The sequence below is a fragment of the Hemibagrus wyckioides genome, linkage group LG01 (genome assembly GCF_019097595.1).
Source record: "Hemibagrus wyckioides isolate EC202008001 linkage group LG01, SWU_Hwy_1.0, whole genome shotgun sequence".
NCBI lineage: Eukaryota > Metazoa > Chordata > Actinopteri > Siluriformes > Bagridae > Hemibagrus > Hemibagrus wyckioides.
The window spans coordinates 22,683,973-22,828,151 of NC_080710.1; the positions used below are offsets into that span (position 1 = coordinate 22,683,973).

The 144,179-nt window shown below is 38.2% G+C and overlaps 1 protein-coding gene across 12 annotated transcripts; it reads left to right on the top strand.

The window, feature by feature from the left end:
- Positions 1–811: 811 nt before the first annotated feature.
- adgrb1a (adhesion G protein-coupled receptor B1a) lies at positions 812–80,670 on the top strand. 12 transcript variants are annotated; one of them, XM_058390966.1, is made up of 32 exons: positions 812–1,297; positions 24,356–25,283; positions 36,279–36,434; positions 37,566–37,640; positions 38,156–38,260; positions 39,814–39,978; positions 40,620–40,799; positions 41,061–41,390; positions 41,484–41,585; positions 43,048–43,154; positions 43,242–43,436; positions 43,549–43,617; positions 44,718–44,826; positions 45,520–45,663; positions 48,816–48,891; positions 49,534–49,636; positions 50,886–50,929; positions 54,249–54,375; positions 61,263–61,372; positions 62,790–62,892; positions 62,994–63,144; positions 64,047–64,116; positions 64,370–64,436; positions 64,840–64,925; positions 70,148–70,246; positions 71,724–71,895; positions 72,021–72,116; positions 72,216–72,255; positions 74,351–74,976; positions 76,866–76,901; positions 77,026–77,181; positions 78,807–80,670. In XM_058390966.1, exons 2-32 carry the CDS (start codon positions 24,560–24,562, stop codon positions 78,999–79,001), a joined length of 4,818 nt encoding a protein of 1,605 aa, XP_058246949.1. In that variant the 5' UTR covers positions 812–1,297; positions 24,356–24,559; the 3' UTR covers positions 79,002–80,670. The 12 variants fall into 12 exon arrangements, with proteins under 12 accessions (XP_058246949.1, XP_058246939.1, XP_058247006.1 ...); XM_058390956.1 differs by having other exon boundaries at positions 36,282–36,434; positions 77,023–77,181; XM_058390947.1 differs by having other exon boundaries at positions 813–1,297; positions 77,023–77,181.
- Positions 80,671–144,179: the final 63,509 nt, after the last annotated feature.

A 144,179-nucleotide genomic window follows, 5' to 3' on the forward strand; every position in this document is an offset into this window, starting at 1 on the left:
ACAGCATGCAGAAGCTGCCCATTTCCAAAAGAATAAGGAATGCAGGAGCTGCAAAAAGGCTGAACTAGAGGGTGACATCCAGCTGAGAATCAAGCCCAAAGCTAAGTCTCAGCTTGGGTGAAAGTAACCCTAGGGCTTTTTGAGAAGCCCCAGACTGGGTGAAGCTTCTCACTGCAGCAGGACACTAGGATGCAGGGCATCAATGCCAGTGGGGTGTATGGGAAGGTACAGCTACAGCAATGTTTTTCATAAGAGACTCAGTGATGTGGCTTTTGGGTTCCAGCATTTATTTGATGTAAGTGCAGGTTAAACCATTTTTGCTTTGGGAGATATGAGACCAAACATGGTCCTGTTACTAGTACTTTCTTAACAAAAACCAGTATAATTGGCTGTCCAACCTTTTGCAACCTACTTCACACTCTGCATCACAGGAACCACAGAATAACAGGAACACTGGCCTTGATGCACCCTGGATGAGAAGCTAGTTCATTACAGGTCACCTTATACATTTAAATTTACGCCTACAGGCAATTTAGCATAGACAATCCACCTCCTCACAAGTTGCAAGGAAATCAGAAGACCTAGAAGCATTTTGATTATAAATAAATTAATTAATTAATTAATATTAGACAAAACTGCTCCTAGGAGTTAATTGTCTCACTCAGTGTCTCTTGTCTCGCTTCCTTTAAAGAAGTGAGTCTCTCTCTCTCTCTCTCTCTCTCGCTCTCTACCAGTGTGACCTGCTGATTGCTGCATCTCCACTAGGGGGCGCCGTTGTAGGATAAACACTTCAGTGACGAACCCCCAGGTTTCAAAGCCCGAATGTGTTTAGTGCGGACAGACGGACGGGCAGAGGGACATCAGGGCAGAGCCGCGAGCAGGAATTCCACAGTCCCTCAGCACAGAGGACACGAGACAGACCCGAGCACATCTCCCCGGAGCCTGCACTCACCCCGAGGGGCACTTTAGTCTCAAACAAACACGACAACAATATCAAGACTTTCGGATTTATTGTACACATTTCTTGGTGACACAAAGAGTATTCCTCAAGGAGAGTGGCAGACATTTGGACTGGCTCGGAGTTGCGCACTGCCCCGAATTTACGGATTCTTAATTTGATTGCGGGTATTTTATTTTCGGGTTTTCCCTGAAATCCGCGGAAGACAAACTGAACAGATCCAGCCTGTTGAAAGAGAAAAAAGGACATTTTTTGACAAGTTGGAGGAATGCTAGAGGACTTTTGGGAAAGGTTTTTGAACAAATGCGTCCGGCAAGTGGAGATGCCAACTTTTCAGAGGTAAATCCCTGTTTTTCCCTTCCCGATATTTCTGTAGACATTCTATATGGTGACTGTTAGACTGTGAGTGTGTGCGTTTAATGAACTTCACACGCACAGTCTGATTCGTTTATCCCAAACATGCTTATATTCCAAAAGTGTGTGAACCAAGTGAAAACCTCATTAGAAACTGAGAATATATATTTGTGTTTTTAGTATGGTGAACCCCTGAGCTTTAGGGTAGCAAATTTTACTAATACCCACCTGGCAAATTGTCCTATCTTTTCCATTTTAATGTATATTTTTTATTTTAAACATAAATAAGGATGCATATCCACTTATTCATTGTTATTATATTCTATACTCCGTATTTTGTTTCAAACTGATAAAAACTGTTTTTTAAAGGCTCGCTGTGTATTGATTAAGGGGGTTGATTAGTTAGTGGGATACCGGACTATAAATCCCATGCGCAAATTGAAATTTTTCCCATGCGTCAAATGAACATCTAAGATCAAGAGAAACTGATTGGAAATACATCTGAGAACGGTGCCATCTGTTTTCTTTTCATTTCCCGTTGTGAGGCGCCGCACTTGCTTCCTGTCGGATCTCCCTGTGGATTATCACCCTGTAGTCTCCTTTTAAAAGTGTGAAGTCTGTCCCTTCCGGCTCGCTGTAGCCTCTTTCATTCTCCGTTTCCCTCCAGTGACAGGACTGGGACTACGCACATAACTTAATAGATATTTCGACAGGTCTGGGTGCTTTATCAGTTCAGTTTTTCATAAAACCCTCACTTTGCCATGGCAGTTTTTGCGCATGTTGGTTGTTGCGCGTAACTGCAGAGCTGTGTGTATACAATTAAGCTATTACTGTACACTGTGTGTGTGTGTGTGTGTGTTCCCCTTGTCGATTTGTCGTTGTCGATGCCATTTATTTTTCTTTACTGGGAACGCCATACTAAATTCACCTAGGTGACTCTAAAATATCACTATATATATATATATATATATATATATATATATATATATATATATATATATATATATGTGTGTGTGTGTGTGTCTTGTAAATCCGTTAAATCCCCTGTGTGCCGCCGAAATGAAGCGTTCAGTGAACGAACGCGCACGCATTTCATGCGGTTCTGTGGACAGTAGACTATTCCTGAAGAAAGACTCTTATTAAGAGTACATCTCTTTTTCTAGCTTCATCCTTAAACGCTGCCAGTACTTTTTATAGATTAGCACATGTTGCATTCATGCTTTCGGCTACAGAGCTCCCGCAAGTGTATGGCACTGGAGAGTGTGAGCGCAGGCAGAAGCGCACGGGCTCTTAACTGTAGTGTTGGGTTTGAGCGATAGGGGGCGATTGTATAAGCGCGCTACTCCCATATTAACCAAAACGGGAGACACCTCATTGCGCACGACCAAGAGGTTCTGTCTTTGTACACATGACTAATCTCAACCACACACACACACACACACACATACACACACGTTCTGAAACAGGAGTCTTCAGTCCACACCTAAAAGTAGTCTGAATACTCTCAGAACACAAGTGTGTTATCCACAAGGGTATATCGTTTGTACCTTTAATGTACATCTTTCACCTGAAACCAAAAATATAACAAAAACTCTTACATACTGTTACATAAATAGACTTTAAGTAGTTACAAAAAGAGTAAAGATTTAAAGTTATACTTTGCACCTTTGAAGGTAAAGGATACATACTGAAGGTCAGGTTCCATACCCTTGACTGTACCACGTCAGCGATAAGAAAAGGCACAGTTTCTGAGAGTGAAGAGACAGCTTAATTGATTAAACATTTGTAATGAGATATGATCCTGCTGAGCTGGAATGAAAACCTACTGATAAGACTCCTGACCAAAAGGGTATCATGCCTGCTTGAAGTGGGAACAATATCATATCATATAATAAAATGTTGAAGTCATTGTCAATTTTTAGTTTTGCTAAGGCACCAACCAAACCCTTGCACTAGAGGCAACAAACATTTAACACCATATATCATGTAGAAAAAAGAGGGAAAAAAATGAAAAGGAAACTGCCACAAAAATTGATTGTATCATATATATGAAATACTGAGGATGCATGTAATATCTCAAAAGGGACACTGATATATTTATTTATCGCAAAATCCATATTGTTTCATCACACCGAAGTACTGTAATTCATGGCATTCGTGGAATTCAAAATCAAGTAGAAAAATTATCAAATATTTTTGTATTGTGATTGTGTCTTTACTACTACTAATAATAAAAATAATGGTAACAACAAAAACAATAATAGTGTTTTTCTTATTAATATGCTATTTTTAAACATATGTTACCTTTAATAACATTATTAGATCTCTACACTTATTAATGCTACTTTCCATTTCTAAAACACAAATATATAAATATATATATATATATATATATATATATATATATATATATATATATATATATATATATTTCAGCTTCATAGCCTCAGTTAAAACATGCTTTTTGCTGGTCACTGGGTTATTTCCAGCTGCAGACATGAACGGGACAAAGCTCTTACCTTATGGTTACAGATGTTTGGCAAGCATGCTTTTCTTTTTTAATCTAAAGCAGAAGGAAAGAGGGATACATTAAGAGTAAAAATAGCCTTTGTGAGAGCAGCCTGACAGCACAGTTTTAATCACAGAAGGGGATGAGATGGGGCACGCCGGCACAGTTGGCTTTTGGAGGGCAGCCATGCGTACCTTTCAGCCTAGATGTCTCCCTTTGTTTTTGTGCCTGCTGCCTCCTCAGACCATGTTCTCTTTCTCTCCTCAGTCCATATTCTCTCTCTCTCTCTCTCTCTCTTTCTCTCTCTCTCTCTCTCTCTCGCGCCGTCTTGCCTTCCTGCTGTTATCTCCCCCCTTTTGCCATTTGGGCTACTTCACCTTTGCAGTAGACTCCCTATCTGCAGGCAGTACCATAAAAAAGCTAACTTTGTGCAAATATATATTCCCAGAAAGCATGCCCAGGAAATACATTCCTCATTCTTCATTTCATTCATCAGCATGTGTGCCACAGGCACTCAGGATTGAGACTTAGCTCTTGACACAAAGGTGTTTTCACTTTTTTGTAACCCATCTCTGGAAATAATATCAGCTCATTTCACACTGGCTTAGAAAATCATAGCTGACAGTTTAAGATCAGTAGAACTGGAAATAGAATGTCTGCTGATAATTTTAGTATGCACAGATATACAATGTGGTAAGTGTTGTATTACATTTTATGTGAACTTAAATGAAGTATATTTTCAATTAAAATAAATAGTTAAATACTGCTCATAGTTGCACTTAATATTGTGGAACATCCATGAAACAAGTCAGTTCCTGTTATCACTTCCATTATAGCAGCTGTAAACAGTCAGTGCTTCATCAGCCAGTGTTTTCTTGTATTTAATAAGACAAAAAAATGAAGCTGTCATGTTACGAAGAAAGTTCTCTGTCCTGAGCACTCTCCCACGTCAGAAAACAAACTGAATGTTATACCCAAGATCTCTTTATAGAAAGCTTCACCAGATCAACAGTTATATGTTTTTCACTGTTAATAACAGCACACTTTATTAATCTGTCTATTATTAGTTTTATTTTCCGTGGAGCATCTGCCATACAAGATCCTTTGAATGAGGTGTTGCTATAGAAAAGATAACAGAGCAGAATCAATGTTTTGATATAAAGCCATGATGTGAAATGCAGCCCATACTGCTGTCTGAGCCATGCTGTTGTCGAACAGTTATCAACAGCCTCTGACTAATAACATCTGAAAATGCAAGATTGTTGTGATCTAAATGTGTATATTACACATTATGTACAGAGTACAGTGACCTTAGCATACTCAGAGTGTATGTAATTATACTGGACTCTGAATAATAGTTCCTATGCCTATGAGGTAATGTGGCCACAATTAAGTGCATTAAATCTGCTAATTCTAAGGCTGACAACATTTGCTGCCTTGTACAATCAAAGGACATCAAGAATTTGTTCTCATTATACCAATTGAGCTCAGACACTCTGATGAAGCACTGTGACCTTTTTGCTGAACATTTTCAGGGCTGGAATAGAGAAAGTGTGGGTGCAAGAGGCAGACTCAGTGATTTGTGGGTTAAAAACCCAACAGAAAGAGTTTCACAGCCTCTGGCTGTCCTCAGCCCAGCAATCAGGACTCAACTAGATTGCATTTGGTGGCTCGCTCCCCAAATTGGGATCCTAATCAGGGTCTGTGTTTCTCTCTAATGAAGCTTTGCCGGGGAGCTGGCAGACACAGAAGTGACCATGGGCATAGAATAAAGAAGGGAGGGAAGATATAAAACATTAGCTGTCCCTGTCCATGTCCCACGCCTTGTTAAAGAAGATGGCGACTTTCCACTGTCACACAGAAACGCTGAGATGGATGCCACACTTCTGTGCAATCTGCTCAAGCTGTTATTTTGAACAGAACCAAAGTGAGGTAATCCTTGATAAGAAACAGCACTGGGATTACTCTCAATAGAGTGCAATCTTAATCATTCCATTGCTCTACTATTGGATAGAGAGCAGGAATTCCTACTACAGCACAGTTACTTTCTCTAATATGATTTGTCAGAAAGTGTTGGTAAATTTTGCCTAACAGCAGTTCTGACAATAGTGTTGGATGAAATACAATGATTTCAAAATGGATTTTAAAAAACTTGTTGTTATTTAACAAAGAAAAATGGTGTTTCATACATTAAGGGTTTCTGTAAGTAGACTTTTTCATAACATTTATGAAAGGAGTCTCCAGTGTCAGCACTTTGGAAATGTCAGTAAGATTTCTGCCATGGGAGAGTTCTCAGGACGTGCTTTTTAGCTTTTTAGTAATATTATAAGTGATTTTTGTTAAGGATGGTGAGTGAAGGACTGCTATACTGTAGAAGGACTTTCACACTAGCAGTTTAGTCTGAAACAGAACACGTTTTGTGTGAAAAATTGGTAATGTGAAAGCTGCCATGCGGACTGAGAAGCACACCACAGTACAGAATCCAAGACTACCTATGAGTTCGATAAGTCTGACATCTTTGGTTTCCACACTACATGTGTACCAAGATTGGCAGCAAACAACACTCCATATGCGTCTCTGATGACGTAAGAGCAACGCAAATTCACAGAGGTTCAATAGAATCAAGTGAGATTGAAACCAACACTGCCAGGGGCTCTGGGAACAATCACAGCAAAACTTCCCAGTGTGAACACCACCTCATCTTTACCTTAAATTGCTACCATAAAAAAAGCACATGGCATTTATTAATGAATTAAAATATATAATTGTTAGCAAATTGCTGTAAAGCACTTTGTGCTCTTATAGGTAAATAATCACAACACTCTTCCGCAGGATATTAACAGCATACCCAGTTGTGCATTATTCCTTACTTAATGAAGCTTTTTTTTGGGGGGGCATGACTGAGTGTCTTTAAGCCTGTAAGAGCAGAGAGCACTAAAAATAAAGCTGTGAGGATCTCATGAAGGAGAACACACCTCTGTCACCCTGTTCTAATTAAGGAATGTAACCCCACGAGAGGTAACAAGGTGGAATTCACATGTGCAGGCGTAAATTTTGTTGAAGAGACTTGCCACCTTTCTTAGCTAATTACAGATGCTAAAATCAGAATGATGCACGTCAGTGGTGATGCTACATTCTTGCCTGCTTGCGTTTATATATGTCCTCACTCTTTCTCAGCCATGGGGTGAGGGGAAGTACTGCTGATAGCAAATGAGATAAAACACAGCAAAGCATCGAATGCAGCTCTTTTCGGGTCTTTGTTCCTCCACGAAGCTGCCTGTTCAGCACATGCAGTCGATAAGCACTGTTAACTCCCTGCTATTAATGAAATGAAAATGAGCTCTGGAGACATTTGTTCAAGGCCTGGGACCGTTATTGGTGCGCAGATTCATATAGGAGTTAAGATGGTTGCAGTTGCATGCGATTGCAAAATATCTAACAGCTGTGATGTGAACAATTTGTGTTTTATATGTCCTTAACTCTAATTTGACATAGGTCCTATAATGGGTTTTATTTCTACAGTTTTTTTAGTATACAGTGCACACACACCCATACACACACACACACCTTGTGTGACATACTGGCAACTGATGATAGTTATTGTTCTTTTTCCACATCTATTTACTGTTCAATGTCCTCTGACCTTTTATTTACATTGAGTCCCTCTGAAAACAGCAGAATGCCTCACAGTTATCTTTTGTACTGTGTATTTAATTATTTTCCATTATCTAGTGATTCATTCTGTATATATTTGGAAAATGCAACTGTCTGCAATTCATCCTAGGCTGCACATCATTTTAGTGGCTTTAAGACATTACATCTTGGAGTGCCTGTGTAATTTTACACAATGAATCAAAGCCCTATGATTTCATTGCTCCTTGGTGTCAGTTTAAGATCAGCATGTGTACAAAATTCAATCAAAGCATCTGTAATAGGACATGAATGAAACATAAATGTTCTTTTCACACTCTCTGTGTTCTGCTCTGAGAACAAGGGTAGCTTTGATCTGAAGTGCATGCATAATCCTCACTATCTGACATCACCATCTCCATTCACTGTATAAATCCTACAGGATCTCAAGAGGCCCAAACCTCTGCAGCACTTTTATTAACTCTACCATTGTGTTTGTGAAACAGTTGTGGAGGCAAGATACTGCATCGTTTTACACTGGGTCTATACTGAGCAAAGATCAATGTCTGTGATGTACAGAACCATCTCTGTTGTAAAATACATTACGAAGATTGACAGAAGTGAAGAGAATCAATCATATCGAGTCAATAATGTCCGTACATCATGTGCAAAATACTTGATATCCCATGCAAAAGCTGTGAAAGATACAAAAAGCTGAGAAAGAAACAAAATATCCACCTTTTTGCCAAGGACCAATTTTTTGAGGGCTAGTTTCAGGCCTTTTGTGTATTTTTGGGCTGGACATTTTGCCGAAACCTGTCAAATCGTACATATAAACCTGCTAGACTATATGATAGATGCCTGTGTTAGCAGGGTTACCGTAACAATTCACTAGATAGTAGCCTGTGCCTATAATCAAATTTGCTAGCGTCTCACTGACACTTTGTCATTAATGTCATCCTGCCCTACCAAAATCTGTGGTATCTGTGGAAACTTCAGTACATTGTTGCGTTATGCGTTTTTGTTGAGTTATGTAAACCAATTCAGTACTAACTGGTATAGTTATCTTTTTTGGTATTACAATGATCAAATTGTTTCTAGGTTTAACAAGAAAGTTTTCTGAGCTCATATGGTGCTTTTGTGATATTGTGCCAACTATTATAATTGTCTCATGCTGCTTTTGTGCATGTTGTGGAGGAACAGATGCACGCAAATGCATCTCATCCACTAATTCCTCGTTCTCTAACGTGGCAGCAAAGAAACAGCCTTTGAAATTGCAACAACAAAAAAAAAAATCTGTCAGTAATCAGGCTCGATTTCATCTCCCTGTTTACTATAAATATATTTTGCATGTTTCCCTTCAACAAAAGAGAAGAAAGTGAAGACAGTAGAAACAGCTGTTTGCAGTAATGTAGCCTGTCCAATCTGGTCCTGTCAGCATTTTGTCTGAGGCAGCTCAACCTCTGTCTTTCCATCCCATTAAGTCCCAAATTCTGCACAAATGTTTTGGGTTTTTTTTTCTTGAAGTCAACTGCAGCTGCATGTAATGTTAACTTTGCCTATTTATGGTGTGTGTGTGTGTGTGTGTGTGTGTGAGGACATGGGACATGCATCCAAAGGATAAAGGGTGTTTCTCTGGCACACTGTGTCTTTCTCTGTCTCCCAAGAGTCCATGAAAAGTCAAAGATCCATTGTTACTATCAGGTTAGAGATGTTCTCTCTCTCTCTCTCTCTCTCTCTATGTATAGCTTGTTGTGTCTCTCAGGGATGGCCAGTTTGACAGATAGTACGGGTTGACCCTCAGTAACTGACAGTGAACGTCTGACTGTCAGCGTTCAGATAGCAGCAGAGCTCTTATCCCTCTTCAGCCATATAGCAGTTCTGAGGTGATGCTGCTGTCACTGGCATTAAGCGTCTACAGACAGGACCGTGTAACAACTTCACTTATTTTTCCCCGAGGCCATGATATTTAGGGCATGGAACTGGCATATATAGATAAGCAGACCATTGGTAGTATGTTCTGGGCCCGATGAGACCCTGATCTGAAGCCAGTGTGTGAAAGAACTAACTGTTGAAATTGGGTAATTATGCCCTGAAGGCCTGTTGTGCTTTATTCAGCTCTGTGATGAGCAATCACATCAAAGCCCTCCAGCTGCCTGAGCCACAATGCAGTCAAATACAACAATTATAGGGGTTAGTACACTTAGAGAATAACTGCTTGTCAAGGGTTCTTTAAGAGTTGACTGGACAAAAAAAATTGTTCTAATTGGAAGCATTTCTAAGACAGGAACACATACTGTATTTTCATATTCTACATACCAGGTTCCCCTGATGGGCCAATTGAAGAACCCTGAAGAGTTCCAGTTCATTTTTGAAAATAAATTAGTTCATAAATAAATATGTTAGTACAACATACAACAGCATATACTGCTATATGGATGATGTGCTTGTGATCTGGGATAAAGTAAATAAAAAGTAAAATCTAATCTTTGTCAGTTACCTAACTTTAACTAAGCTAACCAATATTGCAGGTTATTATGTAAAAAGCAGTAACTAGTACAGCACAGAGGTTTGCATTTCGCAGTGGATGTGGTATTGACTGTGTGGCTAATCATTGTCACAGTGTGACATTTCAACTCCCTCTTTTCTACACACTACTGAGAATGTGTAACGTGACTTAAGAAGCTTGTTTCCTAACAAAAGATTGCAGTGTTCCTTCCTTATCTGCTGCTGCAGCTCTGTAGTGAACACACGTCCCTTCTTAATTTATGTGTATGTTTATTCAGGCCTGTGTACAGAGACATTAGAGGCCGTTAGCCCCTGAAGCCTCATGTAAATTCCCCCATTGATTTCTATTAGATATGGATTTTCCCACTCTCTTCAAAGCGATGGGCTAAAATAAGCTGTGTTTGGTAGGTTGGACTTGTGTAAATCTGCCTGTGACATTTTGATAGCCGACCAATGCGCAGAGGAGAAGCAAATATCATTAGAAGAGGACAGGATTAAAAACTGTCACTCAGCGTCACCATTATTGGCCATAGCAGTGTGGCAGGCTCAGAGTTGTGGGTTGAAGAGAGAGAAAGAGAGAGCGAAAGGGAAAGAAAAGAGAAAGAAAATTTGGAAAAAGAATGTGATGAACCCATGGGCTCGTAAGTCAGGATCTCTTTTGGTAAACAGCAAGTCGTAAATATTTCAGCCGTCATGGCAGAGTGTGGACAGATGTTCCCATCTGCATGTTAATGAAGGCAGAGGCGAGCAGCCCGCGCTCAATAGCTCCCTTCAGCTCGGCTTTCCCAGAGATTCTCTACCCTCTATCTCATTCCCACATGCTCTCTGCCTCCCTCACACTCTCACATCTCTCTTCCTCTCTCTCCCACACTCTGATTCTTAGTCCCCCTTTCTGTGTCCCCCTGACTCCCACAGCACTCACACTGAGCTGGCATTGTGCACCCAGCGCCCCCACACACATAAACACACTCAAACACTTGTTTTCTGCTGAGCCGCAGTGAGGTCAGTGGGCTACAGTGTCTTTTGCCTTGTTTAGGAGAGACAGGTGCTTGAAGGAGGGCCGCAGGACTGTTGTGATTGAGAGTGAGGTCAAGTGAAGGTGAGTTTTGCCTTAGGGTTCCTGCGCTGGTGTATTATTTTCAAACGCAGATGTAAGCTTTAGTGAAATAGTACAAAAATCATAGCTGAGGTAATCAGCAATAGCAGCAGAATGCTCATTGTCTCTGCTGCATTGTCCAAGGGGAAAAGTAGAATATATCCTGTGAATGTGTTCGGTCATCCAAGACAATTTAAATGCATAATAGTAGGGGTAAAGGGATGCTCTAAAATCTGAAATGCTGCAAATAGCTTATATGTAGCTGCCATAGACTTGAATTTCAAAATGATTAACTGTACAGAGAAAAGCAAGGAAGACCTGTATATCTGAAACACCGTTGTAAAGGAAGTATAAGACCAGTTGTCGAATTTAAGGCCAGTTGTTGAATTTAAACACATATTTCTTTCACAGCATGATGTATTTCTAAGCAAAGCAGCATATTTATGGACCTGTCTTGTCAAATTAAAACATGGAGTCAGATCTTAGACTCTAGAAAGTGTTGCTAGTCAGTTTCACTTTGATTTAAACACTGAGTATTACATACTCATAATTAGAGGCTGTTTAAAAGTGAGCAAAGGCCTCTGTACTTTTATCGTTTAAGTGTTTTTTACAGATGAATCATGCTTTAAAATGTGCTTTAATTTCTATTTGTCCTTTTGTCTTTTTCTGGGGTTTTTTCTGAATTTATCCATGGGACTGCAGTTTCTGTGGAATTATCTTTGGTTAAGCTGTCCATTAGTATGTAAAGTATGAGCTTCATTGGGTGAATACAAAAATTATAATTTGAGTCCATAGCAGGGGTCAAAACACAGGCCGAGAACATCAAACAAAGATAATCCATAATCACTGTCAAAACACAAGTAAGAGATTTATTAATACAGAAAACACCATAAGATTTTTGGCTGATACATGGCTAACAGGGTATATACAGAGACATACTAATTCAAGGACTAACATAGAACAGGTAAACACAATCTGGTAACAAGCACATGACAGGGGTAGAGATAGGACTAAAAGAAAATAAATAAAAAAAACCCTTTGCATAGTAAACAAAAGCACATGATTCATCATGCCAGGAACTGTGACGTGTGCTGAGACGTGGAATTCATGACATCCGCATTGTTCATGTAGATCAAATTAAATACAGAAGAGCTTTAGTTTTTGGCAGGTTGGGAAAGCTTTAGTAAGTGATTTCACTATATTTCTCCTTTTCTGGAAAGTTGTATAATAATGTATAAACAGCTTTGTTAAAACATACCATCATGTCTGTCACTTTAGATTTTTTTAATTTCTTGATGTACCATAAAAATTGTTCTTAAGGTGCTTATACAGTGTTTAGTGTATAGGAATGAAACCCCGGTCTAATCTACTCTTTGTGGTTCAGTGGTTTATTTGTGCAGGTGGGAACACAACAATCGCACTCAGTGGTCCAAGACCATCTAAGCAAGACCATTTTGGTATAGTTCCATGTTCGAGTTAACTCTAGGTTTGACTGCAGTGAGAGAGTGATTAGATACTTAATCAACCCATATACAGGAAGAGAACCAAACATGCTATGTGTTTTGGGTTGTGGATGACATATTTCTGTAGGTTTAATCTGCTAAATTAAGTCTCAAGGACAGAGCTAAGTGAGTCAAAGGGCAGAGCTAAGTGCAATGGAGACATGGATGAACAAATAAACAGATGAAAGAAGTTTGGATGTGATACACGAAATGTTGAAACTAGTCATTTCTGTCATTTTCTAATAATATGTTAACTGGGACTTCTTGTACTTTGTGCTTTTCATGAATTCTATTCTATTCTGTAAAGTTTTTTCTTCACAACTACTGAATGAAGGAGCTTTATGCATGTGGTTTCAGCTCTACACACCCCTAAACCTTTTTTTCATTCTGGTTTAATTATGTGCAGTGAGAATTTCACTCATGCAAAATGTTTATCTCATAGGCTTCTTCATATACTGTGTGTTTACTGATGTCTTCATTTTCACATAAAACTGACCTTCCACTAGCGATTCAAAGCTCTATGAAAATGACATTGATGTATTTTTATTTTACATGTATTTCCTTATTTAACCAGGCTATTTTATTTCTGTCCAAACTAGTACAATAGACATCCACTGGTTTTCCTTATCTCCTCGTGCAGATGCTTTCTGTCAGTCACTCAGAATGGTCTCAAACAACAGATCGTGATTGTTAGAAATGTTATGTGGAGGAATGGTACAGATCCTTTTGTGTGTGTGTGTGTGTGTGTGTGTGTGTGTGTTATGTGTGGTTAAGGCAACTGAGGGAAGCGAAAACTAAAAAAAAAGGCTTCTCTGTGTAACTATACCGTCATCCGAAGTGACAGCGGTCATGGAGTTACTTGACTGAAGAGGTCATACTCTCATTAAATGGCTCATTATTTTGTTGCTAGTGACATCACTAACTAACACTGCAAGCTTTTCATCAAGCAAATGTTGCATATGGGGTGCATGTATAATTTAGAGAGAAACATTCTCCTCATAAAGGCAGATATTGTGATTGTAGTGTAATTTGTGGCAAACTGGGATAACTTAGCGTTGTTTTCTTGGCCCGACTTCCAATTTAACGTGAGCTTACAGTGATTCGCCTAAATGAGTCCATCTGATGTACTCTGGATAAAAGAGGCTACTGCAGCAGAATACAATACCCCAGAGTCCTTATCCGTTTCTCTACCTTTAAAATGAAACGAGCTGCCTGGCTCATTTGATCTGAATGTGATATGGCTTGATTTGATTTGCTATCCAATACAATGCCATCTCATATGTATATGATTGTGCTTTGGCACAAAGCCCTCATTATCTTTGCTATTATTTGTGATAGAGAGGAAGGGACGTTTTGACAGTCTCTCCGCCATCTGCAACATCTCCTTTGCACGACATGTGAATTATGAGCGATTATCTATTTCATCTTCGGAGCTCTCCCCAACAAACACACACGCATGCATTCACACACACACACACACACACACACACACACACGCACTCACACAGACACACTTTCTTGGCATCAGACAGGAAAGGCAGCTAAAGGTCTTTTTTTAAGGGCCGCTGCTTTCCAAAGGCCGGTGTCTAAACTCCCCTGCAATGAATTTGTCATTAACACCTCATAAAAATGTTGGCAATGCCACTTCTGTAATCTGCTTTGTGCTCTAGCACAATAATACAAATTACAAACAGATTTAGCTGGCATGAAACCCAAATTAGGGTTGTATTAAATGTACCAGTCACATTATGCAGGAGGTAATTGCTTTCATTCATGTGAAGAGACGATGCTGCTGTGTATCACGAGAATATCAGACAAATGGGTGGACAAGTCAGGCACAGATGCTGGACAAAACCAGGAGGATGTATTTACTTAATGAACTGTTGGTTCACATGTGTAATCCACTAGAGAAGTCAATGAATTGGATACAATGAAGTGTAGTAACACGTTTCTTAACAAAGCTGAACATCTTCATTTTGAAGTGAGTACCATGAAAAAGAATACAACACACAGTTGAATACGCAACGAAAACATTACAATAAACAATAAAACAAAAAAAATCCAATACAAAGCATTTTCTTCTTCTTCCTCCAGAATTACCTGGAATAGTCTTAAACTGCACAAATGTTGCATGTCAAGAAAATTGCTAAAGTTATATTGAAAATTGTGTTTTCTATCATTTCTATAATTTCTAGTATCAAATATTTTAGACCAGAATGTTAATTAACACTTAATTTTTTCCAGGTACCATGTCCTTTACTTTTTTTAATTCATGGCATTCCTATAAATATACATCTGTTTATTGTTGTTTTGTTTTTTTTAAATAAGTGACAATTAGTAAAAGTCCAAATTCACTTGACATGCATTTTTATGTAAAAGAAAAATAAAGAATTGTTGACAACAGAAGTGTTGACAATACTGGGAAACATGTTGTACCTGTTACTGAAAGGCAGGGCTGAATGAATGTAAAAAAAATAAAATAAAATAAAATAAAATAAATAATGAAGAAAAAAAATACAAACTTGAATGATCACTTGTGATGTGATTGAATTGTATGATTATTTTATCAGATCAGCTTATAAAATTAGGCATGGATGCTAACCCTGTCCTTATTTCTTTGTAGCATTTCTTACAAATGAAGTGACAAAAGTTTTTGCAGCTTAAATACCAGATTCAATCAAGACATATCTCTTCACCACACATATGCCGTGACTGTTGCAGAAGTTTGTTCATGTAAAAGACTTGAGAGAGACCATGTCCCACTGGTACATCCTTAGCTCCATCCATTTCAGCAGACAGTTAGACGCCTAATTGAAATTAGCGTCAGGTAAACAACCGTCTGGACTCTTGATGAGAGCAAAAACAAACAGATCTGGGCTGGATGTGCTGAGGGAAAGGGTGCGTGCAGACACCGCCTGTTAGATCATTTTAGAAACAGATGTGGAGCTCTCGCTCCTCTTCACCAGCCAGTCTGCCCAGCTCTTCTTCTCCCTCACCATGTCACTCTATACCCTCTCCCCATCTCTCTTTCTCTCTCATTCTCCTTCTTTGTGTTTTTCTCACTGCAGCTACTGAGTAGATTTTCTTTTCATTGTTCGCTCCATGCATTAATCAGGCTTCTTCATTCTACACTCTAGATTCAGATGCATGCAGTGTGTTAAAAAAAGTAAGTGAGTAAGCAGGTCCAACTGCCAGGCCACATGGTCTTTCTGAGTTCACACAAAGGCTTATGTAGGTTAGCTCTCTTTATTCTGGAGTAAATCACAGTTAAGCAATATGGCAACTTTAAATCTGGCGCTAAAGGGCATGGTGGCTTAGTGGTGCGCACATTGGCCTCGCACCTCAGGGGTTGAGGGATTGATTCCCAACTCTGCCATGTTCTCCCTGTGCTTCCTGGACTTTCCTCCTGGTACTCTGGTTTCCTTCCCATTCTAATAACATACAGGATGCAAGACATGCATTGTAGGCTGATTGGCATCTCTAAGTTGTCCAGTGAGTGTGTGTGTGTGTGATTGTGCCATGTGATGGGTTGGCACCCTTTCCAGGATGTTCCCTGCCTTGTGCCCCAAGTCCCCTGGGATATGTTCCAAGATCCCTGCAACCCTGAGTAGGATGAGCTGTACAGAAATGGCTGAATGGAAATCTGGCCCCATGAGCTTCATATCTGATTTCATTCAGGCTGAATTTCAATAGTGCACACTACAAAACATGTAAAGGCGCTACCTATTTTAAACATTACAAGACATAGACACAAAAGCAGATTGGATAGCAGATTGTATATCATTCTAAATCAAGACACCTGGGTGGACAATGTTAAAAGTTTAGTGAAATTTAGTGAAACTTAACGTACCTTCTTTAACAAGTACATCAGTGGTCCGATTATATTCCATAACTGAGTTACACCTCATTCACCTTCTTGAACAAATAAAGATATGAAAGGTGCACCAATGAGGGCTCCATCCTTCTGACAAGTTACAGTTTATATCACCTCACTACAAGCTATTACTGCAAAACTGACCTTTTACATGTACAAGCTCTTATGGTCCACGTCTTGCTGGGAAAATAAGCCTAAAGCCATCATCTCAATTTTTAAACACTGTGAGAGAAGCAGAGTGTGTAACATACATGAAACATACATCTCCCTCCATCTCTCTTGGGCATTATAACTTATTTTTGTATGCTACTATTGATTGTATGCTACTATTGATTCATGTAAAAGTGAATTGGATAAAATTGAAAGAATTACCACTGCATACCACTTATCTCTCTCTCTCTCTCTCTAAATTTGGGTTTTAAATACAGTTAAAGGAAGGAAGGAAGGAAGGAAGGGAGAAAGAAAATTTGTCAAGATTGTTTCTGTTTTGAAGATATTGCAGAAGACAGCTTCATTGTTGCAGACATTGCTTATCTCAAGAAGCGATTTTTATGGATAAAATGATATATAGTTTATATTCCTGTAAAGAACTCTCAATGCCAGTCTCAAGCCTGGATAAAATGGGAGGGTTGCATCAGGAAGGGCATCCGTAAAACCTGTGCCAAAAATCAAAATGTGCTGATCAGATGATCCACAGTGGCAACCCCAAACAGGGAGCATCTGAACAACATATTCCTGTAAATCTGCTTTGCGATGTCTATTGGTAAAAGCGCCATACAATTAAAATTGCACTGCACTGAGTAGAATAGAATATAAAAAAAATAAATAAAACATCTGCTTCACAGATGACTACTCAAACATGGAGCACTATGAATGAGATAAAAAAAAAACGTTTTAAAATGGGACAAACATAGGGCAGTCTTTATAATTACAGCAGCAGTACTTAAGACATACGCCTCCACTGTATTTTGGGGAAGAGCAAATCCACCTGGAACCATCCACAGCAAGAGAAAGTGAGTCATAAGTGCAGAAGCTCCTAGCAGAAAAAGTATCACAGTGAATCAGGCAGGTCTTTAGGGCAAGATGACCCACAGTTTTAGACGGATCAGGTCCTGGCATCACCTTCAGCAGCTAAAGAACACACACAGTACAACAGGGAGAGAGAGAGAGAGAGAGAGAGAGAGAGAGAGAATAGATTAGACATTTTCTTGCCCTGCAGTGGTTTAAAAGGGTGTGTATTGTGATCAGAGCGCAGAGTGCAGGCTCCAGCTATGACAGCATAACTAAAAGGTTGAGCCAGAAGGTAACATAGTCTTTTATTTTATTATTAGGGGTTTTATTTCTGTGCAGACACAAGTATAATAGCGAACTGCTAATTTAGATAAGTGTAACCCAACTGTTACCAGTTTGCAATCAGTTTCTATATTCATGGTCAGGAAAAAAAAAAGTGGAATGAAATGAAACAAAATAAATGGTCCTGATTTTCAATGCTTGTAGCAGGGAAATTGCTGTAGAAATACCTTTTCTGGCAAAGTGTAAATAATTGATCAAGTGTCTGAGACTTTAAAGTGGTCATTATAGGTTTGATTTGTTTCCTTTGGGATGTGGTGCATTAGAGATGCCTTTGAGCAATTTATATATATTTTTTAATCCTGGTAAAACCATGTGTGCCAGCTGATTGTCAGTACTATGAGAAACATGTTTTTCTTTCTATTCTAATTGTCTAATGATATTAACGACTGTTTGCAAAATCTATCCAGTTGCAGTGTGACAATGGTAAATCTTTCCTCTCCTTTAAATATCAGCACCTCCATAATTTTCTCTTTGGACATTCCTGTCACCTCCACAAGGGAGACTTTAACTTACTTCAGCATTAATATTAGGTGAGAGAGGCCATTTGTAATTTAACAGGGTAGATGAAAGAGCTTTGCTAAGCAGAGCATGAATTTTCTTTTCCGTTTGCTTACTTTTTTAATCTCTTAATTACTAGTCTTTTGTGATTTCCATTGCACCTATTGGCAGTGTGCTCTTATCCATCTCCACATTACACAAGAAATATTACTGAGTTTCCAAGATGTGAGCGACACAAATCCAGATAAATGATGAATCTCTGACCCTTGGAGAAACATAGCATTACTTAAACCGCAGTGGCTTCAGGACATCCTTTTTCTGTCCCATAAATCTAAACTACCTTCTATTAAATTCAGCATCATTGGCAATCACAGTATACCAGAATCCTTCAAAAGAAACACAGCTTGTCAAAGTTTTTTTTTTTTAAAACACATTGCCCTTTTTATGAAATTCTCCAAGTACCGTTTCATTTGTAACCCATAACACACCTTAGACCTATACAAGGGCTAGATGGTCATGCTGCACTAGTCAGAAAAATTCAAGGTGTCCAACCACAAACCTGTAAGTAATTCTGAGGAAAAGACATAGCAGAGCATTACTGAGGAACAAATGTCCTGATGCAGAACATGTAAGTACATTTTTTTTAAAGAAGGGGACTTGAATATACCAAAATTCCATGTAGATAAATGAAAGAAAAAGCAAATGACAAGTAACTCAAACCTCACACTGAGTTAATTGTGGATTGTGCACATTTACAATATACTTTACAAGTACATTCATCAGTCATGTCTTGAACGTGTGATCAAATATACTGTAGCTTGCAGCAAAGGAAATTGTGTGTAATTTTTTTGTAGTAACAGAACAAGATGGTGTGCACTTTCATATGAGGACTACTGTCATGTGCTTTATGTAACTCACTTGTATTAACTATTTATTCTGGAGGGATGTGGAGTGACATAAAGGCTTTTTAATTAAATAATGAACTGATTAAAATGTAAAAATATGGCTACAACAGCAGAAAAGGACATTTCAAGTACAATTAATGCTTAAAATTATAATGTTCTGTATCTAGTTATCATTTATTTATTTGTTTGTTTGTTTATTTACTTATTTATCTGTTGAATCTGATCCACTGAAGAAAAAATCTGTACAAATGCAGGTGGAATTTTTTTTTTTTTTTGTCAAGAAAAATAAAAATACTAATACACCCTCTGCAAGCTTAACCTTCATATTCTTTCGCATGTATCAAGTCATGCAGATCATTATGAATTTGTTAGCCTGAGCTGATGGTAATGTGTCACAGGGATACATTCAATATATTGAGTGACTATTGTAATTAAATTGCTAATGAAAACATTTCAAGTGCTTATGCAGTTTTGTTTATTTAATTATATGCCATAATGAGAGCACACCTCCTCATCTTTGGTTTCATAGCCGAGACCAGGCTTGTCGAAATGCTTTCATGTTAAATTATATGCAGAATCCTTTCTGGCACAAGTTATTGCAGAAAAGCTGACAAATCTTCATTAGTGTGGTGGATGTCCACATTTTGTGTGTATATGATGATTTTTTATAGCTTTCTGACTTTCAGTCTCACAAAATGCCACACTTAATTGACTTTTGATCTTAGATAAATATTACTGCTCAATACGTCATCTGCTAGGCTATAATCAGTAGATTGCGCGGTAGTATAATCTCTGACATTAGCCGGTGTTAGCTGTGTGTGCTTTGTTTTATGAGGTGAAAAGAATAAATGTTTTTGTTTGTCAGAGCAATTTTCACTCTCCACAACAGCCATTAAAGCACCGAACTCTCTGTAATGATAAATTGTGGATCATGTCTTGAAAGGTGAAAGTAGCCACTCAAAGTTCATGACCCTTAAAAACTAAGGCTCAGGAATATGAAGTGTTTGGCAGCATATCATAATGCATTTTTCAGTCGTTTGCCTTAGAGCGAGAGGAGTTTCTGAGCTGATGAAAAAGCCCGGCATTTAGCACAGTAAACACATTCATCATCAGAGACAGATAATTATCTCTTTAATTCCAGAGCCGTGTGAGGCCTCCCGTGCTGGTTGTCATAGACATTAGAGTGTAGATAGAGGAGAATATGAATAGTCTTGAATGAGGATGTGCTGCTTGTTGCTTTCTGTTTTCTCAAATAACCTTGTTCACTGGAGTTGTCATTGCCGCTTTTCATTTGGTGAGGGAAAAAAAATAAGAATGGCATCGACTAGAGGAAGGAATGTGATGAATGAGAGAGAGAGCGCATACCCAACAGAAGCAGCAGTCACATGTGTTATGTAATTTCTCTCTCCCTCTTACCTAGAGTCTTGATCTCTCTCCATCTGTCTCTCTTTCTGTCTCTCTGGCTGAGGGTTTGAATTCCTGTTGTTTGATGAAACCTTCACAGAATCCTGTGCCTCTTAAATCCATAAATACTGTTTATACCATCCTATGCCTGCTTAATGAAGGAGATCTGGCACACATGAATCTCTAATTATGATACTAATAAAGAGGTTGTAAAATCTCCTGTATTTTCACCCTCACTTCACATTTGGTTGTAATTGTTAGCACAGAGACAGGTTATGAGCGTCATCTCATTACAGTGACTGTGCTATTGCTAAGAGATCCACCAAAAGCAGTGGTGACTAACATTCAGGGAATGTGTGTGACTCAACATGCCACCTGCCTCCTGATCCCACCAATTTTCTCACAGCCTTTGTATACATAACTGCAGAGTCACTGAGAGTAACACACACCAGCAAAGACAAAACGTGAATCCAAAAAACATGGAAATGGAGTTTTAAATATAAAGGTACAACTGGGAAGCGTACTTCTTCCAGTTTCATCTATATACATAGCATGTCGAGCTGAAACAAGTGTTTTGGGCTCTAAGGTGATATTAAGTACACAAATAAATTAATTAACTGTTCATTTTGTCAATTCAATGATGAATGAAAATTTTTTTTTTCACATTGAGGACAGACTTTGCTTATCTCAGTATTTTTTTTTATATATAATAATATAAAATGAATAGGATGTGTTGGATCAAGTCCCGTTTTATTAACTGCCAAATAATAAGGCAAATAATAAGAGTTGAAGCCATATTGTTAAACTGGTGTTAACCTTGAATTCATGAATTGTATATTGGATTTTTGAAGTATTAAGAGCCTGACTCTGAATATGTCCCTCTATTAGTTATAAGAGGTGACTTAGAAAGGCAAGCAGAATTGGATGAGCTTGCTTAGAATCAGAATGCAGTTTGTCCACCAATACTTTATGTGATCAGCGATGCATGGACATGTATCAGAATTTGTCTTGGTTTAATGGTCCCAAGGACATCATACATACAACATAAGTGACATACACATGTTTAGCAGTGCCACATATGAACATGCACAGGCAACAGCACATATACATGTAATGCACCTAGAATGAACTATAATCATACTATGTACAGTCTTTGAGATAGAGTGCAAATAGCAGATAATTTGCATTCAGTGCAGGAGCTATTTTACTCCAAATATAATTTCTATATCTAGTTATATATAAAATATTGTATCTAAGAAATCTAGTGTTATTACAATTAATCTAATATTGGCATTAATCAAAAGTTTGTTTGACTGTAAAGCTTCTCCATTCAGCGGTGTTTTCAGTCAGTATAATGTAGATGATGAGTTTTGTAGGATTATCTGCTTTCAGCACCATGGAGAGCGACTGGCAAGCCTGATGAGAATTAAGACTTGCATTCCATGATCAAACGTTTCCATATAAATACCCAATGTCACTGAATAAAAGTTTAATTTTTCATTAATTCTTGACCTAATTGTCACATCATCTTATTATAAGCATTAGCCTCAAAGCCTTTCAAAGGTTTATCATTTAAATTCTATATAATTGCATTTTGTCATATATCTTTATATAAAGAGTAATATTTAGTGGTATTATAATGCACTTTCACTCAAATGTGCTGTAGAGAAAAATATTTATTACTGTTTTTTTACAGTGTAAAAGGCAAACAGAAATTGAATTATTTATTCAAAATTCTCACTCATGACTGGCTAAATACATTAATTAGAAATTTTCCATTCAGTACCACTGGGATGATATTCCTTTGTATTTGCAATGCATTTGCATTCAGAAATTAGTTAGAAAATTGTTTTAAAAAATTAGGGTGAGATGGACATTCTCAAGGACTGCACTCAAGAACCTTGGACTGGAAATCAAATAAGGCTCTTAACACATAAAGTGGCATTCTCTGTCAATATTCCTGCCACAGCAAACATATTACTTTGCATCTCATAATTTCTCCAACACCGATGTGGCCCATTAATCAGACAGTAACTGAGCTTTGAGATCATCTACCCACTTACACGGTTTGATGCAAAGCATGGAGAATTGGCTTAAGTGAGTAGATGTACTCTGTCTGCTGTTAGCGAGCCACTCCTGATTGATAAACACCCTGGTGTCATAATAATATAAGCATCATACAGTAGTGAGAGCCTACCTAGTGCATTATGAGATAGTTGCATTCATCAGGCTGGAGAGGCTAAATAAGTAGATTCAACCATGAGCCAAGTATCACGTTAATTGCAGTTAGTTTGTTTTGACAGATATGACTGATGCCTAGGGGGTTAGGTCTGCTCCTGTGGATGCTCAGTGCTAATGCCATGTTATGTTATGCCCAAGATTCAAAGGAGTTAATGCAGCTATACTGTTGGGATGTCTTTTTAATACTGTGCTGCACATGAAAAGCACAAGGTAGTTTTCTCTCACCCACTCATTTACCTCGAAGCCTCCACAGTGCATTCACAGAACACAGAGAAGCGCATGGCAGTGTGGGAGCATTCATGTGACGCTGAGTGCTAGAAGTCATGCTTCAGTGCCAGATCTCTGCCTCCTGGGAAACATGGCTTCTCAGGAAATGAGACAAGCCAAACAGCTATGTTGATGCTCAGCCCAGCCCCCCTTTCCTAATGCTGGGTGCGTGCCACTGGACATTTGCCTCTGTTACCAGGGGAATCATGGCCTGGTATCTGCAGTTCAAAAAAGTGCTCATGGATAAATGGGTTCAGCAATGCTTTGCTTACTCATTGCTGGTTTGGCTACTGTTTATTTACAATACATACCAAAATACCATTTCCTATGTGCATTTTCCATTGTGCATGTCCCAAGTTTCACCTCCTTAATGACAACCAAGTAATTTTACTGATTGCTGAGTCATTTTACTTCTGAAACAGTTGTGCTGAAAAACTGTGAGGTCTCTTTCTCATTCTCACCATGTACACCACATTTTTCTTTTCTTCTTAAATATATACACAGCTGGATAATGCAGATGGGTTCTACTCATTTCAATACATACTGGAGAAAAAAGAGGAGGAAAATAGAGCTTTTTGCAAACACTGATTAATCCAGAATAGAATCCCACATGGTGTGTGATTGCAGTGGCTCCTTGGTCTTTACAGTTGTTTTGGCAGCATGCTTCCGTGTGCTCAAATGCCTTCTGTTTGGTCCTCTTCTATATTCACTGCTAGTAATAGCTTCCATTACATGTACCATCGTTCGTTAGCCATTGTACCCAGTATATTCTGCTGGAGATATTGAATTGTCAGTAGGAGTGGTGAAACACAGGCGTGAAGAGCCGGTACATTTGCTTTTAGCTTAATGATTCTGCTAAGATTGAGGCTATTGATCATTTTGCCAAGCAGCAAATGCAGTGCGGTAATGATTGACTGCAGGTGTTCAAAATTTTTTTTAATTAATTGCTCTATAATTGGATAAAATATCAGACTCACTGATGAAATATGGGTGGGTGACATTTTGTGAAAAGTAGCCGCCTCAAATGAAATGGGTTTTTTGTCATAAGCAACAAAGATGTAAAATTCTATTGTTATTCCATGCCATAGTATGTGTCAAATTATACTTTATTACAACGTGGAGTATTTATCTATGTCTATGCCCATATTTATTTCAAGCTATTACATTTCAGGTTTTGTCTTTTTCTGAATGCAAAATTCATGACTTGCTTGTCATCTTAATTCACATGGCTTGTCTTATATGCTCTGATTCTACAGATCTGTCAAGGCCTGAGGCATCATTAACATCAATCTGGATCAGCGAATCAAAGCTGATTCTCATCCTAAGCAAGAAGCACAGCAGGCTTTGGCCCACATCAGAAAATCTTTCTTTATTCTCCATAAGAGGCAGTTGACTTCAAGACAGGGGCGCAAGAGAAACCAAGCTTGCTCTTTAGCCCTTATTTCCATTGGACAGCGTTTATGACCATGATATCCAAAGTCTTGGGGACCTGTCTATTTTCACTCCAGCTCTTCCCTCTCCTGTTGCTGTTGCGGCTGGGTGGTCTCAGTGCTGCACCCTCTGGCCCAGAGTCAGACACCTGCTCTACTCTAGTCCAGAACCGCTTTTTTGGCTTCTTCTTTTCCTCGTTTGCCTTTCCCAATGTCCCTTGCTCCTGGACACTGCAGAATCCAGACCCAAGGCGCTACACCATTTTCATCAAAGTCACCAAGCCTTCAGAAGGTTGTGTGCCCCGACAGCACCGCACCTTCCAGTACGACTCCTTCCTGGAGACCACACGAACCTACTTGGGCATGGAAAGCTTTGATGAAATAATGAAACTGTGTGATGCCTCTACCCACATGGCCTTTTTGGAAGCAGGGAAGCAATTCTTGCAGATTCGGAAAGGACCGGCAAGAGGGGGCTCGGGTCCAGAAGAGGGGAATGGTGAGTTTAAGGTGGAGTACTTGGTTGTGGGCAAGCGGAACCCTAGCATGGCAGCCTGCCAGATGCTGTGCCAGTGGTTGGAGGACTGCTTGACTTACAGCACTTCCAACCGGCCCTGCGGCATCATGCAGATTCCCTGCCAGTGTGGGCACACTCCACTGCATGACAAAGAGGGTAATGGATGCTACAGAGATGGAATCTACCTAGAGAACTGTTATCCCACTGTGAAAGGAACACCATCTGACACAGATACCGGTGGTGAGTTGGTAGCTAATAGCTGCAGTTCTTTTTCATTAACATGGCATTGTTGTCATTAAAATATAGCTGCACATTAATTTCACTTATACTACACCTCATTGTTTCTCTTGGAAGATGTTCACAAATGAAGAGAGTTGTAAGTTTGCTTAATGAACTCTCAGAACCTTTCAGTGAATCAACTTTGATGTGTCACGCACCAATATACCTATTATTTTCATTTAATTTATTTATATATTTCATAGTATTTGTTGAATTATATGCTTTACATATAATTTTTATATGAAACTTTATATGAAAAGCTGAATAATTACCTAGGACTTTGGGCCATGATGTTGGTTAGGATATGCTAGTGTTGAATGGGGCCTGACATAACAAAGCTGTCTCTTTTTCTTTTATTTTCTGAGCATAAATGGTGAACATATTATACACAGTATCAGTTATGACTCTTCATCTCCAGCACAATGATTAAACGTGCCAGTGTTGAATACCGATGACACGTCTGCTGAATAAATATTCCACTGATGCCTGACCATGTTCTATATATTCTTAACCAGAAAGTATGAAACTGCTCACTGATCAAAGAAAAAGTGAAGGATCTTTCTACACATTGCGATCAGAATTTGTAAATTAAAACATGCTGAAGTGTGATGTCTCATGGTTTAAAATGCTATCCTGTGATAACGTAGCCAAAGTTAATTAATTACTGGTTTTGGTTCATGATAAATTGACAATTTATCAAAACACCCACAGACATACCAGCTTATTTGGAACCTCAGAAATCTGTCAGGATGTTCACAGAAAAGACTGAAAACAGGCTTTCTCTTAGTGCTCATTTCAAATTGCAGGCTTCTGTGATATCATTACTACAAAGGTTAATAGTAGGATAATTAGAAAACTGTATTTTGTAGCTCTAGTGTCATCACCTAAACCAAGCAGGAATTTGTCATTCATTATTGTCAGTCATTTTGCCAGTCAGCGTAATAGATCCATATCTACTGCAAAATACAAAATTTTGCTAGTTTTTGGTCAATACACAGTGGGGTCCAGTTAAAATCCGAGAGTTTTATAATTACCCTTTAAAATGGAAATAAACAAAATGTTTTAGAATGAACATTTGAAAGGACATAGAAGAAAGGTCTATTCAATATCATGAATATTCAACTCAGGAAATGTTAAATCTGTTTTGTACAGGTTTTGTGTTAGATTTTCTTGGAGAATTATCCCTTCCATTGAAACACATACAGTATACAGATGACACTCTTATGCCAGCATGTTGCCATTAAAACAAAAAGAAACAAACAGAGAAAAGAGATTCACAGAAATATTTCTAAAATTCTACTTTTCACTCAAGGTATGACATAGAACAATAATGCAAAATACCAGCATTTTCACTTGTGATGACAATATATCATCAGTATACAATGTCAAATGAATCACCTGTCATTAGTATACAATGTCAAATGAAGCACACTGTAGGTAAAATGTAGAGTATTGTCTTCTACTCTTTGCTAAGACTGTCTATAATAATTGATGTAAGGTAGACAAAGAAGGTGAGACAAAGAGAGAGAAAGAGAGGAGGGCAGAAATAGTGGTTTTACATTTCGGCTGATGTGTCATGGCTGGGTGACCTTGACTGCTTGGCGCCACATGCTGCCTGTGGAGGGCTCAGCTGGGGATATCAGGTGGACTTGTGGGAGCATCTCTTTGGCAGGCAGCCTCCCAGACTGATATGGGATAGGGATGGTGTTGCACTAAGGGATTTGACGATGGGAAGGGAAGGCTGGTCACTAAATCTTTCGCTATGCTCTGATTTCTCCTAAGAGAGTGGATGCAGGTTGGAAACTCAATCCTTTATTGATACTGCTGTCAGGACCATAGAGGATTGCTGCCCTCTGTGACCTCATGAAGTGGCTTGTCATCTAATCTCCCTCCTCTTTCTCATACTTCTCTGTCCACATAGCTTATGTAAAAAGATGATTTTCATAGTTCAAACTTTTGAGGAAAAATTCCTCTGTTGTGTGAAAGGAAGATAAATTATGTGTGTGTGACAAGGAGAAGGTCACTTAGATGGTTAGATGGATGGACGGATGGATGCATAGATGGATGGACGGATGGATGGATGTCATCTGAGATAGATAGACAGATACAGAGAGAGGGAGATAGCACGAATAAATAATTGATTAATGTGGCATGAAGGTCCATTTTTTTGAGACGAGAGCTGAGAGAGTGCCAAGCAAGAGAGGAAATAACAAATGACTTATGGCAGGCAGGTGGTTTATCAGTACAGTGCAACCCCCTGGGCTCTGTCTCTCTGTGCTCGCCCACAAGAGAATTAATGGAAAGCTGTCTGTCTCACGCCAGCCCTATCAGTCGAGCCCGGACTAAACCCTCTAGCAAAAATGCTTGACGTGAGAAAGAGTAAAGAAAAAAGATTAGAGTAGGGCGTGAGCGAGCACTTTCCTCGTTAAAATGCTAAAGGCGTGTCTGTTGTTTGAGTGTGACCCATTGCTCAGAGGCATCATAGAGGACGAGGAGACTCATTACACACTCAATAGCTCAGAGCAGAAACAGATTATTGCCTATGCTGGAAAGACTGATTGGAGAAAAAGTGAGTTTGCGGGGTTGAGGGTGGCTACGGAGGAATAAAGCGCATTTCGAAGAGGCGGCAATGATAAACCTTTTTCTGTATTCTGGTCAAATGTTTTGTGGAGGTTTTAGTAAAGTAAGATAAATGTTCATTGTGTTAATGTCTTTGCCAGGCAGGGTGAACTTGGTTTAGCTTGATACAGCTGAGCTCTGCAAGAGGATTTTTCCTTTTAAAAACTGTCCCTAAAGAACTAAACGTCTGGAATCCTGAGCTAAGAATCCTCAAGCTATTGTACACTTTGTCATCTCTCTTGCTCTCTCTCTCTCTCTCTCTCTCTCTCTCTTTCTCTCTCACACACACACACACAGACACGCACAAAATCTGGACAGTTATAGTGTAGGTGTCTCAAAATGGTTATGAGGGCACCTCTCAGTGTGGAGGTGTGTTGTGGGACTGCTTGGCCACCTGGGGCATTCTTCTTTAGCACACAGCATAGACAGCTCAACTGCCTGTCTTCAACGAGTGATGAACACAGTGCTTATCTCGGCTAGATGAACAGCCTCTCTCTCTTCCTCTCTCTCTCTCTTTATCTCACTCTCTCTTTCTCTCTGAGGGATGATGCCTTAGTGCTTACTTTCTCTCTCCCTGGTCTTCCTCACAACCCCAGGGCTCATTAAAAATTCATGCTTTAATTAAGCAATTTTACTGCTGCTTCTTTACATCTGATAATAAAGGACTGACCCAGCCTTGTGTTCAGAGCATGTGCATGAGTAACCAGTGTGTTTTTGTCTAGGTTTTGTTTGTATTATTACGGAAGCTATTGATTTTCAGTTATAAATAGTCATCAGGTGGAACAAATGGAAACTTTTTGTGTTGTCTGTCTTGCTGTTAGAGTACATTGTTCATCGGTGAATCGAGGATAATATGCTGGAAAAGCACGCTGAGCTCAGCTCAAGAATGCTGCAAGATTTTCAGTGCTTTCTTGATGGGGGGTCATCTCTTTTCATGGTTTACTCTCCATCTCTCTGCTTCTGCTTCACTCTTTCATTCTCAGTCTCATATTTTTCCACTTCATCAGTTCATATTTTTCATAAAACTTTAAGTCTGTCATGCTCTTCCATGGGATATTTTTTTCCCAGTGTTTTTTCCATGTACTTGTTATTGCATTATCAACAGTAAGGCATTAGAAGCACAGACCTATCTAAATAAACATAACATTTGAAAAGGTCACCTTGTAATTCCAACCGCATCGTCCAGTCACAGTTTAAAGCCAATTTAGCTACTAAGCTCGTCCAATTCTGTTAATCAGTCTCAGGAAAAAAGCAATGGGTTAAAAAATGACCCTTCCGAGGTTATTGTTATGAGAATGCTTTTAAACAGGCTTAGTGGGCACAACACTATCAGACTCTGTTAGTAAATACATTCTTCACCTCACAGATCCCTAAATCCTATCCCTTTTCCCCCCATTCTTCTTCTTTTTTTTTTTTTCATAAGAAAAGTATATGAATTCATACAAGTGCAATATCACAGAACGTCATTTATTGGTCTTTGAAATGAAGTCCCAGGAAAACACAAACCTCAACCCAATTAATATCTTGTGATATTAATTGCATCATGGAAATTGTTATACATTTGTACACAGGAGCTTATATTGGTTTTGTGTTTTGTTTTGTTTTTCTCTCGTTGTTCTCGTTGACCAGGTAACATACAATAAATGCACCATGAGGTCCAAAAATTAGAGAACACTTTTGAAAATGCTTTTCTATTTTGCATTCCCTTCTAATCAAATACAACAATTTTCATTACAAATTGTACTGACGACAACAACATAAGCGAGAAGCAAAATATTTGAAACATTTACTTAGCATTTTTAGTACTTTGTTCTTCACTGACAGTGTGCACTAGTGCTGGCCTGGTCTCCAAAATGTTCTGTAAAACCTTATGATGCATTTTGGATAAAAAATGCATCGTGTACCATCTGAACACATGCTTTAACCGAGGAGATTAGGCGTGAGGGAAATCTGACCTTTTGTACAAAGCAGTTAACATGGTCACTGTCTCAATTTTACTTACATCTAAATAGGGACCTAGAAATAGTGTAGAATCTTGAATATTAAATAGTTAAGAAATTGAACATTTATTTTCTTTGTTGTAAGATTAAAAAAGATTACACGTTACATATGTGAAAGACAAAATAACTGTACAAAATGAATGTGTTTTATGTAGTGTAGTGCTTGACACAATATCTGAGTTCTATTTATGAGCCACATTTTGTGCACTCTGGGTGAGATAAACAATGATAACTCAGAATTTCTAAATATATATATTTTTTCTTTTATGATTTTACTTCACCCAATTTAAAGCACAATGTATTGTATAGTGTAAATACAAGCAAGCTGTGTGTGTACAATTGGTTTGGACAGCGCATTTAAAGATTAAAGCAGACTTAATTTCTCCTGCCCCATTAAATCCTCAGTTCCAGAGAAAGAATGCGTGAATGAAGACAAATTGTCTTTGTATTTATCAGGGTGTATATCACAGCCACAGTAAACATGCTTTCCCTTCTCTGAGCACTGGCAATCAGGTGTGAGCCCAGTCAGAGGAGCCACCTGCCCACACACACACACACACACACACACACACACACACACTTTACCCTGGCTGAGCTCCACCGAAGAGGCCCTGGAGAGCACTCCTCAATGATCACATGTCTCCTCCCTTTTTCTAGACCAACCTGCAGTAGAGCCCTGTGTGTGTGTGCTAGTGTGTGTGTGTGTATGTGTGTGTGTGGAGGTGGGCTCTCAGCCTGCCTCTCTGTGTGAGTCATTGCTCTGGAGGTGGAGACATGTTCCACACACACATGAACCCACACAGACACACATGCACTTGCACGAACATCCGTACAGCTGAAGAGCTTTAGGACAGAGATAAAGGGAGGCAAAGAAAATGTAATAAAGTGAGTGAGATAAAAATAAAGAACGTGATAAGAGGAGTGAGAAATGCAAACTGTGACGGGGGTGAGTTCAGGGTGATTTGTGAGTTTCGATTTTTTTCAATTACCCAAAAAGGTCATACAGATGGCCATGTAGGATGTCATATACTCCAACTCACAAACATAGGAACCGAGCCCAAGTGGTTTCCATAGGAACACTAGCTTTACTGCTAGTAGATAGCACAGAGGATACACACTAGTTTACAAGGTGGACTCAAGGGCAACACATTATTTTTCCTTTTTATTTTCCTATATTTTTTACTTTCCTATCAGGCTATATGGCTATTTTTCTGTAAACATACACACACACACACACACACACAGACAAACACACACTGAATAAATATTTTGTCTATTGCTTTTCTAAAAATAAATAAATAAATAACTGTGAAGGACATTGTCTAAAAGTCTAACTATTTCCAGCAAACAATTCTTATAGTCACTCTTTCTCTGGCTGTTACTCAAATCACATGTAGTGCCATGTAGTACACTGAGAAGGTTCTACAATGCCATTATATTATGGACTATTAGGCCAGCATACTGTTTATATAGGAAGGCATATCACTACACTGTACGCTGGACAGAGATGAATAAAATAGTAATCCTGAATGAGAATGAGCTGAGTAGAGAATATAGCAATTCTGCACACACATGGAATGCTTTATTTATATTTGAGCTCATAGCATGGGTCAAAACAAACAGGAAGGTAAAGTTACAGAGGGAGTTTCCATAACCAGAAATGAGAAATGGGAACTTGGGCCAAACCCAAAGAATCATGGAACATCAATAATAATCAACAATAATCAATGACCAGGATGTTATGATGATGCATTGACACAACAGGGAACGCACATTGACTAACATGGAACAGATGAACACACTCGATGAGAGGACAGGGACTAAAACATAACTTAATGACAAATGACAAACGTCTGCAAAAAAGTAGCTAAATATTATGATGTTTCTGAGTAGCGAATGTTCTTTTTTTTTTTTTTGTCTTTAAAAAGTGCCAACTTTTACCATCTGTGGTTTATGTGATTTGAATGCATTGTGTAGCACTATTAATAATGTCCATGCTGTCTGTGACAGTATAAAATTATAGTGCATTTGAATTTTTATAGGAACTTGACAGCCCTGGCAGACTAGATGTTCAGTTCTTAAACCCTTTAGTGCCAGTGTAGTAATTTGGATTCCAGCTGTTCTGACTTCCTCACTGATGCCTGAATTAGGAGCAGTTTCAATATGAAATTAAATGGAGCAGGTCTGATTGACTGTGCACACTGTGTGGAACAAATCAGAAACAAGGAAAGATTAAGTGCAGTGAATTTCACCTAATCACATGCTGCTGTTTGTCCAGCTGATATAGTCACCTGATGATTCTGCTTTTATTATGTGGACAGGTAAACTGAGGGTGTATACATTCCTCCCTCGCGGCACTTACTGTATATGCTGTATGTAGTAATGCCCAAGTATTTCCCTGATGAAGATCAATGCATGTGACCAAAATAAGAAAGCGCTGTTATTTTGTTGCTCATCTCTGCCCTGTGTCATCTGATCCCTTTAGCGAAGGTGCATTTGATTTTTAGCTGATTTTTCCCTTTTCATTTCTGCTGAGGAGAGGCATCCATCTTCGAAATTGAAACGTCGACTTGCCTGACCCACAGCTGCAACCAAAGAACGCTCTACCAAATACATGTTTTTATTGCCATCACATTCTTTATCCGTTTGACTTCATTCTCATTTTTATTCAACATCACTGCTCTTGCTAATGTGTTTCTTGATATGCATCATAATCTACTCTCTATTTCTCTCTCTCTCTCTCTCTCTCTCTCTCTCTCTCTCTCTCTTAGGAAGTAAGCTAAATACATTTTTCATTTCTGAAAAAAGGCAAATTGAATGATGTCTTTTAAGTTTACCCATGGTAGTAATGTGGAAATTAGGATAAAGGAAATAAGCAATTAAAGCAATCTGGTACTTTATAAATGTTCTGAAATGCATTTTATTTTGTTGGTTTGTTTAGCAAACCAAGTATTCTGCTAATAGTTCTGAGGAGTGTTGCATTATTGTGGATCCAAGCTACACAATGACACTTTATCTGTTTAGTTCTCCGACTATCTATATAATAGTTAATCTGTATGATTTTTTTGCTTGTTTGTTTGTTTGTTTCATTAATATGAACCCCAGTGACCGTGGAAACTTGAGTTCCCACTCTTGAATTAAATTAGTTTGTACTTGCTTGCAATATTTTTTTATTAATTTAATATTTTGGCTCTATTTCCTAAAGCTTAAACCACTGCAACCATGGCCTGGAAGTTACTAAGGACCAGCACAAATTCCTCTTTATGTTTGTCCTGTGAGCTTCATATCTGAAAACTTTTTCACATCTCACTCATGCAAATCTCTGGTGGCATCCCACAGGATCTCAGCCTGACAGACCCTTGGTCTTGACTTGTATAAACCATTCTTGCACACTTAAAAATCGAATAGTTTGCCTCTTATTTGTGTCGCATAATCTGTTTGTTGCAAAGAATGTCTTCATATGCAGTTACACCCCTAATATAAGCATTTGTTCTATCGTCTGGAGATTCATCTGTAACTTTTAATCTTGGACAATTTCACAGTCGTCCATGTCCATGACGTGAAAGCTGGAAGTACTCTCTCCATTATCAAGCAGAATGACCTTCATAGGGGATTTTGAGAAGGCACCAACTGCTTTCAGTTGCCTATGATGATCTATGAACAGAAAAAAAATGTAGTAACTTCATGTGTTTCAGAGGGAGCACATGGTTGCTTGCCTGGGTTCTATGCTGTTGGGCGAAAAAACTGCTTTGCTTGAAAATGGCAATTGCGTGTTGATGGAGTTTACAAGATTTGTGGCAGAAGGCAGAGAGCAAGAAGGAGACATGTAGACATGGGAGTAACACTGAGATTTGCTTCCTCCCCCTGGAGTGAGATTAATCGACAACATGCGATTGTGCAGGTGCAGCTGCTCAAATATTTATCCTGAGAAGGATAGAGACGGCAGGCACACATACAGAGAAAACAGTGGATTAGACCTGTGAGGTTTTCCCAGTAAAACGGAGAGAGAGAGAGAGAGAGAGAGAGAGAGAGAGAGAGAGAGAAATGAAGCACTCTTCTCGCCACTTGAAGGAGTCTACATGTGGTTTATTTAGCTACTTCGGCAGAGGGACGAAAAAATGAAACGACGTGATATTTTCCTGTCTATTTTTATAGAAAAGGATAAAATCACTCATATAAGTATGTGATGCAAAAGATTATGTATTTTGCATTTTTTTACGTTTCCTCTAGCGTAGGCATCTGTGATTCATTCTGTTCCTCTCTTCTTTTCCCATCATAGCTCTTCTTGCTCCCACTTCACCGCCTTCTCCTTTCTCTCTTTCAACCACTTGTGTGCTGGCTCTTTCTAAGTCGATATTGTGTGTGTGTGTGTGTGTGTGTGTGTGTGTGCAGTAGACTGTGACTGTCCTCTGGGTGTCAGCAGTAGCCGTAAGTTAGAGAATCTGCTACTGTTCCCTGTGCTTCTCACTTCTCAACTCACAAAAACTGTCTGAATGTCTAAACATTTGATCTTATTATGCAGCACATCTAAGGCAGAACGATCCATTGATTTCAGATTGATATGGGAATGAGTATGGAAGATACTAGAACAATGTGTAACCGGATCCTCAGCTCAGCTTCTGCCAGACGCCATACGGGAAGCAGAGGTGACTTTGAAGCTCATTTGAGCAGGACGGACACATACATAAGCACAAAGGGACATAAGTGCCAAAACGATGAGCAGCATGACCCACACGGTCCCTGCAGCATGGTGTGGATAAACAAGGAAAAGAATGGACAATGGACAAACACACAGAGGGAAGGGAAACACAGGAGAATGCAAGTTAAAGATGATAAAAACTACTACAGAAAGCTTGAATTTACAGGCGGTACCATTGGGCAAGAGAAGCACAGTGAATTATTGAAGGCATAATAAAATGTCCTTGGGGTGAGAAAAAAAAAACATTACATTATTCTTCCTCCCTTTTCATGCCGAGCTTGTGATTACTGAGCCGAAAAAAGTTCATATTCGCAGACCATTTTTCACCGGAGGAGAGAATCTTATCTCCAAATGGAGTTTGTTTTTTTTTTTTCATTTCTCCTGAGAGCTTTCATTTGACAGAAAGCCTTCCCCTCCTCATCCCTGCCGTATTAGCCAACTCTCTCCTGCTATTCATAAGACCCATTTGTTTTAAATAAGCCTGAAATCATTCTGAAGGGAAGCTGAAGGTTATTTCACTCAGGTTTTACTTCATTAGCATCCCCTGTGAAGATGTGACAGCCCTCAAAACGATTCCCCTAATCCACAAGGGATTGGCCGAGCTTGCTGTTTATTCTGTTTACTTACGGCATTATCGGTCGAGGGAACAATCTGATTGTGGGCGCGGCTCACGGATGAGGTTAAGCAGGCTGCAGCTGGAAGTCTTCAGGGTTCATTTTTGGCTCATAATTGTCATTGGCTGTATGGATTAGATGTTTTGTTGTGCATTCAGAGCTGGTCATTTATGGATTGGGATCAATTATGTTGTTTGGCAGGTGAATTTGCCTGCAGCAAAACCAATTCCAGCATCATGCGTAAACAGTGTGCCTTTAATCGCTCAATCTGCACAAACAAATAGATATTGATGCTGCTTGTCAGTGCATGTTTAACAGCCATAGGCCAGTTTTCCTAAAGGGTCAGAGCACAAGAATCATTTACATAAAGTGACAGAATATTCTCACCAATTGTAAAGCTACTAATATGGCAACGTATTGGGTTTCCCCCCTGAGGAGTCATTAACAACAACTCAGCATGTCTGGATTCCTCAAGTATCTAAAATCACACTTGTACACCTCCTATGGCCTATCTTTAAATATTTAAATTTGCATTTATATTACAAAAATATTCATTTCAACATTTCTCTCTCTCTCTCTCTCTCTCACTCTCTCTCTCTCTTTGTCTATAGTCATTGAGGGTGCATTATGATATCAGCTCCTGTCCTCCCACATAGTTGATTTGTGAGTAATTAAAATTGTCTGTGCCAGAACATGGGCCAGCTTCATGTTCTATTCATGCAGATTAATACATATTTGTCGGGGCCTGTGGGAGCAGACAGGCGGCACTGTCTGCTATTAAACATTCATGAGAGCACAGGACACAGAGAGTCACATTCTACTGGTATTTATGGGCCCATTCTCACATCCTTATGCTATCATAATGGGATCACGGAACAGGGGACATCACTGCTGGACAGGGACTTTTAAATGACACTGCAATTTAATTCATAGAAATTAGGAGTGAAAAAATTGGGTTTGCTCCAGGAAGACTGCAGTAGCCAGCTAATTGTGTCTGTGTGTGTGTGTGTGTATTGTATCTCAGAAGGCTGGAGTAGCTGGGGGAACTGGGGAGAATGTAGCAGTGAGTGTGGGGGTGGTGTTCAGACACGCACACGTGTATGTCAGTCACCTCTGGAGGCATACCTGTGTGCTGGAGTGCTGGAAGAGGGCCGTCCTTGTAACCCACAACCCTGTATTGGTGAGTTCTGCTGTATCTGTGTTTTTTCCATGTCTGTTTTTTCCCCCATTTCTCTTTTTCTCTCTCTCTCTCTCTCTCTCTCTCTCTCTCTCTGTCTCCAGTGTACGCTGTATGATTTTTTTTTATCAGATTTTGCTGTCACAGACAAAAAAAAACCCCATATTGTAAAAAATGGATTTGGTCGTGAGTTGAGAATGCTGCTATTAAAATATATAATGTGACACATCCACATGCAGGTAAGGCAGTTTTAATGAAGATAAGGCAAAAAGTTCCAACACATCAGGCAAAGGCAGAGTAAAAAACACAGGCACAGCTGAGGTCACCGCTGAGATTGTGTAACACAATGCAATGTCAAAACCGGACAGTGAATTACACAACGAATCAACAGAAATAACTGAAGTCTGTTTAAAGTGTGACTGTGAGTGCATGGCAATTGAAAACAGGTATGTGTGATCTTTAAGATGGTACCAGTGCATGTTCTTTAGAACACCAGTGGCACAAATCTCAGTATCCAAAATGAAACTATTGAGCATGTGATTTGGTCACAATAACTGTAATAAACATTACTTGTCTACATACTACGACTCTAGTGCAGTGAGTTGCAAAGCTATCGCATACCATTTGGGAAAAAAAAAAAATCCTCAAGCTCACTTTGAAAAATAGACATTCCATGTTGTCATCTTTTACTCATCCTCAAATGACTCCAAACTCCCCCTTTTCACTGTTTGCTTTGTATTTTCTTCAGTTATAGCATTGATATTATTATAACATACACTTGATTCTGTTTATGCACCCCCAATTATGTACACAGGCCCAGATCATGCTGATTGATGATATAACTGATTTTAAATGCAGGTCTATTGTTCAAGGATCTTCACTGTAAAAACCTGACATGGGGAACACATCACACAGGCTGTTACTGACTTAGGCCAAAATTTTCAAATAAAAATCATAAAATGCCACCATAATCGTACAGTCTCACGCCGGCTACCCATTCTGTTTGCCTCTCTTTTTGATACATATCATCCTCTTCTTCTTTATACTTTACAAGCAAAAGGGTACCTGTGTTTTCCCACTGTGAGCTTTGATAGAATGATTTTTTTCTCTCTCTGTGCCTGTTGTTTAACTTAGGCTACAGCCAGTACTCATCTAAAGCGAAGGTTTTAAGCACGCTGAAATACACTGGGCTGGAGGATGCCAAAATTGGTAAGGAGAGTTCTGACATTAAGACTGAGACAGTGTGAATGGGGCTCACACTTCATTGTGAAGAAAAGATCATGTGTTAATTGACAGATTCATGTTCAGGGTCGTCTGCTGTAAATGTCTTCATTTATATATATGTTCCATTCATGCATGTTCCACGTTTGCGTTCATCCTTCATCCACTGCTCACTCCATCTCATCCTCTCAGCCTTCCAACACACCAGCATGCTAAAACTGCCCAATACACTTCCCTCTCTCATTCTTAAATAATTATACCAAAATTCTTTCTTATTATTTATACTCAACTGATCACACACACACATAAACACATACACATACACACACACACTGAGAGAGCAAAAAAAAATCCTAAAAGCTTTTTGGAATGAGCACAGCCCCAGTAAACAGCATCGCTGTATTTCCCTATCTCCCAAGCATGGCAGATGCTGTTGAACAGTCACGCACAGCTCTGTCCAATAGGAAATCCAGTCTAGTCGCTAACCCCACCCCATCCTGCAGGCAAAGGCCGATACAGCTTTCGTAGCCAATCTCTGCGATCAGCTGACAGCCGAAAACGAGAGGATGTGGAGAAGAGCCGTGCTGGACAGCAGTCTCCTCAGACAGGTAAGAATACAGGCATCAGCCTCCTTTACAACTTGGGCTCTTACACACACACACACACACTGACACACACACGCACACATTTTCTGGTAGGCTGTAGTTGTGTAGTATGATTGACACTGATGCTGAAAAAACAATTATTCACCAAGTCATGTAAAAACAACGTAAAGATTAAATTGATCAAATTTATAATATGATCATAATTAATTAAACTGTTTTATACCTCCAAAACAAAAGCTCAAATCTAAGTCAAGTACCAGGTTAAATCCAAGTCAACTGAATCCTAGTCAGGTTAGTTAAGTCATGACACTTAACTGTGAAACATGTATACACAATCAGATTAACACATACTTGTTTGTGGCCATAGGCGCGCACAGGGGTGTAGATTGATTTGTGCATGTGGCTATATCTCTCGTCTGAATTTGAGTAGGATGTGTTTGTCCCGTGATATGTCTTGGCATGGTTCACAGTGCGACAGCAGTTTGTTTATGAATCATGGAGTCAATATGTAACAATATTATTTCGCATATCTGAGAGCCTGTTGAGCTAACAACTCCACTTCATAACCATTAAAGGCAACACATGGCTTGGGTCTAGTCATGCTGTCTTTTGTCTTTTGCATGATTGTTTATTTTGTACAGAGTTTAAGATTGATACATCAGATTAGAGATTGAATCACAGTGAAATAAAAGTGGCTGCATGAGGTTATGTTAAATATTGCATGTACTAACTCGTGTTCTTTATCACTCCCAGGACAGCCAGGGTAGGTGTATTGCTTCAAATGTGCTTTAGGTTACATCAAAATAAAGTGTTCTATCCAAATCTGGCATCAAATCCATCCAAATCAGTAGTTTTGTTTAATTAAATGTCATTTAAAATAATTTGAGGCCTTTTTTTAATTTTATTTTCTACCTCACTTCTTCTGCTGAATACCTTTTACTAGATTTGATGTGGAAATTATATTTGCTTTGAAGTGCTTTTAAATCTAAGTGAGGCTTCCTAGCTAGTATGTCCTGATTCCTTGCTCTGACAGCTCATATCATCTTACTGGATAGTCATGACAGCTCAATACATCCTACTGAATTTCATGAAAGCTCATACTTTTGCTCTTCAAGCACACCATCCACATCTGCTTAGTGGCCAGTGATGAAAGTCTCATACTATTTTATTGAACATTTAAGACAGTCTTCTCCTTTGCATGATTACCATGATTTCCCTGCACCATCACCTGTGCTTTGTCAGACCGCTCTGTCACTCGCTCTGCTTCCCTATTGGCTGCAAATCACAGGTGTTTGAAATCATCTGCTGAATAGCCATTTCAAATGATCACTTGACATATCCTGAAAAGAAGCATTCACCTTGTTCAGAGATGGATGCTCTGGATATGTAAAGAGGCCGGAGGGTGTTCAAGCCTCTCTGTTATAGCATAGAAAGCTGTTCCTGCCTGCATGTTGAATTCCTGAATTCTTTTCGGCCCTTTTTTTCCCTGCCCCTTTATGAACCTGCCTCTTCCTGCCCCCTACTCCCTTTCCTGTACCCCTGCCCTGCCCTGGTAGACTCTCCTGTGGGTGAGGAGTGGTCCCCGTGGAGTGTTTGCTCAGCTACCTGTGGCGAGGGCTGGCAGAGTCGCACACGCTTCTGTGTTTCAGCCTCGTACAGCACGCAGTGCAGTGGGCCACTGCGTGAGCAGAGACCCTGCAACAACACCGCCGTGTGCCCAGGTAAGAGAAGCCCGCCCCGCCCACTCCAATACCATCAGCCTGAAGCTTCCAGTGCCAAGTACCTACACACCAACTGTCCAGCTGAGGCCCCCTCTCCCTGAGCTCCAGTGCTCGGCAAGATAGTAATGGGTTGAAGTAGAGCATAGCATGACATGTACCAACTGTGCCAAACTTTTTCCCATGGCATGATGATCAGTGTGTCCCTCTCCATCCCCTCCTCTTTCTCCCTCTCCTCCTCTCTATTCCCTCTCTCTCTGTCTCCAGCTGAAAGAAGTGCACATCAGACCATACCCACATCTCAACACCTCTGGGATATACATAAATATGCAAAGTGATCCTCAAACAGCCACCCACATATGAAATACACAGCTTAGTTTCCAACGCACACACAGTCTTGCCTCAAATGACTAAAACATTCAAGCCCTCCGATTGCATCATATGTGCTGGTTTGCATGCCTCAGAGTTTTACCGAAATAGACATGTAGTGATGTTAATTGTTTTTTGTTAATTGTTTTTATTGTTTTATTCGCATGCACATTTACTTATTTATTCTTTCAAAAATAGAAAGGATTTTTTTTGGTGTGTGCCGATGTGTTTTTGTGTGTGGACCATTGTTTTTCTCTCTATAAATCATCCCCTAGCCGCTCTGATTGCAGTGCACGGTGCGTGGGATGAGTGGTCTCCATGGAGCCTGTGTTCCTCAACCTGTGGCCGTGGATATCGGGACCGCACACGCACTTGCAAACCACCGCAGTTTGGAGGTGATGAGTGCGTGGGCCCAGAGAAACAGACCAAATTCTGCAACATCGCTGTCTGCCCAGGTGAAGATCTTTAAATAAAGAGCGCCTCATTTAGCTTTAATGACTTCCATCAAGTGTCACAATTAAAGGCAGATGAGAGGCTGTGTAGGAGGGGGGATATTGAAAGGCGGCTTTGTCAGCCTCATTCACAGAGATGGTGACTAAGGGAGCTTTTAAACCACTCTAGAATGAACTAAAGGCTTGGCAACAAAAAGCACTATCTCTCTCTCTCTCTCTCTCTCTCTCTCTCTGTATTTCCTAATTCTTTCTTTCTCCTCCCAGTGGATGGTGTGTGGAATGAGTGGTCCAGCTGGAGCTCTTGCTCAGTTTCGTGCTCAAATGGGACCATGCAGCGCACACGGGAGTGTAATGGCCCATCGTACGGTGGCTCAGAATGTCAGGGTGAGTGGCTACAGAGGCGTGACTGCTTCCTGAGGGAGTGTCCTGTGGATGGACAGTGGCAGCAATGGAGTACCTGGTCAAGCTGTACAAAAACTTGTGGTGGGGGGAGCCAGCAGAGGCAGAGAGTGTGCTATGGGCCCTTCTTTGCCGGGGAGCCATGTCCAGGAGACCGTGTGGAAATCCAGCGTTGCAATGAGAAGAGATGCCCAGGTGCAATGCTAGGTGCTCAGGTGCATGCTTAATCTTGTTAGACTTGTATAATATAATATTTTAAATAAAATGAAACTTTTCCATTTAACACAGAACCCCATGAGATTTGTGATGAGGAGAATTTCTCAAATGTAGTGTGGAAGAGAACTCCTGCTGGAGATACAGCAGCTGTACGTTGCCCTCCAAATGCTGCTGGTAAGACACCAAACTTCAACCAAATATGAATATGAGCTCACGCCTGCATAGTTCACCCCTGTTCACACCATCATTCGGATTCAGTGCCGTCAACTCCAGGAAATTTTCAATAGTTAACATTAATAAACCATCAACTTCAGAAGTAATAAACCATAAGTAAATGGAACAATAATAAGCAAACACCATAAACAAGCACATTAACTATAAAATATATTTTCCTTGCTTAATGTATTCTTCAGTCAATACCTAAAATTAAAGCCAAAGTTGCTAAAAGTAATTTGCCAATTATGCGCTGAAAAAATACTAATTAAGGCATTGGTTCATATTGGCCATTGAGGACTTATTTCCACTCATGGATAGAATAAGAAGTTCACAAAGAGGAGCTACTGTTACCATCCCAAAGTTGAATATTTTCCTATGACAGCATTTCCCAGTGTTGTACTCTTATTATATAACCTATAAATACAGTATGTATGTTACCAGAAATCAGAAAGTAATCTTCCCTAAAAACATAATGATTGTTACAAATCACTGACACTGGAGACTCCTTCTACAAATTAAATAAATGTCTCCTTACAGATTTGACTGTATATTAACCTTTGTTACTTTTTAACATTTAACTTTTTTAAAATTTGTTTAATATTGGTCTTAGATTATGTAATACTTCTTCCATAGAAGTCACCGTGAATGAGTTGTTTCTATATAAATGATTAAGGTATTAGAATTAGTGCCTCAAATCTGTAAATTTACTTGAACTATTGCCAAATCTGTGCATTTAATGAAAATTATACAAACCCTCCTGATCAGTTAGACTTACTATGTTATAAAATCATGTTATTAAAACAGGGGTTTAATGTGTGGCTTCTTAATGTTTACTAATGCTGTAAGTAATGCCTGTTAAGTGATGGTTCTTATATTTGGGTTAAAGCAAGAAAGTAAAGTAAAGCAAGAGAAGTATTGTTGACGGAATAGTTTTAGAGGTCATCGTATATACCTTATCATACACAGCTCATTTATATGAAATAAAATGAAATGAAAGCCAATGATATTGCCCATTAACATGTTTGCTCGCACCTTTGGGGTAGGGAGTTTGAGTTTTGCTTTCATGTGCAGAGTTTGCATGTCCTCCTTGTGTTTTTTTTTTTTAGTATTTCAGTTTCTTCCCCAAGTCCAAAAACATGCACCGTAGACCGAATGCCATCTCTTATTACATGAATGTGTGAGTGTGTGTGTGATTGTGGCTTGCAATGGGTTGGCACTCTGTCCAGGGTGTCCAACACCTTGTGCCCAGAATCTCCTGGGATAGGTTCCAGGATCCCTTCAAGCCTTTGTAGAATAAGCGGTACAGAAAATGGATGGATGGATGGATGGATGGATATTGCCTCTGCAAATTCATACATGAGCTCATATTAACAAACTGCCATTAACAGGCTGCATTCATAACCAATGTGTGTTACTTCAGGCACCATATTTCGTCGATGCTCTCTGGATGAAGAGGGAATTGCCTTCTGGGAAAGCCCCTCTTATATGAAGTGCATCTCTAATGACTACCGCAGCATCCAAACACTGGTGAGCATTCTGATGACAGCACAGTGACCAAATCTTAGTGCATGTTAATTTAAAAACATAGGTAATGTTTTGACTGATTTCTTTTAGACCCGTGACCACCTGTCAAAGGCACAGAGAGGGCTTGTTGGAGATGGCGTTTCAGAGGTTATGAACAAACTGAGGGTAACTTCCAGTGAGGGGACTAGCTACAGTGGAGACTTGCTGGCTATAATTGACATCCTGAAGAACATGACAGAGATATTTAGGAGGTCCTACTACAGCCCCAGCAGTGCTGACATGAGGGTTGGTGCAGCATAATATTAAACTCAGAGAAAGACAGTGAGAGACATAACAGAATCCTGTTCTATACAGTTACACTATATGAAACCATATTGTGCACTTGTTTGGTCTACAGAACTTTGTTCAGTCTGTTAGTAACCTGCTGATGGAAGAGAACAGAGACCGATGGGAAGAAGCACAGCTGGTGAGTTCTACCTCCTACATTTTAGTGTATATAGGACAAAAAGCAGAGGAGTGTTTACTCATCCACATTTGTTATTTTCTTATCAGGACATATTGTATGATGTTAATTTATTTAGACTAAGGCCATACTTTACAAATTAAATTGAAATTCAAATACCAACCTCATTAATATTGTATTAAGCTAACCTTTTAGTCCCATACCCACAGGCTAAAAGTTGAAAGCTGTTTTGGTCTTTGAGCATTCTTTAGCTGCCTTTTATTATTTTTTTTGATGAAAGTTTGATGCTCTTCAAACAAATTAAAACTAATGTTAAAATCCATGTCATTTTTGATTTCGCAATGCAATAGCAACAGTCATAGTGTAGCATACAGAACATCTAGCCCATTATTTATTTTTGAAAATGCTTTAACTGAGTTGAAAGCTGCTATAGAGGCATCCCATTCACACCTGTTAGTATGCATTTAATGTAGCCATGGTTGAGTTTCCAAGTTTTAATATGAAGTTGTCTCTGACTTGGAATTTAACCATGAAAGAATGCCCTTTATGAAACCCATTATTTAGCTTGGACTATATGACTAATGCATTATTACATTTAGTTTCTGAAGGTGGTCTTATCACTTATTAAACTTTTGTTCTGGTACACATTTGTAAATGTCAGAGAGAGAGAAAGTGAGAGAGAGAGGGAAATAGAGAGAGAAATGGGAGTACAGCAGGTATGACTCAGTCAGCAGTGGGTCTGGAAGAGGAGTGTGTAATGTAGGAGCATTACAGAGGCATGAGTTTCCTCTCTCTTCTATCTGTCCTTAAACATTCAGTCTGCATCACCATTACTAATCCTTATGCTTAAAACACCAACTGACAGAAACATACTGATGCATAGCTTCAGATTCTATAAGTCTAATGACATTTATGATTAACAAAGGCAGACGTTTGATGGATCAAATATTTATAGAGAAATAAACTATTTCTCTGCATTTATTTTAACAATCCTTTCATCACTTGCCACGAACATTCCTCCAAAGCTTTCATATTCCTTTACCACCCTACCATTTTAAAGTCATGGATTGTTTCATTCGTATTTTGGCATCTTTATCTTTCAGCTAGGTCCTAATGTCAAGGAGCTCTTTCGTCTAGTGGAGGATTTTGTTGATGTCATCAGCCTCCGAATGAAGGATTTTCAAGATAACTATGAGGTCACCGACAACCTTGGTTAGTTATCATGCTCAGCTGTTTCTAAAATATATTTTTAGCTACTGTGGCATTCAAAGGTGAATCTACATCTTCATATAATTGATTTAAATACCTTCTGGTATTACCTACCTACTGAGCTGATATTTTGGCACATGCATTTCTGGAATAGGAAAAAATCCTCAATGTGAAGGAACCATTCCCCTGAGATGTTTAAGCATCTCCTGGGAAAAGCAGGTATATGTACATTCACAGAAATCTTGTAGCTCTGGGCATTCGCAGGGTGCTCATATCCCACTGTGATCCACCCACAATTCCACAGCACAGGGCCCACATGGGAGATGTGCTTTACTCACACACAGAAACTGGCAGAGACGGGCAGGAGATGAGCTGTTTCTCACTATGACACTCAGGGGGACCAAAAATGGCAGATTGGACAGAAGCAGGTGGGGGTGTGTGGGCTGAGAGCAGTTCTTTACCATCACCTGTCAGAAATGCATGTCCAGCTATGGAACTGTCATCGGTCCCTGAGCAAATTATTTCTTACTCACACTCCTAATCACAAGCGTGCAAACACAGACAGTAAATATACTTTAGTAAGTGTATTCTGTTTCACTAAAAACTTTAGGAATTATCTCTAGGACATCTTTCTGAAGCACATGTTTTCTGTACCTGTTTTTATCATTCTAATGGCTGTCTTTTGTCTTCCCACAGTACTGAGCCTTCACAAGCGGCCTGTTGCAGGCAATGCTGATATCAGCTTTCCAAAAAAGGGCTGGATGGGCATGGAGGACTGGGCTCGCAACTCTGAAGACAAGGTCACCATCTCAAAGAGCATTGTCTCTTCTGGTAACCCAGGTGAGTAGCTTGTGTATATTTTATACAACACACACAAGACACACATGCTTAAGCTTACATGGCTACTACATTAAAGGAATTTTCCCACTTTGCCTGCATACTTCAGTTACCTTCCAGGTAAGATTTTGGGCTTATATTGGAGATGAGCTCAAAATCACAGGTTTGCTTTCACATTAAAGTTGAAGTCCACACCTCACTTCTGAGTGTGCAGGTATGCACAATAGGAAACTAGATTTATTCATTTACTCTTTTGCTTTATTTTCCTTACAAATAAGTACTTTTCTTGGATGCATGGATGCAAGATATCAAGGTGCAGGAGATTTGCAGATGCAGAGCCATATTTTCTTTGTATGAAAAAGTTTTTAGCCATGCTTTGTTTGTGAGGCTTTCACTAAAAGCACTTGTACCAGAAATGTGAACTAATTACATTGCTCCATTCCTATCAAAGTCTGGTTTTATATATCAAGAACATTTTCCTTCCCCATCCTGGGCCATAGCAACCCTTTCTGTACTATCACAAAACTTCAAACTGGAATTAACCCAATCACATTTGACTTGACATGCGGCATTGGTATAGAGATAGAGATAGAGATGTAGTGTACTGTGGTTGGGTTATAGCGAGCTTCAGACAACCGTTATCAAGAGGACCAGGCAACGGTGCTTTGATCTGCTCCCATGCTTGAACACAGCTTGAAAACTCATGTGCAAAGTGACCCAGAATATGGGGGAAAAATGCAAATGTGTAAAGACTCATACATACACACCAAATACGTACACCTGCCAGTGCAGTACAAGAATATAAAGTGACAACAGGTAGTGTCTATAGTTTTTACAGACAGAGGTCTATTGAAAAGAAAAACTTTTTTTGTTTAGGAGAAGCAGTGGACTGAGATTTGTTTGTCCAAACATATGCATCATTAGAGAAGTTCCCTCCCCTGTGACTATGCTAATAGGGCAGTTGCTGCTTAATCAGGAGTCAACAGGAGCCAATCAAGAGCAATTAGGCCTAATTTCCACTCCCACTGGGGGCTCAGTTTCCATGACACTCGGAGCAGATTGATAACAAGTCAAGTTTGGGGCATGCTGAGAGTGGTGCTTATATGAAATAAACTTTGAGATCTTTTGAGAGCTCACAGAAAAACTCCAGAGGTTATTTTCTCCATGACTCTACTTTTGCTCCCATAGCAGCTGTAGCTGTTTTGTACTGACAGATAGAATGAGCGGAGGCAGACAGGAATAAAACTGTCCCTAGGGATCAGAGGAAAGTAGCTCAGCCTCTTTCGGCTCTCCGCCCCTCCATACCCATGCAGGCTCAGCTGCAGCCCCAGAGGTGTAGTCTGTGCACACACTGCCAGTCTTTCTCTCCCTCTCCTCTAACTTACTCACTCTCTCAGAGTCTGCCAGCCTCACACTGAGTGTGTGTGTTTGTGTTTGCATGTATTCAAGCCCTGGGCTCTGTCCAGTTCTACTTCTTCCTTTCCAGCTGTGAAGCGTGTCTGCAACGTGGCACATGTTTTCCCACGCTTCATCTGTCTGCTTTTTCATCAGAGGTTCGACATAGCTTTGACATTTCAGAACTAATATGCTAATATGTGCCATCAGTGCAGCCAATGTGTGCTTGTGTGAATTAGGAGTGTGTGTGTGTGTGTGTGTGTGCATATGTTTTGTGTGCATGTTAATTGCATGTATATGCTGTGATATGAAGTCTCCCTCTTACAGAAACTAAAGTAAGTCTGAATGGAGCAATTAGAGCAATATTTCTTTATTTAATATCATTTGTTAGCTTCCTTTGTTTGAGTTGGTTTGTAGTGGTCTGATTCATGATGGATCTATAGGTGGGAATACATCCTGTCTGTCACAGAGCTCCATGTACATATTTTACATTTACAATTCTGGCATTTGGAATACAAAAGTGCCTTAAAGTCTCTGTCAGTAAATACATCAATACTGGTTCACTAGGTCACAGACTAAGGATACCTCACTGCCACTCAGGAAATACAGGAAGTACAGCTGGTGACAGCAGTAGAAAGTTGATTCGTATGTATATGAATGCAGCTCTGCTCTTATATAGTTTAATCTGGAATCGTTTGGACCTGCGTTCTTTAGGTATGTTTTTAGACATCGCAAACTAATCTTTAAGCCATGATATGCTTAGCATATCCAAAATCAGAGAATATGTCACAGCATAGACCTTTGTCAAAGTAGTGTTGAATGAATTCCATTTTCTTATGAGTATAAATATGTTTTTTATTTTCTTTAAAAGTTGCACTATTGAAAAAAAATGGTTTAAAGTGAATGCTTTACACACATGTACAAGAAATAAAGTTAGATACACAATTTCCTACTTCTTGTATATCTTGAGTGACAGATGTCTCGTCCAATCAGAGGTATGATTTCCATTCGCAAACTATACCTACCTTTTCTGGTTTGTCTGAATTGTGTTTTTGAATTTACTATTTTGTTTTTGGATTTGTTATTTTGTTTTGCACTTCTCGGCAACCGTAACAATGCTATACCGTATAACACAACAATTCAAAGGACACAACTCTAGAACCAAATGAATTAAGCAGATAAGTCAGAATCCTAGTTTACCAGAAGAGAATAAATTCAAGAAAAAGAACTTGAGACACATTAAATATTGAGCTGGTTACACCTTCAATATATTAGTAAATACTGTCAACAATTCAGACCTTAAAGGGACACTGAAAGTACTTTTGATCTGAGCAAACTAATTAACATAAACCAGCAATCACTACCAATAACACCACAGAATCAACAATGCTATACAATATAACACAACAACTCAAATAACAAAACTCTTGAACTAATTGAGTTGAGTAGATAGTACACAAAAGTAAGAGTACTACCTTACCAGAAGAGAATATATTCAACATACAGTACTTCAAGCTAACTTATAACACAGGAGATTTTAGCATAGCCAGTTCATCTTTCAGCATGTTTTTTAGGGGATGGGAGGAAACTGGAGGAAACCCATGCAGACAGCATGTTAAACTCCACACAGAAAGTAACCTGAGCTCAAGATCAAACCACGGAACCTTGAGCTGTAAGGTGGGAATGCTACTTCCTGCCCCTGTTTTCCACCTAAATAATTTTCCTGTATACATTTTGTGTGTGTATGTGTTGTATTACAGCTGAAGATGAGGCTTCAGCATTTGTAACCGGTATTGTCCTCTACCGAAACCTTGGCAGTATCCTGTCTCTTCAGAGGTAAGCCGCTACGTCACTCTGTCATTTCCTATCGATTTACGCAACTTTGCTTGGTGGTCTTTTCATGATTCTGCTAATCCAGGCTGCAACGCAGTGAGCAGGAACTGATTGCCGTCTGTGGGTTATTAATTCATTCAGTATGCTTTTTATACGTAATACACAATTACATGAAAAGTACTTCAAGGTCAATAGCTATGGAGGGAGAAATAGGTCTGATGTTTTGTTAATCTGTAGTGCATTTTTATAATAATTTCCTTTTTGTTCCTTTGTCCTGCCCTTGAGCATTGATTTTTTTTTACTAGTTATCTCTTTTGTTATCATCCTGAATGTGATCATGTGGAGTTCTGAGTGAGACACCAGCTGACAGAAACACTCACCCTGACTGATTATGTACGTGTACAGGTGTTTGTGTGTGCGTGTGCGTGTGCGTGTTTGTGTGTGTGAGTGTGTGTGTTCACAGACATATTAATGTGCTATGAGTTTGGATATTTTGGAGAGTTGTGTTGCACATTCTTATATATGAAGTTGCACTACTAATCTGATTGAAATCTGGATAGCATTGCTCAGGATGAAGCTCAAGGGCAGCCTTTCCTTTGTCTCCTTCCAACTTTCTCTTACTTTCTTTTCTCTTTCTCCTCACAGAAACAACACTGTGTTGAACTCCAAGGTGATCTCTGTGACGATCAAACCCACTCCCATTTCTCTCTCTGCCCCCGTGGAGATTGAGTTCTCACACCTTTACAACGTAAGCCACTCTGACCTCCGAACTCAATCAGATGAAATGCACACAGAATAAAAGAAAGTGAATACTGTTTAAACTGTTAGACCTTTAAACATTAATTGGTGGTGCATCATAAACAACACCACAAATAATAATAATAATAATAATAATAATAATAATAATAATAATAATAATAATAATAATAGTAGTAGTCATCATTGTTATCATTGTTATTTGTGTAGAACCTTTATAGAAAAAGAAACCCAATCCAAGAGGGTTGGTCAATAATTTCATGCACAAGTACATCTAAAGAAAGGAGCATTTTGTGTTTTGGTTTTAATAGCTTTCTTTGCCTCACTGCTTGCCAGGAGCATAAATACAAAATGTGTTAGTTCATTAATTTCTTTTAAAGCAAGTAAGGTGTAGCCTAAAAGAACAGAGAAACAAAGAAGTAATATATTTTTGCTTCTGAATTTGCTTCCTACTGTTCTTAATAATTTCTTGAAACAAATAAGAAAATCTTTTTTTTTTCTTTTTTTTTGCATTCAATTTGATTTAATAATTCTGGGCCAAATTTCCAGGTTGTGGTAGCTTAGTGGTTGTGCATTTAAAGCCCAGGTCCACTAAGCTGCCACTGCTGGGCCCCTGAGCAAGGCCCTTAACCCTCAGTTATATAAAATGTACACTGGAACACTTCACTGTTTGTATTTATGTTTGTCTGTGTTCAGAGCATAAATAGCAAGTGCCACTCTTCAGGACTATGACTTTTGGCTTAAAATATAAAAGCTTGTCAGTTGAAGATGAAAAGTAAGAAGTAATAGCAATTTTCCTGGAAGCAGCTTTAAGGGGAATGTACAGAATGTGAGTTAGCTGGCCCGTTAGCAGACCTGCTATAAAATAAGTGTGAGTTATTGTGTCCGGAATGTCACTTACTCAATATTAATTTTAAGTTCATAGAGCTGTTGTATACACTAAAAGCAACATGGCGCTCACCCATTTGGCTTGTGCCTCATGCTGATATTCGGCATAACCACACTCTTGCAGTTCTTGATTAATTATTCCACCCACTTCTATTGCACTGACAGTTTACCTAAAACAGCTTTATAAACTGTAGCTAATATTTATGATTTGGTGTCATGTGTAAGGTAGTTATTTCTTGTTCACTGACATTACACATGAATAGGAGGCATAGAAAGCTAGAAATAAGACTTAAGTTTCTCTGTGTGGTTCAGTGACACAAGGTAATAGCTGTCTCTCTCTTTTGTTCACACAGGGCACAACCAACCAAACATGCATTTCCTGGGATGAGAGTGACAGGTAAGAGGCTTGCTCTCATTGATCTGATCTCACAAACCCTTATTTTCTCTCTTTGCCCTGTCTGCTGTGAGAGACTAGCAATCAAATGGGAGACAAGAGTGAGTGATTTTAAGAGGCTTGTCTCAGAGGACACTGAAGTGTCATAGTGGAAAAGTTCACTCGGCTTTGCCTCTGTACTGCTAGTGATCAGACCACGATCTATTACACTCACTGCCGTCATTCTGCCATACTCCCACTACCAATCAGAATTAGGAGAGCATGTCTATCACATACAGAAATAACAGCCAGATAGAATGGATAGAGTGGGACCAAAGAGAAAAAAAAACACAGAGAAAGTGACAGAGTGAGAGTAACTGAGAAGGACAACGGAAATCAAGCTAGGAAATGGTAGCATCATTTGGTGCAATCCTGTGGCCTGTGTAGCCCTGTCTCGGTCCTGTTTTCACTTCATGCCCTACACTTTCATCCCGGTGCTTGCTTTTTTATCTTTTGATTGAAACAGAAAGAGTACATATATTGCATTGGTTGGAGCATTTGCATTTAAATGGATAAAGTGCACAAAACCTACAAGTAAAATGCTTTCTGCATTGTTCCTAGATGAGTGAAGTGGGAGACAGTGCAGGGTGACAAGACTGAGAAGGACAAGACAAAGAGTGAGGGGGACTGGGAAAGTCACAGTGTGATGAAAATACTAAAATGCAATCAAGGTGTATATTGAAGAGAAGGACGGTGGGGTAGGGAGTGGGTTTGGTGCAAAATTAAAATCTAACTTGGACAGCTGCTATGATTAATGAGTTAATATTTGGGAAAGAAATTGGAATGTGAAGAGCCGCCCTTGTCACTGCGTGTTTTCTTGATAACAGCTTGAAGGCGTGTGGTCCTTGTGGTGCCTCACACTCTGCACAATCAATATTACTGACTGTTACCAAGACATCCACTACATACAATATACATACATTATGCAACATACATTTATACATGTTAAATGTCTAGCCTGTTGCTCCACTTATAAGATAATAGATTATCAGCAGGTATTTGTAAGGTTTTGACTGTCTTTTTTTTTACTATGCCTGTGGACTTTTTTTTTTTGCTGTAAATGTGTAACTTGTTTTTTTCCTATAAAGTAATAATAATAATTAGCCTTTATTTGTCACATATACATTACAGCACAGTGAACGAACCACTACTGTTGTTTCTAGGCATGCTCTGTGTAGCTATACAGTATATACCTTCAAAACAAGTTTTACACAAAGTAAGGCTTTATACTGACAGATTAGAAAAGCAAGCAAACTGTATTAGGTACATATAGTACACTCACCAGAGGCACCAAGCAACTCTGCTACTTCCTTCCAAAGCTTTTTTTTTTTTTCCCATAATGACTCTATACACATTTATCGAGAGGTCATTTATGGCAGGAAAAATATTAAACCCCATTTTGATTCTCTTCCGTTTCTGAATGTCAAAAAGTAAATGGAACTAATTGCAGGTAGGAACTAAAACAGTGGAGAACTGAAGAATTGTGTTTGGAAGCATCATTCAAAGGAATCTTGGATTTGTCACTTTATAGCATCATATCTAATCTGCATATCTCAGTTCAAATGTTGCTCCTGTCGCTTTGTCACTTTGACGCTTGCCGCTATCGCTGAAATCACGGTTCTGTGTCATGCATATACATCAAAAATAAATGGTGGCCTGCTGCTTTGTTGCTTGCTAGTGTGAACATACACACATACACCCACTCACACACATTCATACGCTATACACACCACAGCACTGTCAGCCCAATGATCCAAAAATCAAGTGGTGCTGTGCTGAGTGTAAATGTCTGTGGTCGACAGAGTTAATCGCATCATCCACACAAACTCTGCTGGGGGTAATAATATATTGGATTTCAGAGAAAATGCTGTTAACATTGAGCCTTCCCCTGGAGCTACAGCCATGACCCTTATTGCCATTCCATTTGCCCCAGGCTGTTCTCTAAGCCCCACTGCACCATGGGTAATGTGGGCTCAGGTTATTTGCAGTTACTATATGTAACCCTGTTTGGAGCTATGTGGTATCCCTGGGTCTCAGCTGCTCATATATGATGTTGGATTTACAGTATTAAGTTGTTGCATGTTGTAGCATATGTTTTCCTCCTCTGGTTTCATGACTCAGTATTCTCTCATTTTTATCATAGTCAATTCCTTTCTGCTAGATATTGCACACCTACCACCAGCCTGGGAGGAAAAGAGTCAAGGTCAAATGTGCTTTGTTGTAGGCAGATGATCGTGCCACTGCATCTTTTCAATATCATACTGTAAGACAGTTAAACATGTTAAAGGGAAACTCAAAATTCTTTTTTTGTGTGAGTGTAACTTCAATTGTGATAATGAATTTAGCTCTGGACTAAGTGTATGTGAAACCACTGCCACAGGAAGCATTAACTGGATTATGATTCTGGAAAGAACCTATGAAAGCTGGTACTTTAAATTTGTCACAAATGTTTTAAGGCCAAATGAGAGAAGCTGGCACACCAAGTTAAGTTTGCTTTGTAAAAACACTAACCAGGCCAAGCAGACTAAAGTAAGCCTTATCAAAAAGTTCTTATCCAAAGCGTAATCTAGGTGGACAAGCTCCTGTCACCAATCAGATATCAATTCCTGACACAAAAATAATTCCATCTGCATCAATAATGAATGTAAAGGCAGGCAAAGAAGATCTGTAGAAACATGGGCTGAAATAAACCATACCACCTAAACTCCCAAAGTTTTTCTTATACAATGTTACAGCTTTTTTTTTGTTTTAATTAATATTCATTAAGCACTAGACCTGTCCAGGGTGTACGCCTGCCTTTCGCCCAAATGTGCGCTGGGATAGGCTCCAGCAGACCCCCGTGACCCTAATTAGGAATAAAGCAGGTATAGACAATGGATAAATATATTAAGCACTAATACACATTACATATCAAACATTAGTTGATTTTTATTTTGTTTTTTATTGTTAAATTATATCCAACGTTTACGCACTATAACAAATGCATTTCCTTCATGTTCATCATTCCCATAGCTAACCTGTTCATGCAGAAATACAGAAGAGCATCACAACGCATTCGTGTCTCTCTCTCTCTCTCTCTCTCTCTCTCTCTCTCTCTTTCTCTCTGATTTTTTTTTCTCTTTTGTTCTTCGGTTCGCCAGCGTTAAAGAGCGCGGATGAACGCAGCTGAGGGTTTTTTGATTTTTGTCCTTTTGTGTGATTGAGCTGATTGGCGCGCTCTCTCTCTCTCTCTCTCTCTCTCTCTCTCTCTCTCTCTCTCTCTCTCTCTCTCTCCCCGGCTCAGCTCGTCGCCGCTGGGCTCGTGGTCGGCGCGCGCCTGCAGAGCTGTGCCCGTGCACGCCTTCAGGACCAAGTGCGTGTGCGAGCGCCTCTCCGCCTTCGCCATTTTGGCCCGCCTGAGTCCCGACGCGGTAAGTGCATCTCCTCTTCTTGTGTCTTCGTCGCCTCTGGACGCGTTTGTGTGAATGTGTCAGTTGTTCTTTTGGTTGTTTTAGGCGCCCTCGTTACGTATCCACACATTCCTGTGACAGTTCTCCCACCCCTCCCCCCCCCTCCCTCTCCATTAAGCGCACTCTCCAGCTTCAGAGAATTTTTTTTAGTTTTTTTTTTTTTTTTGCCGTGTTTCTGTAACATCTGGACGCATAACCTTATAGCGTATTAAATAACAGAATGACAGAATGCTTGTTGTATCAGAAGATTCAGTGCCATAGTATGCAGATTTGAACGGAGCCATTGTCTAAGCATGTCTGTGGTTACAGGAAATTAGCTTATGTAAATGACTAGTTTCAGTGTGTGAAGAGGACATGTTTTATTCTGAAGGGTTTGATGGGCATATATTAGATGCTGGATAGAAAATTTTGGACGTTTTATTGAAATATATATTAAATATGGCTAGTCCAGTTGGATGCTACAACATTCTACCTGCATTATGTAGCCTGGTGTGAAAATACTCCCAGCTGGACACTGACTATTAAGCTATAGACAATTGCATTTATTTTTATTTATTTTTTTTACTGCATGCTTATATTTGTTTTTGTTTGTTTTTTTGTTTTTTTTTTCTTATACAATCGAAGAGATTTTATCCCATTTTCTAAAATGAAGCAGTAAACAGAAATCCAGATGTGGCCTTCGATAGGCAGTCCTACATAAACATACAGTGCTTTAACCCTAAAATCAGGGAGTTTGATTTAAAATCATCAGATTTGCGTTCAGTTTGATGAGCAGTATCTTTGGGTGGATTTTTTATTCAATGCGATTAGTTATTATTAGACTGGAAACTGCCTCTAAAGCAGTTTGTTCACTAGTTGCCCTGGTAACAGCATGGGCCGCCAAGGCTCTTAAAGCTATACAAGGCACAGTAACGTTCCCTTTATGCTGCTTGGCCCACATAGCCGTTAGGCCACACAGTCCCGATGGGGAAAGAAAACCAACACTACTGTTTATCCCCAAAACACTTCCCCTGTATTCATGAACCAAAAATATATACATTTTTAACTGTCTGCATCCAACGATTTCTGCATCAACCCTAGCACATTTGTCTACACATCACTGTGGAAGCATTAGTCACTTCATCCTGCACAGTGGAAATGTAACTGGGTTTTACTGCATCAGTTAGGTGTTTGGACTGAATTCAGTCTGCAGTGCTTCAGTATACAGTACAGTATGTCTACACTAGACATGCGCCATATTTCATATTTGTATAATGAACCTGTTACCGAATGTAATATTTTACACAAGGCTATGCTACATATTATGGAACAATTAGAAATAGACAAATATTATTGTTCAGAATTGTTATATCTTAGGAATACATTTATCCAAGCTTTCAATGAAGGTTCTATCCTCAGTGTATCACAAGTTAGCACGTTACAGCAGAAAGAGAAAACAGCATCATAATGTGAGTGCTAAATATTAGTGTGTTGTATAACTGTTTCCTAGCATGCACCTTGTCCGTACACATCATTTGTTACAGAATCAGAAGTATATAATGTCCCTAGCATGTCCCCAAGAACAGATTTACAGTGTGCATAAACAAGAATCGCTTGAGTTGTGTATTAAAGACAGACTCTGTATATAGTAAGGCAGGAAGGCTTATGAAATTTGTGTTGATTGATTTTCAACTTCTAGTGTGCTGTGTGTGTTTTAGTTTTGCCTCCCACTTTTGAATTTAGATTCTTTCCTCTGTCACCATGTTCTGTGTATGTACATTAAGCTTGATCCATGTGTAAAGCCTGCTGAGTCCTGGAATGTGCTCATTGCCCTCTGTAGGCATCTTGGCCTACCTGGGCAGATGGCAGCAGACTCACTTAGGAGGGTGGCACTTAGCTTGTTACATTCCTCATGGTGAAGCATATTGGGCCGTTTTGATCCGTCATGCCAGGTGCCAGCAACTCCTTGTCCTGCTTTCCTGTCCTCTCTCCTTTCTGGCTCTCTGTCCTGCCCCCCACCACTGCACTGCTAATTATTCCTGCCACTACACTAACCACCTCCTGAATGCTCCAAATGATGTTTCCTCTGTCTGCAACTAAGCTCCTACAGCTTCAGAATGAAAATGAGCCATAGGAAATGGCCCATAGACCTTCTTAATTCATGTCTTCCTCATGTTTATGTCCTTTTACTTTCATCTTAGATGCATGATGTGGAAATTATAGAGCAAAATCAGACTTTGGTGCGGTCAGTTATATACTGTGTAACCAGTGGCTCTCATGTGTGGGTTTGCTTATATGCGGGATATAATTGAGTTTAATAAGTTATTTTGCCCTGTAGCCTAGCCTTCATAATTGCAGCTGCAGGGGTGGACAAATGATAAATCCATTAGAAGTCCCATCGGATATGTGTGAGCGCCAATGTGCTTGATCATTCCTGTGTTTTGGGAGGCGATTATGTAGTCCTTATCCTTTCCTGATGGAGTTTTTAATGTTACACATTATATTTGCACCTTCAAAAACACATAGGTGCTTTCTTCTGTCCTTGCATATCAAGTAAAAGATATTGTGCAAGGCTGGCTAGCATCTTTTATTTTTCTTGATATATCTGTATGCAAGGTAGAATGTAGTAAGCATATATTGTAGATGTGCTACGCTTTATTTTGCTCGGTTTTGTCAGTTTCCATATACCTGCACGTTCCTGAGTATAAAAATATATTCTTCTGTCATTTGTGTATGATCACAAATTTAAGTCTGCTGAGTAAAAAACATCCTGCCATCAGCCAGATCACTCTTAAGCTGTTGTCTAGTGTAGTATTGAGGCACATTGCACCACTGAGAAGTGCATTATGGTTGTGGTTTTTCAATAAGATAAAATAAGTGGTCTTAAAGCTAGTCAACACATCCATAGTTCAAGTGTTACATCGCTTTACTGGTTCAAAGCATTTGCCATTGAGTTGCAAAGATCATTGATTCCTAAGAAGGTCTGAGTCATCAAATATTCTTGGCAGTATTATTAAAAGTGTTGTAGTAATTCATTAACAGACAGTTTATGATTTCTTCCCATTCGACTGCATCGATCCTCTAAAACGCTACAGCTGTATTGAGTTGCCCTGAATAAATTGGAGTTTAGTTTGCCTCTCTATACCCTCCTGGCGAGGATATTTTTGAGATCCACAAACCCTGTATTTTAATGTAAAAAAAAAAAATGTGCTGAATCACTTGGTGGATTCAGTTTGAGAATAGTCTTTAAATGTTACATCTTTAAGCTTTTTATGATGGATTTACTCTACCTATTTTCATAAAGGAAGCTAGTGTGAATCCAGTGTGTGGTTTAAGAGTCATGGATGATTAAATCAGATTAGAATTAACATTAAAATATCCTCTATTAAATTTGCCAAACGCCATACATTCCACACTCATGTACTTATACACTCACCATCCACTTTATTACCTGCTTGTTCATAGAATTATCCAATCAGCAAATCATGTGGCAGCAACACAATGCATAAAATCCTGCAGATACAGGTAAAGAGCTTCAGTTAATATTCACATCAAACATGATAATGAGGGAAAGTGTTTGGGGGTAAAGATCTTGGTGACTTTGACTCTAGTGTGTTTGTGGGTGCCAGACAGTCTGTTTTTTTTATTTCAGAAACTGCTGATCCACTGGGATTTTCACTTACAGCAGTCTCTAGAGTTTAAACATAATGGTGTGGAAAACAAAAAAAAAAACCCTCGGCAGTTCTGTGGGTGGAAATGCCTTTTTGATGAGAGAAGTCAGAGGATTATGGCCGAACAGGTTCGAGCTGACAGAAAGGCTACAGTAACTCAAATAACCACTCACTATAACCATGATGAACAGAAACACAGCACAGAACATGAAATGCAGAGACCACACTGGGTTCCACTAATGGAAACCAAGAGCAGGAATTTGTGGTTATAGTAGGCACAGCTTCTTTTTTCTCCCTCTCTCTCTTTAAAGATAGTGAGACATAAATGCAGTGTCTCATATTACAGAGAAACAACAACATCCTCTGTCCTGAAGATTTTCCTGTGTCAGAAACAAAGTGTTATACGCTATATCTCTGAGTGTTACAAAGCACTGACACTGAGGACTCCTTCTGAAAATTCTAAATAAACAATTCCTGACAGAAAACCTATCCATCTCAAAAATTACACGTTTTAAATCCATTTGTGAAGCATTCATCATTCAGGCCGCTGTGCACTTCAGAAACAATAACATTTTAGAAGGAACATATTAATATAAAGTAAACCTTGCAGTCAAACTAATGTCAGAGCTGTGCTTATAGAATATTAACAACACCTTCTGACTATTTATAACTGAGCATTCAACAGCGCTGTGTTATAACTCACAGTAAGAATCCTTTGAATATCCTAGCTTAGGAAGCACAGAGCACAGGTCAGCTCACAGGGTCAGCCATGATACAGCGCCTCAGGACCAGAAAGGGTTAAGGGCCTTGCTCAATTGCCCAACAGTGGCAGCTTGGCAGTGATGGGGCTTGATCGCTGACCTTTCGATCAATAAAGCCTTATGACCATCACACAAGAGCCCCATAACCATATGTGCCACCACACATTTTTCAAAAACAAAACCACTTCTCCAGACCTCAGGATAGTTCTAATGAACTATTCATGCAAAATAAATTCTGCATTGTTTGTTTGTGATGAAGCAATTTGTTTCCCCATTTTCAGCTTCTGTATTGCATGTTGAGAGGTCTCCAGTGCATCACAGTGAACAGATCACGCTGCCTTTCTGTATAGTCTTTATTCCCAAACAAAAATATCATCCAGACCTTCGATTCTACAGTAAAGAAATCAGTCCTCCCATTTAGGGACGAGGAACATGTTCTAGGTACAAGGCAGTTATTTTGATCTAGTGAAGCGTATAATTAAAGATGTGCTGAGGTGGGATTTGCTGTCTTTTTCATTTGGGCTTGCCACAGAATGATTTTTGTCTATTACAAACATTGTGTGGATTCCGCATGTCACTGTGGATTTTGAAAGCTTTGAGACAATCTATCATTCATATAGTGATGTACATACAAACAAGTAGAATTACAGGGCATGGGATGGTATGTAGGGATGCGACAAAACTGGCCAAGAATTATCCTTTAAAATTCCTGTACATATAAATGAACAATAATAAGAAAATTAGAAAGGAATTGTAAAATCCCTTATCACCACTAAGAAGTAACTGAGCCATGAAGTGTTATGGTTTATGAATTTTCTGTAGTTTAGTAGCCTATTATAAGTCCCTGCTTCTGGTTTGTACTGTATCTAATCATCATGGCTTATATCACGCAGATTCTCTTATAAACATCGACACACTCACAAGCCATTTTTTTAGACAGTTGCATTGTTTATTCGTGTACAGTATGTGTAAATGTGTTTTTCAGCGCAAAGAGAAGAACTCACTGTAGTGTTGATAAATCTAAAGGATTTAATTAACTTCGTTCTGCTTGGCCATCAGACCTGGAGATGAGACAGGCTATAAACTTAGCTAATTATTTGTGTGTGTGTGTGTGGGTGTGTGTGTGTGTGTGTGAAGGTGATTTGCAGAGTCCTGAAGTGTCCTGTCCTTCATGCGACGTGTCTGAGTGCACACAGCATGACCATGTCCACAGTCCTCCTTGACCGCACATGTAGGACACAGAGTAGCAGCTTTTCCTAAAGTCAGCATCCTTAGGACATCTGTCATGACTACGTCTGTTGACTTTTTGTCAACATCTGTTCTGTTTTAGGACATCTGTTCATTTTCTTGGTGTACTTTTGACCCATTTTTCTCAAATATTTTACATTTTAGCAAATTAATTCATTGTGTCTGTTTCTTTTTGGAACCCATTTTCTCACAATTTGGTTATGTGTCAATTCCTACCCACTGGCTAGCTCTCCTCTATCACAAGACAGATCCCAACCAGAGATGATTTGTATGGTGCATGTTTCTTCCTTTTAACTGCTGCTCATGCTGTGTTACAGTGATGCTGAATTCATGCTGACAAAAGCACATACTGTTCTCTCCAGCATGCATGACCTCACAGAAGCCCATGATTGGCTAGTGTCTCTCTGACTGACAGGGGCGTGAGAGTAATACAATCCCTCCCACACAGAGAGCATGGTCATTTTTCATGCTCACTTGGACTCCCATCATAGATTGCCGTGGCATGTATTTTCGAATTTCTAAAGATTTAGATGAAATGTATATTGAAGAATTATAGTGATATGAATATTAGTGATGTGATTAATCATTTTGCATTGTATCATCTTCTAAATACACATATATGCTCTCACCAGTGTTCATCTCATCCAACATCTTCCTCTTTGTATTACAGCTTTTAACAAAGAGTAGAAGCATACAGACAGGATCCATATGCACACAGATACAGACAGACCCTCAGCACACACTGTAGTCATGTTGAACGCACAAACAGCCACCTTCAGTCGGGTTAATGCTGCATCCACCACTGCAGTGGCCGCTGTTTCTCAACTCCATCACCATGGAAACTGGAGCATCGGCTGCACCAGCATGGAAATGGCGAGATTCGTTTCACAAGGGTGACGGTGGCAGTCTGTTTGCTAAATTTTACTTGCATAGCAGTGTTATGGGCATTTGCTTCAGGATTGTATGTGAGGACTGCGTGACGCTTTTGCATTTTGACTCTGGTATGTGTGGCCCTTCAGCAAGCAGCAACTTACCGAGTCACCTTGAGTTGACCTTGCTCCTCAGGCAGTGCTTCGTGGACAGCACTAATCTCACTGCAGCTGTCTGAAGAAGAAAAGAAGACAAACTCGGTGCTATTTAAGCAATCCATTAGCTCTAACACGAGCGTCTTTTTTTTTCTCACTGACAGAGCATGGATCCATCCAAGAGCCAGCTTCCGTCCGTGACGCTGATTGTGGGCTGTGGGGTCTCCTCGCTCACTCTCCTGCTCCTCATCATCATCTACGTCTCTGTGTGGAGGTACGCAGCAGCATTGAAAAGGGAAGAAAGGGGCTTATTTAAAGCAGAAAGCAAATGAGAATGAAGTATGTATATGCGTATAGCCATAGAAGGTATGCATGCTTATGTATATATCACCATGTTTCCTGGTCTCTTACAATGGACTCGACAAAAAGATGGAGAAAGCAGATAGATCACACTTATATGATAAAATCATTATGCTTAACTAGCCTTTCCAAGCAATAGGTTTTTGTCTTTTTAATTGTGTTTAAAATGTTTGAAGCTTTCAGAGGATTCAATGTATATTATATGATGATGTTATTGTGCTGTACAGTACAGTAATATAATCATTGCAAAAGGGTGTGAGATTAGTGCAGGGATATTTAGCAGGCAACCTGTGGGCCATCCACGATACATTTTCCAATGTCTATAATCAGTAATGATGAAAATAATTTCAAACACTGATATGGTGACTAACTTCTCTCCAAAATATCTGGAAACTGTACTACGCTACATTTTTACAGCATCTAAAAATATAAGCAAAGTGTGCTGCAATTTCACCCATCATTCTTGCTGAGATTTCTGTGTAAAAGATGCCCACCTGCTAGTGAAGTTAAATAGTCCTGACTTATTCATCAAAGTCAAATATTCCTAATTAACAGCTCCAGTCAACCAAAGAACAATCAAACAGCTCATACAAAACATGCTGAGAGCACACAGACCAATTTCAGATTTCTGCTGAGTGCGGCGTGATCGTGCTGGTGAATCATAGGCATTCACACTGTTTGACAAATGCACAATCGTTGTACAGCCATATTTTTATCCACGTCATGAAAAAGTTATTTTTGTTATCTCAACATGTTATGCTGTGCATGATAGATCATTTTAGGGCTCCATAACATGCATCTTAAATAATGATGTCTGAACACTTTAATGAGATCTTAAACACACTAAACAACACTGAGTAGTGGCTGTAAGAACAAATAATGATATTTGTATAATAATATTTCAGCAGGGAAAGGTTTCTTTATTCAGACTTGGCACACACTTAAGCAGATTTTTTTTTGAATGGTCCATTCAGAGTATTAAAACTATTTTTAACAGCATCAACACCAGTGCCTTTATTGCAAATGCTTGCCTTTGAGGCTGAAAAAAACCATGGGATAGAAAATGGAGAGGGATGAAGAAAAATTGTCTGAGGTTTTGCGCCTTGCGATAATAAGACACGCCTCACTTTTTGATGACCTTTGCCCTACGCAATGTGTCAAGCAAAGCATAAGTCTGTTATATCTAAGGACACAATCTCTGTATTAACAGTACCTCAAAACACAGCTCTGAAAAAGGCTGTTTATGAATATCATGATGATATCTGCTGCCTGGATGAGTCATTGTGTGGAGGCTGTATATTTTACCAAGCAACATTTCTCTTCTCCTGAAGGTACATCCGCTCTGAGCGCTCCGTCATTCTCATCAACTTCTGCCTGTCTATCATCTCCTCTAATGCGCTAATCCTCATTGGTCAGACTCAGACACGAAACAAGGTAAGTTCTGTAGGAAGCAAGGATACACCCACCAATACAGATGCAATTCACTCCACACTGCTTAAAAGCATGTTCTCTCTTTCTGTTCCTCTCCATGTCAGGTTGTTTGTACTCTTGTGGCTGCTTTTCTACACTTCTTCTTTCTCTCCTCCTTCTGTTGGGTTCTGACGGAGGCCTGGCAGTCTTATATGGCTGTGACCGGCCGTTTGAGAAACCGCATCATACGCAAACGCTTCCTCTGCCTGGGATGGGGTGAGCTCTGTCTGTCTGCTCTATATTTAGCTGTCTTTAATTGCTCACTGCTCGCTTTAATTCATTTTCTCAGACACAAACTAGGCACTCTGTATGTAGTCTGGACACCCAAGCAGACCAGCCTAAGACACCGTTTAATGTTCACTGACAGTTTAAACTCACATGTACATGAGTCTCCAGAGAGATAGTGGAGTGGTGGTTTAAAGCGATAGTGAAGTGGTGGTGGACAAGCAATCCAGCAATCGAAAACTCCGAGAAGAAGAGTAGCATAGACTACATTCTGTTGCGATTCAACCCCCCACCCCCTCATTTTTCTCTCATCCAACAGCCAGCTCTCCCATATCACACAACAGCTACCTACCATGGAGGGTGAAGGCTAGCACATGCTTATTCTTGGAGAAAAGCAACACACCCTCAGAGAAAATTCATTCTTTTTTTGCATACATGTCCATGATTGGCCACTATTGCTGTGATTAACAGTGCAGAGAGCTATCACCATCCCTCCCATCTAGAGAGCATGACTTGATTTTGTTTTCTTGGCTTTGTTTTTCTTTTCTTAACTAGCTGTGCCATTGTTGGGATTCAAACTCTTGATTTCCCAAGAGTAGTGCATTATTTGGACAAATTCTGCCTGAACAAATTGTCTGTTCTAGTCTTGGCTAGTAGTTGTTACTTCTAAACAATCCAAAAAGGATAATAAAGAGGATAATAGATATTTAAGAAATATTTAAGAAAGCCATTGGTTGAAATGAAGATGGAAAGACAATTCATGATTCGGAAGGTTCAGTGTTTTGCATGGTTGCTTTGAAACTGTGGACAGCATTACTAGACATGGCTGTAGGCATAACTCTTATTATCCAGTAGATCTTGTCTAATCAGTCTTCTCTCTTTCTTTTTTTAAGGCTTACCTGCTCTTGTTGTGGCCATATCTGTTGGCTTTACCAAGGCTAAAGGTTATGGTACAGTAAACTAGTAAGTCTACCTTTCCTGTAGCCTGTAGCTTTCTCAGTTTGTTTCACCCTTTCCCACTTTTTCAATAACATTATATTGATTAATGGATTTAATGTTTCACAAGCATGAAGACTTATTCTTCTTTAATGGATCATACATCCTCTGTCTAAAATGACCTTTCTTAATCTGACCATTTCCTCTTCCTTTATCTGTCTGCCTTTTCTCAACCCCCCACCCCCTTCTGTTTTTTTCTTGTTTCCCTCTTCCCTGCTAGCTGCTGGTTGTCTCTGGAAGGAGGGCTCTTGTACGCATTTGTGGGACCAGCTGCAGCTGTAGTCTTGGTACTTTCTTGGTCCTTGCTTTGCTGTTTGAGAGAGAGCTTTCTTCCCAGCTCTTCACCTAGCCATCTGCTAAAAAAATATTAATCCTTTAGGGCAGGCAATGAGATTTTTGTAAGGGATAGATAACCAGCATAGACAACCTTTGTTTTCTTATCAATAGTAACCCTTGAATTAGCTAAAACACAAGTCCCAGAAAGCCTGCAGCACAATATCTGGTGGAAAACATTTATGGATTTAGGTGTCTGTTTTAAACAGAACAGCATAGACTAATCTCTGTAATTAAATCTAGAGAGTTAATATCTGCTTTGTGTAATCATGTTTGGTGCCTTTTTTTTTTTTTTTTATCAGTAAGAGTGTTTTGTCTTGTGCATGTCCATTCACCTCTATGTTCTCTCTTCTCCAGGTAAACATGGTTATCGGGATTCTGGTTTTTAACAAACTGGTGTCCAAAGACGGCATTACTGATATGAAACTGAAGGAGAGGGCAGGGTATGCCTCATATCATACATCCATCAAAGCAGCAGAGTATATAGGCTCAGTAGCCAGGCCTCTGTCTCTCTCCCTGCAAAGACTACATACGGGAAAAGTGGATTAGTCACTGATCCAGTCAAAGAGTAGATAGGTGAGGGATGAAGAGCAAAGACGGACAGAGTGAAAGAGAGACCAGAAATGCAATAAAAAAGGTCAAGACAAAAATATGCATCATTCGTTCTAGCAAAGCAATAAGAATAATTTAATGGTCTCTGAAGGATAAAAGTAGACAAAAGACATCAGGAAGTGAGGGGGTAGCGACAGGGGAGGAATCAGAGAGGACTGGCTGTTGATCCTTTCAAAAGCAACATAGCACACCTAAATGGCCTTGCATTCCTTTGATTTCTTTGTTTGTTTGTTTATTTTTAATCTGTATCCTCGGCTTCTCTTCATTTCCTGGTGGTGCTGTTTGCAGTAGATATTCTAAATTTGTACATGCCCATGCCTTTTTTTTTTTTTTCTTTTGGAATGGTTGTTTAAAGGAAAGCAGTCAAGCCCAGCAAAGGCAAACATAAAACAATAATTCTCTAAAATTTCATATATCTAATCAATATAGTTCAGCCTGAGCAGTTTTCCCATTACCTTTCATTGATTAAAACAAGTTTTAAATCATTGAACTTAAAGGAGCAACTGATCATAATGTGAACTGAGAAGTGTTATTATAGCATTAACTATACTATAGTTCTGTATGGATTAGTAATACTGTCTAACCTTTTGATTGTATAATCGTGACAGTTCTGTTGTGGTCAAGGATCATTAATACCCTAGACGAATAATCAGGTACTCCCAAAGTCATTAATGTTCTAGCATTTATATTTGACACTGGACTGCTCTTTCTGATATTTCTTTCCTTTCCTGGGCACCTGCTTATGTTTGTCTGCAGGCTGCTGCGTGCTCATCACTGCCATTGTTTCTGCATCCAGCAGCTTCATGTTTCTCCTTTCATTGTTTTTTTTTTTCTTCCCCAAATTCTTTTTCAGAACACAAGTGTGTGTGTCTGTGCAATGGTATTTATGACAGATCTATTTATTTATTTGTTTGTTTGTTTATTTGTTTATTTATTTATTTATTTATTTGTGTCAGGGTTACCACAGCATCCCCCTTTGCTCCCACTCAGGGCTGATTTTTCTGCGCACTTTAGCACTGATTGGCACAGACAAAGGCCCCTCTGATCACTTTGATACTTTGGATAATGTCAATATTACTACATCTTGGTAGGGTTCTTAGATTAATTCTCAGACTTTTTCCACAGTCCATTTGACAGATTAAGTGGCTCTCAAGGCTTTGATTTGATTATTCAAAATTTAGCTATGTCAAATTAAAGAATGCAAATGAATCCAGCAATGAGACCAGGAGGTACATTTAAATTAATCTCTCTCTCTCTGTCTCTCTCTCTCTCTCTCTCACTCTCTTTCTCACTTTCCTGCTCTGTGTATGTGTGTGTTGTCGAGTTTCAGAAGGACATCTATTCCTTTAAAGGCTCCCTCTCCCCCTCTGTCTCTCCTTTGGCCTCATCGAGGTTCAAATCCATAGCATGCTTAATTAAAATAATGAATGTGTGCTACGCATAACGAAACAGTGCAGAACCTGCACATGGTTAGTGTACTAACATCTCAGAGATTTGCCAATTCAGGCTGGGATATTTTTTTGTTGTTGTTAAGCATGGTTACAAAAGAGAAATATAGAAAAGGCCAGACTGATGAAATGCATTTTTACTGTAAAGAACTTTGAAGGTGAATATTTTTAGGCAGTTTCAATTGCAACACCGGCATGTGGAACAAAAAGGATTTCTCAAAGACACCCTTCATTTTTATAGACTGTATTTTGGCATTTAAAACCACTACACCAACACAGAAGAAAGACTACAAAATAAAACATCTCACATACCGCAAGCAAACTATTGAATTGTTACACAAACGCGCAGACTTGAGCAGAGGTCATCAGCTGGTATTTCAGCAGACTGAACATTAAAAAAAATATTAGAAAAGCTGAACGATGATAAGTGTATGGGGCAAAAATCCAGTTGCCAGCATCTGTGTAAATTATTTAACGTGAAGCAGCTCATCATACCAGTGACTAGCTACAGGGCTAGAGATATTAGATTAGAAACAGAAGAGTTTTCATTTATTTTATTTTATTTACCAGTTCTGGTCTGCTTAATGAATGGATGACATGGCTTATGCAAAGAAAAATTGGCAAAGAAAATCTTTCCAGAAACATGACCAAAAGTTTGTGGACACCCACCCAATCATAACCATTTTTTGAACATCCCATTCCAGATTTAATCTCCCTCTGCTATAATTATAACCTCCGCTTTTCTGGAAAGGCTTGCCACTAGATTTTGGAGATTTGCCCATTTAGCTGCAAGAGTATTAGTGAGGTCGTTTATTTATGTCAGGAGAGGAGGTCTGGCACACAGTCAGTGTTCCAATTCATCCCAAAAGTGTTTAGTGGGGTTAAAACCAGGCGTTTGTGCAGGCCACTCAAGTTCCCACACCAAACTACGGCAAACCATGTCTATAACGACTTCGATTTGCGCACAGAGGCATTGTCATGCTGAAGCAGGATCTGGCTTTAGTTCCAGTAAAGGGAAAATTTATTATGACAACATATTTTAGACAGACATATTTTACAGTTGTGTTTGTAAAATAATTTACAACATACAGTACCAGTCAAAAGTTTAGACACACCTTTTAATTCAGTGTTTTTTGTTTAGGGATTTATTTTCTACATTCTAGAACAATACTGGAGATTTCAAAACTATGAAATAACACACATGGACTTAAGTAATCCATATGTAATGACAACAAAAAACAGTCAGTTGTTATTTTAAGACACGAAGGTCAGGTGTTCTGGAATAGTTCTTGCAAGAACAGTATTGTCAAGTGCATTTGCAAAACCCATCAAGCACCATGATGAAACTGGCTCACATGAAGACCATCCCAGGAAAGCAAGACCAAAACTTACCTCTGCAGCAGAGGAGAAGTTCATTTAGAGTTACCAGCCTCAGAAATCACCAATTAACAGCACCTCAGATTAGAGCCGTTATGAAGGCTTTACAGAGCATCAGTAGCAGACATATCTCAATATCAACTGTTCAAACGAGATTATTGTGTATTTTGGCCGCCTTCAGCATTGTTTTACAATGTAGAAAGAAATAAACATCAGGAAAGACCATGGAATTAGAAGATGTGTCCAAACTTTTGACTGGTAGTGTACCAGTTGTGTGCTTCCAATATTGGGGCAAGACGGATCACATATGATTGTGATGGTCAGGTCCTCAAACATGTGGATATACATATAGCGTATGATTAAAGATAAATGGATAGGAAAGTATGTGTTTATTCGCCTCGCATCAAATGTAAATAAATGTTTCAAAGTCTGTGGTTCTGAAATGGCAGTTGGAAACAAAACATAACCACTTCAAATTATCTTATTTATAGCCATAAACTATCACAAGTGTTTAAGCATTAAAAGATAAATGCTCTTACCATTCAATCATGTTAGTTATTTTTTATAAGCAAGTAATTTATTTAACTGTAACTGTACCAAATGTATCTCTGAACAGAAGAAGTCTGTATAAATTTATCATCATTATTAATGATGTTGAGAAGTCTGTATGAGTGTATTATCATTGTTAGTCCATGTTTAGTAATCATCTATCTTCTAATGAAAACAATTATTTTACATGCCTACAAGACCTGCTGGAGGCCAGATGTAGTGGCAGAAAAGTAGTTACTTCCATCCCAGACTGGTTCACATGACTTCAAGCAGATAAAGCTCCTGTTGGCTTCCTCAAAATCTAGCTTTAAGAGATACAGAGAGGATGGAGGATGTGTATGCTGTCTAACTGAAAAACAGTACGACAGGAGATGAAGACAAGAGAAGTGCTGTGTATTAGAGTTGATCAGCAGTGTGTTCCTGCAGTAAAGCTGTGCTTCTGAAGTGCCTCTAGCCTTCACCATAAAGACTAGTAAAATGACCTTGTAATTCACAAAAACACTGATTGCTTTTTAATATCACTGCCTGCAGCTACCTTTTATTGGTTGGATTGGCCTTTAGCATGGAATTGGATTTTTGATATTATGTGGGGTTTAATCTACATGTCTGCCAGCTGCAGGATCGATTCACTGGCCGTGAGGCCAGCCATGTCGTGCTGATGGCTTTAATTGCTATTTTGCAAGTAGCCATTTTATGTCTGTGGACAACAGTATGAATCACAACTGAGCAGCATTTTTCAGATAAGAGATTCGTACATAATGTTCTTTGTTTAGTTCAGTTTGTGAACGTCTGTCTCTGGAGATGTTTGGAGTGACATCGTTGTGCTATATACACATGAAGTATACTCATAACGCGATCGTGGCTATGTATGAAGTTGATGCAATGTGTGTGTTAGGTAAAGGGGTAGATGTTTAATTAGCTGCATTAGTAAGTACTTTATTGGAAGGTCCTCATTAGAATAACGCAAACATGTTTGTGTGTGTGTGTGTGTGTGTATAATTGTATACCCTGGTGGAGGCCAAATATTTGAATACCTGACAGTTTAGATCTGGATTGGATGTTTGGCTGGTCCCCAAGAGGAAAGCTTCATGGAAAAAAGGGCATTTTGTTACTGAGGTTATGGCTAGGGTTAGATTTCAGTGTCAGCAAAACTTTAATTAGCTGCATTAATAATAATGTAAATGGAAGTATAGTAAGACATTTCAGTGTGGGTGTGTGGTGTGTGTGCTTAATATATATGATATTAGCATGGCTGAGGTGTGTATGTTTGTTGAGGTATTGCTATCTGCTAATGAGTTCAGACTGAGATGAAGATATATTGTACAGTATTGCACACAGAGCATAACAGTATAGATTGCATAGTGAAATAAACCAATGCATCAAATAATTAAAATCCAGTAATAGCTATGTAACCATAAATAATGGCAGTCACACAGTTACAAAACATTATTCAGTATAGTTCACCACCTCTCCCATGTTCCACATTTGGAATCAGGCCAGTTAAACATAAAACAACCAAAAAAAACAAACAAAAATAGAGGTTGCATTTCTCCTGTCCCTAAAACACACCTCATAGCCCTGACAGAGAGCTGGAAAGGGGATTCTGTGGCCAAAGGTTCAGTGTGTGTATGTATGTTAGTGAATGTGTGTATTTTCAGTGTGTTGATTTGACTTTGCAGTCAGATGACAGTGCCACTGTACAATATGACGCTCAAATGTGCCAAGTGCGGAGTTATCTCGTCGGCCGACCTTTCCACCACAGCTACCAGTAATGCCATGTTAGTCCTGCTAATTATTTACCAATTCTCTACCGCTCGACCTTCAGTTCTCTTTTCCTTTCCTGCTTATTTCTTACCTCACTCTTCTTTGGTTCCGGTTTTCTCCTGATACATTCTCCACTCCCCTTTGGTTCGTCTCCTCGAGGGAGCTTGCGAGAAACACCCCCATGTTTCATGTTAGGGAATATTTTTAAACAGGATATGGTACCAGAGCTTATGAAAATGTTAAGAACCTAAAATATCTGCATTTGGTTGCATGAGTATGTGTGTAGTACTGTGTGTTAATAGATAAAAGTGTGAGATCAAAGTGAGGTCATTACTTATAAAGTTTCTGAGTTGACCCTCAAGGTGTAATCAAAATTGTAGTGCAGGTCATAAAGTTTACAGTGAATCAGGATGTTTAGGACAAGTGTCGTTTAGATTGACAAAGGCAAATCATGTCTTTCCTGTTTCTCTAGAAACTTTCTGCACAACACAGCAGTTTTTACTACCTTCACACTGGTTATGGTTTACTCTTCATATATAATAAGTAATAGAGAATGTTTTTTGTATGAAAAGTTTAGTGTTGTTATTACTGTTTTAGTTATTGTGTAATTGTGTGTGTGTGTGTGTGTGTGTGTGTGTGTGCATGCAGAAAGGTGGCAGACAAAGAAGTATTTACATATATAGTAGATAAATGGAGTTATCAGATATATATACTTATTATATTCTGTGACCTGACATGTGACACTTTTATATTTATTGATACACAGGCTCACAATGAGGTCATAAAATAAATAAAAAATAAATCGCAAGAATCTCTGCAAATGATTGGTGTTCATGGGTCAGTTCAATTTACCTGTGAGTGAAAAGCACGAAAATGGCTGGTTGGGGTAATAATAATAATAATAATAATAATAATAATATTTTTATAATATAAAATTCATGAAAGAAAGTTGAAGACAATTTTATTATCATGCTATGGATGAGGACAGGGAGCTTTTCATGTCCATTGCTGTGTCAAATCTCCTTTAACATCTCATTCACCTTTTTATTTATCTTTCCCTTGGGTTCTTCATAGTCTTTTTTTCTATTATTTTTTACTCTTTTACCTGCTGTTCCCTCCTCCCGTGTTGTAATGCAAACATAATCACAGAATAGAATTAAAACATAAACACATAGAATATAATTACAGGATATAATGTCCCTTAATATTGTATTTTTTATTAATTACATGATTTTATATATATTATATATTATATGTATGTATGCACACATGGGTATGGGCAACAAAGGCTCATGTTAAAATCATATTGAGTATTTCATACTAATTAAACTGAAATACTGAATGCTTCATGGATCTACAAGTGAAATAGTTAATAATTTGTGTATTTCTTTCGTATGTTAAAGTTAGCAGTAAAGGCAGGTATAAAGGCTTATCTGTAATCTCTGCCCTGTTTTAGTTTGAACTGTCTGTATTTCTGCTTCTTTCCTGCAGGGCATCTCTGTGGAGTTCGTGTGTGGTTCTGCCACTGTTAGCGCTCACCTGGATGTCTGCAGTGTTGGCCATTACTGACCGCCGCTCAGCTCTCTTCCAGATTCTCTTCGCCATCTTCGATTCCCTTGAGGGCTTTGTCATTGTCATGGTGCACTGTATTCTGCGTAGAGAGGTGTGCAAATATGGACAAAACTGTACCTGTGACTGACTGTGACTGATCTTTTGGCCAGTAGGAGAAATAAAATTTCAGTGTGTGATTTCTGTCAGGTTTTTAACTCTGTTTACATGGCACTTTAGGTTCAAGAAGCAGTGAAGTGTCGAGTTGTTGACCGCCAAGAAGACGGAAATGGCGACTCAGGTGGATCTTTCCAGAACGGTCATGCTCAGCTCATGGTAATTAAATCAGTAATACTCCAAAGTAAAGATGTCAGTATACTCACTATATCCCTTCTGTCACTTTCCACTAAAACTGTCTTCTTGCGTTTTCCTCAGACTGACTTTGAGAAGGATGTTGACATTGCTTGCAGATCAGGTACGGCATCATTCTAGATATTTCAGTGCCTCTGAGTGAAAAATTGCTTTCTTTTTTTTAAACTGCTTCGCATACTGAGAGCCATTGCAATTGTGACAGCCTCTTGAGGTTGCGGCCGGCTGTTTTGACAAGAAGCACACCACATTACATACCCATAATGCAATTTCTGCCTTGAGAGCCACAGTGTGCTTGCCGCTGAGTTGTAATGTTCAGGTAAATAGGGCTGCCTGTCCCTTGTTGCGTCTCAGATCTGCCGCTCCTAATTAAGTCCCTCCCGACGTCTCACCATCAAACAGCACTCTCTTCTCTGATATCCATCAGAGCTGCGAATCTGATTATCTCTCTAGACGGCATATCACACCGGCATCTAGCCACATTGCATGGCTGAGACACACAGCAAGGCTGACAGTGTGTTTAAGGAGTGATTTTCTCTCTCTCTCTCTCTCTCTCTCTCTCTCTCTGTGTATGTGTGTTACAATTATAATGAGTTGAATGGACATAGTCCATTATCATAGAGATCTAGCCACATGAAAGATGGCTGTATCAGGAATGTTTTTACAGTGACAGCACTAGCATCTGCTTGTCTTGTCATTGTTGTCATTGGCAGCGTTGTTTTCACTCACAAGCTTCTAACGCACAATGATTATTTTCCAAAAGACATTTCTTGTCATTTGCTGAAGCCGAGTAGACGCAGCAAGCTAAGTGCAGTGTTCTGTATTAAACAACAAGCTGGTTTGGTTTCTAAACACAACTGGCCATAAACATAGCCATTCTAGTAGCTTGTCTGTGTCTTCCAAATAAACAAATACGAATGAAAACCTGCTCATTCCAGGAGAAAGGATTGAGATGTGGAGCAGCCAAGTTTACCTGTTATAGTGCAGGCAAAGTGTAATGCATAAAAAAAAAACAAGAAATAATTTAAGGTAATGAATGTAAATTTGATTTATGGTTCATAAATTTGAAATATCATTAATGTTGATCTATGTGAGTATTGATAATTACATCACATTAAATGTATGATGCATCCCTTGAAATATGTTACTAGATATTTAAAAAAAAAATAGCTTTGAAATTACAAGCGTCATTTCCACAACTAAATTAATGTTTTCCCTGCTGCTGCCGTGTAATATGTCATTTAATGTCAACATCTTATAGTAGGAGAGGCACAGCAGGTAGAGCTGCCAGCTCACAGATTCAGGGTCTGCATGATGCTTACTCCTACTTTCCAAGTACATAATGGCACATACTGTACATGCATAATGACAATATTCTAAAGTTCCCCTAGATGTGCATGAGAGTGTGTGCATGTGTATGTGTGTGTGCACATGGTGCCCTGCAGTAGGTACTGATATAGGGTCTAGTTCAATTGCGTCCATTAAGGAATCTAGTAATAATGTCAGATACTGATCTGTCCAACAGATATTGATCCACCAAAACCTATCATACCATTATAATGGGGGGAGGGGGATCATTGCAAGTCCACTGCTTCAGCAAGTGTAGACTATGTATTGATCTATCTGAAAGATTAGCAGTAATGAAGGGGTTTCTGTGATAACGCATAATGAAACTGCTGATACATGGGCAGTTTATCTTAAACATTTTACATGTTTAAGGTTGTGATAGCAAAGACTGGTCTTCGTGGGTACATGTTACAGTTAAAACATGTATCTGTTACTGCCTTGTTTTATAAATAGTAAACTATATAGAGTTAGAGTCAGGTAGGCTTTCTAGCTATGTTTTTACTATATAGGGGGATGCACCCAAAAGTTATTTGTGTGTTAATTGCACCCCCTGTTGAAAAAAATCAATAAAATGTTGTTTTTTTATTGATATATTTATTGTTATTTTGCTAAGCTTTAATTAATGATTTTGATCTTGTTTAATGATCTTGCTGTAAAATGAGAAGTCAAGCCTTTTCTACCCAAAATGCAAGGGTGGCATCTGTGTTTTAAGGAGAAGTGTGTTGTTAACTGTCTTGTGTATTGTAGAGTATATAGTCTAGTGTACAGTATGTTGTAGAGTGTCTTGTGGGTTATGGTTAGGGGATAGGGTTGCCTCGAGTTTAATCTTGATGCCCTGTCTTTTTCTTTCCCAGGTCCTGGTAAGCGCTCTTCACTGCAGGGTGAGGAGAAGTTGGCCCCTCAGCAGCTCACAGTGCAGAAAGGCTCCAACTTCAACACGATGCCTGCCAGTATGGCCAAAGTGCACCTGCAGAATGTGGCAGAATATGGCAGCCATACGCTCACACTGCGCCGTGACAAAGGAGCTACAGCAGGCATCAGTACCGAGCTGCCTGGTGCCAAGGCCATCTACGTCTGTGATGGAGAGCTTTTCAAACAACTGGAGGGGGACAATGTGGGGTCTGAGGGAGGTGGAGTGACACAAGGCTACAACAACAATACCATCACTGCCACCACCCTCAGGACAACCAAGCCAACCAAAGAGGACTCCAAGTACAACATCAGCATCGAGCATGTGCCTCAGACCAGACTCATCCATCTGAGCAACACAGCTAGCACAGAGCCTGTTCCAGGGTATGGGTTAAAGAGTTTTCCTGCTGAACGGGTGAATGTGCCATGCACAGAGAAGGACTCCCCCTTGCAGAACCTCTCCAGTGAGGCACACAGGACTAACAGCGCATTAGAGCCAGTGGACTCAGGGAATTCCGGCGTGATGTCGAAGAGCGAGACTATCTCCACACTGTCCATGAGCTCCTTAGAGGTAAGCTAGCAAGGCTGTAGCTTACAAGTCTATATATTTAAATGATCATGTAGTGTTCTTTATGTCACTATCATATATTGTGCTGTACAACAGTTTATTCAGTGCGATGTTCACGAACTGATGTTTATGTTCTCATGGCCGAATGCAGTTCCATAAATCTTTTTTTTTTTTTAAGTTGTTCAAATATCAAATAATAGTCTGTACATTTCACACTCCTCAGCTGACCCTCATGTGCACAACAACAATAATTTAGATGAATTCTGAGTGTGAGATCTGTCATGTTTAGAGGTTTGTACTTCATGTAACTTGTTAACATTTCTGAGCCACAAACTAGAATACAATTAGATTCCACTTATGTGAAAGTTTTGTCATTAATAAGTTTTTGCTTTCATTTAGAGTCTGTAACTCACATTTGTCTTGACTTCCTGCGAAATCCAGTCAGTGTGTGGCTCTGTTTCAGTTTTACATAAATTACATCAGATCTGAGACTCAAGAGACTCAATCACACGTCACAAATTGCCCCAAATCAGCTATGTACCAGATTTCACTACATATGAAAGTGACCCGGTTTGAATATTAACGTGTCAGGTACAGTGTACCTTACTGTTCACACTGCCATCACACATATAAAACAAGATCCGATTTTGCTTCTTTTGCCTGCAGTGTGTCCAAAATAGTAATATGTACAAATGACTAGAAAACACACGGCTACTTTTTCCAGCTGTGATATTTTACAAGAACATAAACGTCATAAACAGTTATAAAATCTTTTTAACTATTAACACTAAGTGCATCATGTGGAGTGTGTCTAACATAATCATGATCCAAATGTTAGCTGATTTGAATGCACTTCATTTGCATTGGTTGCATGAGGCACTAATAGTCATGCCAAATAATTTCACTACTTGTAGGATTTCTTCACTTACTAGAAGGTTATTATCATGGCCTTTAGCTTAACCAGGCAGAAAAGTGAATGAGTGTTAATCAAACTCGGTATCAGTGTGAGCCTACCTGCGGGCTGTAGGAGGATGAAACTTAGCTACTGCGACACTGTTTGTGTGCAGCTTAATTAAGAGAGGATGCACAGCCTGAATTATTCATGATGCCAGTGACAGGGTTGTTTTCTAAATGGCTGTGCATTAACTATACATGCCAAAAGGCGCCATCATAAAACTCTCATGGTGTTCAAAGTGAACATGAGAGTTTGTTTAATTGTTATTACCTTAATTCAGATCCTGCCTGTTTTATTTTCTTATTCTTAGTTTTCTCTCCACTGTCCCTTTTTCCTAATGGACATCTTTGGCCATTTTATGTGAAGATTTTTAATATATATTAGGATAATACTGAAAGAACATGTCCAAACAGAGGAATCATTAGGCTTAGAAATAAACCAAGCCATATCAAGAGCATTTTGTGGAGGAATTAAATATCAGGAAATCTGTAAATTCTGCATGTATTGCTCACAGATAAAAGTAACACAGACACCCAGAATAAGCCTCTTCAGCATTATAGGTGTTCTCCAAAGGTCAGTCCTTGTTCACGTTTTTGAATGTTAGACAGTGACTAGAACGGACAGCAAAGTGACCACAGAGCCCAGGGTGCTTTTCCTGACCGCAGGCCAAACATGTTTCCAGAATGCAGTGCAAGGTTGCAGCTTCAAGCAGAAGGTCAAGCTCTCCTCAGACACTTTGAGACAGGCTAACGAAAGGCCGTGAGGTCACAAGCTGTTTACTGTATGCTCCTGCCAAGATCTCAGTGAAAGATTCTGTACAGATTTTTCCACTACAATACTGCTTCTGTGGATTTTTCCTCTAGTACAAAAAATATTTTAAAAATCCCAAAACTGTAACATTGAAGATCCTAACATTTTTCATATTTACTCCTTGCAGAGACGAAAATCACGCTACGCAGAGCTGGATTTTGAGGTACTTGTGCCGTCCTTTTATATTCAGCATTCATCTGCAGTCTTGTGGAAATGAATACATCCTCAGAGTGAGAACTGTGTACATGATGACATTTGTATTATCCTTATTTACTCTTGCACAGAAGATCATGCACACGAGAAAACGCCACCAAGACATGTTCCAGGACCTGAACAGAAAATTGCAGCATGCTGAGAAAGACAGAGAATCTCCGCCGGTGGACAGCAAGCCTGGGAAGAGGTGGAGCGTGTCATCTGGAGGCAGTGATAAGACCAACCTTAGCGTAAGCTTCCCATCCAATCTCTTTTTAAATTCCTTTTTCCTCTCTGTCACACTCGTCTTGCTAATTTCTTTGCTAGGGTGGAGAATTATCAGACGATTATCAGCATTCCTGGTGTGATGTGTTTCTGGAGGGAAGTACTGGTTCACTGAGTAGCTAACGTTAGACAGATACCTAGTTTGTTGTTTGTGAGAGATAAGACGCGTTGTGACAGAGAAGCAGAAAAAGCTTTTTGCTGAGGAATAACAGTAAAAATAAGCAGTTCTTCCATGTTGAGTCTTCCAGAAAGAAGTGTCCTGAATCCAAGTGTCATGAATCTCTCCCTCGTGCAACAGCGCACACTTCCACGTTGTTCTGATTGTTTACATTGCCACATGTGTTTTGTTTTAGTTCATGTCTGGTTTCCACCCATGTCCCGTCCTTTGTGTATCCTTGTGTACTTTTTGTTCAGTATATGTCCGGTTTCCTTTGTTCTGCCACTACCGAGTCCTTTGTATTGTGTTTATTGATTCTGATAGTGACCTTGCCTCATTCTCTGTTTTTTGCCTCTGCTTGCTCTCTGATATCCTGTCCTTAGATCACCTGACCTGTGCCTGTTTACTGATTTTGAGTATTGCCTAGCGTTTCGGATTGTTTGTTTGGACGTTTATTAAAACCATTCTACCTGCTCTTGCGCGCACTCGTTGCATGACACCAAGATTTAATGGATTCACAGGGTTAAACTCAGCATGCACTCAGAGGAGGTGGATGCGAAATTACCTGCCACTAAAAGTAAATGCTTTTTTTCCCCCATGTACTATATTCAGTTCCATTCAAGGTAAGGGACATTGTGAGAGGTAGATTTTATTTGTTAATAAATAGATTTACTTGATGCTAAAGCTACTGAAAATTTTCTTTCTCTCTCTCTCTCTTTTTTTCTCTGGCTCGATTTGATTATTTGATTATAGTTTAGGTTTCTTTTAAAATTGTTACTAGAAATTGGAACACGCAAAGCATCTTATGGATTTGGCTTTCAGTCAGTCACTCAATCAGTTACTCACTCAATCACTCATTCAGTCACTCACTCACTTGGTATTTTATTTACTCACAGAAATAACACTCACTTTTACTCATACAGTCAGTCGCTCATTCATTCACTCACTCAGTTTGTCACACAATCAGTCACTCATGGATTGAGTTAGTAACTCATTCACTCAACTCATTCATTCACTCACTCATCCACTCATTCATTCATATATACCAAATATAAAAGATTACATACATACACAAACACACAAAGCATTTGTTTTTGTTGCAGTGTTTCTTCCCACCTTGACTCTGTGTATTCTTGTTCCAATATAAGTTTATGTAGTTGGTACATCTATTTTATTATCTAATAAACATAAAGCATTTTACCAATGTTATCCTTTATATCAGTGTCATTCATCATTTGGACCTAAGAGTAACACAGCAAAGTAATATGAAATGACAGGTCTTTGTAAATCTAACAAACGAAAAGGACTCCCTATACACATTTAAGTATGGGAAGATATTTATTATCAGTGATATATGTCAGTATCTGTAACATTTCCTTATGTTCATAATAATAGATATAATGTTATGTCCCCCTCATGTTTGTCCTGGAACAGGATAAACAGCAGACACCCAGCAAGCGAGCATGGGAGGGCATCAGGAAGACTCACTCTCCTCCCTCGTGGGTGCGGAAAGAGCTGGAGCCACTACAGGCCTCTCCTCTGGAGCTGCAGGCTGTGGAATGGGAGAAGACCAGTGCCACAATCCCACTGGTGGGTCAGGAGATTATGGACCTGCAGACGGAAGTCTGAGAAGCCTACAGCTCCACACAGATGTGTAGAAAAAAACTCCACTGGCAGGGAAAAAGAGAGAGACATGCAGGGAGAGTGAGATGTGAAAGAGCGATGAAACAGGGCAATTTTGCTGGTGTACAATTTGTTTTATTTTGATGCTGGAATGGCAATCATAATACTTGGAAATAAAGTGGCCTGAACATGTCGTATAAACAGCCCGGTACTGCTCAGACTGCTCAGACTGCTGAAACTGGGTGAGTGTAGTACTGGCATGTTGGGGTGTATCTGGGGGAAAAGAAAAGAGAAATTCAGGTGGTTGGATGGAGGATCCTGAATGTGTGGCCTTCAGTTTCTTACATTTTTTGCAAACACTCAAACACACACCTATTTTTGACCATTTTGGATAAAGGATATTTGGATTATTAACCACAAGGAGCCTTTTAGCAAAGGTATCTTGCAAAACAAAAGGTATGAAAAGCCAGAAAACCTCATGAGCAGTCCATAACCTTAAACTGTCATCATGAATGTAATGTTTTATTATCATTATTATTATTATTATTATTATTATTATTATTATTATTATTATTATTATTATTATTATTACTGCTGTTGTTGTCGTTCATGTGCCACAAAAAGATTCAATGCTGCTTTGGCTGTGATAGGTGGCATGATGGTAAGGTCTCCACTACCCAAATATAGAGCCCAAAGCCATCAGAACATGACTGTTAAGAGAAGAAGAGCTGCCTATACCTTCCCCACTATCACAGAATGAGATTTGACCACACAACCCTCTTCAACCTAAAGCGCCCATGTCAGAGCCACTCCTATCTCCAAATGAACCAGCAAGCCATCCAACACATGCCAACCATCCATGGATGCTTAAGAGACATCTGTGCAAGTCTGCAGTTTCACTCAGCAGCATCTCATCGAGTGACTCGATCCTGTTGATGGATTCTTCAGTCCAGATGTGAAGAGAAAGAACTTGTCGTGTTGGAAGAGAACATATTACCCATCTGTGCTGTGCCCATGGCATGTTAGCATGATGCTCTTCACTTTATGGTGATGCCTTGACACGCTTGTCAGAACTCTTAAAGGTGTCAATCACCGTAAGCAAGAGAAAGTGGGATGAAAGTACTCAGAGTATGTTTTTCGAAGGTCAGGGGAAGGAATATACAATATACGTTTAATATATCTTATAATTAGATATGAAGAGTATAAGTGAATAATTAGATATGAAGAGTATATGAATATGCAGAGAGTTTATGTGATGAGGTGATGATGGTTGCACACAGAGAAAGCACAAGGCTCACTCTTCAGAGTCCTGTTGTAATGTACAGCATTGTAATTATTTCCAAAAGAGTTCTACACAATGAATTTTAGCCTATAAATATCTTTCTTACTGTGCTTGGGGAATATTGTTATTCTTATTATAAAAATCATTACTGAATCCCCAAATCTTGTCAGGTTACTGGACTATATGAGTGTTCTGTAACTTTATGTAACAGTGTGTGTTTTAATATCACTGACTGTCACTCAAAAAGATCTGTACTTGTCTAAACTCCCTGTTCCCGCCATCTCCTCCCCACTCTCTCTTTTTTTAGTTCACTGGGTCTTTTTTGTTAATGTACAGTTTTCAGAGCACAAGATGAATGTGTCATATTTCTAATAAAATGTCTATATAATCGTTTGTAATGTGGTATACACTGCCTGTTTGTTTGTTTGTTTGTTTTATTTTTGACAAGTGCATCTAAGGGCATTTGTGCCCCTAAACATATGTAAATAAGTAAGTAAACTAACAGAGGCAGACAATCATCAGGGAGAATTTTGAAGTCTAGAGTTGCTTACTTGTGTGATTAGAGGAGGCAGAGAGGATGACTGGAGTGGCCTTGGAATTATTTACACTCTGTGAGCAGGAATCCAATATGAACAGCACAGCAGTGTGCTGATTTAACCGATCATAAATACAGGTTTTAAAAAATGACTTATTATTAGATTTAAAGAATATAGTTTATGCATTCTTGCATAAACACACAAACTTTGGACTATTTTTTTCTTTGCCAGTCCATTGCATAATGTCCTGTCTAACTTATTTTACCTGCTTTCTCATCAACAAGTATGAATGAAGAAATGAAATATTCAATGGAATTGAAGTTTTAAGTTTAATGGGCTTCAGTTGTACACTGAAATTCTCTTGATTTGGTGCAATGGGTATATGAACTTGTTTAATGCCCTAAAAAATCTGTTAGAAACTAAAATCCTAATTTGTTGCTTGTATGATCCTGTGACAGCTAACACAGCTTCTGTGAATATGCAGTTCCAGCAAGTCTGAATGAAGGCCTGTTTAATGCACGCACACACACACACACACACACACACACATACATACACAGCTGGGAGGGCTAAAGTCACTGAATGATATGAAAGTAATAATTAAATGAACATTTCCCCTCTAGCATATTTTATAAGGCAATTTTTCATAGTCAACTTATTAATTCATGAAGACATCTGTTTTCACAGTTTCCTCTTCGCTTGGTTGAACGGGATCTAGCTGCTAAGTGTTTGTACAAATGACTGTTCTGCTTGCAGAGCCTCTGAACCCTCCACTGTTGAGTTTTACATGGCCTGGACTATTCGGTGCTATTCTGGTGAGCACAGTTATTTAAATACTGACTCATAGGACCAGAATTAAATAATAATGAAAACAAGCTTATTATGTATTAATATCATCAGTAGTAGAGTTTAATATATGGCCCATGAACAGAAAACAAGATATGTTTTGAATTTTTAAATAGACTAATTACAAATATTATTTATTTAAATATTAATTGCTATCAAGGAGTGTGTCAGTCTTAGGTTGTTAAGTCATGTCATTAATTTAATCAGCTCAGAACTATCTTGGAAATTTATGGATAAAGTTTGGAAACTCGGGTACAGACTTTGAAAGCTTTACGTGGTATTACAACGTTATTCATCCATTTATGAGCCCCTTCACGGATTTTATGTGCATAAAATATTGTGTCCATACAAAAGAAAAGAGGTCTTCTGAACCCTACCTTGTGACCATTACTCATTTTAACAGCAATTGGTAATTGGTAGTTATCTACAGTTACATTTTTTTTTTTTATGTATGTGCACACATTCACGATCTGGCCAAATGTTTGTGGACATCTGACCATCACACCTATATGTGCTTGTTGAACACCCTGTTCCAGATTTAGTTCACCTTTGCTGTTATAGTAACCTCCACTCTTTTAGGAAAGCTTTTGCTAGATTTTGGAGCATGGTTTCAAGGATTTGCCCATTTAGCCACAAAAGCATTAGTGAGTTTAGGCACGGATGTCGGGTAAGGAGGCCTGGGGCACAGTCCAATTCATCCCAAAAGTGAACAGTGAGGTTGAGGTCAGGGCTCTGTGCTGGATCCTCAAGATTTTCCACATCAACCTTGGCAAAAATGGCTTCATGGAGCTCACTTTGTGCATGCGGGCATTCTCATGATGGAATAGGTTTGGGTCCTTTGTTCCAGTGAAGGGAAATTGTAACACTACAGCATTCAATGACATTCTTTACAATTATTACTTCTTAGGCAAGCATACTCAACCCAAGTTTTAGGTGTATTGACAGCGAAGGAACAACTGTGACTTGAAAGACTCCCTAGAATCTAGAGACACTAGACCTGGAGCTGAGAATCCCCAGAAAACAATAGATTTTTTGTTTTTCAAATTTTGAATTAAAGTATTTTCTAACATTTGTTAATATATTGAAAGTAGTATATTTTTTTGTATTTATGTGTTGCTTTGAAAGAGTTTTTTGTGGCTACAAAAGTTGCTCTGACAGAAGCTTTTCATTTCTCATTCATCCCACTCATTCATTCATTCATTCATTAGTTCATTCATTCACTCATTCAGTCTCCAAGATAACGATCTTGTTTATGTTCACACCAAATAACTAAAATTCTGGCACAGATTTCAGTGCTAATGATTTTGCTTATAAAGATATTTTAGATATATATGATTTTTTTTAGTACAACAATTTGTTTTTCACTTTCAAGCTGTTAGGTTTTGACTTTGCTGAAAACTACACATAGCATATTTGTCTTTTTGGTTTGTAGTGCAAAGTTTTTTAATAGTTTGAGTGTTGTGTTTTCAGTGAAATGCTTGAGCTCATGCCAGATAAGATGACTAATTAAATGTAATCTGGATTCAATTATATGGAAATCACCCCTCTCAGTGCATCTGCTATGTAATTATGCCCTGCATGTGTTTGCTCATCAGGTGAAATCAACAAGATTACTTTGAAAATTCTCACCTCTGATGACTTGATTAGATCCCATATGATGCAGCCCTATAAACTCAGGGAACAAAAAAAACTGTAAGAAGTTACAATCCAAAAATAAAATTGAGCCTTTATTTAAATAAAAAATGTGACTCGGTTATACAGTATACAGTGTGGAACTGTGTGATCGTACTAGTCTCTAGTTCCTTGTTTTATGTAGCTTCATGCTTTTATGTAGCACCATGATCAATGATGCAATCTCTAAAAAGTGCTAAATGTGAAAATTCCATGTAAATATAGAGTATGTTATAAGCATGAGTGCTTTTCCCTGCATGCAGCACCCATTTATGTACAGCCAATGTTTCATTTTGGCCTCTCATGTCCTCAGCAAACGATTCTGGGTGATGCATTTTGTTTAATTGCTCTTATAACGGGCTTCTTTCATGCAACTCCCTCATTATTGTTCGCAATTTCCAGGGCAATAGTTTGCTCATGCAATTCTTGGTACATGTATAACAGTTTCAATGAATGGTTGAAAGCTGAAATATTCTTCTGACTAGGTTTTTCCCACTTTAAAAGACTTGTGCCAGTGTAATGGCACAAATCCATTATGCATGTGTTGTATAAATGCAGCCTTTCCTCTATTCCTTCTTTTAAAAATTTGAACCCAAGACATTAAAGTGCTACACAACGGGGAAAAATCAAGAGCCTTATAGCCATTTTAAAAACAAAGTTTCACTCGGGGGATTTCGTCTTCTCTATGGGTTGTTTTCTGCGGTTCCTGACCTCCCTCATGCCTCCAAGTCTACTTTTGTGGCAAATCACGCTCAGATCCATCTACTGTGACAGCCACAGACAGGCTCTGATTTACAACCTGTCATTCTCACTCTCTTGACTGGAGTGCTTCCACAGAGACCTGGACTTACCCATCCACAATAATCTGTGTCTGCTCTAGTCAATGATTAATGTTCCCCCTATTTTTAACACCTACTTAGACACGCCCCACACACACGCCCACACAAATAGACATGCTCTTTCTCTCTCTCTCTCTCTCTCTCTCTCTTTCTCTCTCTCTCTCTCTCTCTCTCTTTCTCTCTCTCTCTCACACACACACAAACACACACCACCACAGTGGCAGCAAATGGTGCTACCACTACTCTCTGCAGGTATACTTTTATTTTACTTCACTGACAAAATATTTCATCTGTATTCAGAAAGACAATTCTGTAAGAATATTTCGCATGTCCCCTTGGTCTGTTTTGACCTGCATTCTTTTTTATTATGTACATGCTTTGCTTTAGTAATTTTCTCCTTTTTTATTTCCCATGATTATGTGCATATACTATCTGTTTATACAGTCCAGGTGGTTTTTAAAATAGTGGAAAAACAGGTGTGTGTCAATGAAGTAAACTGTACATGGAGTATATGTAGACATGGTGTCAAATCAATTCAATTCAACTGTATATAGCACTTTTTCTGTGTTTAATTTTCAGTCTCTCCTCATAAGTAATAGCATTTTTTCTTTTCCAAAATCAGGTCAACTGAATTAGTATTTGCCAGCTATATTGCTAACTAACTCGAATGGAGGTAACTGATTTCACAGATGGAGGAATTGACAGCTAGATAGACCTAACAAGAAGTGACAAATGAATGCAAATAATCAAATATAACTTTATACTTACAATTTATTTACAATATTTGCCAATTATGGTGAACCGGTGATAAATTACCAAGCAATACTGACAATTTGAGTAAAACTGTTCAGATACTGTGCCAACTGTGCTCTGTCTGATTGGTACTGATGTTTTGAGATGTCAGTCATGTTCATTAACATTTAATTGATTGGCACTTGGTTAGTACGTTTAGCCCATTTGAAAGGTCTCTCACTCATCATAAGGAGAACTGTTTAATGAGGAGAAATGTGTCCGAGTGAGAAAAGAAAAGAGCACACTTTCCAATAAACATTGAGATATACATTTACATTGTTCTCTCCATATCCGAATGGGTTTCTCCGTTCTCTTATTTCCTTCCACTTCCTAAAAACAGGTCTTGCAAAATGTGTATGTATGTGAGATAGATAGATAGATAGATAGATAGATAGATAGATAGATAGATAGATAGATAGATAGATAGATAGATAGATAGATAGATACACTATATTGCCAAAAGTATTCGCTCACCTGCCTTGACTCGCATATGAACTTAAGTGACATCCCATTCCTAATCCATAGGGTTCAATATGACGTCGGTCCACCCTTTGCAGCTATAACAGCTTCAACTCTTCTGGGAAGGCTGTCCACAAGGTTTAGGAGTGTGTTTATGGGAATTTTTGACCATTCTTCCAGAAGTGCATTTGTGAGGTCACACACTGATGTTGGACGAGAAGGCCTGGCTCTCAGTCTCCGCTCTAATTCATCCCAAAGGTGTTCTATCGGGTTGAGGTCAGGACTCTGTGCAGGCCAGTCAAGTTCCTCCACACCAGACTCTGTCATCCATGTCTTTATGGACCTTGCTTTGTGCACTGGTGCACAGTCATGTTGGAAGAGGAAGGGGCCAGCTCCAAACTGTTCCCACAAAGTTGGGAGCATGGAATTGTCCAAAATGTCTTGGTATGCTGAAGCATTCAGAGTTCCTTTCACTGGAACTAAGGGGCCAGGCCCAGCTCCTGAAAAACAACCCCACACCATAATCCCCCCTCCACCAAACTTTACACTTGGCACAATGCAGTCAGACAAGTTCCGTTCTCCTGGAAACCGCCAAACCCAGACTCGTCCATCAGATTGCCAGATGGAGAAGCACGATTCGTCCCTCCAGAGAACGCGTCTCCACTGCTCTAGAGTCCAGTGGCGGTGTGCTTTACACCACTGCATCTGACGCTTTGCATTGCACTTGGTGATGTATGGCTTGGATGCAGCTGCTCGGCCATGGAAACCCATTCCATGAAGCTCTCTGCGCACTGTTCTTGAGCTAATCTGAAGGCCACATGAAGTTTGGAGGTCTGTAGCGATTGACTCTGCAGAAAGTTGGCGACCTCTTCGCACTATGCGCCTCAGCATCCGCTGACCCTGCTCCGTCAGTTTACGTGGCCTACCACTTCGTGGCTGAGTTGCTGTCGTTCCCAAACACTTCCACGTTCTTATAATACAGCTGACAGTTGACTGTGGAATTTCACGACTGGATTTGTTGCACAGGTGGCATCCTATCACAGTTCCACGCTGGAATTCACTGAGCTCCTGAGAGCGACCCATTCTTTCACAAATGTTTGTAAAAACAGTCTGCATGCCTAGGTGCTTGATTTTATACACCTGTGGCCATGGAAGTGATTGGAACACCTGATTCTGATTATTTGGATGGGTGAGCGAATACTTTTGGCAATATAGTGTAGATAGATAGATAGATAGATAGATAGATAGATAGATAGATAGATAGATAGATAGATAGATAGATAGATAGATAGATAGATAGATAGAGACAGAGAGAGAGAGAGAGAGAGAGATGTCCCATGCAAGGTGTATCCCATCTTGCAGCTTCTTCATCTACTACTTCATCTTGTTAGTAGTATTAATTAGTTAATATTGATCCAGATTTTTAAAAAAAATCTTTATCTTAGAATAAGTTGTTTTCTTTTTCATCTTGACTATTGCTAGAGTATGACATCTGCAGCAGCCAGAGCTCTCATATAAACCAAATGATCAGTTTACATCAATTCCACTGGTTACATCATTCCAAACTGTATTTCAAAAGCAGAGAATGAAATGCAATAATTCATGAACACTATTGTCCGTGTGTTTTATTTGGCTGTCTGGATTCATATGAATATAGATCTAGAGTTCTTGATTCATAGCAGCAGACTAGTCAGAGCTAATCAAAGTGATGACAAAGCTAAGAACGGTGCTTCAGTTGCACCAGCATACGTCAACATTAACTTCTAATGGATACTGTTGCTTTCATAATTGGAAAAGCCATTAAAAATAAATCAAAAATAGTGCTTAGCTCCACAGCCATAATAGCCAACAGATCAGCTACTCATTCATTTGAGACGCAATACTGGAGGAGTGTGCAGTCATTTCACAAGACAAACAATGGGTCGTTTAATCAAAGGACATTCAGCGACAATGCCAGACCATACCTTCCCAAAGTAAAGATTATTGTTATGATGATATTATTTCATATGTCAAATGTAACAGCAATCTGTAAAAGAGAAAATAATTTCACATTGCTGTATCATAAGCCATTTTTCTGACCATCGTTGCTGAGTACTGATGCTTGTCTTTTGATAATTGAATAAACAAAAGATTTCTTCATGCTGGTTCATTCATCTCAACAGAACAAACATGTCTGTCACCTTGGCTGCACACATTTATGATGTTCATTTGCCACCTCTTCAGTCTGAAAAAGAATTCAAGGAGTGGATTCTTGGAAATAAAAATAAAAAAGCAGAACATAAAGTCAATTACAAATAATTGCATCTGTACCATGCTTAGATTTTTTAAATAATGTGGCCACTGGAGCTTCAAATGGATGCTTCTGCGATGCAGCTCTTTGGAGACTACAAGGTGCCAGAAACCCTTTCATGCTAATAAAGAAAAGTGGAGCTTGATTTGACTCACAAGCACTGAGGCTTCACTAAAGCAGTAAGATGTTGCAAGTAATAAGGAGAGGCAGAGCCCTTCTATTCATAATGCATTCCCTCTCTGTAAGACTCCAATTTCTACCTGGAAAATGGAGACAACTTAAAAGGAACTTCATAAAGACAGAGGGATATTTCATTATGTGCCACTCTCAAGTCAACAGAGAAGCAGAAATGTGCTTATAATCATCCTCATCCTAGTGAAAGAGTGTTTACATGTCACAGCACCTTCCGACGTCTACTTTACTGCCTTTTGAAACATTTGTTTAATGCATACTGAAAATGTCTAAAATATTATGTTTGTCTCTGCATTTTTCATTTCCCTTTAGAGTACAATATCCAAGGTGATGTATGTTACCCTGGACATTTCATCCTATTTCTTTTGAAAAATCATAGTCAATATAGTAATTAAATAGCTGACAGTCTGTACTTGCATCTATTTAACTTATGCATCTTACGCTACTAAATTTGCTAAATTTTACTAACATTGACTAATATAGCATGGGTTTAAAAGCACATAATTTAATTATTTACTTGACGCAGGAAGACAATTTATTGTAGTCATACCTGCTTGTTACTTCTTGAAAGCTGATTTACTGTGGAATAATTAAGCCATAGGGGTTTGTATCATTTGGAGAATGCCACTTAATTTGAGCTTGACATATGGCATGTAAGGATATTTAATTAATCAAGCTGGGGAAATTCGCTGTCGAGCTGTGGTCCTCTCTGAAATGAATTAAATCAGTGGGTTGTATTGAAAGATACATCAGTATTTACACCAGGAAACTTCTCTGTGCTCATGCTTAGCTTAACCTGTTTAGACAGCTGCTCTTAAAGACAATCACCACACTGTACACAACTCCCATACACCTGTATAAAAAGCATCATTAGTTACATTTGAGATGACATCCTGTCAGTATGCTTGTGTAACACACGTCTGAATACGGTTCTGTGTACGCTGATAGACATGCAGAGAAGCTTTTCTTTATTCAGTACTTGTTCAAATTTATTGAAACTGCGTTGATAACAAAATTATAATAATGAACAGGTTTTGATGCTGCCCATATGGAGTAAGTGAGAGCAGTAAGTCAATTTTAGTAACTGTTTAATATTTCAGTTTTCATCTCAGGAGTTATTACTTCAAAAGTTGCTTTATTAACTCATATTAAGTACTCCCTAACAAGGATTTTGATGGAGATTTGATGAAGCTTTTAAAAGCAGTTCTGTAAGTTACTCTGGATGAGGGCATCTGCCAAATGTTAAATGTAAATGTTGTATTACTAACCAACAAATCTTACATGATTGTACGGTTATGAGAATGGAGAATGCTTAAACTCTTATAAAGATGGGATTCTTCAGGGTTCCATTAAAGGATTATAGGATAATTAATGGTTTTATCTCTGATAGGGAAGCAATGTTATAGGGCTTTGCAGAGAACTTTGGGTTTTTATAGGAACACTAAGCCTCAGTGGACAAATTGTTCCTTTCACTACTATTACATTCTTAACTCACCTTGTTAGCTAACTTTTAAAGTCAAAATCCAGTTGGATAAAAGGAAAGTCAAAGGAAAAGTAAAGAGCAAAACAAAAGTAAAGAGATGCTTTGAGTATTTTTTTGTTGTTGTTGTTGAATTTTATTATAATTCAGAAAACTACATATTACATTTAAAGCATAAGTAACATCTCAGTTAGATTGCACTTATAATTGTATTTCAGGGAGAAAACAAAGAGAGAAAAAACTATTTCAGCCATTCAAATACACTAATTCTTAAAGCATCAGAAACAATGAAGTACACTATATTGCCAAAAGTATTCGCTCACCTGCCTTGACTCGCATATGAACTTAAGTGACATCCCATTCCTAATCCATAGGGTTCAATATGACATCGGTCCACCCTTTGCAGCTATAACAGCTTCAACTCTTCTGGGAAGGCTGTCCACAAGGTTTAGGAGTGTGTTTATGGGAATTTTTGACCATTCTTCCAGAAGCGCATTTGTGAGGTCACACACTGATGTTGGATGAGAAGGCCTGGCTCTCAGTCTCCGCTCTAATTCATCCCAAAGGTGTTCTATCGGGTTGAGGTCAGGACTCTGTGCAGGCCAGTCAAGTTCCTCCACACCAGACTCTGTCATCCATGTCTTTATGGACCTTGCTTTGTGCACTGGTGCACAGTCATGTTGGAAGAGGAAGGGGCCAGCTCCAAACTGTTCCCACAAAATTGGGAGCATGGAATTGTCCAAAATGTCTTGGTATGCTGAAGCATTCAGAGTTCCTTTCACTGGAACTAAGGGGCCAAGCCCAGCTCCTGAAAAACAACCCCACACCATAATCCCCCCTCCACCAAACTTTACACTTGGCACAGTGCAGTCAGACAAGTACCGTTCTCCTGGCAACCGCCAAACCCAGACTCGTCCATCAGATTGCCAGATGAAGAAGCGCGATTCGTCACTCCAGAGAACGCGTCTCCACTGCTCTAGAGTCCAGTGGAGGCGTGCTTTACACCACTGCATCCGACGCTTTGCATTGCACTTGGTGATGTATGGCTTGGATGCAGCTGCTCGGCCATGGAAACCCATTCCATGAAGCTCTCTGCGCACTGTTCTTGAGCTAATCTGAAGGCCACATGAAGTTTGGAGGTCTGTAGCGATTGACTCTGCAGAAAGTTGGCGACCTCTTCGCACTATGCGCCTCAGCATCCACTGACCCCGCTCCGTCAGTTTACGTGGCCTACCACTTCGTGGCTGAGTTGCTGTCGTTCCCAAACACTTCCACGTTCTTATAATACAGCTGACAGTTGACTGTGGAATATTTAGGAGTGAGGAAATTTCACGACTGGATTTGTTGCACAGGTGGCATCCTATCACAGTTCCACGCTGGAATTCACTGAGCTCCTGAGAGCGACCCATTCTTTCACAAATGTTTGTAAACAGTCTGCATGCCTAGGTGCTTGATTTTATACACCTGTGGCCATGGAAGTGATTGGAACACCTGATTCTGATTATTTGGATGGGTGAGCGAATACTTTTGGCAATATAGTGTATATACAGTACATTCCCTGTTTTAAGGATTACTGCAAGGAATATAACACAAAGTGGTTTCTTCTTTTGTGAGCATAAAATAATAATTTTGTGTTCTTGTTGTTGTTGTTGTTGTTGTTGAAGTTGTTGCTAAGGTTCAACACTTTCTATCCATTTATTTTTAGCTTTAGATTATGTATAACAGGGGTGTAAAATTTTGCCAGGGTCACATTAGCATGTTTGTGAGACACTAAAGCCCCATAAATGAAGTTATATAAAATTATAAATAAAGGTTGTCTCTAGGAAAGAAAATGACTAGCAAAATATTAAAGCATATGCAGTATTAGGTAATGACATTTATTATATTGATTATAATCCAATTTTCTTTTTTTAATCACATTTTATTGATGAGAAACAAGATTAAGCAATTAGGATTATACATTATGTGAAAAAAAAGGCTGTTGCTTGTCAGATTTATTTAAGCAGCGTGAGATGCTTTTGTGCAATGTACAATGGCAGCCATTACAGTATTGAGCTCCTGAAAATTCTGCACACTGTGAAAATGTTGAGCTGCATGTGTAGTCATGCTGCAGGCCATTTCACTATTATTTTTTACATAGTTCACGCATCACATTTGTCAAACACAAGGCCAGTGAAGGCCAGTGGTCCAAATCTGGCCAACAGCCTCGGTTTACATGGCCTACAAGCCTTGTGTCTGACATGTGATGTATATCATCTGCCAAGTCACCATGAATGAATTGTTACTATAGAAATGCAATGTATTGGTGCAGGAGCATTAATAAATACTTTTCATTTGAATTATAGCTGGCATAACTGCTGGAGTCATGCTGTTACAGAAAATGAATGAACAACTTCTGGCTATTTAGACCACTTAAAATTCAAAAACACTGTGGACAAAATTAAAGACGGGTGACTATTTTGTTTGTATTTCAACAAAACTCAATAAATTGACTCATATTACAGTCTAAAATTTGTGTTAACTCAAAACCTTTAAAATGTAAATGATCTTTAATAATACTATAAGTCACTGTTTTAATTAACAGAACAGATCAACATGATACCATTACTTAAATATGAATGAATATTTACTAATAATATTAATTTTTTGAATGAATATTTATACATGCCTCCATTGGGTTTTAATGTATAAATGTCATCATTCCCTGACGGCATAAGGATTAGTGTATAAATTTGTGATAATGACAGCAGTAGCTATTCTTATATCAGGTATTCTTATAGTGTTATTATTGCATCTCTCTAAGCCTTTCCAAATCACTCATGGAAGCTCATGGCAGTGTATGCTACTGATGTGTTTAGACCACCACAAAGGCACTTCTTTTAAAGCCCTAAAGCCTCAGATTATAAAGAATATAGAGATGTAACGTACATGTCAAGTGAGACATAAGAGCGCTGAGTCAGCATAATCTGACACATTTATTTTTATTAATTTTTTTCTCCCAGACAGTAGAGGTCATGACTCACACTAACAAAGCTTAAACAAAGATGTTTGAACAAGAACCTTTAATGAACCTGCAGGGCACTGATAAAATATACCTGGTCATTATTCAGAAATGATTTGAGTCATACATTCAAAGTATTTGTAAACTGTTTCTGTTAATTCTACACTTCCCAGAGTCCTTTGTGTTTTTAACGCCAGGAAATTGTAACTAATTGACGTTCTTAATCAATAGGTACGCAGCTTGTTTGATTGACGGGTGTCTGGACCAATCAGGTGTAAGTGGCAGGAAAAAGACGCGTGGGAGTTTTTGGCTATTGTTAAATTTAAAAAGCAGAGACTTGATGGTGGAGTAATGCTAAGCTACATACATTTACATAAATTAGATACTTTTTGTGTATTGGTCCAAAGGTTCTAGCTGAGTTTGACTTAAAACAATCTGAGGAGGAAGTCACACTGAATATTTGCAGGACAAGTTATCTAACAAGGCCACGAAACTGCAACGGCATTCATCTGAGAAATGCTCGTTTGCTCCTTCCCGTTTATCTAGTGAATGTGTTTGTGGCCCACAAAGTCGTGTGAGTACATGACGTATATGCTCCTGTCCATTGCATTTCGAGTGTAAATTTAATACTCAAACAGTCATATGTGAGTGGTTATAAGCGCGTGCACCCTTTGAGTGAAACACACATCATTTACCTGAACTTCATTTTCATCTTCATCTGCCTCGCATTTGAGATGTCAAATTGTGATTCTAAGCTTTGGTATTGCTGGGAAGTAATGTGGTAGTCTTATGTAAGTGAGAAGTGTGTTTTATCAGTCTTGTTGAAGGTTATTGGTTAGAATTCACATATGGTGTGCATTGATTTAACAATATCTTTTCTATTTAGCGAGATACAAGGATTTGAGAGCGGATCCAGGAGAAGGTCATTTATTTTATAGTTTGAGATGAGGTTCAACACATACAGCTAAGATTCACCTCTAAACTGTCTTTTCTTTTGTTGTTTTATTTAATTATTATTTCTAGTTCAGTCCCTTAGTCTAAATAAAGCTTGCCTGCTCTCATTTAGCATTGAAAGAAAATGGCATTCTGTGTTAGTCTGCTAGATAAGGTAAAGGGATTTGGCAATCATTCCTTTCCTCTTTTCTTTAAACTACTTAAAATCAGGGAGAAAGTCTAGTTAATCGTTTGTTTGATACCAGAAATACAGAACATTTTATATTTGTTTCATTATTTCATAACTATTTACTATTTCTCAAAATAACTAGCACAGCTCACCATCAGCAGCTGGGGATCCAGGTCTTCCCTGCTGAGAAACATGTAATTAAAGCTCTCTATCTCACCTCACCCATTGGTGCGTCCCTGAGTTTCAGAAAGGACCAAAAACCTTTTCATGGACAAAAATGCCTTAATTAATGAGAAACAAAAAGATTAGTTGAATATTGAATATTTAGAACAGCAAATATTTAGCAATGTGTTTACATTTATTATGTTGTAAAAAAGACATATTTTATTTTTAAATAGACATAAGACCTAGTTACATCTGATGCCTGAACAATTTTCTCTTTACTGTCCAGGCATAAAGCAGCTCTGATTACAGCTCAGATTTAAAAAAACAAACGTGCTAAATAGCATATAAAAGTTATTTTGATTTGGATAAATTTATCCCATATTTTGTGTCCATATTTGCATTTTTTTTTGGATAGCACATACTGTGAAATCATGAGAGGAAAACTTACTGTGTTAATTCATCTGCAGTGGAAACAAATGTTTTCAAAATAACAATAATTTGACCCAGCACTATTTGATGGAAGGCCCTGTCAGTAGGTCCATTGTGTGGTATTCAAGTTGGTGGAAACTTTGACTTTAACACTTTACTTATGGCTTTTCATAAACTAAATACAGCTAATATGCAAATGTCCATATACAGCCTCCTTTAGATCAACCACCATGAGGACTAAATTCACTGGCTTTTGAGAAAAAAAAATGTAATTAAATAAAGAAATGAACTTAGTTTATTTTACTTTTTTAAATGGGCAAATAACATTCAGAGCTTAGTTAGTTAAGGAAGACATTTGCATTTCTCTGTATGAAATAAGTGGCTCAGCATATTAAACCCTTTATACTGTTGTCATGCCTAAAAATGGTCTGAAGATAGCATGTTACTTTTAAACGATGAGGTGCTGCTTCAGTGTGTCTTGAAGTACAGACTTGTGCTTTTGGCTCCTGAGAGATTCATTAGTGTTCATTAGAGCCTCTGGCTGCTGTCAGTGTGCTAATGTCGCCACTGACCAGCAGATAAAATTCCTTTATTCTCCTGATAATTACCCTGGCTCTGTCAAAGCCTGATAAGTTCAGCAAGGCATATTTGGACAGTCTCTGAGCCCCACTTAGACCAGTTGCACTTATCTACAAGCCATATTCACAAATGATCTACCATTAGACAACACTATAAAGCATTTGTGGACTTATATAGTTGTTGATATGCTGAATTGGACTGTTTGAGCTTTGATAGCAACATATCTTATACACCAGGGGTGTCCAATCTTATCCACAAAGGGCCAGTGTGGGTGCAGGTTTTTATACAGAATGGAGCAGGTTTTTCCAGCAGGAGATACACTTGATTCCACCTGTTTAATCAGTTGATCTTGGCTTTCAGTAGACTCAGTTGTGGCTTCTGCCTGGTTGGAATGAAAACCTGCACCCACACTGGCTTGAACACCCCTGATTATAAACTATATGGCCAAATACTTATGGAAACCTGACCTTAAGACTCATGAGCTTTTTGAACATCCAATTCCAGATTCTTACGTTATAATAATCTTCACTCTTCTGGGAAGGCTTTCCACTAGATTCTTGAGTGTGGCTCTGTAGATTTACCCAATTATTACCCAGCATTGAGGTCAAACACAGATATTGGGCAAAAAAGCCTGCAGTGCATTTGCCATTCAGGCAAGGTACAGGTTTGCCAAGGTTGTGATGTCATCATGGACCTCACTTTGTTTCACAGGGTCATGGAACAGGTTTGGGACTGATTGTTTGAGTGACGGGAGATTATAATGCTACAGCATACAAAAACATTATATACAATTGTGTGCTTTTAATTTAGTGGCAGTGTTTTGGGGGAAAGTACACATATTGGTGTAATGATCAGGTTAATGATCATACGAAAAGTAATACTTCTTGTGAGGTGAGATGATTCTGTGTGGAATGAGTGGTTTAAAGTACAATGCTGAGCAGTAGCATAGTTGAATGTGTGTGTTTTTTTTTTTAAGTTGCCATCAAGGCAGTGTTAATTCCATGCTAACTCCCACTGAACAGATGGCTGCTGCTCAGGGAATTAGATGTACTCACTAAGAACACCAGCAAACACTAACATGATATATATCAACAGACACCGTGTATGTTTGTGAGAGTGTAAGTGTGTACATATATTAGTAAGACTGAAGATCCATGCACACAAGCAAAACAAAAATGGGCAGGGTATGAGCAACTCCATTTATCTCTATTACATCCATTCCACCAAAATGATTCACCTTCTGGTTCTTAGCTAGTGCTGGGCTTCTGAACTCACACCTGTTGCAAAATGGCCATGAGTTTCCACAAATTTAAGAAACTAATGGTGCCTTTAAAGGTTTGGTTTCTGTGTGTTGCTTACATAGAAACAGTTGAGATGTTGGGAAAGGAGCAATGGTTGATGGAGCAATGGTTGTAGATCAGCCACACACTCAACACACAGTTTGTCTTAATCATGGATCAGTAGCAGCAGCAGCAAGGGTATCTGCCCCTGCAACCTTCTAACAACGTTTCTACTTCCTTTACAAGTAAACAAGCAAACAAATGAGTTTTTCTAAATTAAACAAAAACAGATAAATTATCATTGTTTTTTTACAAATTTAGCCCTACAGACATGTGCACTTGCAATCTATTTTTACTGTTCTTGGCTAATAATGGTTAACAATTAGCTTGCTAACAATTAGCATATTATATGTTGATCAAATAGAGGCAAATTATCATCAAATTATTTTTCCATATATCTGTCAGGCCTTCCACACTCACCAGCTTTCACAAGCTTTCGTTAGGGAATCTCATACAATATGGTTAATGTGTTTTTCTATGATGATGATAAAATAACTATGTGACTGAGAACACTGAATCACAGTAAGTATAGTGCATATCAAACATGTATTTAACCTCTTTGTTTGATTACATGTTATACTTACACATCTGACATACCTGTGTGAATACTGTGTACAGGCAAGGTTTTCGATTTAAAAAATCGTGGCTGTAAAAGTTCATGCATAGCTGCTTCTCTCTTTTCCATTGTGCAACAGTGCTCAGAGGTAAATGGCTTGAGTAATTGGATAGATTAGATTGACAGAATAAGGAGGAAAGCATGCAGTGGAATAAAACGGCAAAGGTAAAGTGTTTTTCCTGGTCAATACCACAGGATTTTCTCACAAAGAAAGCAGACACATTACAGCCAGTTAATTTTAGCTTATCAGATACGAGCTACAAATCTCCAAATTCCCTGAACTTGGGGAGAAATCTCATAAATATCCAAGGTAATCAATAGATTTTTTCAAATGAGGTTTGCTTTGACACTGTTTTTTCTCTCTCTTTGTCTGAATAAAGAAAACCAATAGAATTGACTTCATTTCTGCTAGCCTATTTTGTGAAACTTAACAGTTCTATCTGAAGGTACAGAACCTCATTCAGGATGCACTGTGGTGTTACCTAAGTGGAATGTTTAAGCAGGGAATCTAAACTCGCCAATCAACAAATGATGAATTGCACAATTTGAGTGAACTTGAGGAACAACATTGATCCTAATTCTGGTGTTCTATACATTCTAACTAGTCACGATTTTCTTGCTGTTTTTACCTAAGTAAATACGTAGCAAATACAAACGGTCTGCTGGTGTAGTGCCTCTAGTAGAAGCAACATGATGGACGTTATAGTAATATGCTGAAGTCTGAAGTGTAATGCATTCCTGAGTTTGAGTGCTGTTATGTGATGCAAGTATGAGTGCTATTGTAATGAACAGTTCCACTCATCTTTTTAAATGACGGGAAATAAATCCGATAAAGCCAGAAAAAGTTATTTAAAACTTTGTGATGGTGTTGTAAACAGGGTCCAGTATATCAGCAATCAAAAAATTCAGATTCATTAATCAGACCTGTTGTCCAGATTCATTTTAGCTGAGAAAATCACTCCATATTCATTCCGCTTTTGAAAAAAGAGACTTTGTCAGTCAGATGAGGTGAGTTAAAATGTCACTTTGCCATGGCAACAGTGAGGATAGTAGGAGCAGGCTGAAAGGTTGAGCCATGGAGATAAACATTCTTACTGCCTTGGTCATCAAGAGCTCCTCACTTTCTTCCTAAATAACCAATATGAGCGGTTTCACATTGGTTTTGTGAGTCACCATTAATTTTATTCCTCCCATCTTCTGCATTCTAAATGCATTACACATAAGATCAGTGTTTGATTACATGAGGACGGTCTACATCAGAGCATCTTTCTCAGTACAATACGATATTGTTTAAAAATCATCTGTTAAAACCTCTGAGTTGGCAGGGGTTTGTTAGGGTATTACCTTCTTTAAAACATGTAAGGCAATACTTTTTGAATAGATGTAGACTTTTGCTCAGGCTTTGCAGTAGATTTTGGAGCATGACTGTGGAGATATGCCCATTCAGCCACAAGAGCATTAGAGAGATAAGGCCTGTGGTACAGTCAAGGGTTCAAGTTCAACTTGGGAAGTTCAACTTTAGTGGGGCTGAGGTCAGGGCTTTGTGTAGGACAGTTCTACAGTTCTTTCATTATGGCAAGCAAGCCATGTCTTCATGGTCCTTACTTTTTTTGCACAGGGTTATTGTCATGCTGTGGCAACAGTCAGATATATTAGTAGACTGCCTGCCTTTATTTCCTACCTCCTCAAAATAATACAGCTTTAGCAAGCTTACAAAATACCTGAGGTGATAATCAGCTAATGTTAGCTAAGTTGAGTTAAATAACCTGTCTGCCTTTGGTGTGGGTGATTTAACCTTCTGTAATGTTGTAGCACAAGACAAGACTTTAACCCAAGAGAATACGCATCAGGATGTTTTCTGTCTAGTTTACTTTTAATGCATCCAGATAACTTCACCTCTCCTTAGTTCACATTTCTTCTGGCTCGTGGTGCAGCATGAAAGTTCAGTGAAACTCAGAATAATGTACACAGTAAAGAATGTTCTGGGACAACGTATTGAACATAGATCTTTTATTGAAACTAGATCCGTGCATTGTAGAGACAGCAAGTGGGGATGTGAATGTTAAGAGAGAGCCAGAGTCAAATAATTCTATTTAGGGGCATAATATAATGTGTGTTATTATTAAAGTCATTCATATTCAGTAAAAATAAACCCAACAAATAATCTCAGATTGTTGCATTTCATTTTCACTGCTACTATGTCTATGCTTACTCTTTGTCAACAACTCATGGAAATAACTTGGCCGGAGGAATACAAGAGCAGTCTAAACAAGGCAAGTTTTAAAGTAATAGCTAATTAAGCCTCTTTTTCAGTGTCTCACATCATTTAGCTCATTTAGCTCAACTTGTGGAGTTCGTTTCAACAAATGATTGTAAGCTGCTGGCACTTAACAGTTTCACTGACACGTGTGATAAGAGTTGACTCTTTTGGCTCTCAAACAGCTCATTATTTTTCAGCTCAACCAGACATAATTTGAAATGACCAATGATTGTTCTTCTTTGCTTGAAATTACAAGTACACATTAACAATTACTCTACCTTCTGTATAACATCATGGATGTGAAGAAAAGAATTCCACTGTGCTGTGATGTACGTGTGGTGATCATAAAGGCGGCGGCTTAATTTAATTTAATCTATTTACATAATTCTTAAATTAGAAAGGCAATAGAACTATGCATTGAAAAATATAGTACATGTACAGTAATATAACTGTGCTCAATGTGTCTGTGGTTCTGGTTCATTAAGAAGACACATTTAGATTATTGACCGATAGCCTCTCCTAATACATTGAATCATCTGTATACAGTAAGTCTTCGATTATCCCCATAGCAGGTGGACCCTCCCTTTTACACCTCATTTGTACAACTGACATAGCTGAGAGTCAAATGCATCTCATTGTACACATTAATGAACAGTTCAGATTTTAAAAATATCCCAGGCATTTTACATTCACCTCAAAGAGCCAACTAAAAAAACTCACTTGAACAACAAAAGGACATGCATTCGTGATCTTTCTCCTTTGTGGGTGATTCAGACATTCCCTTTTTTTTTATTTCTCCTTGATTTGTATGGCTGTTCACAAAATTGTGAATGAGTAGAATGTAGTGGCCACTATGCTGCAACAGGGAACCAATGCTTCTGAACTAATGTGTTTATCATTTACTATTTAAATACTTCCTTCGTTTTCTGTGGACAGAATGGACACATTCAGTTCGGACAGAGAGATTAGGTGAGGCTTAAATTCACATCTGCACCATTAGATAAACTTAGTGGCACTTCTGTTTTGCTCTACCAAATGGTGGCATGCTGTCTTTGGCATCATTTCATTGTTCATGCTGCTTTTTCTAGTTGGTGGTGAATCTACTATGGTCCTTGTTTGTGCCCATGGGTTTCATGTCAATGCTTTCCCATATTGATGACATCTGTGATGCTTTCAGGAGTTTTCTGTTTTCTGCACTATTTTTGTTATGGCTGGCCAATAGCGCATTCCTCTTAATGCCTATGAAAAAAACAAAACAATGCATCTTAAGCTGGTGCAACCAATTCCAGATGTTGCTAATGGGAATTTCACCCAAACCAGCTTCCAAAGTTTAATGGAGCTGGTACTCTACAGATTACACCGAATAATTTCAATTTAATTTATTTGTATAGCCATTTTTAACAGTGGAAATTGTCACAAAGGAATAGAAAACAATTATGAAGTTTAAAATTAATTTATGTTTATTTCTGATCAGCAATTTGTTTTGCTCTGCAGCACCAACATTTAAGCCATATATAGATACCTGTTTCTATGTTTTTATGATGGGGCACATTATCTAGTGCAAATGCTGATGCTGACCCTCATAATTTTGGGAACACTGTCTTGCACATAAAGGAGTTACTTTCCTTTGACCAGCAGAGGCAGATGATTTTACACACTGAACATCTCTGCCATATAGTGTTTCTTAATTTCTAATTTTCTCTTTAACCCACATACAGATGCTTTCATGCCCACAACTGGTTCTGTTCTCTGACAACAAAAAGAGAGGAAAGACATACAGTGTGGTTGTCATGTGCTGTCAGCTTCAAAATTAACGGTGTGAACCTTCAGTCTGTCATCTGCTGTCTGCTCAGTGTTGTCCATTTTTTTGTCATAACTTTGCGTTATAGTCATTCATATTTGTTAACAATCATAAGCCCTTGGGGGGTTTAAAGAAACTTCCTTTGGGCCATGACCCTAAAAGCAGAGTGGAGTGTGAAACAATAAGCAGTTGAATTTTGCTCACATATGACAATCCTCCAAGCTGACACTACACTGACTAATAAACTGTATCCCTTCTCATCACCAATGTTTGTACAATCTCTTGCCTTGCAAAAACAATATTCAAAGCTAATGACCAAGAGCTCATGATCTCTCTCTTAGATGGAAAATAGACAAACATCTTTGTGGAGGCTACACAATTCTTTCCTTCTATATATGGAAATATAAGTTCAATCACCTGACAACAGTCTGATGTGTAGGTAAAACGCTAACTAACACTATAGGTGGTAAAAATCTTCTCAAATATTAATTGCATAAACAAATCCATGTGAATAGCCTAAGCCCATATAGCATATCATGAAACAAAACAATAGCAGCATATAGAAGAAAAAACTTTTGATCTCTGTGTTTAGGTTCAATTAATTACAAAACTAAGTGATGTTTATGACTGAGATGAATGCTACATCTCAGGCCAGTACAACATTCTTAAAAAGAACAAGCTATCTGCCCTCTTCAGCATACATGAGCCCACAGATGCCTATGAATGGCCAGCGTTATTGTTTCTGAAAGTGAAAAGAGAGTATGCCTTCCCTCCCACCTGAAGAGCATAGCCAATTTGCTCTGTTGAAGTGGCATCCTCAAAAATCAATGACGAGTACATTTCCTTTCTTTAATTTAGATGCAATTTCATGGATTGTTCATAAGATTAACATTTAGCTCCTGTTTTACCCAACATTAGCAAAGTGGTTAGCTCCTCAGAGTTACAGAGCTGCTGGCTTAATCCTGAGCTTAGGTTACTGTCTGTTCTGAATCTATAATTAAGGGGGGTACAATGTCTCTTCAAAACAGGGTTTTCGAAAATAACTTGATATCCACCGTAGTAGAAGTCAAAGGTCTCTTAAAGTATTTGACTTTTTCTCAAAGTCAATTTGCCTTCAAGTACAACTAAGTCACCTGCAAAGAGCTAAATAAAAGATTTATAAAGGCTGTCACAGCAGCTAATGGTGCAAGCTGACTTGCGAACATCTGCTTTCCCTTTTCTAAGCTGAGAATAGGGACAATTTTCAGGCACAGGTTTACAGAGATGCTCGGCTGCTGCTGCTGCTATATAAGGGCAAATACATCAGAGCACAGCTGAATCAGACTGCAGGCTCAATCAAAAGGGTCAGATCAAACCTGGTCTGACTGTTCAGATCCACAAAAGGTTATAGCCTTTTATTGACCTTTCCCTGTCTTTCATCCCAGTTTCTTATTTCAAGTCTAAAAGCTTCAAAGAACTTGGTAACAATATGAAAACAAGTGTACAAGTGTTTACAATTAGTTGTAATAAAAGCACAGATATTGAGCAATGCTTTATTGTATTAATTGTCTTGTTTTGTTTTAATTGTCTCTTATGCTACACAGTGGTACTGCTATTGGGCAATTATTCAATCTTATATTTTCACTGAGGGTGAACGTGCTATTCCTGTGGGTAGGAGTGATAGGGCAAACATCTGGCTTTTTTTTGTATATAAATTAGTCTGGTGGATGAGACTTGGCATCCATACTTCATTTCATATTAGCCCTAAGACTTGATCAGTGAGTGTTCATTCTCTGCGGTGCTCCTCTTTCAGTCTGATTATCTATTTTAGCACACATGTAATTATTGCTGATATAAAAGAGAAACCACTCTTTGATTTTTTGTCCTTGGGAAACTTGCTTATGCTTACTAAAAGCATAAAAATTCATTAAGATCATAAGTGGGCAAAATGTCACAGCAGGCCATAACTGAAATGGAGCCATGGACATGGGTAGTGGACATCAACCAGGTCCACATGTAACCAGGTATGTGCATGATGAGTTGGAAGTTTATTGAGTGAAAAAAATATGGTGCTGACTATTTAGCTGTGCTTTTTCCATTAATGCTGTTGAGTACACCAGTATGAACTGCTACTTCCAAGACAAACACATCTGACATGGATACTATGATCCCACTGCTAACAACATCTAACTTGCCAGCTGAGAACATTCCATCAAATAAAAAGATAGACAGATGGGAGTGCTTCCTGTTTCAACTCATTGGCTTCCACATAAGCATCACAGTGCAACACAATGCAGTGCTGCTCCTTCATAAACCTGGACGTGGGGAATGTTGTTTAGTTAATCTAACAACCCCTCTCCTCCCAGCCTCTTGGCAACAAGCCTGGCAGTAGGATGCCTAATGTAAGCATATTTACAGCATATGTAACAAAGTTGGCTATATCTGACAGCAATGTCCAGGAGGAAGGCAACCCATAGCCCTTTAAACTAGATTTTCCTAGATCATTACATCACATCAAAGTGTGAAAGTGAGAAAATGGTTAGACCATCCAACACACAGGTTATGCTGGGTTTTTTTTTTTACTTCTCTGTGGCTCAGAGTAAGGTTCCATCAAATTTGAAAGTTCTTGTTAAAGATTAGTATTAAGTAGCTGAGAATGCACTAGAATCTAGTAAAATCAGGAAGTAGAAAGGCAGCCATTATCTTTGTGGGTGGCCTGTATTTTGTTTGTTAAAGAAGTTAGTTTCTCTGTTTTGTTGCCAAGGCAGCTGCAGGTGTGCATAAGGTTTGGACAAGATTTCTGATGTTGTGAGGGACAGGATGATTGACTAAACATGCAGGTTCCTGTTAGGATGGGGGTGCACTTGACACTGGTGGAATATTGTGCTTCTGGGGAGGTGCAGCTAATGAGAGAGACATTTTGCAATGTAGTTTCTCCAAAGCTGGAATGCTTGAGAAAACAGGAGAGAATTACTGGAGCAGACCGAGTATTTGTTTTGCTTATCTGCCAAGTAAGCAGAGAAGACTTTTGCTGTGTCTGCTGCTCTTTCTTTTGTGGTGAATTGCTGGATAAAGCCTGATCTTAATGTTCTTTTAAAAATAAAAAGCCTTTTAAATATATAATTTGTGCTAGTAAAGTGGAGATGAGTGTATGGTGATGTTTCAGTGATGTTTATCATTTCATGTTGTGGCCTGGGATCCTTAAAAAATGGGGGAAGACTTCTGGGGCATGCCATACATAATTTGTGACATAATTTATTTTGGCATTGTCAGCAGGATCCCTTACCACATAGCACAGCCATGATGCACAGTGGAGGAAGTTCCAGTGAAGTAAGCACAGCAAGTCCTTCAGTAATTAACTGTGGTACTGTCTTGTTTTATGGGGAGTCCGTGGATACCCAAGTTTTCTGGGGAATGTAGCCAAACTAAAGGTAAGGAATGGTAGATGCAGATTAAGGCTTTGTAGACACATAGATGATTTACTTTTGGGAGCTTTAGAGTAAGAACCCAACAGGGAGTGGCACACTCAGACAATTATTAAAGCTGATTTTATAACTAAAATGAATTTGTGGTAAGACAGTGACTTTAGCCCAATTGTGTTCATTTTTTTTCTTAAGAGTAGGCAGCAAGAAGAAGAAAGTGTACAGCTTTCATTCCCAGTGCCTGTGAGCTTTTTTACAAATGGCAAGAACAAGAGCCTGATGGCTCAGTACAGGACAAGACTATGGCATGCAATCAGCTGATCCTGGGCCTGAAGGCTTGTCCTATTTGAGAGAAATGCAGTGGCTCATCCATTGACAGCCTGATCTCACCTTTTCAGTGATCATGTGTTTCAAGTGTTAGAGGCAGATTACCAAGAGAAGAAATGTGGGAAGGTCATCCATCGTCATCACGTTGCAGGTGATTTGGGGCAGAGGAAATAGGTGTTCAAAAGAGCGGTATACATGGAGGTGCAGGAACACATTTTTCCACCTAGTAAGAATTTGGAAGATGAAAAGATGTTAGTTGTGTCCAGTCAAATCACTAATGCCAGACTGAGAAGGAAGGCCCTGTCAAGGGACCAGTCTTTTCCAGGGTGAACAACCAAGTCTAGTTGGATTTCAAATAACTGTGTCCTTTACAGCTAATGGAGAATTGAAGTGAGGCTCCATGATTTGTAGTAGAATTGCACAAGATGAAAGGTGAAACATACTGAGTTAGATCACATCCAGTGTGATTGTGGCCGTTGCAGCTGATGATGAGGTCTTTGAGCAAACAGATGTTTCAAGAGTTGTGGCAGCCCCTGACCATGAAAGGTCTAAGACAAATCCTCCATCTCCTTTTCCAAAGTTGAGGAGTTTATTACAGAACATGCTAAACAGTGGGTAAATTGAGAAATCTCTAGTCCTTAAGTCATTCCTATAGTCCTTGTAAAGAAAAAAAGATGGATCTTTGCAGTTTTGCAGACCTGACCCATAGGATGCTTTCCGCTGCCAAGAATTGCAGATCAGTCTAATCCAATCAGTCTAAAGCAATTTCACAATAGATTTTGTGAGAGATTACTGGAAAGAAGAAGTAGAACCTGTTGCGACAGAAAAGATAGCTTTTACTACTACATTGGGCTTATTGAATAGATGCCTTTTGGGCTTGCTAATACTACAGCTATCCACCAATTGAGGCAGAAGTCCTTTGGTAAATTATCCCTTTCTGATTTGTATACACAATATATTTTGTATGCAAAATTATTATTTTTTGTTTGTTTGATTGTTTGTTTTTTAGCTGGGGTTCTAGAAGCTGTGGAAGCATGGCCTGAAGTTACAACTTCACAAATGCAAGCTCTTTCTTGCAGGTTCAATATATAGGACATATGGTAAGGATGCTTAAATATCCACTGACCCAGAAAAAAACTGCAGTACTAGAGATGTGGCCCTGCCCAAAGACTGGAGGAAGTCAGATTCTTTTGGGGTTTTGGGCTATAGACATATAGACGTTTTATCTTAGGTTTTGCCAAGACAGCAGTTCCACTTTCAGGGCCTCCTGTGTGCTAGAACTGCAGTCATTCTATTGGTTGGCTGAGTTTGAGGGTGTCTATGGCATTTGCTGAGTTTTATTTCACATTTCACCAAACCAGAGGTCTATGTCTTTACAATTGGCAGAGTTGAAATTTAAATTGAGTGCTATGCTGTTCTGTATTTTATCATTTTTATATGTTTATTTGTTATTTTGTTGTCGAGTACAACAGTGTGAACTGCTACTTCCAGTACCAACACTAATACTATGGGCCTCCCACTAGCAGCAACTGGTTACTTGCATCATTGAGAGCCCAGGAGGATGGCTTGATTCACCAACCAATGGAGTCACACTCATTCACACCTGGAGCAATTTAGTATAGTGAGTCCACCTACCTGCATGGGTTTTATTTTTGGACATTGGAAAACCTGAGAAGCCAGAGGAAACCTAGACAAAAACACACACATTTGTGAATGGGCAGTAACCTGAGCTCAGGATTGACCTAGGGACCCTGGAGCTGTAAAGCAACAATTTTATCCAATGCGGCATGTCATATCATCATTAATCTTTCCAATAATATTTTAACTGTAAGTTCATCCACTCCCTTTGCTACAGAAGATGATTAATATTTCAATTTATTCCAACATGGTGAGCATTTAATCATTACATTTTGCAGCACCAAACTACATATTACTAGACATTGTAAGGACTTATACTCCATATTCATACTGGAAGTACAGAGAAGAGTGTGATGGGAAATTTTGTTGTGTTTTCTTTCTGTGCTTTCTATTTTCCTTCTTTTAGAAATATTGAAAGTATGCCATTGTCTTCATGCCAACAGATTCAATATTTTAGTGCAGGGTATAATGCTGCCAGTAGCAAGGAATCAGTGCCATATAAGCAGCCAAAACAATAATAAATACACTCTTGAGGGGTGGAGCTGGACTAAACCACACATGTCTGGAAGCAAAAGACCAAGTACTCCCGTTTGGCAGTTCAATGAATGGTAAATTAAAGAGCTGCATGCCAAACAGACACAAGAGATGACAAAGGTTTGTATAGGCAACTAACATTAAACTTCATTTATCAAGATGGATAAAAATGAACACAAGAAATTATTAAAATTATTCATGAAAATAGTTCAGAAAGAATTAAACTGCCACATTTCTGCATGATGTAGTCAAAAACACAATCTCCATTTCTAATGAAGATTGTATGTCACGTCACTAACTCCTTCAGTCCAGAATATAAACTTTCCCAGTGTTTTCTGTGAACTAAAAATCCCGACATTGCTTATCCACGGTTAACTCCAGCTCTATGCAATGTCTTGCTTAGCCTTCCTTTTGCATGCCATGTTAATCCATATCTTGTGCTTCTTTTCCACATTTTCTCCCCAATTTGTTCACTGGCCAGCAATACCCTATCCTGTGACAGCTGCCAGCTGTGAGGGCAAACATGCTAATACGTTTCCTCTAAGACACCTGAAGTCAGCCAGAAGTTGAAGCAAAATCAGAAGTTGTACTACTGCATCACAGCTGCTCACTTCATAACACTCAGAAGAAAGCACTATCAGGCCTTTTCCACAAACATGAGCTCAAACATGAGCTAACAATTGGCTAGTTTTGCTGTGCTTTATAGAAAAGAGAGTGCATGCCATTCCTCCCACCCAGAGATCAGGGCCAATTTCGGGTCCTTTGGCTCCTGGCCACATATGGCTGTGGCATTATCAGTATTTGAATTTGCAATCATCTGATATGTTGAACCCTTTTCTGTTGCACCACTCAGAAATCCTCTGCCTTGTTGTTGTTGTTTTTTCTATAAATCCTGTCCAACGCCAGTGTGAATTTTTGATACCTACAAGAGGTCCTTACGAGAGGTACTGTAGTTGTTTTCAGGCGTTTGTGTTTTCAGCTCTTGTTTACAGTTTTGTGGGTATCACTAAATGTAAATCAACTGTGCTGTGAATGCATTTTTTATTTTATTGCGGATTGGCATTTGTCGACATATGCCCATGAATGAAACAAATAGCATTACTGAAATTTTAGTCAGCTTGGCCTGAATAATTTTTTACACAAAACTTTACTATTATGATTAATAGACAAGGCCCATTGTCTCCACACTGCAAATTCCATTGAAATAAACTTAGTGGTGAATGGTAAATCTCATCCCACACACCAACATCGTAATACACCTGTGCACCTCTGAGCAGGCACAGCAGGAGTATTATAAAGCTGATAAAAGAAGGAGACTTTAATCATCTGAATGCTGAGATCCTCACGAGGCTTGGACTAATCCTTGTGAGGGAAGAAAAAAGAGCTGTGCAGTAACACTGAGCAATCCTAACCTGCTAACTCTGAACAGACTCAGAGACACATGAAATCTACCATGTATGTGTGCATGCATGGGATTGTGGGATGTGGTAGCTTAGTGGTTAAGGCATTTGACTACTGATTAGAAAGTTGTGAGTTTGTATCCTAGATCCACCAACCTGCCACTGCTGGGCTCTTGAGCAAGGCCCTTAACCCTCAGTTGATTAGTTGTATAAATTGTATGTCGCTCTGGATAAGAGCGTCTGCCAAATGTCATAAAGGAACGGTAAGATAGATAGTTGGATCCTTGTCCATTCTTCTTGATAATCATTAGATCAGGTGTACTAAATATGATGTATACATTTTGAAAAGTAATCAATACTCAACAATAATGTAATTAAACCTCTGTTACTTACATAAGACTCAAATACAGTATATGGACAATTTTGTCCAGGTTTCAAGTCTCATTATTAACAATGAAAAAATGCTGGTTTCAATTGCAAATGATCTACTACAGGCCTCCAATCAGGATTTTGTCTTTTGCTTATATTACTTCTCCATAGTGCACCTTTTGACACCAAAGATCACAATATTCTGCTAGATAGACTAAAACATCTTGCAGGAACCTCATATTTATTGACCTTGGTATGAACTAACAAGGAAGTAAATTCAATTACAAAGTAATGCATTGCTGAGGTTTGCTGTTGTGTCATGTGATTCGGTTTACTACATTAATTTGCAGCTGTATCTCAACCATCCCAAATGATGAATTGAAACCAACTTAAACTGAAAATGACCATCCTTTTCCACAGTGAGGATTTAAATAGGAGAGCCTCTTATACACATCCTATTACCTGTGGTTCAGAAGAAGGATCAAAGATTTGAGCATTTGTTTCTAAGTGACTGCCAACACATGTTAATGATAATTGAAAAGGCAATGACTAAACGCAAAAGAGCCAAGCTTAATCTGTGTGTAATTACACCCTTACTATGAAAGCTAATGCACTACCTGGCCATGTAATGTCAATTTTATACATCTGCCTTCACAGGGGTCTATTTTTCTATTTTAATCAGAATATGATGACACAGAGAATGTCCCAAAATGCCCTCTGATTCTTGCCTGTGATCAGAAATAAGAGCACTTTTGCCACTTAGTTGGAAGGCAGGATCAAATATTGTCCAGCATTTTCCATCCCCTTGAGCTTTTGTGGTTTGTGAGTGGTTCTTATTGATGCCTTTGTAGCATTTTAGACTCTGGGAAGCATCCAAGTGTCCCAACACCCCAGACCTAAGGAACTGTCGAAAGTCAGAAGACAGAATGTCACCAGTGACTTTTTGTCTAATGCATGGTTTAAAATAAACTGTGATAATGTTAACTTCAGAGCGGAACTTTTAAAATCTATAAAATTAATTTACTTTGCAGGCAGTATGCCATTTGAACATGAACATGTAGATACATAGCTCATAAAAAGACCTGCATGCAAAGTACAGTAAATTTAGATAGAATAGAAACTGTGAAACTTTTTCATGTGCATTCTGAACATTATACTTTTTTGACTTATTCATTGTGAGCTTTTTTTCTTTTAAAGCAAATGCATACATTTATTTAATATTAAAGAAAACCTAGGTGATATTTTGGAAATGTGTTGCCAAGAAATTGTTTCATTATTAGCATAATTAGTGGTATTAGTGGTAATGGTACAAGTAAAATGTGAAATGAAAAAAAAAAGGGGAAAAAAGACAACTTCCAATCTGGGAACATACAACCTTTTATCAAATCATTACAAAATAAGACGAACAAATGATCACCACAAGAACATTAAGGATAATGTATGAAACTATAAACACCTAATCATGCATACTAGCATGAGATATCTTGGTTTGGGAATATTCCCTTCAAAAACAGCTCCTCAACATCAAATATAGGTTTTGGACTTGAAAGATATGACTTTATTCATGCCATTAGAAAGATATCTACTGTTTGTGGAAATGTGTATTATTCCATGGTGAAATGCTATTTATTTCAAAGGTCATTTTGAGTGTATAGAAATAACATATTTGTGTGCAAGCCAAGAGTGTGTATTTTAAAGGTTACCTTGTGTATATTCCCCTTCTGGAAAATGCAATATTTGCTGAATTTATGGCATTGCTTTTGTATGTTTGTAGAACATTTCAGATTATATTTATTAAGAAACAATGTGCTTAGTAATGCTGGATTTCAGTAATGAGGTGATTCATGTGACAGCTAATCATTTGACTGGTATTATGGTAGTGTGTAAAATGTGAACATAGAAGTATTTAGTACATCCTTTGGAATATTTTAAACATTTTAGAATGTATCTTGTGCATTCTGCCTTTGGCTGTTCTGACACCATACAACTCACTTACCAAATGTTTCTAGATTGGATCAGATGGTTTCCATATCATGATCAACTTTTACCTCTTTCACATCTCTGCTTTTATGGCAACGTGACATTATGCTTGTATTTTGTTTTGTTTCAGTACTGGTTTTGGTCCTGTCCCTGTGCACTGTAAAAAATGATTTTGGTGGGTGGTAAATACTACCCTTGCAAATAGTCTACCATTTACCTATTATGTTAGTCAGCAAGTGTAATTATGTAATAATGAGTAAAATTCACCCACACTACCTAATTATTTATAGTAATACCTGCAACCTAAAAAAACATCGTAATATATAGCCAAAAACATTGGCCCTGTTGTTAGCATGAACTATTTAAGACATGTTCGTTGGGTATCCCAAGAAGCTCAAGAATACTTTTGAAGTATTTCAGAAACTTCTTTTGGAGCTTGATGGAGGCAAGTGTCTCCTCACAGCCTCAAAATTAAGCTCATGGAATAGAGTGTTTCCTTGCCTTGCGTTGGGGAAAGTTACCCAAGTCAAAGTACACTGTTATTCATTTTTTTATTATTTTATGTTGATGTCAAAATGTTTTGAAATGTATGTCACTGTATACATACAAAAGCATGTATTGAAGCATTAATGTCTTAGGTGACAGTAATTGGTAAATTTCAAATAGACTCCCTGGTACTCCATGCTAGTTAGCATGTTCGCCTCACACTTCCAGCATCCTGGGTTCGAGTCTGGCTCTCACTTACTGTGTGTGTGGCGTTTGCATGTTCTCCCCATGCTTGGTGTGTTTCCTCCTGAAGACTTGCTTCTAGGCTGATTGGAGTCTCTAAATTACCTGTAGTGTGCGATGCAATGAGTAGTTTTTTTTTGTTTTTTACCTAATTTCAATTGCCATGTTAAAGCTGATTTATTTAGGTACTCTTTATGAAAAATATGGGGTGAAATGTACCCAAACAAACTGAGTGCAAATTGTTACCTCACATTTTTTGGGTAGATTCTATAGGTAGTTTTTTACAGTGTGCCTTGTTTACCTGTGCCTTTGAAGACATGTTGTGTTGCCTTTATATGCGGTTATTTGTGCACATTCTTAAACCTTCTTATTGTAAATCCTGAAAGGCTCTTGCCCAATTACCTGTTTCATGTTTAGGGATCTAGGATCAAATGATACACTATACTCAAAAACGTTTATTCTTAAACTTAATTAAATAATTATTTTACTTAATTAAAAATCTTCATCCAAAATGGTCGTGCTATTCTAACACCGACCTGCATTCAAATAAATATATTTTTATTCTTTTTTCCATATACTCACCATTCTTCCCTTTCCTATCGGCATAGTAAACTCTTTAAATTGTAATTTTATTAGAATCCTATTCTTAGTATGTTTTTATTTTATCTATATATTTTTTTTATTATTATTGATCCTATTTTTATGACACAGTCATAATAAAGCTCTTTGCTACATGTTGTACTGCATATGGTTGTGTATATGAAAAATAAAATAGAAATAAATAAAAATAAAAGCTGTGTTCCTGCCTGCCAGCACTGCTGACTCACTCAGCTTGCACTCAGCAAGTTATGCCACAAGACTAAAAGGACTTCAGTATCATCATTGATCATCGATGATCGTTTGCTTTATTCTAGTTTAATTGAGAAATAGTGTAAAAGGAGAAAAATGATTAAACCGGATTGTTAAATTCCAATTCTATTTTATTAGTATGATTAGTTTAAATTATATAGCTAGTAGATATACAGAATAACTATTTCATGTCACTGCCCTAATACGGTTTCACTGAGAGCAGTGTCCTAGTCTGTCTAAAGGTCTAAAGCATTTGTCTTGTCCCAGTGAGGATTCCTTTGATGCTGGTAAAGTGGCCTACACCCTGTAAGGAAAACAGCAGGCATTTCTCAAAAAAATCTATCATCTGTCAGCTAGCTGAAGACAACCTATTGGTATTTCAGATATGCTACAGTGAACAAAGTCCTCTGTGGGGAAACTCTGGTCACCCACTGATCAGAATTCACATGTCTGGGGAGTGTATTTAAAGAACAACACTGAAAGGCTAGACAGAAACCAATAGATTGAGCAGGTACTCAATAGCAGGGTCTGAAATGGAAAGAAAAATATCTGACTATTACATACTATTTAACCGCATATTGTTAAAGTTTATGTGGAAAAAGGGAAAAAAGTGACAACAATAGTTATACCTAGAGTTTAATGTTTACCCTTCCAGTTTTATTTGTGTTATATCATGTTGGAGGTTTTCTTCAGAACTAAGAAATATCATGTACTGCTTAACCTTAATTTTACCATTCAGTCTAACAAATAATTAAGTTATGAAATAAACATAAATTCATAAACATAGTTTTAAAATGGTGCATATATTAATCAAGGTTAAATATTGTTCTGACATTTTCTTAGAAATGCATTGCACAATGCAGAAAAGAAATTTGTGCAATTAAAAAACACTCTTGTATTATATTGCCTTAGGCATCTTTGATTATGGCCCTGCACTGGGAAGAGGCTTCTAAATAATGGGCAGATGTGGGGTGGAAGGAGTCTGTGCACTCTGATGTTGACCTCATCTGAGCCAATGCACAACAACTAACTAAAGGTCAGACTCACCAAATCCTTACAGATTTGACAGTTATTTTTTTGACTCCTGGAACAAGTCCCAAAAGCATAGCATTACGCAGGAAATCTTAAAGGTTATTCTATGAGGTGTGGGTCAACTGATGGAAGTTCAAAAAGTTAAATGTCAATTCTCTTTTTTCCCTTGGTTCATTACTAATTGTACATTAGGCAAAGGTCATCGTTTTATTCTCATCACTCTTTATTCGTTGTCTTAGGTTTGCAAAGCTTTTATGCAATAAGCAAGAGTCAATTCATGCTTTATGTTTACAGAACATTAGACATTATCACAAACTGGTTTTACTGAAATCGAGATTTCGATTCCTAATGAGCAAACCAGAGGAACAATGGTAAGGGAGCATCTCCTTTTTTTCTTTTTGAAAATAATAATAAAACAAAAGTAGCTTACCAAGTTAGAAAGAAACTGGAAAGCACCATGCTTTACTTTATACATCTTATAACTTTATATCAAGGCAGGTACACGTAGATAAAACCATATAGATAAAAAAAACTAATCAGAGTATATATTCTTCATATTTCTGAGTAGATTAGATTTCGAATTAAACAAAGCAATTTGTAACATTTAAAAAAAAAACAGCTTCTGATTCATTCATACCTATTCTTTGGTTAGATTTTCACTTGTTTTGAGTGTTTAAAATGAGGAAATGTAAACAAAAATGTTGAACAGGATATTGAAAAAGTTTGAACTGGTTGAAACAAATTACCTGCAGGAATGTCTGAATCCAGTTAAACAATTTCTGCACAAAAAATTGGATTTCATGTAACTGCAACACATTTACATGCTCTATGTCTTTAAATGGGCATTAACCTTAACCTTTCATAACTGGTGTGCGAGAGCACTTAAGATAGCCACTGGTACACTGGAGAGCAGTTCTCTTAACAGTTTAATCCTGACTTCCAAACACACTGTAGACAGCATACATGCTGATTTGTGGGTTTTGCGATTTGCAGAGTTGACCATGGTAAGGTTTTGGTATTGCATATCCAATGTAGCAACACGGACAAGTGCATTTAATCCAAGGCAGTTTGAATGCAATGAGCTACCATAATGAGTTCTTTAGGCCCTTTGCCATACCATTCATTCACCACCTTCCCATCAGCATGACAGTGCAAGCTTTATGTGCAATGGGGTCTATGACCTGCCTACTCAGCAGACGTCACCCGCTGAGCATCTTGGGATGCTCTTAATTGCTACATCCACGTTTTCCATCTCTCACCAATATCCAACAACTTTGCACTATGAACATCCCACAGGCCACAATCAACAACCTGGCTAGCTCTTTGTGAAATAATCATGTTATGCTGCTAGTTTTCACACCAGATACTGATGCAGATTTTTTTTGTTTCACAAACCAATTGCCTTTTTCTTCCTCTAATATCGAGACTATGGTGTTAGAGACCAAAAATTATATTTCACCAAAAATAATGAGTAAATATTTAATATTTAAATATATAATACTTAGGTAACCATCCAGTAAGTTGGTTCAACAAATGTGGTGGTAAAAATTATCTGAAGATCTCTAAAACCTTGTTTGTGTACTTGTACTTTCCTCATAGAGTCCATTGTGATCAAGTTGTTGGATGGTATGTGTCAGAGCAGAACGGACATAAGCCTAATCAATTCATTTTCTAAATGTATACAAACTGTCAAAATGTCTACGGTGATCCTGCACTGTCACATCATCAAAATGGAGAAATGTGCTTAAAAAAATGAGAATGGACAAAATTTGCAGTGTTTAAATGGCCTAATAAAAATAGTGTAATGTTTATAACAGAGCACACTGAATTAGATTGATTGTTTCAGTACTGTATGAGACAAGAGATCAGTCCAGTGAAAAAATGATGAAGAGTGACTTTCACGTGTTGACACGGGTATATGTAGATGATGCTGATAATCACAGTGATATCTCATTGCCCATTGTAAAATTCTTGTTGAACATGTAACTAATGTGATATTTCTATAAGTAGACAGGGATACAAATGTCAGCTCAGGATACTATTAAATCATTTTAAGGGAATCTTGAGATTTTATAAAAATGACAAGCTAGTAGTAGTGTGTTGGTGTTGCCTTTCAGGGGAATTGAAAATGAAATCTTGAAATGAAAATTTACTTTTGAGAGTCATCAGAGTTTAAAATGATATATTGGTGCTTATGATTGAGATACATACAAGAGAGACAATAATGTCAGTTTACGAAAATGTAGTTTTCATTATGATGCATCGGAGAGTATATCAAAATTTCACAATGTGAAGTGTTCTCCCAGGCCACCAAACAGTATATGTAATAAATGTGTCTGTTTTGATGTGTTTGGCCACAGGCTTTGACCAAATTAATCCTTTAGGGAGATTGATGTCTCTATCCCTGAACTATAAATTTCAGAATCCAGAGACCTGAAAAACAGCTGGTCACTTATTGAATTACACTTTAAATTGGTCTAGCAAAGTCCACAAAACTGGACAATGGGAGGGCATTAAATTTGAACAATACATGATCAGGCTTAAATTCCCCTTCTCCAGTCTCCTCCACCTGTCCATCTTCCAGCATGTTCATTCCCCTTGCAAAGGCATAGCAAGAGAATCTACAAAGATGCAATGTGCTTTAAGGGAGATTTTCCTAATTAACCTACTCAAGATTTAATTAAAAGCCGTCTGGTTTAATTATTGTGTTTTCTTTTGCTCTCTCCTGATGAACAATACATTGAGCGCAGAGTGGTGAAGCATGGAAGAACATGTCTTATGTGTGACTGAAGCAATATTCCTTGATGGATGGCCTGTAAGTGTTCTTGCAGCTCTGTCCTAGTTTGATGGAGCTGGAGCTTTAGCAGTGGCAAAAGTGACCCTATCCTCAATCTCTGCATTTTTTTTCTCTCTCAGTTTCTCTCCCATTCAGGATTTACTGACAGTTTCTGCACTTTTTTACTTTATTGACATGGATTATAGGGGAATTGGTACTAATCACATTAAAATGCAAAGTTTAGATTGATTTAGCTTGTGTTGCTGATCCTCTTATAGACTGCCAGATAAAGTGAGGAATTTGCAGAATCACTACATTATGTTCATTGGGTCCAAAAGTTAATGTGCTCTTGTCCACTTCAACACTGAGCGAATTTTTAATACCTATAGATATGACAGTAAAGCATGCTCATATGCTCATCTAATTCTGTGAACTGGGGAGCAGGAAGTTGGCCATAAGTTCGAACAATAAACAGAAGTTGGCGTTAGGTAATTTAAGCTTTCATCTCACTGAAGACACAAACAGGCTTAGATATGATTCCTTCTAATTCAGATAAACACTTCAGACAGTGTGGGCTTAAGACAATAACTTTTTGGAATATTTTTTTAATAGATACGTGGTTCTTGTGCCTGCTTCGGGTTTTGAGGGAAGTTCACCATCCTTCACTCACACACTGGGTCACAGTTTCTCCATTGGTTGTTCTTGTATTAGACAATGATGACAATCATGATGGAGTTGACAGTGTGAAGGAGGAGGCTTTAAAATCTTCCTTTGAGCAGAGTGTACAGAGGAGGCGAGCATGCTGGGGGGAAAAGCTTTAGATAGAAAGGAAGCAATGGCAAAATCTTGAGGATAAATAGGTTGTGGGTAATATAGAAAACGATTAAAGTAAAAACAAAATAATAAAAAATAGCACAGTGAAAGATTTAAACTAAGAAATGTTGGGCACCATTGAAAATGTTCATTATAAAGATTAAAATGCAAGTAGGTCTGTAGATTTGCAAAACCTTTTTGCAAATCTACAAAAAGAAGTGTTTTCTCTAAAAAAAAATATGTCCTACACATACTTTACCAGCTAAGGGAATCATTGAACGGTTCTGTGTGTAATAAATCAGAGGCTGATGCAAGTGTATTTTATCAAACCAAAAAACTAGCAAACAAATTCAGGACAAGAATGGCAAAATAGGACACAGCATGAAGCATACAATGTGAGGCAGAAGACAATAGACACTAAGAAACTAAAGATTAAAAGCGGAAAACTTATATAGGTAGAGTAATCTTGCAGGAACACAAAACAAGTGTGAACAAACAGAAAAATGAATGGGATAAACAAAGAAGTTTGAAAAAACATGGTTTGGTGCTGTCTGGCAGCTTGACAGTGCTACGACTATGACAATACTCAATTAATATCCAAAACTTTGAGGGTCTCCTCTGCCAATGTATTTGAAAACAAATATCACTGTGGCCAAATAGGGGTTATGTGTGAATCACAACATTACTCTCATTAGGTGTATGTCAATAACAGTGCTATACAGACTATATTGCAAACACAGCTACCTTCGCATTTTTCTGTAACTGTTGGGGAAAGTGCGGAGCACAACCTGCTACTTTCATACTTTCCATATTCACATGGCCCTGGCTGCATGTTGTAGAAAGTAAGGGAAACAACCACACAAGAGGGATTTAATAGGTTTTGACGCCTTAGGCAGGTTGTGCTGTTTGTAAAAAGGTGAACTGTTTGTTTGCGAGTGATATACATGAAGCCCTCCAGGAGAAGAAATGTCAAACACTAAAACTGTTTGAAGGCCTGAACCTTACCTCAGTCTCATGTTTCCTATATTGTTTCAGTCCAAAAAGGTTACATTCATTTAAAGTTTTGCACTTTCACTGATACTAATTTGCACCAGATCACCTTACCCAAACAACTGCATTTCTATTTTGTGCCTCATGTAGCGCTTTGTTCCTGCAATTGCACTGTATGAGTCCATAAATATTTACAATATATTAAAGTATTAGGAATGTGAATATGTCCAGGTATAATGTTTACTGCAGTTTTATTTACTGTTTATATGAATGAACTTCTTATTGCAGCTAATTCACAGGGATTATTTGACTAAACACATAATCTATGCCCTATAATGGATTATTAAAATGTGTTGGTAATTAACAGAGAAAAAACATGTTGATGTGGTGAAGCTTTCTATAAGGAGACATTTATTTAACCTTTATGGAAGGAGTCTGCAGTGTCAGTGCTTTGTGAGAGAGGTGAAGCTGTTCTTGTAGGTTTTCCACCATAGAAGTGTTCAGGACACAGCACTTTGCATTTTGCTTTTGTTGGTTTCTTGGCAAACTGAGGAATATCAAGACAGTAATTATTTCCTAAACTAATAGAATTGTCCTCAGTTCTCATACTGCCCAGTACTAATGGCATGTCCCCTGCTACCTCTAGCTCATCCTCTGGTCATTGTGAACAACCAGAGCAACCCGAATTCTGGTTTCCTTGCTTCTGACTGTTTTGGGTTTTGTATTCTGAATTTGCTACTTTGTCCTGTTTGCTGATTGCCTGACATTTTGCCTTTTTTAGACTTTGAACTTGCTTCACATTCAGTAATTATCTGCCTTTGCATCTGTAACTATATTTGCATTTTTTTGAACAAGATCGGTGAGGGAGTGAGAGAGACAGAAATAATGTCATTAGCACTCATACTTTAATATATTGCAAATGTATATTGTGTCATACAGTGCAGTTGAAGTGTACCAGTGTTTTTACTTTAGCAGCTCTGAAAAGCTCATTGCATCTCCACTGCATACCAGGCCCATAGCTAAGCTAGTTCTGTCCTTGAGTGGGAACTCTAACCCCCTTTTTGAAAAAGTGAGTTTATGCCTTTCCATGAATGTAGATCTCTTGTTAGTAAGCCATTGTTACTGTCACTGCATTCTGTTACCACAGATCTTTATGGCCTTAACACTGGCCTGATCACCAAACACCCATACCAAGTCTTCAATAAAACCAGCAATGATTGTGTGCTACTCCCAAAACCACACCTTCCAACAACTGGATAAACCCATGAAGAAGTAGGAGTGGTCTCAGACCCTGTATTGACTATCATGGACTCAACCAGATAATTGTGAGATATCGATATTCCTAACATCTGATCCCAGTCACATTCAAACAACTCTAGTAATAGTTGTGCAATAGTTTTGTACAACACTGAAAATGTAGTGTATATAATTTAGTGTACATCTGGGAAGTGGAAGATGCCTCTTAGATTAGATGATGCCATCTGCAGACACTGAGTACCGCATTATGCCTTATGGGCTCTGTTGTGTCCCGTCAGTTTTCCAGAGTTTATTCACTGAGGTCCTGAGGGACGTGTACTTTGACAATATTCTTGTCTACTCTCCTTCCTGCAAGACTGATGTGCTCCATGTTTGCCAGGTTCCTTTAAAATCTTGCACTGAATCAGCTGTTTGTCAAGGCTGTCTGCCATCACTGAGTGACCCATGCACAAGTCCATCAAAGAGTGTTTCCTTGGGTAGCCATCAGCTGGGTACTTGACCAAGTGTACCTTTCCACAGCAGATCCTTGTTCATTCCCCCAAACAATTTATTTGTACTAGACAACCTGTGAACTCTATCTCATATAATTAGAACAAAACTCTATAGCCATAGGACATCCATGAATGCAGTACACTTTCCATCTTCTAGGGAACAAGTACTGGTGGCCCAACATGACTATGGATGTGCACCACTATGTCTCAACCTGTACAGCTTGTGCTCAAGCTGAAGTGCTCCAAACTCTTTTCCATACCACAGAGACCCTGGTGACACATTTCACCAGATATCTCTGACCATCTGGAATCCCTTGGCCACACTGCCACACTTACTCACAATTTTCACCACAGCTAATTTCCTCTTTAACCACACCTTCAGGTATATTAAGATCCAAAGGGCATTGTCAGTAACCGAGAGGTTTTATGAACAATTTGGGAATAACCCTCAGGTTTCCGGAACACACCATGGCCTACAGGCACGGCCACCATAGAATCCCCAGCACAACATTCTGCTGGCATGTTCACAATCTCTTGAGTTCTGATCTTACACACCTACTTCCAATTCCACCCATTCTGTATATAAATAGAATTGGACTTTCAAACTATGGCAAAGTAACACTCTAATGCAAACTCTGATCTTACCTATTAAAATTTTGTTATGTATTGCTATTCTGGTTTCTTTGATTTGGACAGTTTTCTGTTTTCTCCAATCTGATTTGATCACCTGACCTGTTGCCTTTTTAACTTTGAAATTGCTTCACATTTTGGATTTGTCAGCCAATTGCCTACTCAAATGTGTTCTGGACCAGTGCTTCAAGGTGTATGTACATGCTTCTGCCACCACTACTGTTACATAATTCTACGATGTGGCTGAAAAGGGCTGAACATTCAGCCAACTATGAAATTGTCTAAAATGTATCATTCCAAGTTATATTATTGAAGTTACTGCTATGAACAACCATGCCAAATGCAGACATGCTGCACATGGGTGATGTGTGGGAACTTCTGCACACTGCAGTTTCTGTGAATACTTTCATAAACATGCAAGACATGTTTAATGCCAATAAACAACAGACCCCATTTAGGTGTCACTCTTTTTGTGATGGACATTTAGCTCCAGAGTTTCCTTATATAATATAGGTTGTTCCCATCTGTCATTATTTGCTGTTGAGTCTTTATTTACCTTCTCTTCTGCTGAAATAAACTTTGTGAATGCCCTTGGTGCTAGATTTAACTCAAAGGGAAGGACTCTGGTATGTCAGCTGTAAACGGTGTAATTTTTATTCTGTCATTTTATTTCTGTAAAGCTGCTTTGAGACAGTGTCCAGTGTTCAAAGTGCTATACAAATAAAATGGAACTGAAATGAATGGAATTTACCATAACATAGAGAGGAGGTTTGCATAGATGCAGTTGGTTTACCAAAGTATATTTATTTAAAGGATATTGGCAGGGATATCTCTGACTCTTCATGCCTTGGAAATGTCTGATTTTGTTACACCATTGAAGTTTCTTGAAGTACACCATTATGCCTTTTGAACTCAAAATGCACCAGCTACATTCATTCACTACCACTTCAGTTCACTTCTGCTTTATCCTGGTCAGGGTCCAGAGTCAATCCTAGCAACACTGAATGCAAAATTGGAGGGCTTGAGTTTTGAGAAGGCAATGCTACCCAGTGCACCACCACCTGCTTCTTTAAACTATTGAAAAATAAGCCTTAGATGTATTGCTGAATAGTCCTAATTCTAAGCACATTATTCACTGTAAATTTGGTTTCAATTAACAATATAGCTTCTTCCCTCATTATTTGGCAGCCACAACATACTAAATCAAGGTCATGGAACTGTATGGTGTGTGTGTGTGTGAAATGTAGAATATTTTATCATGCTTTTAATTCTCTTTTTTAAGTTGTCTAATAAATAAAACATTTAAGGATTATTGAGAATTTTTTCAGTCATTCATCTTTCATAAATGGGAACAAATTCTAAATAGAAAGGCAGTCTATTGCAGTACACTATGCACATACTTCAGCAAATTTGTTCACACCTAACGACAAATTAGCATAGCCTCCCACTCCTACTTTCAGGAGAATGTAAGTCCACAGAGAAAGTTACCTGAGCTCGGGACTGAGCTAGGGATCCTGGCGATGGAAAGTGTCAGTGGTAAAGGTAAAAGTCTCTTGTGTCTGATCAGAGACTTCAGATTTGATCTTTTAGTAAACAAATTCTGTGGCTTTGCTTTTCTGCTCCTGTCTCAATAGTCCATTCCACCTTAACCCATGTGACCATTGTCACATCACTCCTCCCTAGACATTAATTTTGAGCGTGTACCATACAGCCATTTTAAGACATTTAAGCTTATTAAGCTCTCTCGAAAAGAATCGAGTCAGGCAGACTTGCTTGTGTACAATCTGCAGTATCTGTCTTCTAGTACTGATTGTGGTCCTACAGTCACTATTGCCAATTGATTTGGGTCTTGCACCCCTCTTAGGTGAACATCTACACTATATTGCCAAAAGTATTCGCTCACCCATCCAAATAATCAGAATCAGGTGTTCCAATCACTTCCATGGCCACAGGTGTATAAAATCAAGCACCTAGGCATGCAGACTGTTTTTACAAACATTTGTGAAAGAATGGGTCGCTCTCAGGAGCTCAGTGAATTCCAGCGTGGAACTGTGATAGGATGCCACCTGTGCAACAAATCCAGTCGTGAAATTTCCTCGCTCCTAAATATTCCACAGTCAACTGTCAGCTGTATTATAAGAACGTGGAAGTGTTTGGGAACGACAGCAACTCAGCCATGAAGTGGTAGGCCACGTAAACTGACGGAACAGGGTCAGCGGATGCTGAGGCGCATAGTGCGAAGAGGTCGCCAACTTTCTGCAGAGTCAATCGCTACAGACCTCCAAACTTCATGTGGCCTTCAGATTAGCTCAAGAACAGTGCGCAGAGAGCTTCATGGAATGGGTTTCCATGGCCGAGCAGCTGCATCCAAGCCATACATCACCAAGTGCAATGCAAAGCGTCGGATGCAGTGGTGTAAAGCACGCCGCCACTGGACTCTAGAGCAGTGGAGACGCATTCTCTGGAGTGACGAATCGCGCTTCTCCATCTGGCAATCTGATGGATGAGTCTGGGTTTGGCGGTTGCCAGGAGAAAGGTACTTGTCTGACTGCATTGTGCCAAGTGTAAAGTTTGGTGGAGGGGGGATTATGGTTTTCAGGAGCTGGGCTTGGCCCCTTAGTTCCAGTGAAAGGAACTCTGAATGCTTCAGCATACCAAGACATTTTGGACAATTCCATGCTCCCAACTTTGTGGGAACAGTTTGTCCTGACCTCAACCCGATAGAACACCTTTGGGATGAATTAGAGCAGAGACTGAGAGCCAGGCCTTCTGTCCAACATCAGTGTGTGACCTCACAAATGCGCTTCTGGAAGAATGGTCAAAAATTCCCATAAACACACTCCTAAACCTTGTGGACAGCCTTCCCAGAAGAGTTGAAGCTGTTATAGCTGCAAAGGGTGGGCCGACGTCATATTGAACCCTATGGATTAGGAATGGGATGTCACTTAAGTTCATATGCGAGTCAAGGCAGGTGAGCGAATACTTTTGGCAATATAGTGTATATGTGGTCACAATTGTATATTATACAATGTGGACAGTCTGCTCAGCAGCCACTGATATGTCTCTTACCCCATTGCTTTAGCTGTAGAAGGGAAAACCTGCCATCTACTACATTTTTAACCTTGGCAGTATGTGAAGTATGTGGCACATACTTCCATCTGATGTTCCATGGTTTGAAACTCAATTTTTCAGAAATAAAACATGCATGGGTAAAGTCTCTTATTACTACCTCTTTATCCTGTGAACCAAAGATCTGCTCATGCACCAGTGACAGGTGATGCAAAGTGTTTTGCCAAACTGTGGCAATCGGGATTAAGACAGCCAAAACTTGCTTTCTCATTTGTGTCAATAGACCAAATCTTTCCCATGGCCAGTTGCTATGGTTCCCTTAATTTGGAGTGCTGCCTTTAAGACCTCTGTGCCTATTGAATGTCTCGTTGTTGCCATTATCTTTTTGAGGGCTAGTGCATCAAGGTGTTAAGATTAACACTTGCAAATGTATCATATGCTTTGCAAACCAGTTTGTCTCCTCTTTTATATTTGGGTTGTGTGCAACAGATTTGCATGCAGTGTTTCACCATTAGCCAGAACACCAGTCTTTCTAATGTTGGACCCAGTTTCCGCATCTGCAATTGCAATCATCCATTGCATTGATCCATTGCTTTTTTGCCAAAGCAGACTTGATGCCAGCATGAAGCACATTAGCCACTGCTGTGCCATGTTCTGGGGTTACACTTTGACCTTCAGAATGCTGTGTTGGCTGGCTATCAGTACTCTCTGTAGCCCACTTCATGTGTGAGTTATTGATTTTCATCATATGGAGGTCATGAACATATGACCTCCATTCAAATACTGAGCAGTGACCTGACTGAACCTGACAGGTTTCAGTAAGTGTCATGGCAATATTAGATGGTGGTGGCAACAAAGATTCTTCTCAAAGTATTTGAAGTTGTAACTGTAATAATGTTGGAAATGCAATTCTTACATGTCTAGCCTATTCAAATGACATAATCGGGATATGGGTTTATCTAGTTTAGGTTAAGTTAAGCTAGTGTGGCCTACAGAGCAAATGTGCATTTTAGGCTTGCTATAGAATACTGAGATCATATACAATATATTCTAAAGCAAGTAAATCACATTGTGTAACTGTACAGATTACATTTAACATTGAACCATACATTTGAATGGAGTAAGTGTTTAAAATGTGCAAAGAACTTAAAATTGCAGTCAATAACACGATGTCCCAGTCAGGAGGATCTCAGTTGATTTTTGTGTTTGCACTCAGTGACTCGCCGTCTATCTGATCTGATAAGGAACACCAAGGAACAACTAGGTTTCTGAGCAGAGCAGAAATGAATAAATACTCTTTTAATCTCACCAACAGTGACAACCTTCACTCTCATTCTCTCTCTCTCGCCCTCTCTCTCTCTCTCTCTCTCTCTCTCCTGTTTTTTATGCTCCTAGCCATCTCACAGGTTTTATTAGCTGAAAATACATAAGCAGTATGAAAAGGTGGTGATTTATTCAGGCATTAAGCTATACTTTTAAAAAATGACATTTTCAGTTTTGCACCAGAATGTGACCTTGGTTTGACTGACATTTTAAATACTGAGAATAAAGGAATTTTAGCATCATGCAGAATTATCTTTTGCTAAAGTAGGTCAACAAATCTCAAGGTCAGTTTGATTTACAATGGGATTTCATTATAGCCCCACTTCCGCTTTTCAACTATTCAGAATTGAGAAAAAATAATGAGAACTATGTGGTTCTATGGTAAGGGTTAATGGTTGATGCCCCAGGGGTGAGTGAGCATTGTGCTTTATTATTCCCTAAAGTTCTGAGGTATCACCCTAGCTTAAAGCCCCATATTTCCTAATCCTGAAATTAATGAGTGATGCGTTGTATCCGAACAGTGCATCAGACATATATAGAACATCATGTAATTATTATAAATGTTTAGCATTATTATACACTCATATTTCATATGTGGTCTGTCTGAAATGTCTCATTCTTCAAATGATCATGTGTGTCTGTGTGTGCATGCATGTGTGTGCACGCATCATAAGTATTATTCTGCACATACACCTTGTGCTCCAGTGGCTTATACCTTGGAACGCACTGCCACCATTCGTCAATGTGTATTAACTGCAAGTGAAAGTGTTACTTTATCTCTGTGATTCTGAACTTTTTCACTTCTTGTGCTTAACACCAGTCATATTTGGACTGTTGCTGCATTTATTTATTTTTTTTAATAAATGGTGCAAACCATTAAACATGCATCTTACAGGGAGGGCAAGTGTAGAGCAGACGAGAATATCTGTTTAGGTTACAGGGGGGAAAAAATATACAGGGATACAAACTAATTTAATCATAAACCATTTTACAGTTACAATGAGGTATTCTTGAAAATGTTCAGAAAAAAATTGTTTCCCAAGGGAGATCCAGAGTTTCTGTACATTTATGTATAAAGAAACTCTCTAATGTGTACCTTGATTTATATAGGTTTATTAATTGCAGTCTAGATTTAATATATAATATGTAATTGTATACGTGTAGTTTTATTTCATTGTAATTGTAAATGTATAATTGGCATGAGTGTCAAGTTTATAAAGCTTATTAATCTCAATAACATTCAAAGGTTTAATACAAATGTTGTGAAAATCAGTTGTTTCCTATTAATGTTCATGCCATGCTTATGAGTTGCTCTTTCACCATTTAGTATTTATTTCACCATTTTCAGTCTGATGGAGTTGTGATGTGGAAATTCAGAATTAGCTAATATTTTGTAAATCTGCCAGAAATTTATAGTATACATACATCTTTAGTAGATGTATAAAGGAATAGTAGATTCATAAAGGAAGCCCACTGTGTGCACTCGCGTACAGTTAGTTATATCCTTTACCTCTTGTACAGTTTCTATCTCAATTATTTCACATTAACTTCAGCATTTTCAAGTACAGTATGTAGACTGCACTCAGATGTAAGGCTATCTATTAAGCACATAGTCGAACATGACATGATAGTCGAAGTTTATGTGTAAAACAGTTATTCAGTATTGGACTTACTCGTTTTGTTGCTTGATGTACGCTGGCCTGGAGCAATAAAATCTCAACTTTCCTTGTCTAATCTAATCAATACCTGAAAGTCATGTTTTAGGTAACAGATAGACATGGTGTCCCAGAAAGTTCTCTTTTAGGCCTGTGATTTTTCTTCCTTTATAATTCCCTCAATTTGAAAATATAATTGCATTCCAGGTTGCCAGGTTGAGATAACTTGTAAAGATGTGAAATTAATGTCAGTATAACAACTAACATCAAAAAGTTAACATCAAAAAAAGTTCTTCTGTTTGTTTGTTTGTTTTTATTTGTTGGGGGGAGGGTATTTTCCCCCACATTCTTAAAGGGGTAAATGCTTATACTGAATGCCTGGATTGCAATCAAGATAACTCTGGCAACCTCAGGGAAGTGGGATGCATGCAGGTAATTTCAATAATCTGAATGAATGGCTCAGAAAATCAAGTTACGCACCTGCGTAGCGTGAGTCTTTATCTGGATAACTTTCCCTGCATATCTACTGATACACCCTTTTGAACCAACTCTAAATAGAGCCCTTGGATAACAAACAGTGATTTATGCTCTGTTGGAAAGGGGACATGGATATCGCCTTTTTCATTTTATTGCTGATAACAGAGACAGAAACTATGTGCAATCCTGAATTAACATCAAGGTTAATCAGAGGTTTAGCCTGTGGCGAATGAGTCTCTTGAGTCTCAGAAAGGATTATGGAATAATCAAAATGAAAATAAGCACCCGTTTACTCGCACTGCTTTGTCTTGCTACAGCGCTGTATGAGAGCTGTGCGGACATGTACATAAGTATTTGGCCCTTGACTGGAAAAAGCAATGATCAAATTCCCACTGGTTTCACTTTAGAGTCTGGTTCATCTTGAGGTTTCTTCCTCATATCATCTATGGGAGTTTTCCTTGACCTCTGGCTTACTCATTCGGGATATAGATCTGGTCCTTTAAACGTTTGAGTTATAATGTTACTGGCTTTCCCGAAGAACATAAACATACATTTGATACAATTTATAAGCCTCACAGTCAATATACAACGAATATCTAAAAAAAAATTCTCTGTTTATCTACAAAACTGTAAATAATTTTTAGTAAAAAAGGATAAAACTCAGTTGTCTGTATAACGTATAAAACACTGTTGCATCTGTTGCCTGGTGATATTCTGCATCTCAAGCTCATTCATACCTTGGATTTAAATTTGAGTTTTAGCATGTATGCTGGAAATAAACTTACAGTGTCCTTGAGAAAACGTACTGTCTTATCTATTTTGATTTTCAGATGAGTTCAAATCATTACTTACAGCTGCAGCAGGCACTGATAACCTTCCAGACTTATGTGAATATGAATTATGAAGTGTACCATGTGACAGATTTCAGCTTGACCAAATAATTTGAGGGGTTAAATCCATCTCCTAAGGTCCCTTAAGAAAAAAAAAATAACAATGAGAAGATTAATTCATTGGTAAAATGAACAGTCTTTTGAAGCAAGCGTGAGCTAGTTCAGAATTGCTTACAATGGGGTTCTTATGGGGGAAATGTCAGAGCATATTGAATAGTTTTATTCAATTTAAAAATTAGCTGCCTGCTGCATTCCAGCTAATTCCTGCATATCATGTATAAAGATCTAAATGGTTTGGATCCAGCATATTTTGCTAATCTCTTGAAGTACTATGGCCCATTCCAAACATTTCCCTCAGTGAAGGCAGACCAGATATTGGTTGAGAAGATCAGATTATTATGCAAATCGACATGTATTAAGATATTAGCTGTCATATGGCAACTGTTTGTTGCCATTATGCGGATAACTGTTTGCAGCCAGCATTATTCTACTATCCATAGAGCAATTAAATATTGCACTGGTAATTCTTCAATATAGAATACATTGTTTGCTGTAAGTCCTTTTAACTTTTTCAAATAAAAAATTCTAATATTATAACATTCTCTGTTTTTTTATATACTTGTTTTAATGAATGAAGGTTTTTTGTTCTTTTACCGCCAGGTGGAATGTGTCTATATATGTTCTGTCGGAAATGTTGTCCTGTTATGTGTGTGTGTAAAAGATAGAGACAGGGAGAGAGTAGCAAATGTAACCTTGAAATCATGTAACCTTTACCAGGAAGTGGGAGCAGTAAATGTTATACACGCCATAAGGAGGACCTTCTGTAGACAATGTAAGACAGTATGGATCTAGTAAAAATGAGCCTGGAATATATAAAGATGGGTCCCATGCAGTTAATAAGTGTTTCAAATTTGCACAGTTTACTATCCTGCAGAATATTAAATGCAAGATGACAAAGAGAGCCAAATAAAATTTTTAAAAGAAGAAAGTCTTCTGCACAAATGCAGACTGAGGTGAAAGATACCATTCTTTAATCCAATGAAACTATGGTTTAGCAATTGAAGAAATCATTTAATTTATTTATTTATTTAATTCATTCTGATTGATTGGCAGATCACCTGCCATTGTTTTATCCTGGATTTTTGGTTTGGTGCTACACAGACTAAGGACACTGAAGTAGTGATGGATTCAATCCAAGAGTCTCCTTTTCAAAACATCATTATATGAGAATATTAACACACACTCACAGAAAGAAAGAGACTGATGAGGTTTTTTTTTTTTTTTTTTAATTCATAAAGACCCAAAAAGAGAACCACGAGTTCTTGATATCCATATTTGCGAATTGTCAGTGTAGAAATGACAAATTCCTTCTATTCACATTTTCACATTAGGCATTTTCACTTTGATAAAATACTTTCTATTTCTGCCTCAGTAGTAATTTTGGGCTTTTACAGAAAGTCTTAAGCTCATTATCAGGGAATGTCCTGAATATTTCTACAACAAAGAATTGATAGAATATTTTCTGTGGGTGAAAAGTTGAAACTGAAAAAAACTCTTTTGTGCTCAGTTTCAGCTCGACTACGCCTTTATTCACATCTACCCAATTAAATAATTCCTAACAATAATAACCTTAGTAAAACAACACTACTAAGTCTGAGATTTAATAGAGACTGGAGTTTGAGACTAAATTACATTGATTATCATTTATCTTTTGTTATATGAAATAATTAATAGTTTTTCTTCACCTGAATATGGATGATAAGCAACTATATACTATTTGTTTTTAGCCTTTTTTAAAGGTTTATCAGTTTTTTGCCTACTGCATTATAAATACATTAACTTGGATAGGTTTATTTCCATTAAAAAAACATAAGGTTATTGTAGTTGGAATTGAAGCAAGAAGAAATAATTGAATTATTGCTGATTTAAACCCAAATGATAAATCAGCTTCAACATTGTGTACCCAATAGTCCCTTATTTACATGCTATATGCATATTATGCACCCTAATATTTTCTTATGTAGTTCTAAGTTGCATGAAACAGGCCTTCATTTATACTGGTGTTCTGACAGTGAGGCAACTAATGAAAGCCTTCGACATACCAGATTTATTCAAGTTCCAAGGTGAACTGAGAAAGAGGAAAATATGTTTCAGTGAAGATGAGTAAGTGTCTTGTAAGTTTTGTGTCTGAGTTTGCTAAGCTGTACTTTTTGTGTCTATAAAAATATCATAATTTCTTTTCACCAAACCACCTTTTCAACCATTTTCATCATTTGCAGACAGTTCTGAGAACTCTCTATTTATAGCAAATCATTTTTATTCATATTGGACCTTCAGTTAGATTTAATTAAAATAACGTAATAATATATAACGTAATTATAAATATAGCCAGGTTTCCCCCCTGCTGCAGTTCTGAGTTACTAGCATCATGTAGTTCCAAGCCTTGTGAAAGGTCCTCTATACTACTATTTCAGCTATGCTGGAAGGAATATGTGGAAAAGATACAAGATTTCATAACTAAACCAAATCATTCTTTAATGCCAAGAAATGAAAGACTAAAAGCTAATGAATCATTTATTCAGAAATTGAAACAGAAATATTAAAATGAATTGAGTAGTAACCATGAATAATAACCGGCTAAAGTGTTACTGTAAGCACAATAAGAGAAATAAACAAACAAATTAAACTATAAAATAAATTCTACAATTTTGCCATTATCTTTATAAAAATGGAAAAAAAAAATAATAATGAAAAATTATTTTTATTCCTTCTGTGTATTTGTTCCTTCTTTTGTAATGTTTGGTCAATTTATTTTTGTTGTACTATTATAGTATTTATTGTATTATTGTTTTTAGTAATTAATGTATTAAAAATATAGCTCTTAAATTAATTTGTTAGCCATATTTTGTACCATATGGGCTCCAAGTTGTGTGAATCACATAATGTTTTCACACAATGTGTTACTATGTTGTTCTTCAGGAGTTAATAGAGATCTTGAACAATATTACACAAGATAATTCCAGGGGCAGACTTAACCAATAAGTGAAGTAAGCAGCCGCTTAGGGCCCCGGGGAATTAGTGGGCCCTGACCAATACCAAGAAGCATATATAAATCATATAGTACTTATTAGTTTTTTATATGGTCTGTCTATAACCATATAGATTTTAACGTTATTATTACATCTTTTCAAATGCGGGGCCCCCCCATGATTCATGAATAGTGGAACATACCTATCGTACTGCACATGCACAAGATTCCCATACCTGGAATCGCTTAGGGCCCCCAAATCCCCAAGTCCACCCCTGGATAATTCATTTGTAATTTTTATTATTTGAAAGAAAATTATTGACCAAAAAATATAAAGTTTGGTAATGGAGAATATCTGTTACTCATTGCTACATTATAGCCTGTACTTTTGTAGGTTAAAGTTGTCCATTTCACCAACCGAGATCTTAACTGACTAAAGAAAAACAACACTCCAACCATGTGCTCCTCTACCAAGACCTATTTTAATTCATATAAACAGTTAAACATTGAGGTATTGAAATAGGTTGAAGAATATTACGGTAGTAGATCTCCAGGAGGAATGTAAATCTTACTATCAGAAATGATCAGCATCTGAATCTTCATATTATAAAGAGAAAACTCTGTAATTAATGCTTAAGATTTAGCAATTACTGCACAGTTAATATTGAACTCTTACTAACATACTTTAGGAATAAGATAAGTGTTAATAAAGAACTACGTATTCATTCTTGCTTAGTTCCTGCAAAGATACCTATGAGTTGTTGAACAGTTATTAAAATGTTAGAATTTGTCCATCTCCTTGATGAACATCTCAAACTTCAGTAAGTGTCATTTTTGACACCCCATCAGTAGTATGTCCAAAGCAGCAGATTATCACCTGCTTAATATATTTAAGAGCGATGATATTCATTCCAGTACCAACAATACTTAAATATGACCTCATCCTGTGTCATCATCTCTTATGTCTTGCACAAAACCTAGTTACACTGACAGAATGCAGATTCTATTATTATGCAGATTATCTATAAAAGCATCTGATAACAAAAGTTGATCGTGATAACAGAAAAGCTGGTTAGTTATTGATCTTTCTGCAGTCAATTTTTCTTCTCCCTCTGCTCCACCAGTTGAGGCCATTCAGTGTAATCAGTACACTCATTACACTGAATAACCTCTTACAAGTTTAATTGAACATGATCAAGCGTGTGTGTGTGTGTGTGTGTGGTGTTATGCTTGCTACCGTTAGATATATCATTCAGCCTGGCCTTGCTTTTAATTAAAAAATGGTGCTATAAAAAGTAACAAGATTAATAACAAATAGACAGGCTGCACTTTTCAGTCAGCAAAAACAGCAAGGCTATAACACAAGTAAGCAACTATATCGAAGTCTCAAGACCTCTTCAGGTGTTAACTTTTCTCAAAGTCTCAGGTGGTAACTTTTCTTGTTTGTGATTTAGTCTAGACCAAGAAAGTCTTTCAAAATGAGAACTGACTGTGAGTTGTTGTAAATGTGGGTGGTGACCAAATATGATTTTTTTTAATAGATTGAAAGAATTTGTATTGCTATCTATTAGTTTATTGGTTCACTAAAGATTTAGGTTAATTAACAAACAAAAAGAAGTGGTTTGTTTGCTTTGATGTACTGATAGCAGAGTAAGGCTTCTGCAGAACTGTAGGTACATGTCACTCAGTGTAGACTTGTACCAAATAAAAGGAAGGAGGAAGTGAGGGTATGGAAAAATCAATAAAGTCATCAAACATGAATTGCACCCTGAAGTGACTTCTTAAATCCCATCAGCAGCACTGGGCCAAGGACAGAGAGACCCAAGTGATGCCTTTTAAATGTGCTTCAGTAGAGCAGGTTCTCAATACATTTGATCTAGCCTACTTTTGCACTGCTGGTGATTTTGTCCACTTGCCACTTATTCATTTGTTTTATATTACTACTCATATTTGTGCATACTGTTTCAATATTTTTGGCCTATCAGAGGTTATATCCAAGTCTGTGCTTTTGCTTCAAAGGTTCAAATATCTGAGCATTTTTATTTAGAATCTTCTAGAACTCTCATAATTTTCCCTGTTGCTATAAAACCAGAGAAAAATTCATTTTCAGTTTTCAGTCTATGACCTTGAGGACCTTACGTGTCTGCAGCCATTAGGCATAATAGTTATGTTACTATCGACACAGCGTCTCTACAGTCTATAATGTGACCTGATATTCAGTTCGATTTGTGCTTACCTTCACAAAGATGATGAGTTGCTGTGTGAATATTGGCCCACCACACCATTTCTTATCTCACTGAAAGTAAATAAAGGTCACAAAGAGGTCGTTTTATTAAGTTCACCACTGACTCATATGAGGATGTGTTTATGAGATGTTAATTGTGGAAGTCTGCTAGAGGGTTGTTTCTTCCTATTTGATTAGTGCTAAAACTCAGGCACTAAATCTGACGTGGGAGGACTTTTTATTACTTTTTATCAGTACTTAAAAAGTAATAAAAAGTGACACAGAAGTTTAACTTTGGTTTCTCTCTGAAGGGAATCCTCTTTAGTTTGAATACCTTTTATCTAATTATCTGATTTTATCTAATCAGATAATATAAAATTTAAGCAATGATCTTACACATTGTTTACGATTTAAACAATGAATTTAAACAATGTTTTTTTCCTCTTTGTACTGTCGATCATTTTCAAACATGTTTATGCATATGTTTCTATTTTTCCAAGCGTAGCCAGTTCACATCACCATGATCGCAAGCTAGCAGAAACTCAATTCATGAAGTTATGTTATGGTTAATAGTGAAGCAGCTCTAGCTTCTCATCCTTCTTTCCTCTCACTTCCAAAGCTTGCAGGGGCAGCATCATCAATGCGGAATTGAACAGGTCCATGCACCGCAGCAGTAAGTAGCAGTGAAATAAAATTAGAAATGACCTCTTTGCTGTCAGCCAATTATGCCACAGGGACACTCACCATCACAACAGGACTGCTTCAAGAGAGCCAGGCAGAGGTCAGAAAGGTGAGAGTGTGAAGCAAAACACTCTCTTATCCTTCTGCTCTTCACACACCCTGGTGATTCACAATGCAGAGAACCTGTAGCAACCTAGGTCAACCGTGAGATATGTGCAATCCCCATTTTTTTTCGCCATAATGAATAATAAGTGGTAAATAAATGTTGAGGATGCATTTTTACCTCTGCACTCCTAGGTTTGATACTGATCTTTTGCTACTGTCTGTATGGAGTCTCTGGTTCTCTATGTTTCTCCTATCTCTAAAACATGCCAGTAGTCGGACTGGCTATTTTGAATTTCTGGATGAGTGTGTGAATGTGTGTGTACAGTGTGCTCTGTGATTGAGTAGCATTCCGTACAGAGTGTATTCCAGCTTCCAGGATTTTTCAGGATAAACCATATACCTGAACATACAATTATGCGGTTAAGGCTCTGGGTTGTTGATTGGAAGATCGGGGTTAAGCCCCTGTGCTGCCAAGCTGCCACCCTTGAGCAAGGCCCACAACCCCCCCTTGAGCAAGGCCCACAACCCCCCCTGCTCCAGAAGTGCAAGGATGGGATATGCAAAGAAAGAATTTCACTGTGCAGTAATATATGTGACAAATAAAGGTTACTTACCCAGCTGAACATGAATGAATGCCATTTGCTTTCCTGCTGTTACTAATTTAAGGCTATATGTAATAAATCTGTTGTCACTGGGATTTGATGGCTAAGTCTTTTAAGGTAAAATCTCTCTCACTTGCTAATTTATTCACTCACTAATTAACTACACTTGTGTGATGATGTAGTGTATAAGATGTCATTCATTTTTTGCAGTGCAACAAATTTCTTTTATACAGTTAAGTTTTTCTCCAAAATTTAATCTTGAATAAGTTTTGTTTCTGTGGCACAAATATACTTCTTTACTCTTCACTTTGCACATGGAAGCTTATTACTGGACTTACAAACATATTACTTCATCAGCTGATTTATCCTGTTCGGTGTGGCTGTGCATCTGGAACACTGGAAAGAAGGGGGGAAATATACCCAGGATGGGAGCCCAGTCCACTGCAGGGCATCCTGCACACATATATTCACACACCTATTCACAAATGAAATATTATTTGGCATTGCTATCCCATTTCAAAGATTATAAAAATTACATTTATATAAAAATACATCTATAGAGTGGACATTACATGTAACCACAGTTCCTGAACTGCTTTGTCATCCATTTTGTTTGCACATTTAAAAAAAGCACAACATGTAGTGGAAACAATATTTTAACCTCTAGTGTTCAAAATATCGTTTAATTTATTATTAATGCTATTAACAAAAACAGTTCTTCTGGAATGCAGTATAGTTTTTAACAGTATATTTTGGTTGCTAAGCAACATACGGTGGTAATTCTGGTATTCTATGGAAGAGCAATGGCTTATTTGTAATAGTTTTATTGTTTTAAAACCTCCCACATTATTATAGAACTCAATTACTTAGATGTGGTGACAGCTTTACATGTATCAAGAATTTTACAATGGCTTTGAATGTATATACTTTATTAATTTTATACATGTATTTTCTCACTTTCTGATTTATTCATTATATTATAATTAAATTATTTGTTATATCCCTCAATAGATAGATAGATAGATAGATAGATAGATAGATAGATAGATAGATAGATAGATAGATAGATAGTTTATTTTATTATTTTTTAGAATTCTGGACACTCTAAGTTCAGAACCTGCATCATTTATCCTTCCTACAGGGAATTTGTTTACTTTGCTTTTCAAGCAGCCAATATTTCTTGGGAAAGTGGTATTTTTCCTAGTGGACCCTGGAGCTAGCAAAGCTTTTCACAGCTGTCTTTAGCAGAAAATTTATGCTGAGGAATGAACAGCTCAGCAATTCACCAAAAAAAAGTGTACACTCAAGGAAAAGGCGATAAAATTTATGTAGGTGTTGGGTGGTCTTTGAGCTCCAAAAGGAGCGGATGTAGTGTTGTGTAGCAGAATCATGCTAATATGTTCTAATAGTTTGATAAATGAATAGTCACCCTGGTGCTTTTTTTTTTTTACTTTGAAGTACAGCAATTTCTTCTGTGAATGGAAAAGTAGGTCAGTGGTTCGGCTAGCACCTGGCAAGCTTCCCAGAAGGAGATACTGTAAATAATGTAATAGAGTACTTTCTCTCAATCTATTCAATTGTTTTTCAAAAATTATTTTATTATTATTATTACTATTTATTTTATTTTTATTATTATTATTATTATATATTATTGGGCCTCCTGGTGGTCCCATGTTCTCATTGCCGTGGCCCGGGTTCGATTCCAGAGCAGAATGCTAACCCAGCCACTGAAGAGTTAACTCTCAGTGCCAGGCCCAAGCCGAGATTAAATGGGAGGGTTGCATCAGGAAGGGCATCCGGCATAACACCTGTGCCAAATAGAAACATGCAGACCAAATGATCTGCTGTGGCGACCCCAAACAGGGAGCAGCTGAAAGAACAACAACATTATTATTGTTATTATTGTTGTTGTTGTTGTGCTAAATGTTGTGCTACTTCTACTAAATTTGCACAATACCTTTATGATCATTGTGTTTTTCCTTCTTCTTCTTCTTCTTCTTCTTCTTCTTCTTCTTCTTCTGCTTCTTCTCTCTATGTCATTGTAATTAGTCTCACATGTGTATATATATCTGTATACATATAAAATGTGTGTGTGTGTGTGTGTCCAATCATAAAGTGTTTGGAAACTGATTTTTCTCATTTTCAACACTTCTGTTTATGAGACAACCTGTATACAGTATCATGGCACATATTGTGTGTTGTAGACATGCCTTTGTGAATCATGATGTAATATTTCTGCTTTATTGTTACCCTGAATAATGGATTGGCCTGTGCTTGAAGGTATTTGAAGGTATTACACAAACGGCATCAAACAGTCAAGTTTAGCCAAAAAGACCAGAGATTCACTTATCTAATCCATATTTCAACCAAGCAGGAGTCATCTAAAAGTTCATTTAATACCATGGTCCACACACCTGATATTTTTATGAATCAACAGAAAAAAGCAGAGTGCCTAAAGCTAACCTATCCATGTAAAAACACTGTAATGCCCATGCTCAGGTTGCTTTTTGCTATAGAATAATATGATCAATATGATGTTAAAATGTAATCTGTTAACAGCAAGGTTTGGTTGCTATGCAACAAAGTATTGGTTACTAAATGGCAAGAATAGTTATTAAAGGAGGATGCAAGTGCAGATTTATTTTATTTATAATGACAAAAGACAAAGACCGAGAAACAAAACAAGGATTAGCGAAGTAAGGCATCCAATCAAGTCTGCAGAATCTGCATGAGGAATATTTGAACATTAACTGTATAGCAACGATAACAGTATTTACGGTAAAGAGAAAAAACACAATAGATCAACGGCTGTTTGCAAGCTGCAACTATATTTTATACCATTTCTTTTCACAGGAGAAAAAGACCAACATTAAGGTTAACATGAAGGTCTAACATGACAATACATGTTTTGTCTTGGCATCTTTTAAAACTTTGTCTCTAAACAAAATAATAATGAAAAATACAACAATGAAAATCATTTTTGGGTTCTATGCCTGTCAGCCAATAACAGAAATCTGAGGCTAAATTGAGCACAGACTCATGAAATCTTGACAGTCAAAGACTGGAAAAAGACCAAAGGATTTTTTCTAATCTTCAACAGTCCCATTTTAGTGAGTCTGTGCTCACTGTACTCTCAGGATTCTATTATTGGCTGACAGAAGATGAGCAAAAGTGGATGTCTTCAGCTGTTGTAGCCCTTCCACCTCTAGGTTTGATTTAGTTAGAATTACTCTATCCTTCCTGTTGGCTTGAGCCAGTCTGGCCATTTTCCTCTCACTGCTCTTATCAACAAAGTGTGAACTGTCACTCACTTGGTGGATTTTGTTTTTGTTTTTCACACTATTCTGAGAAAAGTCTGGAGACAGTCGTGCATGAAAATCCCAGGAGACCATCAGCTATAGAAACATTGAACATCAACAAATGATTACTCAAACATTACCTGTAGCTGCTGACCCATATCTGTATGATACAGCATGACAAATGGCTGATTAAATAATTACATGAGTGAGTAGGTGTACTGAGTAGGTGTACAGGTGTTCCTAATAAAGTGCTCAAAGTGACAGAATATATATATATATATATATATATGTTCCCCAATTGATATAGATTCAATTTCAATTCTTTAAGTATCAAAATGCAGCACCCTATTTTTGTCGTTCACTCTTTAATGTCAGATGTCATCTTTGTGAAACTTTGCTGCATTTTCCCTCTGCCTAAAAATCTCTTTAGTTCTTTGTCATGTTGCGTCTGTCTCATGTCAGCAAGTGATTGTGTTCTTCTCAGTCGAGCTTGAGTACAGCTGCATTTAGTTCTGAACTCTGTTCACTTCCTCCTTCTCTGACAGTGAGTTTTACAGCATTGTTTGGTGAAGCATTTCTTTTAGATAGACTACAGGCTTTTTGCATGTGTGATTTCACTTGTTTTTGAACTGTTAAACAATAGGCACAATGTCCTTATTGCATTTTCTTCTAGTCTGAAGGGGCAAGGCATGTTCTTTGAGGAGAATAAACATCTAAAATTTTGTCTATCAAAAACTTGCCAATTAATTGTAGTGCAAAAAAACAAACAAACACACACATGCTTAGTTGAACATGTATCTGTATTTTTGGCTTACATTAAAGTTTTTTACTACATGGAGTTTTTGATGTACATCAGACATACAGATATGTCTTAATAGCTGTACTTAACATCCTGGTTTACATTCCTCACAAGAATTTATATCCTGGTTTAAATTATTTCCCACTACATTGCATCCTACCCAGGGTTAGACTTTTGGACAAAACTGACAGCAATAATTTTATGCAAACGTTTCAAGACACCAAAATGGAAATACAACAATTTGTTATATCGTCAAACATATTCAGGTAGAACATAAAACACACACACATATTATTTCAAGAATAATTAGCTGCCATGCCTATTACTAAACTTTTACACAGTGCATAATGCTACACAGCCACCAAATATTATAAACAGTGACCCTGCTTTTAGCAAGCAGCATCTGATTCAACGAAACAAATACTTGAGAAGGGAGTTGCTAAGAAACAGGTACCTTGGGTAGCCTTTTGTGAAGCAAGAGTCACATATTCTTGATGATAGAGTAACTGAATAATAAGTGCAACTGCAAAGTAAATCAAGCTGGGATCAATTAAAGCTTATCTAAATAACATGGGAGAAACTATGAATCCAAATGATTCTGTCTGTCACCTTTATGTTTACATTTACGTTAACTACAATTGGGAGACATTGTTATCCAGAGCATCCAAAAGTGCTTTTGAAGTCTCTATCAATGAATACATCAATACCGGTTCATTAGGTCACAGACTAAAATTACCATCAGCCACAGCAAGAAGAGTACACTTTTTTCTTAAATAAAACAAATGCTACTTCAAGTATTTCAGGTAGGTCTTTACATGTCATTTAAAAAACTGCCAGTGACTTGGACGTCTGAGGGAAGTTCATTCTTCTCCGCCAGAACAGAGAAGAGTCTTGATGTCACAAATTCCCCCTCTCCGTAAGCGGTGCAGTTCAAAGCCCAATGAGCAATACACTCATGTTTTGTTTGCCTTTTTCCCTTCCCTTTTTTTTTAACATGCAGCTTTCTGTTTGATTCTAGTCCTGTCTCCTGTCTGTCTGGTGTATTTCCCAAATATGTCCAACTGTTCTTTGTTAACATATTGATTCATTTGCTTATTTAAACCCTACTGTTTTATTTCAGTGAGAAATATGCGTTTATGTTGTTAGATGTTTTCATTGTTTTTTATGTTTTGGAGATTCCTTGTTTGTTGCTGTGTGCCTCATCTTTTAGCTCTGCTATTAAGCACTATAATTGTGATGATTAGGTTTATCCCTAATAAACATCCTGCTTCTTATTGCCATACAACATACATTTTTAGATGTATATGACCACACTAATATGTAAAGAGATCCTATATGTAACAATCACTCCATACAATTTTCTTTTCTTTTCTTTTTTTGTGGTCGTATCAACACCCAATGTGTGTTGTACAGTAGATCCTCTATAGACTATCAATTCAATTCATGTGGACATTATTAATAGATTTATAATACATTGCTGATAAAAATCAGTTCTCTGGAGAATAATTTGATAACAGCTTATAGACAGTTTGCAGAGTCCACATTGGACTATCCAAATAAAATGGTAGATACTTTATATTACTGTTAGAAATGACTGAATTTTCATGCAAAACACAAAAAGGTTCAGAAGCAGTGAGGCTTTTGTGTAGGTCTCGTTTGTATTCAAACTTGAAGTCAGCATGTGTGCTTGAAACTCTACAGCTCTTAAGAGCAATTTTCTTATTTGCTCTTTCAAACAGATTGGATAATTTCAGATTTGTATTAGCTATAGCTGTTTTCCAAACCTACTCAAATGTTAGCTGTAATTTAAAGAATCACACATTTTGATTTTTACACCTCTGTGCTGTCCATCAGCACTCAGGTGAAAATATGGACATTGCTTTGTTATATATTCAGTTCCATTTCTATGAATCCTGGCTTTTTGAAAGTGTATGGAATAAAATATAAAATTATTCATAATGGTGAACTTTGTTTCTGCTGTTTGGGTTTTTATATATTCCTATAAGGTTAGACATCAATTTTCCCCTCAGAAACCTGTTAAAGTCACTCTCAGAGTTTCAAAAACATATAATGTCTCTATTCTGTTTTGTACAAAAACTCCAGAGAGTGCTCTTAACACTCTGACTGATCGCTCTCGCTAAACTGTCCTCGGATGTCTCTTAGACAAAACATAGGGAATGACACCAAATAAGTTCCTTTATTTCTCCTCACCATTATCAGTGCATTATCCTGACAATACAAACATCTACCAGCACAGCCCAATTCATCCACCAATAAATCCATCTAAGCTTCAAGCACCTTGTGGCAACTTCCACAAAAGCAAACTGTCCCCTTATCGGACAGAGGGTGGATATTCTTTGCAGAACTTTACGTCATCCCTACCAGAGCATGTACACACACACATACACACATTCAGCAGAGTCATAGAGTGCTCAGAATGGGGGAAATTAATCAGTTAGAGAGACTGGAGGGGATGGTGTTGATGGCATACATGCAGGAAGACCCCAGTGACACAGAAGAGGGTCCACTTACTGCCAAGTAGTAAATTATGAGCTCATCTCTAGTACAGTGATATACAGTTTGAAGTTTGCCCTACTGCTTTGAGTAGCAGGGACCAGCGTGACTGCTATAAACGTACTATCAGGAATTCAAAGATAAAACATACATCAATCTAAAGTTTTATTTTAGCATCCACATCAGATTATTTGCTGTTGTATATTTGGTCTTTTATCTGCTGGCTTATTTTGAGCTCATACAGAATCAAGGAAAACAGCACCAGATGCAGTGTAAAATGCCGACTAGATTTTGCATGCACTTGGGGTTATATTTTTTCCTGCAACCAACTTTACTAACACTTTGCTAATACATAATCAGCACAGATTAAGAAGGCACACATGAAACTGAACTGTGACAGAATACACACTACAGCCTCAATGAGATCTCACAATTCTAAAGCATTGCTCAACAGCCCTCACCATTAACATTCCAACCAGCTGATACTGACCAGTAATGGGCTCAATTTGGGCATTTGAGGTTTTGAGAGGCTAAGCCATTCGGATGACTACATTTTCAGAAATGTAATTAGAAACTTATGAATGCTAAATCTCATATTCTCTACACTTTAATTTCAGGCGAATATTCTCTCTGCCATTTAATCAGTACAGCTACATCATTATCCATGGTCTCAGAATTCAAAGACCTATATGAAATCTGTCTTGCCAGTTTATTAGGTATATTACCTAATAGCCCTACCTAATAACTCAGTCCTGAATACATTCCTGTAAAATTCTAAATATACAGTGTACAATGTATAGTTTAGGGCAGGAAAATCTGAAGTTCATCTACTGAATTATTATCTGCAGAATGTGCACTCTGGAAGCAAACTGCTCTTGCTCCAAATCTGAAAGTTCAAATAATGCCATCAAGTAGTAAGCTACAGAAGCCAGATCCTGATCAATACTCCCATTTTAATCAAACTGTGTTCGCATCAATGGCGTATAGATTTTAAATTTACAGATGAGACTTTAATGTCACTCTTATAAATAAAGCTCATGTGATTGAACATAGCAACAGAAAGTGAAGTACAAATTTTTATCATTAAACCAAACTTTTTGATATTATGTATCATGACAGATAACTGTGCTGATAAAAGAAAATAAAAATGCATGCTCAGTGACATTAATGTGAAGGGTTCACAAAGCAAGAAATAGTCAATAAAAGAACTAGCACTGACTTCCCAAGTCCGTTATCCTAATAATTAAGTATTGATTGAATTGTAAAAGACCTGTTGGTTTAAGAGCAGAAAAAAAAACAAGCATTTGTTATTTAGAGATCAAAACAGCAGTGGCCATAAAACTACTATTACACAAAGTGGAGATCTGTTTGAAGTGCTTCTACAGATGATGTGCTAGTCTGTAATCTTATTATAAACCCATCCTGTGCTAGAACTCCAGACAATGTCAAGACAATCACTTCATATTGCTGCTGTGCTGAAATAGATAGAGGATACAGAGAAGCCATAAAATATTTTATTTTATAAGGTTTTGTCACATTAAGTATGGCCGTGTGAAAGCCAGGGAAGAATAAGAGTGTGATATGTGTGTGTGTGTGTGTGTGTGTGTGTGTAAAGTTTGACTTTATTAACTGAGTTCAGTGATGCTATATAACCAGATTTCAATTACAATTTAATGTAACAGACTCACGGAAAATGACAAATGATTATCTGTCCAACGTTATTTATTCTTATATCAGTTTATATCACACCCTTGATTCATTATAAGCATGGGACTTTTTTAGCATGTAAGCAAATAACAAATATCCTGATCATTATAAATAACCTGTTCTTCCATTTATGAAACTGTAATCATGTAGATGAACAGAAAAGTGAAGAGATGGAAAAAATTTAAATGCAAGAATTTGTACTCAGTTACTGTATAGCACGGTTCACCTGGTTCATATTTATTTGTCTTTAAAAATATAGGAGTTTTGTAGCGTCCTATAAAATAGTTATCTCACTTAAATCAGATCTGCCCTGTCAATCCTGGAATCTTCAAGGTAAAGGGTCACAGCACCAAGTGCTCCTATTGCCACTGTAACAACCTTGGTTTTAACCTTCTACATTCCCTTTAGTTATTCTTTTAATCCATGGTATATTTACAGCTTTTTCTATCCAAGCTACCGATTAGAATTATACGACAAAGTCCACACATCCTTCCATTTTCTGTCCTGCTTTTCTCACACAGGGTCACAGGGAACCTGGAGCCTCGCCCAGGGAACTTAGGGCACATGGCAAACAAGCTAGCATGCAAACTAACTTTGGGGCAATAAAGCAAAGACATTGCATATGCTATCTGGAATTTTGGAAGGGAGAAGGAAACCGGAGAGCATGTTTTTTCTGCATAAACATGGTAAAAGCTTCCACTCTTATGCTGATGACACATAATTAAATGTTTCATCAAAATCAGAGGACACCAGGTCAATAAAGCTGAAGAATGTGTACAGGACATAAGACACACACTGTATGCTTGTTAACATCGTTCTATTTCATTTTGACAAGAGACAAGTATTTATACAAGGACTAATTGAAGATAAATGTAAGCTTTTTGATTACATAGTAACGTGGTGTCTAATTATTGTTCAGAACTCAGACACAGTCCCAGCATTCAGGCTGAAAACATATTTGTTTTGTCAAGCCTTTTGCTAAAAGATTTTTTCCTAGATAACAGAGCAGATCTAGAGGGTTTATGGTCATAGAGTGAGTGGCTGCTTTATGCCCTACCTTGACGCTCGCCCCATTTAATTATGCCTTCATATCTAGTCTTGCTGGAGATTTTTGCTTTCACAAGGTACATTGTCCTTTACTATTAAATGAAAATAAGCATGCCTAAAAATCTCTCTCCCTCTCTCTCCCTCTCTCTGTCTCTCGTATGCCCTACTTCTGGTTGGAGTTCTTATCACCTGAAAACCACTCACTGCTGCTGAGGATGGCCCCACACGGATAGTCGAGAGATCAATGAAATTACTGTGGATAATACCACTTAGAAACCATGAAGATGGCTTAGGACTGTAATTGCTTACATACAGGTTTTTTTTACAATAGCTTTGGACTGCAGTTGGGAAGATAGCCTTAGGACTGCAACTGCTATGAACAGTTTGACCTCAAGTATCCATTTATAAATCAAGATAAAATTACTACTACTATCAATTCATGATAAAACTATAATTAATTCAGAAATAATGAATTTATGATGCTTATAATTGTGATTTTTTTTTTTGACAATATAGTACACAATACCATATTTCTATTCCATATTTCATATCGCTCCATCAAGTGTCGCCCAGATGACAATGTATTCCTTTTTCAGTCTGGTTTCTCTCAAAGTTTCTTCCCCATAAAGTCTCCTTTCCACAGTCACCTCTGGCTCGCTCACTAAGGATAAAATTTTAATTTGTCCTGAATTTATATATTCCTGTAAAACTACTTTGTGACAATGTCAATTTTTAGAAGCATTATACAAATAAAATGTAATGTAATTGAATTGAATTGAAGAGCAATTCAATTGGAAGAAATGGAACATTCTTAAATAGCCGAGTCAGTCATCTGGCCTCAACCCAA

What these genes read in the sequence shown, in the direction of transcription:
- adgrb1a (XM_058390947.1), top strand. Translation starts at nt 24,560, where the DNA reads ATGACCATGATATCCAAAGTCTTGGGGACCTGTCTATTTTCACTCCAG. An exon ending in ATCTACGTCTCTGTGTGGAG is followed by an intron (nt 61,373 to 62,789) that starts GTACGCAGCAGC and finishes CTTCTCCTGAAG; the next exon opens with GTACATCCGCTCTGAGCGCT. An exon ending in ACAGCTACCAGTAATGCCAT is followed by an intron (nt 70,247 to 71,723) that starts GTTAGTCCTGCT and finishes TCTTTCCTGCAG; the next exon opens with GGCATCTCTGTGGAGTTCGT.